Below are 112,657 nucleotides of genomic sequence, written 5' to 3'. Positions count from 1 at the left end.
ATTCTTATGTTAACTCGGGTCAACTCAGATTGACTCTCTTGATACATGACTCAGGTCTTAATTTAAAACTATGATACTAACCACTTTTGTTTTTGTGTTGACTCAGGTCAACGGTCAACCCCAGCCGTGGCCCGAAACTTACCCTGAGTTGACCCCTAAATCGAGTTTTAAAACTATGATAATAATCATTTTTATTTTTACGCTGACTCGGGTCAACTAACTCGTGACCTGAGCCTTGACTAGTGATTCAGTCCTCGACCAGTGACCCGAGTTTCACCCCTACTAAGTTGAGTATTAAAACTATGATAATAATTATTTTTATCCTTAAATGTCTTAGATTTATAATTTTGAAATTAAGAATTTTTTACAAGTATATTTTAGAATAAAAAATAATAAATATTATCTCTAGAGAGATATCATTTTTGTACTTGTTGTTTTGAAAGATATTAAATTCACTCTAAAATTATTTTAAAAATATATTTATTTTTATATATTTATCTTTTTCTCTTTAAGAAAACACATTTTTATTTTCATTGTTTTTATTCTTTCTATTTTAAGACAGTAACTAAACGATAACTAAGTGCAGCATAAGTGCACTCAAGGATATGCTTCTGTCTTTTCTTGTTAAACAAATCTCTAGCAAAAGTATAATAATCTGGAGTATAAACTTCAATTTTTCTATCTAAACAATCTATAATTAAAGGCTACGATCAATCTCCTAAAAAGTTTGGTCAAAATAAAACACAATTAGTGTTTGAACAAAAAAATTAAAAAATGCCATCCCTGGCATTTTCTTTCTAAATTGAGTTTATTTGTTGGTTTTCGTAGGATTCCTTCCATGATTTAGTACGTGAAAATGAAGATTTTATTATTTGGATAAATTAGTTTTATTTTAAATATGTCACAAGTTTAAGAAATTAAGTAGCCAGTGGCAAGATCACTCCATTCCAATTTCTCAGGCTGAATGAATCTTTAATTTACTATTCCAACCTACCTTTTATGTACCTCAACGATACATGGTTTCAACATGTTTTTATATCTTAGTATCGATTAATGCGAACATTTTATATAACATATACTTTGGGACATTGAAAACTTATTAATTAATCAAAATATTATTTAATGACAAATTTTTTATATTAATTAATGTATAAATTATTAATTTATTGATTTATCAAAGTATTTTTTTTCTTTCAGAACATTAAAGTTAATGCATGTATCATCATATACTGTGATTATATGGATACTATCTACTTATTGAATTATAAATTATTATTATTATTATTATCTATTTATTTAAATAAAACAAGTTCATGAATACAATTAGTTTTATTAAATAAAAATTATGAATTTATCTATTTTTTGCAACAAACTAGAATTATATTCACTGTATACTCAATTAATATAACATTAAATAAAACATAAATATAAATAATAAAATAAATACTTAATCATATTGCATAATTTACTCGAACACTATAGCCACACACATACAATATATACTTTAATTGAGATTATTAATTTATAATTGAGTATTAATTTATCAAGGTTATATTTTTTTAATATATATATATAGACAAACACATACACACACGTACATCATTTTAATCCTAATAAATTAAATTATAAGATATTTATACTTCTTTTATATCATTTGTGTTATTCTTTTGTTTTCAAGTTTAATTTAAAAACATTTAAAAAACACATTTGTTTGCACTTTTTTTTTAAAAAAAATACAACTAATTAACAATCACCTTCACAATTTTAAAAACCATTTTGTTTATATTTAAACAATTATGACTAGTTATCGGATTTTTAGAATAAAAAATATTGAACAATCAGAAAATTGAAATGACAGAACCTCAAGTATAATTTTTGGATCAAACTTTACAATTCATGTTTGCCCAATGAGGTTAAAAAAAAGAAAAAGAAAAAACCCGACCTCCTCACAAGTCGCGCTGGAGGAACAAAGCAAATGTAATGTCTACAAAAAAGAGAAATATCTGTCAAAACCACGTAAAGGACACCCACAAAGCCGCTTGGTATATGAATAGAAGTGGGGTTTCTGCATCTATTTACATCGCAAATGGTGGCACTCGTGTATCTTACGGGCGGCTCCGTACAGTAGGTGTACATGACCTCCAGTCTAATCAGCATGTTAAATGGTTTGCAAGGAGACATGGCATGCATGTCTTGTAAACTTCTGTTTATCTTCTTCGTCTGCTACTCTCTTCATTTGGTTTTTGACTTTTTTATTTAAGCCTATGGAGCTTGTCTTGATGTGGGACTAAAGGTGAATAGGATGGCGACTTGAAGAAAAGTGTGGATCCATAGGAGGATCCTTGGAAAAGGATTTGACACAATCTTGCAAAAACCCATTTTACAAATTTTCAAAAGCGACAAATCTGTTCAACCATCCTTTTCATGAGAAGGGAGGATTCAATTGAAGAAAGTGATGGAGGGTTAGGCATTTGGGATCGGACGTCGATAGAGGTGCCAAAAGAAATATAACAAAAACCAAAAGGATATGTTTTATTCATGGTTTAAAAATCCATGAAAGAATTGCAATCCCTCTTCTTGAAAAGATGGGTTCTGCTTTCCATCTCTATGCGAGGGTAAGTTAACAAAAAGATGCATCCACTTTGCAAAACCAAAATAGATTTAGTTGATTCTCAAGATGATTGAATAGATTAGCGAATATCTTTTAAAGTGTTTTTTTATTTAAAAATATATAAAAATAATATATTTTTTATTTTTTAAAATTTATTTTTGATATCAGCATATTAAAACGATCTAAAAAAAAATATAATCTAAAGTAAAAAATTTTAATTTTTTTTAAAAACATTTTTAAAATATAAAAACAAACATTTCCCAACATCCGTGCACAAGGTTTCAATCCGTGATTTCTTATCTTATATTTTGCTGAACAGTAAAACCGACCATCCTCGAATAAATGAAGAAAAAAAAAAGTAAAAATCTTTATTCTGGAAGAATGTTGTTTGATGCATCAAAAGGTCGAATTATTCATGGTACATGGGAATTATACCCCACATATATGGTAGAAATTATAGCATACATGGGCACCATAAAATAATGACAAATGGCATGATAAACACCTTTGAATGCCAATAATTTGTTGCCAATAAAACCATTAATAATGGAGAGAATTATCAATCCCATCAATGGAGAGATATTGCCGACATATAGGAGGGCATTGATGATAACAAAATGTTGTCTACTCTCAGAAAATAAAATGAATTATGTAGAGAGAACACAAGGAAGATTGGAATGGAGCAAGAAGCTAAGAACAACTAGCATTTTGGCAGGATAACACCAAAAAGCGGGTGCAATCTGCACGGATGCTCGCTGTCATCAAGCAGAAATCTTCAACAATAATGAACATCTAACTAAGTAGGAGGGGGCAATGCCCCCTCTCCTTCACGTAGGCCTGTGTTCTTGAGAGAAAAAAGAAGAGGAAGAAGATTCAAATCTAAAACTTGAACAGGATGCATCTTGTTCTTGCTGTCTGTCAACGTTTAGAAAGAGTGAAAGGGAGGGATGAGGTGAGGTCATCGATCCATTCTACAGCATGGGGACATACAAGGGAGGGGAATGTCACAATCTAACCACATCCCAAACTATATGATTGATTTATAATTAACAAAAATGATGTGCATTAAATTAAAAAAGCTCTAATAGCACAGCACGATGGTCTTTTCTTTTTTGGTCTGCCACCATTAATTTTGGTACCCTCTCTTCTTCTCCAACCTCTTAACATTATTCTCCCTCTCCATGTGTGTATTATTTGTGTTCATTCACACGTGCATGCATCTTGCACGTGAGTTTTTATCTCTTGAATGTACCAAGATCTTATTGTTGTTTATCCCACTTTTTAAAATGCTTTTTATTTGAAAAATCATATATACCAAAAACATAATAATACAACTAAGATACACATAAAAAATAAAATCAAATTGAGCAATTAAATATATACATTTTGGGGTTGAAATAATTAATTAATTAATTAATTACAAGTACTTACATTAATGTATGGCAAAGTACAAGAAAGTTGGTCATTCATGTTGGTCAACTAGTAATCATGGCTTGATCAACATGTTCAAATTAATTTGAATACTCGTACGGTATAACAATTAGCAAACACCATGAAAAATAGTATATTACTTGCACAAAAAATAATAATTTCTAATTAAAGTACTTATCAAAACCAACTAAAAAATATAATTGCATTTTATTTGCATAAGAAATAACAATTTATTTTTTCATCTTAAATAAAGAGAAAAAAAATTAATTAATTTCAAAGTTTGTTTTGCTTATCTCAATAATGATACTTAATAAAATTAAAGATGCTTCTCAGACTCATATGGATAATTTATGTATCCGTCTATTTTTATATATTTGAAATATTTTTTCAATTTAAAGAAATTTTCAATCCCATGCATTCAATATATCCATATTTGCTATATACACAAGATTTCCCCTATACTATTCAAAGAAAAATTAATTTCATACCATAACAAATGAAAGATTAATTTCAAAATCTTAAGAAAACTTGAAAAACCTTGAAAATTGAAAATTTGAAAAAAAATATGAAAAACTTGGAAAGATAGAACATTGGAAACGTTCCAAAAGATAGTATTTGAAAACTATATAATGAGATTTTTAAAAATCCACGTCTTGCAGAAATAATTTTGTTGCACATATAAAAATATTTCTATTCATATGGCTTTATGGATATTGTTTTTTAATCAGATGTTTCGGAGTTAGTTTATTTTTTCAATATTTTTCATTTTTTATTATTTTTGAGGGTTTTTTTCGGTTAATGTTTATATAATCTTGGGTTTCTTGATCACTTTCTGATTTTTTTTTTAAATTCGATTTATTAGGTTTTGAAAAACTAATTTCTTTTGATGGCTGTAGAGGTATTTTTGTCGGAGTGATTTTGTTTTTTGTTTTTTTTAATGTATATATATATAAGAAGATACGCTCATTATTATATACAGGTAAATGGATAATTAGCAAAATAGTAATGTGATTTGTTATGAAAACAAGTTGAAAGCATAAATAATATGTTGACAATAATCTAGGGATTGAATTGAAAACTTACATAAAAAAGTCAGCAAGTTTACTCATTAAAATTAAAATTAAATCAAATTAAAGTTTTTTTTAAATCTTGATTCCTATAAAAGAAACATTGTGGCTTCTCTCACATACTACCTGGATCATAATAATAGTTTTTTATTTTTATTTTTTGACATGCAAGAAAATTAATGAGAAGAGAAAAATGGAAAGAAAAAGAAAAAGAAAAAGGCAATCGAAGCCAAGTTGTGGCTACGCTGCCGACACATGCCGTCATGGGAGAGAGCAATTGCAGAGTGAATTCCAGCAACACCAAGAAAAACCATCATCAGAGCTTGTAAGAGGTCGTATACGCCGCCCAAACATGATTATTTTCCTCACATACTAGCACGTGAGTTGCATATACTAATTATTTTTTAATATTAATTTGATCCCTCATTAGATTTTTTTTATTTGATTCCTGGTTCTTTTATAACTCAATTTTTTTATTTGGAACCTCATTCTTTTATAGCTCTTTAGTTTGGTCCGAAATTTCATCTAACTCGAGTTCAATGAAGACCCAACCTGGTAGAAAAGAAGGGAAGAGAAATGAAAGAGACAAATAGTCAAATCAAGATTAAACACTCTATCAAACTTTCGATATGTATTCCTGATTTTTCATCAACTCAAAATTTAACATCACCAATATGATTTTTTTTTCTTACACTTGAAGTGACTTTTTTACTTTAAACATTTCTTTTTTCACTTTTCTCCCACCCCATGTGTTAACTCTAAAATTTTAATAAGAAATATCAAGTTTTTTTTTTTTTTTTAAATGAAGATAGTAATTTGATTGTTATTTACAAGTGTTGTTGCGGATTGGAAGGAGCGAAGGGATCAGACCAAACCCTTTTCGGAACTAACAAACAAAAACTAAACTATTATTAATTTGTGCTCTTCCATCTATACAATAGACATTAATGTTATAGTATATTAAATGACTTTCCCTGTCTTTGTCCACTCGCACGCTCACTTGTCTTCTTCCTCCAACAAGTTCTTATCATGTTGAATTATGACATTCATAAATACTGTATTAATGATAAGCCATGCCGATCCATCTTCCATGGCTGATATTGGGTGCCCAACGTATAGTGAAAGAGGGTGAGAAAGATTACTTGCAGAAAGACTGCATCGCGAGTGGTATTTTTTTTTATAATATTTTATTTTCAGATTCGGTTGACTGATCTTCTTTCTTTTTGGCTAGGTTTTTCCTACAGGGAGATTTCCCTCTCATCACTTATTATTTGGTTCCGTGCATTCTCATCTGTCTTCTTTCTTTGGAAAATATTTCTTCGAAATTATGGGACTTAATTTCCTGGTGCGGATATTGTTGGTTCATGAACCATCACAATCGATGATTCTTAGCCAGCAATTTCTTGGTGCCTTTCAATCATTAAGATAATGGTTCATATTTTTGAAAATTCGCGAAAGATATTGAATTGAAACGTGGATAACAGGAGGAAAACTTTTTAACATAGAAAATGATCTACATTTTGAAGAGTTGAAAAAACAGGGGGAAAAATAGTTAGGCAGAAGACTTCGTAGGCAAAGGAAGTGATTTTTTTATTCCTCTTGTTTAATGTCATTTTTTTTAATTTTATTCTTAATATTTGTTTTATTTTGAATTTTTCTTTATAAATTATATCGGTTTATTTTCTATGACGTTAATATAGTCTCAAACAAATATCCTAACATTTGGTTTATTTTTGGTTTCTGCTTGATATTACAAATATCTATTTTTTTATCATATAATTAAATAAAAAATAGTTTTAAGAAAATATATTTCTTAAACACATTGGAGTCCATAACCTGGATCGTGGATTTGACGGGTTAAGTTTGGATTGATCCAATATGTCATCGTCTTAATACTAAAAAAAAATCTCATCTTGATTTTTTTTAAAGCTCAAAACCACATTTTTTATTGGTCATCCGGGTTATCTTGGACCAACCAAATCGACGGGGTGATCATGTTAGAGCAATTTGTACACTATTTAATTTTAAGTCCGGGTTTGATAAGGAGTAGGGTAAATTTCAAGATTGATCTGCTAGATCGAGTTTAATAACAACATCAAATATATTTTATGATCTAAATATTACTTTTTTATGTTTAATTTTTTTAATTCGAGCTACAATGTAATGCAGTCCTCTAAACTAATTTATTTTCTATAAAATTTGCTTTTTTAGGATTTTGAGTGTCATATAGTAATATTTTGGTTTTTTTTATTTATAATTTAAAATATTGATGTATTTTGAATTGTGAAATGTGATAAGCTTTTCAGCATGTCCTTGAAAGATCTTTTATTTGACAAAATAAAAGGCAAGCATATATGCCCTTTTATATCTAATTTTTACCTCTGCTCTTTAAGCTTTTCTTTTCCAGCAGGGAACTCAGATGAAAATAGAGAGATTTTGAAAATAAAAATAAAAATTGAAATAACTTTGTCTTGATGAAAACTATACTGCACGTAGAATTATAGAAACCTTAGGAACTAAGAGATATCTTGTTGTATTTTAGAAATTTTACGAAATTAAGAGGTGAATATATTCAATCATTAATTTGAACTAGTAAATACGATCAATTTTATTAGTAGAGGAACAACTTTTAGCAGCCTGCCGACAAAAGACAAAAAAAATAAAAATAAATAAATAAAATATCCTTTCCTTCTGGTCGTTAAAGTCTTTAATTAAATCAGAAAACTTAATTAGCAGTTGATGCCAAGATTCCACATCTTTTAATTAAATCTTCTATTCAACCTTTTATTAAAATATTTAGTGAAACAGGGAAAAAGAAATCAAAAGTACATCAATATAATTGATTCATGTCTTACTTAGAGTACTATAGATTGATGTTGCAATCTCACGAATTAGCAGCGAGAGCAATCTTAGCTTCTTACCTTGCAAAGGCCTAAAATGTAACAATCGCATGAATTATTGGTCAATGCTAAAACAGTCCCAAAATAATCAATTATTTGCCACTTTAAACGTCTATTTTCAAATGCCAGAAATCACCATTTTCATCAATCAAAACAGATATTTATTGAGACTGTGATAATTCTATAGAAATTAAATAAAAAATAAATTATATAGTTTATTTTTCTTAATCCAATAATGGAGGATGATATTGAAAAAAAAATCAATTAAAAAAAATTAAAAAAAAAAGCATATCCGATCAGTTGGTAAACTCGTCAAACCTATGAATTAGATGGCTAGCATGCCAAACCTATGAATCAGGTGGCTAGCATGCCAAACCTATAAATCAGGTTATGGACTTCACTAGGATTATAATTTATTTTTTCAAACTATTTCTTATTTAACTATATGAAACAAAAATAAACGGTTGCAAAAACAAATACTAACCCAATATCGAGATTTTTTTTGAAGCCGCGATAACCTCATAGAAAACGAAATGAAACCAAATTCTTAATTAACTCAATATCTAAGGATGAAATTGAAAAAACAAATAATTAAAAAAAAATTAAACTCGTCAAATTCATAAACCAAGTCAACCAACAAGACTCGCGAACCAGGTTCATGGACTTTATAAAGTTTAATAACAATTTTTTTTTCTAAAACTGATTTTTTTAACTATATGAGAAAAAAACAGACGATAACAAAATCAAGTTCAATTAAAAAAAATACCCCACCAAATCAGTAAACCGGGGAAATTTAGGTTATTTTGGCAAATCTGCAAACTACATCAACTCTATAAAAAATAAAATGAAAAGAAAAAAAATTATGAAGTCTAATTATCAACTACCACCAATATTGAAAGATGAAACAAACAAATAAAAAATGAAAAAAAAATCATAACAAAAGTTCAATAACAAAAAAAAAAAAACAAAAGGATATATAAACATAAACTAGGGCAACCTGTGTTATTTTAGAAAACCTATAAACCATGTTAACCTTATAGAAAGAAAAATAAAAAGAAATAAATTATGAAATTTAATCCTCAACTACTCTAATATTGAAAGATAAAATAGACAAAAACAAGTTTTTTGAAAAAAATCATAACAAAAATTCAATAAAGAAAGTCAAAAGGCAAATAAAAAAAAATCTTTGTGGATTACTAATAATTCATGGTGCAATAGATGTGGATGAACATTGATTTTTCCATACCATCTAGTTTTTGTTAATAAATAAAAGTAATAGTAGTTTATAAGCACTTATGTTTTGTTTGACTATGCGAGTAAGATGTTTTTTAAAATACGAAAAAAAAAAGATTTTTTAGATGATTTTTAATGATTTTAAGATAAGAATATCAGAATTATTTAATATTTTTTTAAATAAAAAATATTTTAATGATATCATGGAATATACAATTAAGTCGTTATGTTCTTATTAGAAAATTTATATTTAAGTGTTTTAAGATTACAAACAGAACGTCCCACAATGTTAGCATATAATTGTTCTTGCAAGTCCAAGCTCAGTTTTTTGCAAGCATATATCTAGTTTGATTATAAATAAAATATTAGTTTACTAGTTAAACCCATGAACTTGAAATCCTTTATGTTATAAAACTTGATCTGAAAATAAACCCAAGTTATAGGTTAAGAGGATTGATCAAATAATGTTTTTTTTATAAAAAAAATAATTTTTTTATAAAAAAATTCAAAATAAAATAAAGTAAACAAATTAATAGCTAGATTTTAACCGAGTCGGGAGTGTTTTTAACCAAATCAACAAAGTATTTTTTATAATTATTTTCTTTTCAATATGAACGAGTCTAAGTTTCGGACCGGTTAGATCTTGATGGACCCACTAGACCATCAACCTTTTATAACAATGATGAAAATTACCACTGGTATGAATGGTTTTGAGTAGTTTGAATTGAGGTTGATTTTTTTTGTTAAAAATTAAAAAAAATAACTTCATATTAATATATTTTTTTTGTATTTTTGAATCGTTTTGATATATTAATATAAAAAATAAATTAAAAAGATAAAAAATTATTTTAATATATATTTTTAAAAAAAACACACTTTAGAAAAAACAAGTTATATCACACTATCAAACACCGCATTTAATTAAAGAATTAAAACAAAAACATCATAAATAAAAGATATGCACTAGTTGGAAGTCCCTTGAGACTCAAAATCCCAAATGCCAAGAACAAAAGGTAGAACAAACTGAGCAGTGGTAACACAAAGCCCATCAATCAATAAATTCATCTCTGCAAAAATTGCACTAAGAATCTGCAGGAAAGATTAAAGAATGTCAGTTCATTTGTTTTCTAGTTCTTAACGTCTTCTTATCCCCGATTACTTTAAAGAGGGAAAGAGAAAAGAAACTGAGAGGTGGGGTTACCGCACATGATGATTGAGTGCACGTGTGGCTAGTTATGTCCACGTGCACCTGTTTTATTCAATGAATTGATTGGTTTTTGTCTCCTTGCCCTCTATCTTTCTGATATTTCTTACCCTTTTATCTTGTCTCCTTGCTAACTGTCATCTCCATGCAGGGTCCCTCCCTCCCTCCCTCCCTCCCTGTTTTCTGCAATTTTACTTCCCAGAAATTAACCCCCGGTAATTCCCTTTTGGAAAACCCAACAGAAACCTCCACCCTCCCCCCACCTATATATATATATATATATATATATATATATATATATATATACACACACTGTTAACTGAAAAAATTAGTAAAATATCATAGTTTCAAAAAAATTCAGTAAAGTAACACAGTTTATATTTTTCATGATTTCAAATAGTTTATTCATTAAAATGTTATCATTTTGAAACATGCTAACTTAAAAAATTGTAATTCAGAATCGTGATATTTTATAAAATAAAATCTAGTCTCTTTTTATTTTCTCAATATAAACAACCCACCTCTCTTTCAGAAGTGGATTGCAAGTGTAATTGACGACTGATTTGCTGCAAATGAATGATCAAAGTATGATAGAGAATTCATTCGTCGATCAATGTAGGTAAGACTCTTTCGAGTCTAGTGATAATAAAGATGAAGATATGTTGGGTTTGAATGAGACATAAAATAATGGTGAAGATATCAATGGTATAATAAGACCTTCTATTCCCGGTGATAATAATGGATTTGAATTTTTTGTTTTCAAAGATTGGGTACTTTGTTTTAGACATTTGACCGATGACACTGATTTGGTGGCTGAACAAACTTTTAGCACTAAAAATAATTTAATTAATGTAGTTAATCTTCAACTCTATGCTCTCTCTCTCTCTTTTTTTTCCAATTTTTTTCTTTTTTTTAAACCTTATCCCTTAATCATTTTGGGTTAGATTGGTCCCCTACGCTCCCTTCAATTATCACAATGCTCACCAATTTTTTTTAGATTTTCTTCTTTGATTGTTTTTTTCATTTTTTTTGGTTTGGAAAAATCATTATGCAAACGATAAGTAAAAAGTAAAAAATTATGAAATAGCCAAAATTGACCAAATTCTGTCGAAACTGCACTTTTGAGAAAGTTTCTATATTTATTAAAATATGTTTAAAAAACTTATCAAAACAGCAGGTCAAAATCGAGATATGACAGTTTTACATAAATGAGTGATTTTTTAATAAGCCTAGGCTCCACGTCTGGCGCTCCTTGTTCGATGTTCGTCTCTTCGCATTGTACATTGCACTTGTCTCTCCAAACTATTTTAGCTTGGATCTTACTCCACCTACACTATTAGGTGCATAAAAGTCTCTTATAGCCCACCATGTCTCCATCTCTTAATTGAATAAGTTTAGTGAAAGACAAGTATATGGTTGTAATGTTTTGGGTAGGCTGAGTGGAATGCAACTCACGATTCAAGATTAATTTATTAGGGCGAAATGACTCTCTAGCCCCTCCACTCCAACAAAAAGACAAGTTTAAGAGTTATAAATACTCCTTAAATCACCTATGTAAAGGGTTTACAATCTTTATTCTTTATTGCTTATATATTTTCAGAGTATCTCACTCTAAAATATCATTGCATTCTCTCTCTCACTATAAATATACTTACTTAAGTATCTAAGAGTTCCTTAACCTACCACAGGGGACCTTTTGCAAGTACTTGGCTTTTCACATTAAACTACACCCATTTTGGCCATCCTAGCCACAAAGAATGCTTTCCAATGAAATCTAAGACTGATATGCCTCTTCAATAGGGCTCTCGAGCCTTACCTTATATACATGGATGGCCACATGCCTCCCTCCTCTCCAATATAGTCTAAGACTGGCACGACTATCTAATAGGGCTCTTGGGTCTTATGCTATCTATAAGGACGGTCGCGGCCTCCCGCTTTCCAGTGCAGTTTTGGACTAACACAACTATCTAGTGGGGTTACTAGGTCTCACAAATCTCTATGGATTGATCTTGATTCTCCCGCCTTTTCAGTGGAATCTTGGACTGACATGACTCTTTATTGGGGCTCCTAGGCCTCACAAATTCTCAAGGCACGACTCTCTAATAGGGCTCCTGGGTCTTATGCTATCTACAAGGACGGTCGCGGCCTCCTGCTTTCCAGTGTAGTTTTGGACTAACACAACTCTTTAGTGGGGTTACTAGGCCTCACAAATCTTCATGGATTGATCTTGAATCTCCTGCCTTTTCAGTGGAATCTTGGACTGACATGACTCTCTATTGGGGCTCCTAGGCCTCACAAATTCTCAAGGGATTAGTCTCAGACTAACACGACTCTTAAGTAAGACTTTAGGGCTTCACACAATCTCCAAGGATAATCTTAGATCTCCCACTCTCAAGTACAATCACTCTTCGGGGTAGCTCTTATGCCCCATGACATCATGAGTGAGGCAATTCTCTAAAAACAATAACTCTCAAGTGAGGGTCTCTCACGGCTCCATGACAATGCTAGGGATGCTATTAACCACTTTTAGTGGGGAGCTCTCACACCTCATTCCATCAATATAAAGAATACACATCTCCCACACTTAATTGACCACTCTTCAGTGGTAGGCTTCCAAGCCCCAAGTTATTATCATGGAGGCCACAAGCCTCCTATTCATTAGTAGTGAGCTCTTAAGCCATATATTTGCCAAAGAGGCCACTGGCCTTCCACTATAGTGTGATGTCTTATTGGTATGGGATTTTCAAACCTCACACTACCACAAGGAATGATCCTCTAGGGGTTACCCTCAGCCTCTTCAAAATTTTCTAAGTATAAGCTCACCCTTTATGGGTTTCCCTCAGTCTCTTATAAGAATTATCTAAATATAGGTTCCCTCTTCATGCGTTTGCTTCCCTCATCCTTTTAGAATTATTTTCTAAGTATGACTTATCCTTCATGATTTTCCCTTAGCCTCTTAGAATTTTTTCTAAGCATGATTTCTCCTCCACGGGTTCCCCCAGCCCTTTAGATTTTTTTAAAGTATTAGTATGGAACCCTTAACCTTTTAGAGTTTTTTTTCCTAAGCAAGGCTTTTTCTCTAAAGGTTCTCCTCAACCTTTTAGAAATATTTGTATGTATAGGGGTGGAACCCTCGATCTTCTAGAATTTTTTCTAAGTATGACTTCTCCTCCACGAGATCCCCCTTTGCTTTTTAGAATTTTTCTAAGTATAAGTTTCTCCTCCATGAGTTCATCCTCTCCGCCTTTTAGAAAAAAGTTTCTAAGTATAAGCTCTTTCTTCGTGGCTTCGTTAAATGAGTTACGCTCACCTTCCTAGAAAGTTTTCTAAGTATGAGTCCATGGTTCCCCTCTACATATTTAGAAAATATTTCAAATATAGTGTGCACCCCTACATATATGTTCTTCGATAAATTACCTTGGGGTTTCCACGTCTCTTCTCATACAAGAAAAAGAATCAACATCTTATCCAATATGTTAGGCAATTAAGTCTTTTTGTATTTTTTATCGCAATGATTTAGGGGGTTATTAATGGACCTATTTTTATTAAAAATTATCATATTAGAGAGCTCTTTGGCTCTTTAGCTTTATGGATCCTTGGCTCTGTGGTTTTTTGGCTATGGCTTGTTAGGTGTGGCTTTGTGGCCAGGGCCAACCCACGTAGGGCTAGCACTTTACCGAGCCCAAACATCATGGAACCAACACCTTATAAGGCCTAACTCTAATAGGCCTGTCACCTTACCAACCTAACCCTCTGTGGGCCCCGCTCCCCGTTGAGCTAGACCTTTCGCAGGCTCGATGCCCTGCCTAGCCCGTTCCTTTGAGAGCCCTACCAGATCCAGTTTAGGAAATTGTCTGGGATTGGACTTATGGTCTAAGCCTAATACCTAACCCTTGTGATTTTTTACTAAGCTCATATGTATGGTTGTGATGTCTTAGGTAGGTTAAGTGAAATAAAACTCACAATTTAAGATTAATTTATAAAGGCGAAATGATTCTTCATCCTGTCCACTTCAGCAAAAGAACAAGTCCGAAAACTATAAATACTTCTTAAACCGTCCAGGTAAGGGGTTCACAATATTTATTCTCCATTGTATATATATTTTTAGAGAATCTCTCTCTAAAATATTAATGCGCTCTTTCTCACTATAAAAAAATACTTACTTAAACATACAAGAATTTCCTAACCTACCACATGAGACTTTTTGCAAGTGTCTAGCTTTTCACATCAAGCTACACCTATTTTAGCCATACTAGCCACAAGGAATGGAGTAGATTCCATGACCAAGTGATTAATTAACTATCTAAATCTTATACCTTAACTTAATCATCCATATTTTTTTTAATTATTATTTGTATATTTTTCATAGTTTTAAATCCATATCATTTAAGATTTTGTGTTTGGTAATGCAGTATAAGGAGTTTTTAATTAAAAATATACTAAAATAATATTTTTTTATATCAATATTTTTTTAAAAAAAAAATTTAAGTTGAACTGAATTATCAAAGACAGAAAGTCTAGAATGAAGGTTTGCTTCTCTGGTGTATGTGCAGAGTGGTGAAGAGTCACGTACAGCAAATCCAAGGAGTCTGGTTCCTCACGTCTTAAAAAATAATAAAAAATCATTCATTGACCATCTTGCCAAGTGCTTTCGAATAAATTAATCATAGTTGCTAGTTTTTGAAAATGATCTGATTAAGGGGGGGAAAAGAAGAAGTCTAATCACCCCATCTTAATCAACAGTGGTGGGTAAGAGTTACTGCTTCTGCTTGATGAAGGCAGTATCAGTACTGGGGGCAGAGTCGAGTTCACGTGGTGCTTGACTGATTGCTGGCCCATCTTCATATATGTTCCCTGTGCAGCTTAGACTTCAGAGCTCTATATATATATAGATATACCTTGCTCGTTTGTATAAAGGGCATCAGCATCGGCATCAGCTAATTTATTGGAAGCTGTTTGCAGATTTTCTAGCAATATTTAACTCTTTGTCGAACTTGGATCCCTGTATCCAGTCAATGACAAGTTGGGCAATGGTTCTTTTCTTGTTGAAATTATGTATGTGTATGTCTTGATCAAACAAGAAGTTAAAGCTGCTTGTCCCTCAGCTTGTACTTTCAGTCTTAGATTGTTTGAAATGATTTTTGTTCATGCGTTCACGCATGTTTTGTTTTTTGTTTTAATCTACACACGATAAAAGAAAATATCTAGAGCCATAGGCAATTGTATATAGTTACGATGGAAATTTTAAGAATCCGAGATGAAGTGCTTCCAAATTACTGGGTTTCATGTTCAAATTCTTATTTCATTCGGTTCAAGCATAGATAGGTCAGCTTGAGTTGCAACCAACATAAAAACACTCATATTCTGCATGCAGCTTTTACCATTTCTAAATTTGATTATCAATCTCATCCCTATCCAATCAAAAAATCACCAGAGATACTACAACTAGGGACGAATTTTAGGGATGGTTTGGCCCTCCAAATCTTGAAAATCTTATAAAACCCTCCAAATTTTTGTCATGTAATTGACAATTGAGTCCCAGAACAAAATTATTTTCCAATCAGGTCCCCCACTTGCAAGCACCCCTTCACATTAAGAACTTATGACATAAAAAGACCTAATCTCATGACATAACCAACCAAGAGTTCAAGATGGAGTTGAATGGGCGAGGTCAAATAGATGTATGACAATGGGTGTTGCCTTTGCTTGGAGACCCAATTGGGAATTTGATTCTACTTTGAGGGCATATCTATCATTTGCCCAAAAGATTCTGTTCAACATTTATTCTTCTTAGTGTATCATCCTATTGTTCATGTGTACTTGAATGGACAAGACTTTACATACATGTTCTGTGGTCTTTGGGCTATTTCAATTATTTGTGTAGTAGATATTGTTGAGATTGTTTACTTTATTTTCCAAATTGATTGTGATACTCTCTAGCCATATAATAACAAATTTGACAAAAAGGAACAAGAAAAACCAGAAAAGAACTAAACCATTGCTCATGCTTGAATTTGTCCAAGTTAGGGAGAAATAGCTAGCAAAGGAGCCTGTCAATATTGACGAAAGGTGCCACTGTTAGATCCTTTGGAAAATTGACCTTTCCTTTCCTGTAATTATCACCCACACGCGGAGTCATACATTTAGGCAAGTCTTGAACACATCAAGTTTAGCTGGTACTGCATAAAACATGTAGTATCGTCAATTAACCTGACGTATAGGAAAAGTAAACATTGCAATCAAATCCAACATGACGATCTCTTCCAATATGAGGTTACCATCGTGCAAATTTATGGAATCTTGTCTAATTGATTGAGCCCACAACTGTTAATGATTAGGTGTAAATAATTAATCCAACGATCCCATTTCTGAAAGAAATGAACTTCAGTAATCTACACGAACTTTAGCTCATGTCTTCAACACTGTGCATTAGACAATTGCAACGCGGTGAGCCTCTCATGCACCGGCTATCTTGGCAGCTTATGCTGGCAATTGCACACCTTGCTGTCAATGATCAGATTACATCCGCCATGAATATCCAGCTAGCGTTGTGTCTAGCATTAGTTTATCTGCATATTTATATGATGATTATGCCATCTTTTGGGAGCTTCAGTGTCCCAGGAAGTGCATTAACCAAGATAGACATTATCTAATGAGAAATAGAAAGGAGAAGATTGACATAATTTTCTCTCAAGTTAAGAGATTATGATCAACTTGAACACAAGACTTTGGCCCAAATGTGTGCTTCCAACCAACATTTTGCAGAAGATTCTCGCCTTTTAGTTGGTTCCACTTTCACAACCTCAAAGCCACCCCCCATGTGTTAAGGTCCCCATTACATTTTGTTTTGATGCTTAAGTGCTTGTCTTTGCTGTTGTTTCTTTCATTCTTGTTTGCAAAATTTAATAAAAAACATTTATCCCCTCACTCTTCTCCCACTTAGCCCACATTAGGTGACCTAATGTCATGGAAAGGGGTGTACCAAAGCCCATGTGATCTGGTGCCATATTGGCCACCTTGAAGATCAAATTCTAGCTCCTGTGGGGCATCGATGGGGATGCCCTACAACAAGAAACAACAATGGAAATTTTGGGAATGATGCCCCTATTGCACGTTACCCCCTCGTGGGCATATCGTAATCGTCCTTGGTACGATTTGGGCATCAATTGACAAGTACCAGACAGTTAGTGAGCCCCAAACTCCATGAATTCTTTTGGTTACAGAAGAGAAAAAAGAAATTATACCCTTTGTTCACTTTGAGTTTCTTATGGATGCTTTCTCGAGTCCAAAAATTGGCTCACACGAATATGGATGCAATTTCCTACACCATTGTTACATTTGGTTCTGCTTTTGCCATTTTGGGGGTGAAGTAGGAAGGAGAGGCGATCCAATTTGTTGGTTCCATATACCTTTCAACAATAGCCCTGCCTGCACATCTCTGTCCAATTCTGAAACTAGAGAGCTGCGATGATTTACAAAATCAAGAAAAGTAAACTGCATGACCATTTTTTGCATGCTGCGCCTTTTTACCCTCTAGTAGCTTAGATACTCCCTCGTTGGCCTGGAATTCAAAAATAAAAAAGAGTTATCCGGCCTACATTGTCAGCTTTGTCATTGTCTTGTGGCTAAAACCTTGGATACTCTCCATAGGCTTTTCTCTTGTTAACATGGTTACTTTGGAGTCTTGGACGAAACATCAGAGAACTTTGCTGTATTTTCTTGTCTTAAGAACTTGAAAAGCACCCTAGTTCGAGTAAAACAACCTTATTTGTTGGCGACAAGTTAGAATACAAGCTAGCTATCAATTTACCCATCTAGTCTGTAGTTTACCCATGGTTTCAATCAAATGCTAGTAATTTAAGACATCCAGTTGCCTACAGACATTCTTAATATGGTCATTGTTGGACTATATAGGGCATGCTGGTCAACCTGGACGAAAAAAAATACGTCTGTAAATACGTCTGTGAAAAGAAGATAATTATAATTAAACTAGGCCAATAACATGAATCCCATTATTCGATCCTTCACACCAATCAAGCAACATCGAAGCATGTTCCTAGTAATGTAGTCCTATTATTGAGTTTTCATGCAGATCTGATAAGATAGAATATTATGCTTAATAACAGTAGTAATTAAATATTAATATCATCATGTCTTAAGATTACTACTAGCATGTGTTGGATACGTCCTAGCCTACCTACTCAAATGCTTCAGAACAACATAATTAGGGCTAATAAGCTACAAAAAAAATGATTATTAGTTCCTGAATTTGATTAATTAATCAAGCCTTGGATTCTATGTTTGACTGATTGCAGATTAATTTCCCTGAAATCCGTGAAGACGGTGATATAATTAACTAGTAGATTTGTCATAATTTTTGGGGGATTGTGTTGCTAATTGAGTTTATTGTAGTCAAATTGGCATGATCAAGGCATCACTTGAATTTCTTTACTTTTTAGACTATGATCCTAAGAATGCCAAATCATTTTGAGTCCTTGAAGCCCTCACAGTCAAATTTAGATCAATCAAACAAATCTCTCTCTTAGCATCCTAGCTAGTGTAGACCATTCTTTAGTAGCAAAATTGTGGAAAATCTGTCCCAGTGACAATGATATCCACTTGCATTAATTACTCGATCATATTCAGCTTAATTAAACTACTTGGAAAAATATGTTGATGAAAAAGGCACAGAGAAATTTTTAAAAATATACACTTATATTTGGATAGTACTATATAACTAGATCATAACAACTCAATTATTGAAATTATGGACAAATCCACTCTGTAGCCCTACTAGTTTGGCCCAATGTGTTGGATATATAACCAGGCAGTTGGTTGCCCTTTGCTAGCGTCTACTGGCTGCTAGGATAGTCCATGCATTGTTGAGGGATTTCTTTCCATTTTCTTGCTGACCCACTTTCATAATTCAAGCACTCTTCTTTTGTAGCCCATTAATATGCTTCAAGAGAAACTTGAACATTTTTCAATGATATCAGTTAGTAGTTGACAATGGTTGCTATTGTTTTCTTGCTAGTAATTTTATGTCTTGTTGCTGGCATTATGCATCCCACATGCTCATTCCTCTATTAAAATCGTGCTCAAATTAAATTAAAATAAAATATCAAAGATAATTTTAACAGCATGAAGCCTAGATATTTTACTTTTTGATTGATTTCCATCGGGCAGCAGAGATTTAAATTATGTTTTTCTTGCTCACCCAACAATATGAGAATCCTTGCTGGGTCTGTGAATTGAGACCCATATGCTATGAAGCATATTAGAATGGATTCTGTGCGAGTCTGGCTCAGATTACTTGAGTTTGAGGCCGTAAATTTCTTGGAGTAAGTTTCTTTGATCACCGCTGCAGCTACAGAATGTTTACCGTTTTCTCAAGTACAATTGGATTAATTTTATTACAAAATAAAAATCTCCCAAATCCCTAATCTATTGTATTGTGGATGACTGTCGATGCTACTAGGGAGTGCAGGCTCCTGAAGTCGATCCAGGCTGCAAGTAGAAGAAAATGCATGATATGGTTAGAGAATTTTCTGAGTTGGGATCACATTATTATGGAAAACTTGATATGAGTATGATTTTGATGAACTAATTTGACCATTCTCTATTGTCCACACGAGTCAAAACAACAAGAATGAGTTCGTGCAATCACAAGACTATAAAATTAACATAAGAATATGGTCTTGAATAGTAATGGCAAGCATTAAAATAATTTGATATGGCAATTAATATACTTAATCCCCATTATAACTTACCACACATGCATGGATATCATCACACCCACACAATAGCTTCCCATTTAGCAGGTCCACGGCTTGAAATGATCCTCCTCCTTCACTCCTCTGCAGCCCCCCACGCATAAAAAGAAACAAATTATTATATATGACCTCTTCTGTTCTATTATCAATGTCAACTGAACTTGAAAATATTAGATATATAATTTGCGAGTGATAAGCATACCTTGTAATAATCCACAGCAACAAAATTTGCCCATCTGCTGGCAGCAGCCCCATCACAAGTATGAAGGATGTTTATGAGATTCCCCGAGTTATCTTCACAAGAAAGTTCCTTCATGGGGATAGATCTAAAGTAATTTACCAACACTAAAGATCTACTCTTGTCATCAAGAGGAGGTGACTCTCCTCTGTTAGCACAGCTTCCTGCTTTCATGCCATCATCCCCATCTGCCACCAAAAAAAAAAAAAAGGTTTAAACCAAGATTACATGCATATGGTATAACGAATTCTACTGATGTATGAAAGTTAAAAAAAAAAAATGAAAGAATTTTTAACGTTATTTCTTACATTGATTTTCAACCATGTAATTCCATTGGTAAGCAATGCCTTCACTTGCTTCCTTGGATTGAATTGAAGTGAAAACAAGTAGCCTTTGGTTGTTCTGGACCATGTCACTAACTAATGGCCAATCTTGACCATTTTGAGGCATTTTTGCCACAGGAAACCAATATTTCATTAACCCAGCATCAGTGAAGACCTTGGTCAGTCCATTTGGGGCTTGAACATAATCTTCTAAGATTAATGTAACAATTTCTGTTGGATTTGCTGATAAGAAAGCTTCAATTTCCTTTAGGGTGTCAATTGCTGGACCCTATTGGGGCAAACATTTACATTTTCACACATTAGAGAAAATAAATGAAACAAAAAAAAATCATATTATGCAGTAGGGAATCAATGTACATACAAATGCGGTATAATCATAACATTGTCCTTTAAATGAATGACATAACCATACATCTCCTTGAAAATCGTAGGTATCAAGCATCAAGGCTCGAGCTCCATTCTGTGGTCAAATAATTAATGGCACTTGTTAACTTGCAGAAGAAAAGAAAAGAAAAGAAAAGAAAAGAAAAGGGGGTTCTAACATGGTAAATAGGAAAAACCACTTACATTTAACTGCTCTGTGATGTTGTCTTCTTGGTTGGTAAATGTGATTCGAGGGACTCCGGTGTGAGAAGGGTATCCATCAATAGCATATGCATTGTGGGTCGTCAAAAATGCATATTTGTTGAAAGGCAAAGAATTGTTCTAATAATAAGAGAAAAAAATGAAAACTAGTTAATTTGTGTGTTAATTTGAAACTGCGTTCCAAACAATATTTTACTAAATTTTAATTTTTTGTTTTAAAACTAATTTTTTTATATTTTTAAATTGTTTTGATATGCTAATGTTAAAAATAATTTTTTTAAAATAAAAAAATATTATTTTAATATATTTCCAAATAAAAAAACACTTCGCCAAAACAATCATTATCATACTTTTAAAAACTACTAGTTTTTAGTTATAGTTAGGAAACCAAATTATAGCTTTATCATATATATAATCCTCCTTCAGTCTCAATTCATAATCCAGCAGGACCGGTGTTTAAAGATATTGAATTTTTGTTTAAACTAATTTAGTAACAATGATTCAAGTTCGGAATGTTACAAACATTCGATTCAATTTTTGTTGCAATATCCATCTCCAATTCCGAAGCTTTCCACTAAGAATTCTCAGCTTCTTTAAAATCCTGAATCTTCCAAGTTCCCAAGTCACAACAAGAGTTCCACATACCCTGCAACTCGGTATCAACAGTCAGTGAAATTCAGTCGGCACTCCTCCATCTTAAGGAGGGCCCTTTTTTTATTTTGGGAAATCTCAATCTATTATTAAATGGACCATGGCCATGGCAGGCCCTCCATTTCAATATCAAACGTACTCTAACCACCCTAATTCGTCCAATTTGCGTTGTGTGAATCCCTGTTTGCTGTGACTGATAACCTTCCTGGAAACTGCCCTAAAGCAAATCCTTCATTGATAGACAATATATATCAACATTAATATTCATTCCAATTTTCACTTGAGGAAGAAAATGTATGGCCTCTATCTTCTACTTTTTTCTTTTCTTTTGATTTGTAACCCTTACGCTCCACATCTTCATGATATCATCGTGTAGGTTATAACATACCTCAACCAAAAGTCTTCTTATGCACATCATGGAAAGACAAAAAGTAAAACAAACCACTCAGATGAGCCAATCAAGGCGTCTGTGAACTAAACGTTGCCTAACAAGCTCATAAACATGGTGCGTCCTTACAAAAGAGAGAGAAGAAAATAACCCGCATAATTATTATGCAAAAAAGATAATTAGGGAAGTACCAGAAGCTTGAATTGGTTTGTGATGGTTGATCTTACACATCTAGAACCTGAAAATCCTACCAGGCAAGAGGAACAATAGAGCCCAGCTTGACAATCTTGGTTCGATGAGCATTCATCAAGTATCTAAATATTGATATTTACAAAGATGAATTAGGAAAAAAAAAACAAATTAGAGTTTCATGATCACTTGCATGTAAAAGGGAACACACAAACCCTGCATTGTCCATTGGAGCAGGCTGTAGCAACATCGGCAAGGACCACTAAAGCTGTGATGATCAAAAACAAGTTCTGAGAAAAACCCATGTTGCCAGGGAAACGAAAGGATGTACAACTATTATAGGAGAATAAAGGAATGTAAAGAGGCAGGACATATATCCGTGCAAGTAATACTTAGTACTCTATGTATTTCAAGTGTCATTGAAACCATGGATTTTTTGTGTTCGATTTTTCCATGGATGACAGATTAACGTGAACTTTTCCTGTTTGTTGGCTGAGAAAACAAAGGAAACTTCACAAAACTCTGCTGGGAACAAGACAGATGAGGAGTTGGTCTCTTCAAGGAGAATGATGTTGAAATATGGGAACAAGGTGCCTTCTACGGTAAATTGAAAGTCACCTTATTTGCCTCTAAATAAAATCTGTACCTATCTAATTAATTAACCACACATTTGACCAAGATATTGATTATAATTGTGATAGCAAACACACAAAATCAAAGACAGATCAATAGTGCAGTTAATGGCCAATTTTGATGTTTTCCAAATGTAAGGTCTAGGTTAGCAGATACTGTACAAAAGTTGCGAAAGAAATCCTCGAAGCATTATCCTACTAGGCTAAGGGATTGATTAAATTCATTCTTAGAATTTTTTTCCCTCAAATTCATTCTTAGAATTGTTTTTACCATTTAACTGGGTTGCTTTTGGATTGATTAAATTATCAAAGTCACATCGAGATAACATTCATGTAATTTAATTTTAAATTTGGATCAAACAAGAAATTGTGTCTAAAATTGTTTTATGTAAGTTTCTTCTTTAGTTTTTTCAATTTAATCATGTCAGTCAATCAAGTTATTTTTAAACTCATCAAATCAATTTAATCATATTGAGCCAAATTTTATTTTAATTTTAAACTCGGGTTAGATACAAAGTCAGATTAAAAGGTTTCAAGTTGTTAAAAAAACTTTAATAGCAATATCAAATAATTTTTTATATTCTAAATTTTTTTTATTATATATTTTTTTACCTAACCTGTCACAAAACATATGCTTGTAAACTAATTTAATCTAAATCAGGGTGAGGCTGTTTGGTGGTGCACGCAACATTACATGAGCAATCAACAATTTACAAAGCACGTTCCAATTTCATACCTGCTTTTGATCTCATTTCCATTTTCAGAGGCTTAACTAGATTTAATTTGTCCTCGTGTTTGTTTCAATGAGTTAACTTTGTCCTTATACTTTTAATTTAGTTAATTGAACTTTGTGTTTTTTTGGGGCTAAAGGCTAAAAAAAAGTAACAGTTGGGTCTTCCTTTATTGGATCCTACTTCGAGCACACCAAGCCAATCTCAAACATAAGGCATTGGGCCTAACTTTGTCCATTCCTTCACGGTCCAGAACTTGTACTAGGAAAAGCCCATTATTAATCCATTTAGAGTGTAGTTTGGACTGATGTAAAATGAATAAAAATAACATGGGATTACTGCATAGAAATTTAATTACATTAAATAATTAATTTTAAGGATAAATCAAGCATATATATTTAGCCCTTTGCAAGGATAGCCTTACTGGTAAGAATGTCTGTAAAATCATGTATAACGAGGTGAAGAAAATAAAGATAGAAAATTAACTCATGTTTTTACCTTGCATGCTACTGCTGGAGTAAAATCGCCATATACACAAAAATTACCGCATTAGACTTTTCATGAATCTCTCATCGTGAACAAACAGACCCACAAGTTTGTACTTTCCATGAATCTCTCATCGTTAATATGAATACATCATTTAAGCCATTATGTCAATTTTCCCACATAGATTTTCTTCTTTTTATAGAAGAAAAAGAGAATGAACAGTTGATTGAATGACTTCGTTTTAGGCCAAGATGATCATTCTTTAATTTGCCTCTTTAAGTTCTGACATCTTACAATTGAGTTATTATTTTTTAAATTTATTTTTTAAATTTCACCCTTGGATCAATACAACTAGGCCCCTGGATTTTTGTATCATTTACAAAATAGTTCTTGATTTCAAATTTAATCAATTCAGTCTTTAATTGACTTCTCAAACTTTTAATTCTTTCAAAATTACCCCTGATAAAATCACTTAATCCCTATAGTGTTAGCGCCTATTCATTTCGGTCCCTGTAATTTTATTTCTTGGAATTTTGACCTAAATTGACCTTGAACTTTGATATATTTTCAATTTAGAATTGCATTAATTAAACTAATTCAAAGTTTAATTAAGTACCTAAACTTATCAATTCTTCTATTTTTTTTTTGCCCAAATTGACTTCCAACTTTATAATTTCATCCTATTAGTCCCCTAAATTTTTGATTTGTGTTGTCTTATCAAATTCTTAAATTATTTTTATATTATTTTTATAAATTTAAGTTATAACAAATATGAATAAGTATATGTGCATTCGTAAATATTGTAATTTACAGTTGACTTAGGATATATTACGTTGACTAGAAGAAGAAAATTTTGATTACGATGCAAGCAATCTAGAAAAATCCAATAATAGTCTTTGAGCGTGCGGTCTACACACGCTCAATCCTTCTTCTTCTTCTTTTTTCTTTTCCCTCTCTCAGAAACTTTGGATTTCAAACCGTTCCATGATTGTATAGAAACTTTGGAAATTAAAGTTTGCTGGTAGTAATTTTATGTTTTATCTTTGTTAAAAATGGAAACAATATTGTCCAATCTCCTTAGCTTGAGGTTAAGAATCCTGGTATTAATCATTGGCCTCGTTAACGGAGAGAAGAATTCCTGAATAAAATTGGAAAACTCTAGCAAATGAAGCAAGTTCCAGTCTCGCTATGTATTATAACATTTAAAACGACCACAGACTCATTTCACACACTTTATAAATCATTAAAAACAAAACAAGTTGCTCGCTAGCTTTAATTATATATCAGATAAAGCTTCAGGGGGGTTATACATAATTATCAGTATATTTATTTATTTATCTTCAGAGAAGAAGTGGTTGACGGTTGGCATGATCTCAGGTGGGCGAGTTCTCAGGAATTTGCGCAGGCCATGTTCTGCATACCTCTCCCCTTCCTCTTTGTTTTCTAGCACTCCCATGCCACGGTTTGCTTTGTTGACCCTGTTAATCAATCCCAGGCAAGGAAAACGCATCAGCAAAATGAAAACATAGAATATTCTTAGGAGTTTAAGAATTTGTTCTACGTACCTGACATCAGGGTTCATGAAAACGTTCCTTGTAAGCTGAAAGATGCACAAACTTGTTACACAGGTCATCGCAGCTAGTAGCGGGTAGACCTAGCGAGCACAAATAAGCTAATGAGATACAAGAATATCAAAGGCAAGAGAACCCTAGAAGAATCAAGCCCAGATGGTAATGCTCTAGCCCATTCAAGCCCATAAGCTTTGTAAAATTTGTATATATACATAAACGTGGTGGCCATGGTTGCTTACCTCTGGTTTCATCCAACGCCCCATAGGAAGGTATTTGCTTTTGCTACTATGTGCAAAATTGATGGTTTAATTTCCTCCTCGAACTTCAAGAAATAAGCTAAATATCGTTATACACACACATAGAGGTATTATTTTGCATATATATAGTGTCATGTCATAAGAGCAGCCAACTCACGAGAATGACTCGGCCAGCCATGCAATCTGTATATTATGGACTGTAGATTTCAGTGGGCTGAGAATTAACTATGACTTTTACAAGAAACCAGGGGCACTAGCCTCTTGTTTTGCTAGTTTGGAACTTTCCATGGCTTGGTAGATTTGTTGACAAGTTTGAGTTTTTTAAAACTATTCAGTATATTTGGATTAGCATTGACATGCCTTACCGCTGTCATGAAAACGCTTGAGAACGACTCGATCGTATAAAATTTTATGGATTGGGATTCTAGCCCTAAATTGACATTTCGTATTTTATTCTTCTAAATCTAAACATGATTGCTTGTGTTCATGGATGCCTTCTTTTCTCCGTAGAAGTCTAGGCACAAGACATGCTATTTTCTATGTGAATATGTCATTCTTATATAGATCGTTGGATTTTTTTTTTCTCCTTGAACAAAGAGGAATTTGAGTTCATGCTATTTGGGTTTTGGATTGGATAAAATTCGAATTGATTTGTACCCAGCTTACTCTAATTGATAGTTAAAATAAAGAAAATAAAAGAGGATTTCTTTGTATAAAAGGAAAGTATTTGAATCCCAGTGTGGCCTATCATTAGATTTTAGAGTTTTTTTCTACATTAATATGGATTTATTTATTAAAAAAAAGATGACGTTTTTGAACTAAAATTCTTAATAATCATCTTGGTGATGTAATTACTTTTGTCTTACATGTAATTGTTAGATTAGTTGTAAAATCAAGACCATTATAAAGAATTTGTGAACGATATTATCAGCAAGGTGACTTGTAGGATTTCAATTTTAATACAAGTTGGTATAAATCAATTTTGACGTTTTCTAGTCTAAGCACATGGATTGAAGTTTGACCAACCTCAACACAGTATATTAGCTGAGGAGACATGGGCTGAATGTGGAGAACACCTTGGACATTTTACTCAGCAAGGCCCATGTAATAGCACTAACAGCAAAAAAAAAAAAAAAAAAAAGCTTTTTTTTTTTTATATAGAAAACGGATGTCCTTAGAGGATGATGATGGGTAACTACTACGTTGGCCTTTCAATTGAATGTAGAAATTAATTGCGTGTAAACATCGGTCAATAAACATGGAAACCCTCGAAAAAATAACAATGTGTGGAAGTTTTTTTTTTAAATAAAATAAAAGACAATCAGTGCTTTGATATGAATGGAAGGAGGAACTGAATTGGATATCAATGGAAGGAGAAATTGCCAAATAGAGCATGATTTGATTTGAATTTCATTGAATTCTTTGGAAGGCCGGCCATAATAGTTCAAGTAAATGCTGGAGTTTTGTAAATTACATGTTTTGATGATGAAATAAATGAGAGTAATCATGGTTAGAGTTGTTGTAAATTGAGTTATGAAATATAAAATTAATAAAATGCTATTAAGCTGCTTAACTTTTCTTCTTGGAAAAATCCTTATAAAGTTCGATAATATTTTTTAATTAAATTGTGTAAAAGTGTAATAAAATGTTATCTTCCTTCATTTTCCACGCACATGATTACTGAAAAAGTGTAATAAAAAGGTTTAGGTGTTACATTACATGTGTGCATTTAATTAATATCTTAATCAAATTAACAAATCAAGTTAGAATCCTTAAAAAATATGGTTAAAAATAAAATCCACATTTACAAAAATTAATCCATCTTAAATTTTATGCTCTATTAAATAACTAAAGGTAGATCCACTCCAAAAATAAATAAATTAGAAAGCCTAAATCTAAATTATGTTAAGAGGAAACACCTTTAACATTAAAATCCATGTTTTTTTTTTAATTTAATTCATGTCTAAATAGGATTTTATCCAAGTCATTTTTTTAGATTATAATTAGAAATCACACAAGTTTGAAACTAATATGAATTGAAATGAAACTTGCAATTTAGTATTAATTGCGTTTAGATTAAATTACTAGAAGGATATAATTGCAACAATTAAAAGTTTTGGGGTGAATTTTTAATTACAATATAAATTACAATTAGAAAGAGTACAAAATGCTAACATGAGAGAACGCTGAACAGTTAAAAATTTACTCGCACACATGAAAGCTCATCACTGATCGGAATTGAGCGACTTGAGTGATGAAGGACGCCAGGACGGAGGAGGAGGAGATGATGTTGGTGGTCGGGTGCGTCTCTTGGTGGAAGAGATGGAGAGAGAGGGGTTGGTCGTGGAATATTCGGGTGTGTGTAGAAAATTTTTGGTGGGTTTGTGTGTTAGAGCTTCCATGTTTTTCTCACTTCGTTTGTGTGTGTCCCCCTTTTTGTCCGACAGACCAACCTGTTTACATTGCGAGGGTATTGATTTTTAGGGTTGCTCCTAAAGACAAGGAGATCTTCCTCTTTAAACTTTTTTTTTTCATTTTCAAATCTTTTCCTTCTATTTTTTTCCTCTTTAAATTTTTCTTTTCTTTCCTCTCATTCCAAATATATTTTTTTTTTTATTGTAAGGAGAAAACAAATTGATGAGCCTTATCTTGTACTGTTTAAAATTAGACTTGAGTAGTCCTAATGGGTGTAACTTAATTGGTCAAATCTTAAATTTGTTTTCTAAAAATCACCAGTTTGAGTCTCACAGGTTTCAGGATCACTAGAGATTTACATGGTTATTAACTTCAGGACTTGTGAGATTAGTCGAGATATACGCAAACTAATCCAGACATCCAAATTAATAAAAAAAAAATAGACTTGAGCTACTAAACCAATCTTATAATTTTTTGGGTCCTTATTAATTGTATTTTCAAGCCTTATTTTTCAATGAGGGTAAAAATTGGGTGAGAATAATAAGTTGTGAAGTGAGAATAACATCATAAAAAAAGGTTTATGGTAAAATTGGCGAAAATGGAAAATGGAAATTGAATCACAAAGTAAGAAAGAGATTATTTTATTACACTCAAATGGATTTTATTCATTGAATAATTTCGCTGGAAGATCAATCAAATCTCAAGATTAATTATTCTGAGTAATTCAGCGACGAAGACATTTAGCAATGATATCGACATAAACAAGTGTCATTCGGCTTCTGGAAGAAGAAACAAAGCCCCATGGCTGCTGCTCCATACATGGCTTGACAACCCTTGCTACATTCGTCTGGTTTACAACCACCTCCATGCAGTACTTTCTCGCACTGGGCAGTCACCAACATTTGCTCATTCCCTACATATTCAAAATAAAATAAAAAAAATTAGGAACTTAATTCTTAAAATGCATAGATCTTACGTTAAGTTTGAGTGGAGAAAAATAAAAAATATATATATAGTTGCAGCAAGAAGAAGATTTACCACAGTTGATAAGCAGAACCACAAGAAGGATGAGAGTGATCGAAAGGCTTTTCATATTCAAATATTCTACACGTAAAAAAAAGTATATTAATTTGAAGAGGAGAGAAAAATAGGATCGAGGCCTTGGTGCAGGAGAGGATTAATTGGATGGGTGGTATTTATAGCTAAATTTGTATCTGATTTCAAAAGTTTGAGGTTCGATTGCTTACCAAATCCTCTTAAATATTTGCATTAACGATAATATTTTCTTATTTGGCCGTAATCCATACAAATTCTCTTTTAATGACAAGAATATAATTCTTATCTCTACAATTTTGCGTTGCTTTTCCTTGTTTAGCCCTCACTTGTTCATGCATGCTACACTTTTTGTAGCTTCTCCTTGTTCATATTTTTCCCCTTCAATATCAATTTATTTAAAGCAATTCCTCTCTTAAGGAGAAGAACATAACTCTCATGGAATGAAATTGATATTGAAGGAAGAAAATCTCATGCATGTTCATGAACGTATCAATTTATTTCTTTCAGCACGAGTCTCACTTACTAAAATTGAATATTATTCCTACATGAAACAAATAACAAAATAAATAAATTCATATCTCTACAAATTGGAGTAAAGTGCAAACAATGGAAATCGTACCTAATAAACTCGAATTCACCTGGCCTAATTAAAGTAGGAGTATGAGTATTTTTTTATAAAATATTTTTTTATTTTAAAAAAAAACAAAAACATACCCATATTCGATTCATTATTTCTTTCAAAAAAAAAAACTTAAAAATTAACCTGATCGGATTTGGCTAGGTCAATCAAATTAATTTTACTTTGTCAATATTTTTTTAATTCAACTGAAAATATTATTGTTTATGCAAATATTTAAGAGAATTTGGTAAGCAATCAATCTCAAATTATATATATAATTCTTCTACTTTAATGTTAACTGTTTCGGAATTATTTTTATTTTTATTTTTGTTAACACTTCACAACTTGTCATTATTCATTATGAGTCATAATTACTTGTTAATTTTAATTTTATGTAAATTCCTTTTTATATCCCTTTTAAAGTAATAGTAAGAAAGAAGAAAAAATAAAAGAAAACTTATATTTTAAAGACTTTATTTTATTTTCAATTGGTTCAAATTTGATCATTTACAATATATATTTTTAAATAATATATTTTGGAGGATCTAACTTACCAAATAAGAATCACACTTCAATATATTTTGTTCAATTGATTTTATTCTGCCTTGATACCATATCAAAAAATCATCTCCTGAAAAATATAAGTTATTAGATAAGGTTTTAAAATTTTATTTTTTTTATTTTCTAACACACAACTCTTAAATGAAAACTCTTTATACTTAAAATTTACGCAGACTCACAGCACATTGTGCTATTAATTAATTTTAATTAGAAAAAAAAAAAGATTAATAAAATTCAAACTTAATTGGAAGTTCTTGGTATTTGATACAAATAAAAGATTTCTTAAAGTAACGTGTTATTGATTAATTTTAAAGATCATTACAGAGAGTCCTGTATGTGATAATAAATGCTGAAAATACAAAGAAGGAAGGAACTGCATATATAACGGGAGGATCAAATGCCTGCTGATTGTGCATAACTACGTACTGTTTTACATGTTGATTTATTGCTATGTTAACCGTGTCTATAATTACCATATATTTTAGGAATAAAAGAAGGAAATATTAATGAAAATAAAACCTGTATATTGTGAAATTTATTTTATTTTAATTTGGTTCAGAATTTGTACTTTAAAATATTTTTTGCTTAAATAATATATAATTTTATTACTATATATTTTAATTCTTAATAAAGACATTTTATTTTATTACTATACATTTTAATTTCATCATGAAACAAATATTATAATATTAGTAATAATATTTGGCCCCATAAAAATTTAAGATCATTATTCATTAAGTAACTTATTCATAAAATTGTAATATTTACCTCTTCAATGTTAAGTTTGTAAAAAAAAAATTATGTGACTTGTATTTTAAAAAACTAAAGTCATAAATATTTAGTCTCAAATTTATTTTTGTATATTATTTTTTTACTTTCAAGATTTTAATAAAATAAAGAAACACAATAATGTTATTTTATTATCCGCACTAAATTGGAGTAAAAATAATAAAACTTAAAGCAGGAATCCACTCTTATTTCAAGGCCTCATTTAGGGGCCCACATACAAAAGACATTTGATATTGTATTCCCAATCAAATCAGATGGGTATTTTGCATTTCTTTATCCTTCTGATACGATACTGACAAAAACTCTAAAAGCAGCGGAACAAATCTCGTAGAAAACACTATAGTCACACACTGATTTTACTATTTATTATTACAGAGTAATAATTAGGGTGTTTTTCGAAGAAAAAACAAGAAGGCTATGGTAGAGGTATTTTGATCCTTTTTTTTGGTAACTCATTAATCATTAATGATTTGTTAGGGGATTTATGTAGTTTTTTCATTTTCTGGAATAAAAAAATGACTTTAGTACCCTTTAGATCAAATATTTTTAATCTTTTAGGTGAGGGTATTTAGGTCTTTTTAGTTTTTAAAATACAATGAAAAAGACAAATTTGGCATTTAAACAAAAAAAAACATTGATCCAGGGGCTTTTTAGTCTTTTCAATATAGTTTTTTCGTTAATTTCATAGGCATCTAGGGTTGTTCATTTTTTTAAAATTAATTAATTAATTTTAAAATTAAAAAAATTATTGGTGGGTGCTATACATGCATGGGAGGTGCCCACACTATTTGGATGATTAGTGTGGTGTTCTCAATGGCCAAACCTGTTTTTGATGTGTTATTGGATGCGTCATTGCATCCTCTTGCTCTTGGTGCGATGCATGTCGGTAGAGGTGCAGTGGTTTATTATTAGCAAGCCTTTTGTTTCTTCTTCTTGTCTCTTCTCCTCTAAAATATACAGCTTAGTTCTCTTTATTTTTTGGTATTTTAATTTTTATATTTTATTATCATTATTTTCGATCCTTATTCCAATTTCAATTTTATTTTTTGACCTTTTATATAATCATTTTTCAATTTAGTCCTTCAATTCTATTTTGTCATGTTTTATTTTTTTTCAATTCAACCCTTAATCTTTTTATTTTTATTTATTTTCTTGACCGTTATGTAAAAGTTTTAATATTGGTTTTCAATTTCATCATTTAATCCAAGTTTATAGTGTATTGTTTTTTTCAATTTAATTCTCATTCTTTTGATTTTTTTCTCCTTTTGTTAAACTTATTTTTTTTACATTTAATCCTATAATCAATAATTTCGGGTTGCCCTCTAATTTATTTTTTTTATTTTTATTTTAACCCTCATTCTTTCAATTGTGATTTTTTTTATCACAAATCCTTTTGTTAATTGATTTTTGTTTTTTAATTTTATCCTTCAATATTTGATTTGCTGGGGATTGAGCCTCATATTTTCTTCATATATGGTGCTTCTAGTCTAATTACCCGAGTCATAAATTTAAAAAATTAATGCAGGTCAACATCCCTTTTTTGTGCTTATTTTCTCTTTTTTTTTTTATTGTTCGACAATGTTTTTTTTTAAAAGAAAAATTAGCTTTATGATTTTCTTCAATTTCTTTTCTATTTATTTGTTTGGATCTCATGATATAGGCAACATGTTTTGTGAGTTAACTCGAGTTAACTCGTCCCTTATTACTCAAATTACATGTCTATCAAGCTACCCATGTTGACTAGAGCTGATTGTTTTTATCCAATATCGTGCTCTCAAAGGTTTTTTTTCTCGAGTTATCGTGGTGATTTTTTTCCATTTATTTAAACAAATAATTCACAATCTATCTAATTAAATACTTGCATAAATTTTTTTATTTACATTTAGAATTTTTATGTTAAAAATATATTGAAAAAATTTGCATGTCCAATTTATTTTGTTGAAAAATAAAAATATAAACGTGATAAAAACAGAGTCAAATAACTAATTATTTTCTAATTCAAGGATTTAACGTTTCACTTAAATAATCCAATTAATAATTTTATCCCTATGAGACACGAAAGAGAAAGGTTGTTGAAGTGCATTAATTTCATCTACATCTATGTAAGAACAGAATTGGAAGTACTAATCAAATCAGTCACTGTCTTAAAACAGAGAATGTGTAGGAAATTTGATGTTTGCATGTTGTTAAAAACTATACATGTCACATCCGCATGGAACCAGAAATGTTGAGAGGTTATGATCAAGTAAAAAATATTCAAGTATTTAATCGTCGCTGGCTTAGCCACCTCTCAACATTTGGCAATTTCTTTGCAGCAATTCTTGTTGCCTCTATATATTTCCAGCACATATATAGCATACTATTCTTTCCCTATAGCCACCAAAACTTGTTGCTTAAAACAATTCTAGGAGTGATTTAAAAAAGATTAGTGTAGGAAATTCACTAGAATTGCATTTAATCTATGGATATAACAGCTACATTCTCTGCTGTCTTGTTTCTGATGCTATTTTCCTGTGCAGGTAAAGCTCAAGTTACTTCATCTGTACTCGGTGCTTCTGCTTATTGATATTCTTGCTTTTTTTTTTATGTTGCGACTGCAGGTGCATATGATCCTCTCGATCCAACTGGAAATGTAACGATGAAATGGGATATTATGTTTTGGACAACTGATGGCTATATTGTAAGTGCTAGATCAATAGCACAAATTATGACTAAATTTATCATACCATACGCGTATTCTATTAAAGCAAATGATTCAAATATGACATGCTGAAATTGAGCTGTGATGATGGTTCTGCTGCAAAAAACTTCCCAGGCAATTGTAATATTGAACAATTTCCAAACATTTCGGCACTTCATGAAACCAGGATGGACCATTGGCCCTACAAAGCTGGTGCCTTCCAACAGGTTTCTTACTCCTGATGGTCCGCGAAGAACAAAGGCCCTGAGTAATTAAGTCCTTTTTTCCTTCCTGAATCCACCTATACTCTTATTCACTGTACAATTTAAGTCTCTTAAAATGCAAGCAGCCGGCTCCTCACCACTATCCTTGTTTTTATACAGTGACTTGGAATGTGACCTGCACTTACTCACAGTTCATGGCAAGAAGAAACCTAAATTGTTGGGTCTCTCTCAACTTTCTACAATCAGATACTCACTCCCTGCCCAACTTGTGCTTGCGGTTGCCAAAACAGTGACACTTGTGGCAAGTAATGCAGCATTTCCATTACCTCCGATCGACTTCAATGAATCCCAGATCAGTGGTTTTTACTAGAGAAACCAAGTCATGTAATGAATTACGATGACGCAGTAGCGATTCCAGAATTCTTCAATTGCAGGTAGCAAACACAACTCGGAAAGATAATAGCTCTTTGCCACAATGCACACACCATATGTGCCAGGTTCGAGTGCACTGGCATGTGAAGGTGAATTAGAAGGAGTACTGGAGTGTGAAGATCGCAATAAGAAGTTTCAACTACAGGAAGAACTACTCGACTTGGACCCTCGCTGTGCAGCATCCGAATCTCAGCAATGTAACACAAGTTTTTAGCTTTGAGTACAAACCTCTCATTGCCTATGACTCAATAAGTGAGTATCAAGAAATCTTGCATTTCTAAAAGGATGAGATTGCATCAGAAACAGAACTTGATATAAAATTCCTTTTATGTCATGTGCAGATGACACATGGATGTTCTATGGCTTGAAGTACTACAATGATGTATTAATGTAATACAGCCATTGTCTTTGCCATTATTGGCTTCCAATACACCCTCAGATTAGGCAGATTGCCACGTCTTGTAGTGAACCTTGAGAGTCTATGTAAGTAAACCAGTGCAAAAAAGGAAATTTAAGAAAGCCATTATTAGAGTAAACGAGGAGCGAGGAATTAAGGTGGTCGAACTAGCACTAGGCAACCAGGGGATAGGCATCCGGAGGAGGCAAGACACAACTATCGCCATTGAAATAGATTCTCTGAGGGAAGGCCCAGCCCTTCTTGGAAGTAAAAGTTGCCTTGTCTTTTCGGAAAAGCAACTCTAAATGAACTTTACCATAACGACCAGCTTGCATCAGCACGTCGTTGTAGTGCTTGATTCCCCACAGCATGGCAGTATCATCTGTGGTGTCCGAAAGTTTCAATATGATGAGAATCAACCCCTTTTCTTTCATTCCAGTGATAAAAAAGATGCAATAATAAATAAATGAAGCGTGTAAGATTAACCACAGGGAGATAGGCGACTTACTAGTAGTTGAAAGAGAAGTTAATGCTTTGTATTTAGAGCCGACAACCTGCGTCAAATTGTCGAAATTGGGGTGCTGAACAACTAAGTTCCAATGTGTATAGTTCATATGATAATTCAAATTTGTAATTGTGATCGTAACTCTCCAGTAATGCTTGTAGTTGAGCTTAAGATGCCATTGAATTTTGATTGGGCACATATGGCTCGTGCATTGGACAAGAGGCGTGATGATGTTCTTTTGGCCTGGACCTGGAACATGAGGTGATTTTGGACTGCAAACAAGATATTGTAAAGTGATAGTAAATTTAATATATCTCGAAGAAACTAGAACTAGCATATTCCTGGAAGGGAACTTACTCTACACAACCCCTTGAAACTGGATTGTTTTTTCGGCAGCCACAAGAACACGTCGGGCAGGGTGCTATTGTCTTGTTGTGGAAAGATGAGAGGGAGACACAGCAAGTAGGGGCCTTGTGAGCCAGGAATTGTGAGTATGTGCATGTAATATTCCAGGTCACTGCAATACAAAATTTTCAGAAGTTATTCCAACATTACCTCGGACGCAGTTTTAAAATCAGTTAAGCAGGCAGGCATTGGTTCTCGTGAATTTTCCAATTTACTCTTTAAACTAAAATTCATTGAATCGCATAAATTTTAGAGATCCAACATCTCTTCAGTACTATTGTACTTCTTACTCAAAGCTTGTGTGACTCTCCTTTTATCTGCAGATAAAAATCTAGTAGGTCTAACAATTTTTGCAGGGCCACATGTATAACCAGGTCCTGGTGTATTCAGAGTGATGTTCTTAGGTATCCTGACTGTTTTGTTGGTAGTTCCAGCTGCACCCACAGCAAGCTGGAATGAGCTTGCTGCATTAGAAGGATCTTGCACCCGTGAACTGATTACTCCCCCTTTGCAGCAATTTGCAATCTGTTGGTTGTAAGGAGTTCCTGGCAATAAATCTACAACAGTTGGACTCTTCTGACAGGAATATGGAATTTCCCCTTGGAATCTTGAACAATCTCCTTGCTCTGTTGTTAAACCTCCAACCATGTTCCATATTACCTCGTGCTCTGCCCATGTCCATCCTAATGACCAACCTGGTGCTTCGATGTGGCGATACTGCTGGTAGTTGTAGATTGTGACGACAGCCTTTCCATTCATGAAGATGTTAGAAAAATAAAGATATAGGATGCTCAAGAGAAACTACGAGTTCAATGGAGGCTAGCAAATGAACTACTACCTTTATAGTTCAGTAGTTAATGGTGGTGCGCTAGTGCACCCTTCTTTAAATAGATAAAATCCAGCAATGAAAAAAACAAAAAGATATAAGAACCATTCTAATTGGGCTTGTCACAGAAGAAAGGGGAGGATTGTGAAAGATTGATGGCCATAAAATGTCTATTCTAAATGGGCTTGATTGAATGTACAAGAACAGTGATCGATACTTACTACATAGCCATCAGGAGTCCAGGCCATGACGTCCCATTTGATTGTGATATTCCCATTTGGATCAAGAGCATCATAAGCTTCTACAAATTTTGATAAACAGCAACTTGTGTTAGAAGACGATGGCATCAAAAGTAGTGGTATGAAGGAATTAGGCATCATAAACTGATAAAGGAGAACGGCTAAGAGATAAAAAATCAAGCACAATTACTGACAATTGAAATGGCAAAGGAATTATATCTTATCTGATAGCTAACAGAAACTTTAAATCATCAGGAAAAGAAAATCATATGTTGCACCGGTTATGGGAATACTAAAGATCAGTCCTATATTCTTTTTCTAGTAGTAGTTTCCTCCTAAAATGATATAAGATGAAAAAACCAAAAACAGAACTCGAATCCCAGTACGAATTGAGCATTTTAGACTAAATTTGAAAAAAGCTAGATCGTAAAAAAGAAATAATTTTATGGGCAACAAAACTTTGGATGGACTGAAACCCCCATTAACATAAGAAGAATATAAAGAATAAAGAATCCAACATTAGAAAGGCTAAAGCCTGAACAAAAGGAAAGGAGAAAACTTTGCAAACCTGTTGAAGTGAAGCTAGTGCAACAAAGCACAATCAGAAGCAGAAGAGTTGATTTCGAGAGGAAACTCATTATGAGAGATACAAGTTCTTAGCTTAGTTCAGGAAAAATAGGGAGTTAACGTGACCATCAGAAAAAAGAGCAAAGACTAACTATTGTGTGGATGTAAAGAATTCAATTCCTAACATTTACTCCTGCAGTAATCTCTTGATATCTACCAACAAGCCACAACCACCAAAGAGGCGAAAGCTCGTCAGTGATTACTGTACTGGGTCGTTTATAATTCTAATCCAACTTGTTACATTAAAGAAATGATATTACAGTTGTTTATTACTAGGATGTTAGAAACTTTGCATAGGATTGTCTCGAATGTTGTGGGGTACTTTATCTCGTAGTCAACTAGCTACCCATTGGTAGCCTCACCTGCCACTGCCAGGCATGCGACCCGGGGCGACCACCAGATTAGTCGGGGCAACCCGTATACTGGGGCTGGCGACCAAAAAAAAAAAAAAAAAAAGCTAGCACAACTTGTTCGCTTAGATGGCTTTTTGTAGAAATTTTGTAACCAAACAGGGACATATATGTTGTTCTCTTTCTCCACGTGAACAGCCACAGCCATTATAGTTTACGACGATTGCAGGGGTGGTCAGGACTTCTTTAATGGTTGCTTTTGCAATGTTTATATATATATAATTTTTTAAAAAGATATTTTTTATATAAATATATTTAAAAAAATTAAAAAATTAATTTTTATGAAATATTATTTGGACCGAGTTTTCCAATAGCGCTTTCATCACTAAATTTATCTGATTTAATTGTATTAAGACAAACCTAGTAAAAATTTAATCCAGTTTTTCTTGGGACAGATAAAGGTATAGGTGAAGGATTCACCCGATCTACAACTGACCAAGGTTTTTTTAATTATTATATGCCTCTTAAAATAAGTTAATTAACTAAATTTTACTTACTAAATAATTTAAATTAATCTCTTTGATTTTTTTATTATATATAATAAGTATTTTATTATTATTATGTTCCAATCTTTGTACAAATCAATCTCAGTTGTTAACTTTACTCTATAATTAAAGTTTAATCTATAATAATGTATATTTTAAAGAATCAATTCAGCTCAAAAATTTAAGTTATTAGATGAAATTTTGAGATATAATTTATATTATTCTCTAATACTCCATCAAGTAAAAGTTTTTTGGGCTTAAAACTTGCACAGACTCATATTACCTTGTACTTGATTTTTATCAAATAAATAGAGGTAGCGAGATTCAAATTCATGACCACTTGATTATTAAGGTTTTGATATCATGTCAAATAACTAATTCAATCCAAAAGCTTTATATTTATCAAACTTTATTCAATTACCACAATATTCCTTATTTATTTATATATACTTTTAAGCCTCCAAGATATTCTTACCTTTTCCTATTTATTTTTCAAAACATCACACTCGTCTAGCTTGTTGCTTTGCCACAGGTTAAAAATCAATTTGTCCTTGCCATGGATAATTTATATTTATCAAACTAGACAATTCTAGGTGAATGGTGTGGGTTGTATGGTCTCAACAATTTCTAAACATAAAAAGTTATTTTTCATATTTTATGTATACAATTGTACTGATTTCCTATTTAGTATATATAAACCATAATATATTTTTATATTTTTAAATAACATATAGTATTAATCTTTAAATATAATTTAGAAAAATAAATTTATCGGCGGGATAAGTGAGATTTTAACACATATTTATTAGAATATTGTGAATCTTGTGAGATTATATAAATAATCTAAAAAGATATTTTATCAAAAATATTTAAAAATAGGTCCGTTAGAGTATCTAATGGATATCCAACAAGTGAAAATGATCATTTACCTACTCAACTTAACCATACACAAGTGATGATTATGGTTGACTAGAAAGAATGCAAGTGTGTTCAAAACCCGATATAACCTGACCGACTCCTTCTCTTCTCTACATGCTTTTTTTTAAGTCACTGTAAAAAAAAAAAAAAATATCACCTTCAATTATTATTCTTAGTAAACAAATCTTCACCTCAAAAAGTAAGTTATGTAAAATATTTATATTTATATTTTAATGCCATAATACTACAAAATTTCCAATTACTGAAAAATTTAAAATATGGTTTTTTTTTAAAAAAAAAACATTGAAAATCAGAAAACTCAAGACATAGTAACCTCAAGGATGAAATTAAAAAAAAACATTGAAAAATACTAAAACAATTCGGGTTAATTTAACAAACTTGCGATCTAGGATAACCTCACAAAATAAAAAAGGGATAAAAAAAGCAATTAAAAGAATGAGGATCAAAATTGAATAAAAAATAAATAAAATAAATAAATAAATGTTGAGGGATAAAATTGAAAAAAAAAACTCACAAAATAAAAAAGAGATAAAAAAATCAATTAAAAGAATGAGGATCAAAATTGAATAAAAAATAAATAAATAAATGTTGAGGGATAAAATTGAAAAAAAAACTCACAAAATAAAAAAGGGATAAAAAAGCAATTAAAAGAATGAGGATCAAAATTGAATAAAAAATAAATAAAATAAATAAATAAATATTGAGGGATAAAATTAAAAAAAAATCAAAAAAATGATAAAAAAAAAAGTAATAAAAAGAACGAGTACCATATTTGATCTAAAAATTAAATAAAACCAAGTGAAAATAGATAAAATTAAAGAAAAAATCTAAAAAAAATTCAAAATAAATAAAGACCAATTAAAACAAGAAGGATCATAATTAATAAAAATAAATAAATGAAAGGAAAACACTAAATTTTGTTAACTCAACTCAGATTTTAAGAAGATAAAAAAAAAGGAGAAAAAAACAACATCATCATAGAATCGCTACGAATTTCACTACATGTCACCCCATCAGTTACGTTATCATTGGAAGCTTCAGGCGACACGTCGGTTGGACTCTTTGACCACCAAAAAATAGCGCGCACACTGCCCAAAGAAAGTGGGCGACATCCACTCACTTACGTGCATATCACATGACAACCATAAAATACCCCTTGAAAGTTGAAACCTTTTTTATTTTATTGTTTGTACTTAAAAGGTAATAAAGTAATTTCATTACTTTTTAAAAAGTAAATGATGCAAAATCCCTCTTAACCTTTTATTCTTCGTTTATTTTTTAAGGGCATTTTTTTAAGGAACTCTCCGACAGCATAATTAATGTCAATTAATTTTATAATAACAAATAATTCTTCAAGCATTTTACCACCATAAAATTGCCATTTGATAATATCATTGTAATGTAGTGATCTACTCTACAGGACAATGAGTCTAGCCCTACAATAATAAACTAATGAAGTTTATTTTATTTTATTTTTAATTTTTAATTTAATATAATTCATTAAGAAATTATAGAATACACAACTGTTAATCTATATCTTCCTTCTTTTTTATTCCATTTTTTAGTGTTTTCCTTTTACCTCGTAATTGATTGTTTACACATACTTGTACAGTTTGAAGATTCATCTTACTTCGTGAACTGAAACCTTTTCAAATCCATTAACGAAGATTGCAACAAGACTTATTGTTAGTTGAACATGTTCGTTTGATGATAAAAGGCAAATATTTTCGCAGTTCCGGCTAAAAAACCTCTTCATAGGGCTGAAGACTAGCCCGAAAAGCCTGCAGTTCAGGCTCAGAATTCGACTTCAATGATCGATGCTGGCTAGGTCCTGCATAAGTAAAAATAGACTGAAGTCTAACTCAGGCTAGTTTAGGTTCGTATAGCCTGTCACAGACGAAAGGGGAGGATTGTGAAAGATTGATGGCCATAAAATGTCTTCTCTACAGAACGGATGCTTTTGATATAATTTCCATGTTCATGATTGAATTCTCATTTAAATTTAGACTCCTTTTTATGGTTTAAAGTTTCATAGCATATAGTCAAAATGCCAGTGAATTCGTCCACCAAATACCAACAATACATAGGCACAAGCCATTCTGCATTGAAATAATTAATGACAAAACATCTTGAACTGATTGAAATGCTGAATGTCATCCGTATAGCCATTGTCTTCGCCATTATTGGCTTCCAATACACCCTCAGATTAGGCAGATTGCCACGTCTTGTAGTGAACCTTGAGAGTCTATGTAAGCAAACCAGTGCAAAAAATGGAAATTTAAGAAAGCCATTATTAGAATAAACGAGGAGCGGGGAATTAAGGTGGTCGCGCGAACTAGCACTAGGCAACCAGGGGATAGGCATCCGGAGGAGGCAAGACACAACTATCGCCATTGAAATAGATTCTCTGAGGGAAGGCCCAGCCCTTCTTGGAAGTAAAAGTTGCCTTGTCTTTTCGGAAAAGCAACTCTAAGTGAACTTTACCAGAACGACCAGCTTGCATCAGCACGTCGTTGTAGTGCTTGATTCCCCACAGCATGGCAGTATCATCTGTGGTGTCCGAAAAGTTTCAATATGATGAGAATCAACCCCTTTTCTTTCATTCCAGTGATAAAAAAGATGCAATAATAAATAATGAAGCGTGTAAGATTAACCACAGGGAGATAGGCGACGTACTAGTAGTTGAAAAAGAAGTTAATGCTTTGTATTTAGAGCCGAAAACCTGTGTCAAATTGTCGAAATTGGGGTGCTGAACAATTAAGTTCCATTGTGTATAGTTCATATGATAATTCAAATTTGTAATTATGATCGTAACTCTCCAGTAATCCTTGTAGTTGAGCTTAAGATGCCATTGAATTTTGATTGGGCACATATGGCTCGTGCATTGGACAAGAGGCGTGATGATGTTCTTGTGGCCTGGAACATGAGGTGATTTTGGACTGCAAACAGGATATTGTAAAGTGATAGTAAATTTAATATATCTCGAAGAAACTAGAACTAGCATATTCCAGGGAGGGAACTTACTCCACACAACCCCTTGAAACTGTATTGTTTTTTCTGCGGCCACAAGAAGATGCCGGGCAGGGCGCTATTGCCTTGTTGTTGAAAGATGAGAGAGAGACACAGCAAGTAGGAGCCTTGTGAGTCAGGAAATGTGAGTATGTGCATGTAATATTCCAGGTCACTGCAATACAAAATTTTCAGAAGTTATTCCAACATTACCACGGAAGCAGTTTTAAAATCAGTTAGGGAGGCAGGCAGGCAGGCATTGGTTTTGTGATTTTTTCCAATTTGGTCTTCAAACTAAAATTCATTGAATCGCATATATTTTAGAGATCAAACATATTTTTTGAAGAAAATTGTGGGTTCAAGGAATATTTTGTATATAAGAAAAAAAAATGCATGTAGGCAATTCTACTCTCTTCAGTACTATTGTTCTTACTCAAAGCTTGTGTGATTCTCCTTTTATCTGCAGATAAAAATTTAGAAGGTCTAACAATTTTTGCAGGACCACATGTATAACCAGGTCCTGGTGTATTCATAGTGAAGTTCTTAGGTATCCTGACTGTTTTGTTGGTATTTCCAGCTGAACCCACACTGAGCTGGAATGAGCTTGCTGCATTAGCTGGATCTTGCGCCATCGAGCTGATTAATCCCCCTTTGCAGCAATTTGCAATCTTTTGGTTGTGAGGAGTTCTCGGCGATAAATCTACAACTGTTGGACTCTTCTTACAGCAACGCGGAATGTTGCCTTTGAATCTTGAACAATTTCCTTGCTCTGTTGTTTGGCCTCCAGACATGCTCCATATTACCTCATTATTTGCCCATGTCCATCCTAATAACCAACCCGGTGCTTCGATGTGGCGATACTGCTGGTAGTTGTAGATTGTGACGACGGCCTATCCATTCATGAAGATGTTGGCAAACCAAAGATATAAGATGCTCAAGAGAAATTACGAGTTCAATGGATGCTAGCAAATGAAACTACTGCAATGAAAAGATAACCAAAATTATTATTGATTCGTGGCTTTGGAAAACTTGAACTGCCTTAAAACTTGTAAACAACCATTGAAGCTACCAGGCTCAAGAAACTCTCAAGACCTCAAGTAAAATGGTCATTAAAAATACACATGGTGGAGGACTGACTATATTAATCAATAGCATCATAACCTCCCAAAAAACACCTTGTCCAAGACAGAGTTGAAAGACCCTTCTGCAGCTGGATATTTTACATAATCTAGCAAAAATACAAAATTTAGAGTGCATCCATTGCCTGCTATACTAATTGGGCTTCGATTGAATATATATGTACAGTGATCGATACTTACTACATAGCCAACAGGAGTCCAGTTCACAACGTCCCATTTGATTGTAATATTCCCATTTGGATCAAGAGGATCATAGGCTTCTGAAAATTTGATAAACAGCTTCTTGTGTTACGGGACAGTGGCAGCAAAAGTAGTTATATGAAGGAATTAGGCACGTCATAAACTGATAAGGAGAACGGCTGAGAGCTTAAAACATGCAGTAGCCAACAATTAAAATGACATTGTGATCATACCTTATCTTTAATCTATCAGAAACTTTAAACCATCAGAAAAGAAGAAAATAAAAGGTGGAAGGAAAATAATATCATATGTTGCGCCACCTAAGGGAATACAAAAGAATCGGATATTGCCCTTTTAGTTGTATTTCCATAATGAATAATCATACTGAAATGAAGAAACCAAAAACAGAATTCGAATCCATGGTAGAAATTAAGATTTCAGATCGTAAAACTGGAAAAGCTCAGTGGTGCAGTGAAAGCCAATTAGCTGTATGTTCATAGTTAATAATCATGCTAGGACGAAGTCCCAAATAGAATGTTCGAATTCATGGTAAAAGCTTTGTAGAGTAGGCTGAGGACTACAATGAAAACCCATTAGCATCAACATAATCATACTTTCAAGGCAACAAAATCTGTGAATAGTCTGAAGTCTAAAACCCCATTGGCATAAAAACAACAAATGTAATAACTAAAGACTCCATCATTGGAAAGACTAAAGCCTTGACATAAGAAAAGGAGAAGATCTTGCACACCAGTTGAAGTGAAGCTGGTGCAGCAAAGCACAAACAGAAGCAGAACAGTTGATTTTGAGAGGAAACTCATTATGGGAGAAACAAGTACTTTGTTTTGTTCAAGACACAATAAAGAGAGTGGTCTTTAAGCCCCTTATTAACAGTTCAGCAACACGTTTTAGTGAAGTAAACGCAATTAATGGCCATTGATTTCGGTGATTAAAAAACATAATTTTGATACTTGACTGATTCAGATTGATTTACTTAGTTTAAGCCTTTACAATTCTACTTGACTGATTATAAAAATGGGATGCATGACAATTGTTTATTACTATGATGTTAGAAAATTACTAGAGTACTTCAGTTTTGGGTACGTTGACTTCAATTTGCGGGGTGCAGAGTCATGCTATTGGTTTCAGTCTGTTGTTTAGGCGTGCTTCTGCAGAAATTTTTAGTAGCTGACAGGTAACTGTTGTTCACCCACACTAGTTTCATTCTATTTCATTATCTTTCAGTGGTGTTTGTATCGTTGAACATTGAATAAAATATATGGTGCCCGCATAAAATTTTATACTTGCAAAAAATTTGTCATAAAATATATGGCGCGATACCATATTCTTACAGCTCGAAACTCGAAAAAATACATCAGAACATGCAGAAGAAAGAAGAAAAAAAAGTGTGAGATGTAGTTTATTTAGACCGGGATTAAATAACATGGGGGCCATTGTTTGGGCCTCGACCAAAACAGCATTAAGGGAACAAAGGTTGCCGTTTAGGCTTTACAAGCCCAAGCAGCAACAAATTACTTTTTAAAAAAACTTTGTGTACCATCAAAAGGTATGATTGGCTTTGAATATTTGTCTAAGTTCAGGATTCCCTCTGTTAGTTTAAGTTATTAGAGGTGACATGTGCCACAGCATAGAACCATCACAAAAAATTATGGTATATGTTGTAATCCATTTTTGAATTCCCACAAATAAAAAATATATATATATATATATATATAATAATAATAAAAAAAGAATTTGAACAGTGTCGTTTTGACACTGTTCCTCTACCCGCCGCGCGCCCTACCGAAATCAAGGGAGCTGAACCTCGACAGTCACGTCCAATGGCCGACCAGCCGCAACATGATTTGCTCCCAAGGCGCACTATCAAAATGGACCAGCTGCTTTCCCCCCTATAAAAAGGAGAGGCCCCGAAAGAAAAAAGAAAGGAGGGGGAGTTTTTTTTGAGGGAACGAGAGAGAGGGCTGGAAAACTAAAGGAGGGGGAAAGTTTTTTGAACAAAAGAGAGGGGAACGGGAAAGAAGCAAAGGAAGAAAGGGGCCAAGCAACGCTGAAACAACAGGGGGGGTTTTTTGGAGAGGAAGGAGGAGAAGTTCAGTTGTGAACGGGAGAAGAGAAAACAAAGGAGAACAGCTACAACAACACCACCAGGAGTCGCACCAACGCTGCCAACGCCATCATCATCTCCTCCATCCCAGCAGCAACAACAATACCAGGAGGAGGAGCAGATGCAGTAACACGCCAACTGCACCAGCATTGCCAAACGCCACCACCATCCTGCCTCAGTTCATCAACATCCTCCCACCCGGCGCTGCTGCTTGAAGAAAAAGGGAGCGCCTGCCTCGCGAGCAGCAAGAGAAGAAGAAGAAAACATCTGCTGTCATTGGACTTCCCAGCCACTGCCACCTTCATAACCACCGGGAGGCATCATCGGTTTCCTCTCCACCACCACCAGCACTTACGCGCAGCCGCTGCAGAGAAGGAAGAACATGGTTGACAGAAGAAGCAAAGGAAACAGGGGAGAACAGAGCTGAAGAAGAAAACAGCAGAGAAGAAAGGAAGAAAGGCCGACCACCCTCCCGGTCATCCTCTGGTCAGCAACCGCCAGCAGCACCGCCTTCAGAGCCACCACAGGTCAGTCCTCTGACCCTTATCTCTGTTTACTGTTCATCGTCTTGCATGCAGAACGTGCACTGTGCACGTTCTGCAAGCAAGGAAATAATTACCCGGTTACTGTGTGCACAGTAACCGGCTAATTAATTAACGGGGGTACTGTTCACCTGCACTGTGTGTGCAGTGAACAGTACCAGCCATGTTGGTTTTGGGCTGGCTGAGTCCAGCCCTGTAGAAAGTAGGCCCAATTTATTTTGGGCTGATTTCGGCCCAGTTTCCTTTTGGGCCGGGTCTGGCCCGTTCGAACAAAAATTCTTCAAAAATTATTCCAAAAAATATATGATTTTCTGTAATTTTATTACTGTATTCTGATCAATATCGGTTTGTATTTTTATACTGTAAAGATACAAATCCGGTATTAAAATACCTGGTTTTTATCAAGTTTTCAGAAAAATGTTTTGTTTTCATGCATACGGCCTAGTCTCTCCAATATATATATATAAATATTATAACATCATATTTTCACACAACAAAGGAAATTTCAAAAACAATATATGTATTAACATGCATTTCGGCTTTAATAACCAGTTTATTAAAGCCATGAGAACTAGGCCAATATTTCAAAAATTCTAAAAAAATCTTTTTGTCTTCTTTTAGTATCTGGGATTATGAATTTATACATAAAACATATTCCTGATATTAAAAATATAGTTTTTATATAGATGTTAGAACGGTTAGGTTTTACCCGATAAGATAAGGACCTCCTTATTGAGGAGGACTTTTCTTGAACCATAGATGGACCAACAACTAGGAAACACAACCAGACCTTGAATTTTATCAGACAAATGAACAATGCAGCTTACCTTAGGTAGGACGTATTTGGGGTGCTAATACCTTCCCTTTACGCAACCAGTCCCCGTACCCAATCTCTGAGACCAGTTAGGGTTCCTAGTGACCAAAATACTAGGTGGCGACTCCCATTCCATTTTTCACCAATAAAAGACTAGATTTTCTTATCCCTCATATTGGCCAAATAAATAAAGATAGATACCATACACACTTTCTAGATTTAAAAGTGGAATACTCGTCGCGACGTCGCGCACCCGCGACAGTATAATGTCACAAGTTTCTTTTAAAGAATAAAAAAAAATTATAACTCGGGTTATAAAACTAGTTATATTAAATAAGTCAGTTTTACTTTAATTAAATGAAAAAAAAAAATAATGATAATAAATATATCAAATAAAGAAAATTTGGAGACAATAACCTAGGAAAAAACATTTTTCAAAAAAAAGAAAAAAGATGCAACTCAATTCTTAGCTGAACAAATACAAAATGATGAAATGAGATAAAAAAAAAAAGCGTAAAAAATCTGGCATGAGTCAACTCAAGCTAGCACAACAAACCTGTAATCCAATTAATTAAGGTTGAGCTAACATGGGTGAATCCGCCAAACCGTCGACCTAGATCATGAGACACCATGCCTAATTTGTTTTTTTTTAAAAAAACAATATCGAATAGTGAAATTAAAAAATAAAATAAAGAACAAAAATATTTCAACTGGTGCTAGCTTCTTAAACCTGTGACCCAGGTCAGTAGATTAGAAGCGCCCCATATGGATAAACAACAAAACCCAATTCCGAACCAATTAAATATTAAATGATGAAATTAGAAGAACAAAAAATTCAATCACACAAAAGGACTAGAAGGAAAAAAAAAAGCTATTAAAGGAATGATGATTAAAACTAAACACAAATAGATCAAAGGACACCTATACGTTTTTTATATTGAGTGTTGCACATGTGCGACGTCACAATGATCATCTTCGTAGATCGAGATTGTCAGAATGATGTGGGTGGAAAGGACAAGAAGTTCTTGTCTTTTATCAGTAGAAAAAAGAGAATTAGAGTCATCATCTAATATTTTAGTCACTAAAATTCCTAATTGGTCTAAGAATATGGGTAAGGGGACTGATTGCGTAAATAGAAGGTATTAACACCCCAAATACGCCTTACCTAAGATAAGCTATATTGTTTATTTGTCTGATGTAAACTAATGTAATGTTGTGTTTTCTAACCATTTGTTTATCTAGGGTTATGTCAAATAAGTCGGTTTTATTTTTCAAACTTGTTGTAAATTCATGTAATATATATTTTTAAACATGCCAAAGTATTCTAGATTTTTTAAAAGAAATGTGCTTAAATAACTTTAGGATTTTTAGTCATATGCAATAATTTTTTTTATTTTTTAGGTAAAAACCTATTTTTCTTTGTAATAAAATTATTAAAATAGATCTAAATGATGTTTGCTAAACACACCTTTAAACAAAAAAAAACCTTTAACAAAAACATGGCAAACCAAACAGGGTCTTAACTCTTTTGCCCAATTTTGACCCAATCAGGTTGACCCTAAAATTTTAGTTTGACCATAAACCAAACATAAAATTATGGTTTGACCCAAAACAAACAAAAAACAAAGTCAAATACAAAAAATAAATTAAACATAAAAAACACACAAAAAAACTCAAAAATTCTTGAACAAAATGGATAAAAAAAAACACACGAAGAACATTGAAATCCAACCCAGCAATGTGGGTTCCAAATTAGACCAAATATAATCAAAACAAAGGCACATACATGTTAAAAATCATATAAGGATTAATAATCTAGCATCCATTCACTTCGATTATCACTTAAATGTCATGATTTTATCAAAATAAGTTTCGGTTTGAAACTAAAATTCTAAGATTAAATTCCATAAAAAACTTGTTATTAATATAAATGAACCCTATATTATTTACCGATTAAGCTACATTTTAGTTTAGTTTATTTTTTTATTGTTATTGCTATGTCATGTTATCATAGTTTTAAAACTTGGCGCTACCCCGGTTTAAGAAAAAAACTAGCCAGGAATTGGACCCAACAAAACTCGTTCGACCCGGTCAACCTGAGTAAATCCAGATGAGACCCGAGTGTTTATATATAAGTAAAACGTCACTGTTTTAGCCTTTTACTGTCAAACCATTTGCAACATGGAGATAGAAAACCTACACTCTTCAATTTGCAAAGCCATATCAATGACTAAAAAGAGCAGAGAAATTTAAGCCACACATAAAAGACTTAAAGGTAAGTCATACCAAGTTTTGTAAATAAAGTAAGTAAAAAGATCAATCAATCATTGCCTATTTGCCTTTGCTTCCTCCTTAAATCTTAAAATATTATCGGCATGCAATGGGGTGAGAGATGCATGCCGGGTGGTAGTGGCAGACGTCGTGGGTTAGTGGATGGATGCATTGGCGGTGCATGGAGAGTTTGTTAAGCAGTTGTTTGGAGGGTGGTCAGATCTTGTGGTGATGATGGCGATTCGATTTTTATTGGTGTGGACATGGGTGCAAGTGTGGATTAAGGGCTTTCATGGTGAAAATCGACGCACGTTAGCAAAGGAAGGATCAAAGAGTGGGGAAGATTAGAGAGAAAATAGAATAGTGGGTTTGTTGTGTTTATTGTGAAGGTGGCAAATTAGAGAGATTAAGGAAGTGGTACACGTTAGCCAAGTATGGATCTTGGGGATGAAGGATAAGAGAGAAAGAAAATTTGTGTTTTTTTTGGTGGTGTGGTTTTGTGGATTGTGGTCTTTGGTTTGACTGAGGAGGTAGGTGCGAGGGATAAGAGGTGGTGTTTACCAATAGTGGGCAGCTTTTGGAGTTTTATCGGAGAGATAATAACAACTTTTCTTTTGAAAAGAATCCGATTCCTAGATTTTAAACACTAAGCCACACGCAAAAAACTTAAAGCCAATGGAATTCTTTTTTTTTTTGGGTTGACTCAGGCCAACCCATTTGACTCGTGACTCGATCATTATACCGGGTCAAGTTTTAAAACTATGTATGTTATAAAATAACCATATCAATCTTGAACCAAATGTCTTTTTCCATTTCCATAGAGTTATTTGAAAATGTGGTTGTGATTGCTTTTCAAAGTGCTTTTTACTCGGAAAATCATAAAAAATATATTTTTTATTTTTTAAAAATTAGTTTTGATATCAATACATCAAAATGATCAAAAAATACTAAAAAAAATATTAATTTGAAGTAAAGAAAAAAAATAAATTTAAATTTTTTCAAAAACACTTTTAAAATACAAAAATAAATAAAATCATAATGAAATACACGGCCTTGCTTTTTGTACAAGCTAATAAATTTTTGTTCGAGCCCATGAGATTTCGAGTTCTTAACTTTTTGGCATTATTTGGATGAGAAACTCTATATTTCCCATAGATATTATTAAAACTTATTAATTCAATGTAATTTTCATTTTTTATAGTTAATACTTTGTGAATGATCTTTAAACGAAAAAAAATAAAAAATAAAAGAAATATCACTTCATTTTCAAAGTAAATAATACATATAAAGCCGATTTTAGAGATTCTATAATAAAAGGCTACTTGTGGAAAGTAAAAATCACTTTAGGACAAATTTTTTTAATTTAAAAAACTCGGTACATTAAAAAATAAAAAATAAAAGCTTTCATTATACCTTTGTTTATACATAAAAATGTTTTCAATATATTAAATGATAAAAGAGGTAAATCCATATGCTAAATGCTGGGCCAGCATAGGTCCGCCCCAGGATTAAACCTTTAACCACATGATTTGACCGTCTTCCAATCAGCTCACCGTCCAAACCAAACCTAATTTCCATGTCAACCGTAAAGCCGCGTCGGTTTAATTGAAAATAAAAAAATAAAAATAAAACAAGACCATTCTTTGTTTGCGCTCCAAGTGTTTTTTTTTTTTTTTTAAATAAGAAAATAAGCGCAATATAATAAAATAAAAAAGAGTATAAATAAATAAAAGAAAAGTCCACTATTCTTTCTTTATTTTCTTTTTCTTTCAATTTTTTTTTATGTAGCAGCAGTTCTTTAGCTTTTACCAATTCAATTCAAGAATTGAATTATCTTTTGCTATAACTTTGAAAAATAAACACATTAATGCGTTCTTGATTTCCTTTCCCTTCCCATTTTTTTGTATTTAATTTTGTAGAGTTGTATTCTGAAAGCTCCTCAGATTCAACCAAATCAAATCAAATGGCAGCATCATCGCTTGGACAGACCACCGAGATCAACTGGGACAAGTAATTCCCTTCTCTTTTCTTCTTCACTCATTTATATTATCATGGATTTATCATATTGTCTTTTTATCTTGTTTTTTGAACCGGAAAATGAAGATCCTTGTACGCTTGGTTTTTATGATTATTTCTTGGAAAAGCAGAAATTTTGACTCGGGTAACAGTAATTACATGAAAATGGCTTGACGGGTTTCTTAATTTATTTGTTTTTTGTTGTTGTTGTTTTATATATATTGTAAATGGATACTTTGGAATAGACAGACCCACATGAGGTTTTTGCTTCATTCGCTTATGGCTCCAATATATATTCATGTTTTTGCATCAGTACTGTATTTATTATGGATGGTTTAAGGAATCCAAGAAACCAGCTTGATGAGCGTGGTTTCTGTTTTTATTTTTGAAACGAATTGTAAGGTCACTTGAATGTCTTTCCTTTCCTTTTTCATTAATTGGGTTTAGGAGCGTTTGTGATTATAATGAATATTTTCATGATGCGAAATACAAGACTTGAGAAGGTTGTTGTTTTTTTTTTTACATTATATCTCATTTGAATCCTAAATTTGCATCGTCATTGGCTTATTTTCGCTACCTGTTATCTTGCAGGCTCGATAAGACTAAGTTTTATGTTGTAGGAGCCGGTATATTTACTGGAGTGACAGTGGCACTGTATCCCATGTCTGTTATAAAAACTAGACTTCAGGTTGCTACGAAGGATACTGTTGAGAAAAGTGCATCTTCTGTTATTAGAGGGATACTGAAAACAGATGGGATTCCTGGTCTCTATAGAGGATTTGGTACTGTCGTCACTGCTGCAATTCCTACCAGAATTATCTTTCTTACTGCATTGGAGACCACGAAAGCAGCTGCTTTTAAGATGGTTGAGCCATTTAAATTCTCTGAACCTTCACAAGCAGCCTTAGCAAATGGCATTGCTGGCATGTCAGCATCGCTTTGTTCTCAAGCTGTCTTTGTTCCCATTGATGTGGTATGTGATTCTTGTTCTTTTTAGTATTTATCCCATTGTAAGGACGAAAAAAAAAGAAGCATCCAAGTGACTTTTATTTATCTAGTCATTGAGGTTTGAATTTTATGTAGTCGCCGAGGTTTGAATTTTATGTTATGTAGGAGACAACTTAAAATTTTAAACTAGGATGCAATTCAAATGTGTTGTGTGTCTGATTAAAACCCATTAAGTGAAGTGTTTGTCATATTATCAGATGAACTATGGTGCACAAAATTTATGAGTACTTCATAATAGGTTTTGCATTTAACATCTGCAACATGCTTAACCCATCCTCTACTTTCTTTTCTTTTTTCCCAGAGAAAAAAAAGGTAACAAAAATGCTGAATTTCTTTGTAGTGGTTCTGTTCAGATTAGCCAAAAGTTGATGGTGCAAGGATATTCTGGCCATGAGAAGTATAATGGGGGTCTGGATGTTGCACGCAAGATTATAAGGACTGATGGCATCAGAGGATTTTACAGGGGGTTTGGTCTATCAGTCATGACTTATTCACCATCTAGTGCTGTATGGTGGGCGAGTTATGGTTCAAGCCAACGTGTCATCTGGAGGTGAGACATGTGATGACATTGCTTATTTTTCCATTTATTTCAACATTTATAAAGAGCTCAATCAATTTAATCTCCTGGGTGAAATAGTTATTGAACATTTTTCTGTCCTTTATTCGAGAGATAATGATGTGCCTTTAGATTTTTTGTTTGGGGAATTAGGATATGGATTGAACTGAAGTCATTATTCCTTATAACATATTTGAGTTGTCACAATCATCAATGGCCTCCAACTACCCTGAGGAGGGTTTCTCAGCTGCAGTGAAAAGTCTCAAATAGTTATGATTAGCTGACTTTAAATGAGACATAGGCATACTGATAATGGTTATAGATAGACAGGAAGCATTGTAAGGTTAGGAATGGAGTTGATTGTATAATGGTTGCTCAGTATTGGGTTTGGAGCACACCAAGTGGCTATGCTGCATGCATGCAAGTATGAAAGTAAGAACAGACTGTTTCAGGGTTCTAAAGGTTGAATGGCTGTAATCAAATCATGTTTATGAACTTGTGCATTGTCAACTTTTTCCAATGAAATTGCATGATCTAATTTCCCAGTGATATATTATCTGATTCTTTTGGGCAGGCTTTTAGGCCAGGGTACTGATCGCGAGGGAGCTGCTCCTAGTGAGTCAACTATAATGCTAGTTCAGGCAACTGGAGGAATTATCGCGGGAGCTACAGCTTCCTGCATCACAACCCCTTTGGATACAATTAAGACTCGCTTACAGGTATTCTACCTACTCGAAGCTGAACCTGTCTTGTTTTAAGGGTACACACAACCTGTAAACCAGTGCCTATTTAACCTTCCTAGAAGAATAATCAAAGCATAACAGTGAGTTTTAGCTTCAAATACTCGACCAAACATAAAGACATGGAGCTTTAGTTTCCAGCTGGATGGTTTGGCAGTTGGCTATGCAATTTCATGTTTAATATTTTCTCCATGGCTTGCTGAATTGAATATTTATCTGCAGTCTTTCTCATCTCCATGGCCCTCATTTTTTTCATATTTCCTTGTACTTTTAGTGCATCCACTTGCAAATATATATATATGTATTTTGCAATAGATGATAATTTTTATTTGTTACCAGTTCCACTTGTGCTATGTGATCCATTTTTCTTTATAACCCTTTTCTTCTTTTGGGAAGTTTACATCCTTGCTTTAATTTTAACTTGGTAGAAAATATCATCGAGAAAAAAAATATTGCTCATATAATTGCTCCTCAAATAAATGCTAAAGTCTTTTTTCTGAACATGGATTGTGGAAAAAAGAAAATTTGGAGGCCATTCCTTTGTGCAATGATAAAGTTTTGAGCTTGGGCTTATAACCACAAGGTTGCCTCTGAATTCTCCATCCTCTGAACTAAATGAGGATTTCTTCTTCTTCTTCTTCTTCTTCTTTCTAAATATATTTAAATTCAGCTCACTTAGTTGGTTTTAATTTTAACTTTTTTTCCAGTTCTGCTTTCTGTATTGGGTTTATGTTTCTTCCGAATCCTTGCCTATTTTTGGGAACTTACTCCCTTGTTTTTACTTTAACTTGATGGAAAAACATCATTAAAAAAAGCAATATTGCTCATATAAATGCTCCTGAAATAAATGCTGAATTATTTTTTGAAAAAGTCAAGTGAAAAAAGTAAATTTGGAGGCCATTGCTTGGTGCAATGATAAAGTTTTGGGCTTAGGCTTACAACTACAAGGTTTTTTTTTTCTTCTGAATTTTCCATCCTGCAATCTGAATTTAATGGGGATTTTCCTGCAATCCAACCTTAAAAGAAGCTTGTATCTTGTATGTTTGTAGTTCATTTTTTTTAATATGGTTTCTCCTAACTTTGTGGTTTTTATTCTTTAGGTGACGAGTCTTGAAAGAAGAAGCTCTGCAAGACAAGTTGTTAAAAGCTTGATTAAGGATGATGGTTGGACAGGCTTCTACAGAGGGTTGGGTCCTAGATTTTTCAGCATGTCAGCGTGGGGAACCACAATGATATTAGCTTATGAATATTTGAGTATGGGTTCCTTCTCTTTTACCAATATTTTTTTTTTAGAAAATGAGATTACTAATTTGAGAATCTTAACATTGCTACTTTCTGATTTTGGGGCTTCAAAGAACAATGTGGTTTGCAAGTCCCTGACTGCATTTCATAATCTACCTCTTATTTTCCTCCTTGTCCGATTAGCGCCTTTTGGAACCCCCTAAACCTTGTATCTGCACTCTTTCCACCCCCCCCCCCCCCCCTGTTAATTGCATTTTGGAATCCATTTGATTGACATAATTTGAACTGGAAGAATGAATTGGGTTTACCTTCATTTGTTCTGTTTTAATGTGACTGAGAGCCTTGTTTTTTTAAATGTATTGTCACTCATTTAGATACTGACTAAGTAGAGTTTGCAGTCAGATTAACATACAGTATTCATTCATTCCATTAATCCTTAATGGACTGAATGAATAAAATGATTTTTATTGTATGTTCTTTGCCTGTGGTCCTCGACTACTTGGATGCTGAACTGGAGCATTGGAGGTTCCCACATTGCTCCATTGTTGGTATATTTGAGCAACTCTGAAACATGAAGCTGGTCAATAGGTGTCTATAAGTTGTACAGAGATTTTACAATCGAAACTATTCAAGTAAAATTTTGGTGCAATCAGTGGTTCTATATACATGTACCAATTTGGGGCTTCACTGTACTACCTCAGATACTGTCAAAATATGCTTCTTGCAATTTGGAAGCTTAGATCAGCGGTTAACATGTCTGGTGTTGGTGCTTCATGAAATGGTGTTACCTTTTCTCTTTCTGAACATTATTTCCAGGTTGGAAATTCATGTAATTAGTTCAAATCCTAGAAGATGAATGGTGGCTTAGAATGCTGTGAAAAAATCATTCCATTGTTCATTTTTCAAATTAGAAAAGACATAACTTTTTGCTTGAACTTTGTGAATATAAAAAATCATACTCTTATATCTAGACACTTTCCATCTATGATCTTTAAATCTGAAGACATATCATCTGGTTTAATGAAAGTGCTATTAACATACCAAACTTTATTAGATTGTTGTTGTGCACTTGGGAAGAAATAAAGTACTTGTCCTCCTTTGTTGTTTTCAATAGCATAATCAGCTTCATAGTTTTCTACGTTGTCTTTTTACTAGCAGTACCTTTGTGAATGTTTGGGATTTCTGTCTTTTGCATCTATACCAGCACTCTTTTACTTAGTGTCCACCTCTTTTTCAAATTCATAAGTTGGAGGAAAGAATGTAAAAATATAACCTTTTGTTTTCTGGTTTTTTGCTGGGACTTTTATTTAAAATTTGACACAACTGTTTTATATATAAACATATCGATTTTTTTGTTTCCTAATCGACGAGGAATTCCACTCACAAGTAATATCTGTACATTTTTTCTCATGTTTGCTTAAGGCTAGGAAAATGAAACAAAAATCATGTTATGCTGTATAAAAAGGTAATGTAAGTGACTGGTTTCACCATCACCGGTAAAATGTCTGTAATGACTGGCATGGCCTTTGGGCTACATAATGCTTAGATCAGTTAAAATCATGTATGTAATGACTGGCTATGAATTAAGTTTTTGTAATTGTTTTTTTTTAAATAAATTCTTTGATGTCCAAAGTACACTTATTATGGGCTTGAGGAAGTATTAATTTATATAGTTAACATCTGGCCTTCCTCATGTATTTGCTTATTTATTGAAGTCACAAAGTTCTATGTTCATCTATGGTGACACCTGTGTAGTTTAAAGTAAGGGAATATCAGAGTACACAGTTATTATAGCATAATTTTGAGATACTTTTTTAGGGATTGAGATTTTTATTGGCTGAGAGCTATAAGGTACTTGGATGGTCAGCCAACAATTTAGTGATATTTGACCGGGGCCTCTCCTGTTTTTGAAACTTCAATGGTAATGACCATAGTTCATTTTTCAAGGCTTTGATTATATAAATTTTTCCAGTTAGTCTTATATAGGACCTACTATCTACTATCAGACCACATGTCAGCTTGACTATGTTTGTTCTTGCTGGTATTATTATTTTGCTTGTTGATTGCATTTGTTTTTCTATGCAAGATGTTTTTCAAGCAATTGCTATCTATTTGTATGTCTGCAATATGCTAAGTTTGAGAATTCCTTTCTTTTCTCCATTCAGAGCGGTTGTGTGCAAAGGATGAATAGATGTGAACCTGCTATTGATCAATGGTAGAGATTTGGTTCTGAAGGTGGCTTGATCAAGTTATCTTTGGAGTTGGCATTTTTACACATGCAGAAGAAACTTTTCTTGTATTCCCAACCCTGATACAATATTGTTGGTCTAGTCTTTGGCATGACTGCCACTGAGGAGCGAACCTCCTATTGAATCTGGATTAGTTACAGAATTTTAAAGACTTTTTAATCCGCCTGAGATTCTAAGCACCATCCTTTTACTCTCTCTAGGAACACAAGGTTAGGATAAATGAGTCAGTTAGATGCTCCACTGGTATATCCATTTTTCATCTTGCATAGCTAGTGTATTCTTGTAGCAAAATATTTTATCCGTTGCAATTATATTGTGATTTTTCCATTTTGAACTCGAGAAATTTTAGTGTAGTATCTGGAAGACCACAGAGTTACGTGCTTTGGCAGAAACATTTGTATACCTGAATGAAATCTCTTCTCAATAATAAGGTTTGATTACTCTTTGGAACTCATTTCCAATACATGGTTCTCTAGTTACATGCAAAAGTTGCAGGTTGTTCAAAATGGTGGTTATTTTGGTTTTGGTGATTTAAGCACTCATTACCGCAATATCAGCAATGAGAAAAAGCAACTACTGAAAATTGCTCTTAATGGTGAAGGCATTATACATCAGGCTTCCTCGGAGTGAAAGCTAGCCAAAGATGCTTTTGTTTACTGAAGGTGTTATTTGCAGCAGTTCGCATGCCGTGCATCTGCTTGCATAATTGTTACAGTGCTTCCAGCTTGGATATTTAGATGGTGATGTTGGATTCTGTTGCAGCAAAACAGTTCTTGTGCTAGGATTTTGTTGCTGAAGAACAGTTCTTGTGCTAGGATTCTGATGAATCGCGGTGTGATTTTTGTATTTAATGTCAGAAGGTAATGCATATCATCCATATTGATATATTCGTCTTATTTCAGGGAGCAATGAACATAAGTGGATAATGAGATTTGGGATTCATGCTTGGAAATGTTCTCACGTTTTGGGTTCGACAGATTGAAACAATCTGCACATTTCTTCTTTCTCTTGTTTCATTGAAGTGAAACAAACTACACCATTAAGGTGTGTTTGAAAATGTGGTAGTGATTGTGGTTTAAAGTGCTTTTTGTTTAGAAATGTATGAAAATAATATATAAATTTTTATTTTTTAAAAATTATTTTTGATATTAGTATATCAAAACGATTTTAAAATATAAAATAATAATAATTTTAAGCATGTTTTTTTTTTTAAAATTTGGTGGAACACGATTTGAACCGCGTTTCCAACAAGGCCTAAGTATAAAACTAAAAAGTATGAGTTTTTCATACTATTTATTTTCTCATACATTATTGTGGATGGATTGCAAAATTTTTTGTTTTTTAATTTGGTTCTTAAATTTTTTTTTTGGCAATTTAGTCCTAATTAAAAAATAATTGATTTTGATTTTTTATGAAAGAGTGATTGAAAGAAGAGGGATCTAAATGAAAAAGATACCAAATATGGTAGCGTGCTTTAAGTTTTGAAAATGATGCATTTTGGTCCTTGAATTTAAAAAAAAATAAAGATTATACAATTTTGATACCTCAATATTTTGCAATTTAATTTTGGTATGAAAGTTTATTCTTGTTATTTTTTAGTCCCTGGTTGAGAGAGGTCGCTGGATTTTAGTAGTTGAGAGAGAATCATGTCGTTAACATTGATTTAGACCATTAAAACGGATGATATTTGTATTAAATAATTCTTTTTAACTAGGAGAGTTCATATTATGTGTTTTTTTTACTTTTAAAGTTTGTGAAAAAGCAAATATGATCTCAGGTTGATTTTTTGTTTTAGGTTTATTTATGTTTTTTGGAGGGTGTTTTGGTTTTTTTTTGAGGTTATGAATAGGTTTATCATGGTTTTTAAGTTTTTTTTTTTATAGGTGTTTTAGGTCAAAATGAGTTTTTGGGTAAAAAAACTTGGGTTCTGATTTTCCGACCACTACAATAGTTGGAATCTAGGCAAGATCAGACGACGCGTTGTCTATCTAAACAGGCGATGTGTTGTCTGAATTAAAAAAAAAATAGAGGTGGACGACATGTCATCCGCTCCAAGTGCAACAAAAAAAGGAGCTTAGTCAGGCGAGCTCTAATGAATTGGGTCAGGCCAACAACATTTGATCTTTTTTCCCCTATTTTTTCAATTAATGCTTCTTTTTATATGTTTTTTTATAAAATAAAAAATCATTTATATTTAGATTAATATCTCTTTTTTTTTGTTTAGAATCTCTTTTAAATGATGATTATCTTTTGGTTATGTTTTTAATTTTTAAAAAGGTTTTTCTAATTTATTTATATATATTTTTTTATCTTTTGTATATATGAACTAGATTTTTGAAAACAAAAAATATTTATTTTCAAATAATATTTCTAATATGTGTAGCGTTGCATAATATTTTTTTATTTTATTCAATTAATTTAATGTGTTTTTCTATTTTTATTATCGTTTGATTGAATAAAAAAACATTGTAATAAACAAAATTTAGCAAATATAATTGTTAAATGCTCCGTCTTGCGAGATTAAATATCTTGATTTGTATCTATCTTTTAATTTTTCAAATTTTATTTTTAGGTATTGTTAATGACTTTTTATTAGTATACATAGTTCTTGGTTTACTTGATTACATGTATGCAAAAACGTTTTTATCTACACTTTAATTTTTTAAATTATAGAAATGCATTAAAAAAATCTACATATACAATACTTTTATATATAAAAAAATATCAGACTCGCGGTGAATCGTGGATTATATAACTAGTAAATACTTAAATATTGAAGTGATAAAAAATAACATAAAGCACTTGATTGGGATGAATATGACATTAAAACTAAAATTTTTGATAATTTTAGTTTTTTTGTGGACTAAAATCAGAATCATATATTAAAATTTGACGAGGATGATGAAAATGACGGCAAAGGAAAAGATTTAAATGCAAATTTTTTAATTAGTGATGTCCATGAGAAGATATCAAAATTAGATGTGGTTATGAAGCATGCCGTGAAGGATGTGTGTTTAAGAAAAAATTTAGAATTAATGAGGTGAAAGCTGATGCTCTTGCAATTCAGCTCATGCATGACTTTCAAGTCGTTGGCAGTATCCAATTCGAATATTATAGACTTCGTCAAAGGTAGCTTACAAAGAAAGTACCCATAAGACATGATTATAATAAAGAGTCGTTGGCAGTATCCAATCGAATATTATAGACTTCGTCTAAGGTAGTTTACAAAGAAAGTATCCTTGAGACATGATTATCATAAAAAGTCTATATTTCCTGAAAAAAAAGAAAAGAAAAACACTACAAAGCTGAGAAAGGCAGACAATATCAATTGTCAAAATCTGAAGGATACTCAAATGAGTTTCGGAAATATTGAGGAGGGTGTAGGAAAACCTGAAAATGTACGAGAGAACACAACCCCATCATGGGTTTCTGTAATATGATAGAATGGAATCAAAAACATATTGGAATGAGCAACAACTATTACTTGATTTTTCTATTTTCTGTTTGTGTAATTATCAATCTGTAAGTGTTTGTTTGGAATACTAGGAATAGTAATCTAATGCATGAGAATAGCGTAGAGCAGCTCAAAATCTAATTAGAATACATCGCGTTAAATTTGTGTTTAGTGCAGACTATGAATGATAAGTTGATAAATCCAATTTGGGTAATGCTAATAGGAGCTGGCAGGCATTGTATCTAAAGGTTTATCTGGGGGCGCACTGTATGTGTTTGGAACACTGATTTTTCACAGCAAATTCATTGAGGAAGATGAAGAAAGAATCAATAACCATGCCTCTGTTCTAGGAAGCTGGGGATTAGTTTTGCTCGGTGTCTATGTATGAACTATGAAGGGCTAAAATCGAGTGATAGACTAGAGGATGGTGCTTAGGATAGCCTCGTTTCTGTCTCCGTCTCTGTAGTCCCGACTCTCTTTTTGGCTGTTGTTTTAGCTGTCTTGATTTGTGGCAATTTGCCTTCTATACTATGAAGGGCTAAAGATCAAGCAAGATTTGGTTCATTTTTTTTTGTGTCTGTTTTTTTGTTCTCCCTTTCCATGATAGCTTTTGTTTTCCCGTGTTCTACAAAGATTGGCTTGTGAAGGAAAAAGAAGACATTGTCACACGATTAATTCAATCGAAAATGAAAAAAAAAAAAAACCCTTAATAGTTCAGAATCATGGAAACGAGTTTGGAATATCAATATTTATGAGCAATGCAAATTAGGACCATCTACACTGTTGGCATTTTTCTCAGCAGTTTGTTGAAGCTGCAATGCAAATTCAAGGCCCCATACGACATCACCCATTTTAGGGCGTTCAATTCCTTGACCATGTAAGCAACTGTTAGCAATCTCTGCAAACTTATTTAAAGAGACAGGGGCAACCTCGCCCTTTAAATGTGGATCCACGATCTGATCAAGGGTTCCTCTTTGGTAACATTTTCGTGCCCAGTCAGCTAAGCTTGCTTGATCTTTCGGTAAACTTGGAATCACTGGTGGCCTTGCACATAGCACCTCAAACAAAACCACACCGAATGAATAAACATCAGATTTCTCTGTTAGGTGTTGCCTACGGTAGTACTCTGGATCCACATATCCAATGCTACCTCTAACTACAGTGCTAACATGGGTTTGGGATGTACTAGTGGGACCCAATTTGGACAGCCCAAAATCTGAAACCCTAGCCACCCAATTCTCATCTAACAATATGTTTGTTGACTTCACATCACGGTGAATGATTGTGTGCTTTGCTCCTGAATGAAGATAACGCAACCCTTTTGCAGCACCAATGCATATTTCTAGCCTTTGCTTCCATGGAAGAGGAGAGCTCTTTGTTTTGTATAGATGTTCTCTAAGGGTGCCTCTTGATATGTAATCGTATACAAGGATCATCTCGCCATGATCATCACAGTATCCAATCAGTGACACTAGATGGAGGTGGCGCAGATTGGATAACATCTGAATCTCTGTCCGGAACTCACGTGTCCCTTGCTTTGATGATGAATCTAGTCGTTTGATGGCTACTGTACCGTATTCAATGTATCCTTTATACACAGTACCAAATCCCCCTGAACCAATAATATTTTGATCATCAAAGTTTCTTGTTGCGTCTTTGATTTCGACAAATGTAAACCGTCGGCAAAGATTAGTAGGTAGTGATGAAGAGATTGTAGTCGTGGACTTTGATGTTTGTGATATTATAGTCCAGGAGGATTTTTCCTCACTCTTGCTAGGGTCCTTGACTCGCTTCTGCTTGAAAGCAAAGAAATAAAGAATAAGAGAGCAAGCAAATACTGTACCTATGGAACCTCCAACGATGCCTATAACCATAATTATTGATGATCTTTTGCCCGTTCTTCTCTCTGGATGTTGTTCTGCTGGTGGAGGAGCCACTGTTGGATCAGGGTTGAATCCTGCAAGATTTCCGTCTGTTGTATTCAGCTTGAATATTTCCAAGCCATTCAAGATTGCATCAGCATAAGTAGGTTTCAGTTCCATGTTAGGGTGTAGTTCGAGCCACAACTCCTGCTTGCTCTGGCTCCCTGGAGGGACCAGCACGATGTAGTCTTTGTAAACTGGAATGCCGTTGCCACCGCTCATATGGATCACATCTGCATCATGCTCTGCTGTTTGATTGTTGATGAATATTAAAAATACCTGTTGATTTTCATTTTTGAACTCCATTCGAGTCTCACAAAAATGGAGCCTAAGGAGATAAAGGAAACCAGCATCAACTGGGAAGATCCATGTGAGATTGTAATTCATGTTAAGACGTGGTTCACGACCCATTGAGCGCATAGTACTATATACCATAACAGGTGCGGAGTAAGCTGGCGTTTTGGTTGTGTACTTTATCTTAACGCCTGGGAGATATGGAGTGTTTCCAGCTTGTCCAAAGAGATACTCTGAATCTTGATGCCATGTCCTGTACATGCCAGTATCTCCTGTGCTGCCGATATCTTGCCCCCCAACATTCAGTCGATAAACTGTCTCAAGCGCAGTTGTGTTATCCAGAAAGGTGTGGACATCGGGGCCCACATAGGTCAGTGGATTATCATGGCCACGAGCATAGAAGCTGTCTGGCATGGAAACAATTTCGATACCATTAATGAAGGAAAAAGATGCTGGAGACGGAATGAAGGTTAATTCAAGCTTCTGGTTGTCCCTCACGGTGATGATGAACTCTTTGGTGAAGTAGTCAACTGGAGGTATTATAGCAGAAACTGTAAGAGAGGCACTAAAGTTGTTTAGTAGCTGGTAGTTATTGGCACTAATAGAAAAATAGGATGTAGATATATCAAGATTTGAGTAAGAAGCTGGATAAAAGTAGAGACGCACAAATTTTGGGCCAGGCAAGACTGGAAATGTGTAAGTGAATTTAGAGTGAAAAATACGGGCTGTCATGTATGGGACTTGGTTGACAGAGGGGTCGTGATTGGAGGCTTCAAACACAGATGAGGCTTCTGGGGGCTTAGAGGCAGCAAACTTAGACCGGGAATCACCATCCCAACTGCGACCATCTGGAGATGACAAATTAGAGGATGCACCACAGTTAAGGAGTATTAGATCAGTGGGGCTGTATGGCAGCGAGTAATCTTTAGTAGCAGTAACATAGAGGAAGAGATGGAGGGGAGGGAGAAGGTAGAGAGCGATGAAGATGGACATTAATATGCTATTTCTTTTGTGGAATAAATTGGAGTAAGAAAACATATCTATTAAATGCAAAGATTTTGATTTAAGGGAAGATGATCAATGGTGTTGCTGTCTCATACAGTAACATTTTTGCTCAGGTTGAGAATAATCCAATAATATATTTGAAGCCCTTCGGAGAAGAAAATTCGACGATATGGCTAATGGGACATATTGGTCGCTGTACTTGGTCAGCTTTGGATGGCTACTTCCCGTTGTGTGGTTCTGAGTTCCGCAATAAAGCTGCCATGAACAATCTAATTTCAACAAAGGATCGACCTATTCCTTTTTGGTTCATGAGTGTGCCTTTTTGGGCTGAGTTTATAACCAAAAATCTTCTCATCTGGTATAGTACAAAACTTGGTGGTAATGAGAAATCTTTCTTCCCATTAATCGAAGAATAATGGATTTACCTCTCGACATACTTGGTGCCGAATAAAATCAATAGCACCAGTGAAGAAGAGGCAAGCTGTCCTCTCTTCCCTGGAGATGGCAATTTGTTCTCTCTCATCCTGTTAAGCTTGATTTCCATACATGAGGGGAAACTGAATGGAGTTCTCGGTGGATGAAAAATAATTGGAATAATAAATGAAATGAAATTGAGTTTCATTGTTGAAAAAATCATGCTGAAATCACTTCAATCCTAAGGAAAATCCAAGTCTTCTACATTGAACAGGTCTAGCAAATGTTCTTATCTTGTACAAACAGGACACCTTATGCAAACCTGTGAACATTCCAAGATCTTTTTTTCAACTTCATAGCTTGCAATAGATTAAGGAAGCTTCGCCATTAATTAGTGCGCGAGAAAGACAATCACTAGATATCGTATCAACATAGCAATTGCTTGCTATTTTCTTCAATTATAAATCATCATAAAGTATATACAAATTTTATTGTTATACTCATCGGAAGCATGAGTAGAAAAAAAGAAGAAATATTCAGACAGTCACCCTAAACGTAGAGCAAACTGATCCCACCCATCTTGGTGGAGCTCACATAGACGGACTGGTTCACCTTGCGCTTTATGGGTGGCTATTCAAATCGAAACCCACACAGACAGATAAAGAACTGACCCCTTTGTCCCCTCTTCCTCGATCAACTACCACGTTTGCACCGATTGTAGTAAGTGCAAGGCCGAGTGTTACCATTGATCGGTTTTGCACAGTTGCCATATATTTGTGCATTGCAAATTGGTTGTCGTTCTAAACTCCTATAGTTAATAAAGTTACCCTGAGAGGCCAGTAGTCTCTGATGCACTTCAGATTCCATAGAGAACTCCCCTTCATTACCTTCACCGATTGTGGCATTGAAAATTGGACTCGAGTTTGCTTTCAGGAAAGGCAGCTGCAGAAGCAGATGTGATCACCGAAACCAGCAGGATAGTTAAAGAGAGCCACCAGAGGAATTCAATACTTACGTTAGGCCTCATCTCTTTCTGTCTGTACCCTTCTGTTACAGAGTTTGAAGAGCACTAAATAAACGTCACTGCTAAGAAGGCTTCAAACTCTGGATATGGAGTGAAAGGCTGGCTCTTTTCCGTTGACTTGCTTTTTACTGTGATTTTGATGTTGTACACTGCTAAATAACTATTTCAGTTAGATGAAATTTTAAAATATAATTTATATTATTCAAGAATATTTGGCAAAACATCCAGCCACTTATTTTAATTTATATATATATATATATATATATATATATATATATATATATATATAATCTGGATTTTCGTTAGTGAATTCATCCCAATCGGAACTTGATATTTCATATAAGGCTTCTTGGAGTTTTTTCTTGTATTCTGACTTTGAGCTTGATGATGCAAGGTTTTCTTGAATTCAACTTTTAGTGGTGAGAAACGTAAATTGCCTTCTTGAGATAGAGTTGATGGGGATGCTTGCAGCTATGGAATTTGATGAGATTATAGCCAAGCATGCACAACTTTAGAACAAGCTTGAGTTTCTCTAAATTCGGGTCCATCATTTGACTTTGATTTTTCTGATGAGATCTAAAGAGCAACCAATATCTTCATCTACATCATTCATTATAATGGAGTCCCAAGATCGCATGAGACACCAAAGGTATAGATGAAATAAAAAGAGGCAGGAATTGAATTCAAAGGTATTTTTGCTGTAAACAATTCCAATCCTTTGTATTATTTTTTAGGGAGAATCTTACTTATTGAAGAAAAATATTACCATCAATTGTTTGGGACTAAGTTGGAAAATTCTTTGGACAATGTTTGATCAAAATAGATGAACGATGACGAATGGTCATAGGTTTTTAGAAAAAATAAAATAAACCAAGCTTGTTGATAATCAAAACAACTAGATTTGGTTGGTAGTTTTGAGAAAATCTTTCAAAAGGTGTAGGGGTTTTGATTCATGTTTTGAAAGGTTAAAACCTTTTGAATTTTTATTTTTTTAAAAACAAGATTGTTTACATCTTGATTATGAGTTATTTCAACAAATTCAATATCAATCAGAATAAACTCATAGAATTGACTTGTTTTCAACATATTTTCTAAAATAACTTGACAAGCAATAGGATAATAGCAAGAAAACAAAAATTAATAGTTGAAATAGAGTAGAGCACAAGAACTCTAATTTATAGTTTTATTGATGAAGAGAAAAATTCTTTTTTTTTTTTTGCCTCTTTAAGATGTTTTCAATTCTTTAAATAAACTCAAAAATCAAACTAAACAAATTAAAAAACCCTAAAATAAAGAAAAAAAGTATTAAAATTCCTAAACAAACTTAGAGAATTAAAATTACCATTCTTAATATTTGATTTCCTAAACTAAATAGAAAAAATAAAATCATCATAAAAAAATATTTTCCTAAACTAAATAGAAAATAATAACAACTAAGAAATCTTAATTTCATAAAAACCATTGGCATCAACAATAATGTTGTTTAAGGTGTATTTTGGGATTGAACAAACAAGGGTGTTTGGAGAGATTAAGAATAATTTATAGGTGAGATGTTTAGACTAGGTCATGCTGATGAAAGGATTCAAAAATTGATTATTTAAGACACTAGCCTCGGAGTAGGAGGTCAAACCCGCCTTGAAATAAATATCTTGAATGCTTGATGTTGTGGCTTGAATTGGTCTTAATGGTGTAAGAGCATATGATTCTTTTGACTTCTTGACCAGGATGTTCATTGTGAGCCTAGTAAAGACTCTTTGGATAAAAGACTCTTTTACTTCTTTTATGAATTCAATCTCGAAATCAGATTTTGATAAATTATCTTTTTACCTGGTAAAAATTTAATTATTTTGACACAATATTTTAATTTTTTTTCCAACAACATATTTTATATATTGAAAATTTATTCATAAAAGAAATTTCTGGAAAATTAATCATCTTGAAAATATTAGATGTACAAAATAATTAATATTTTTTTTGATAATTAAATTATTTTCTTGTGGATCTAGAGGGTGCTTGGCAGTATGGTAGCAGTTGCTTTTCAAATAACTTTTTGTGCCGAAATGCATGCCAATGATGTTTTTTTATTTTTAAAAAATTATTTTTGACATCAGCAAATCAAAACGATCCAAAACGTACAAACCATCAACAAAAAAAAATTAAAATTTTTTGAGAACGCGGAAAACGCGTTCCTAAACATATTCCCAATCAAATACCTAAATGATATTCCACTACATGTTCTTCACTTTGAAAATTTTGTTTGAGAATACCACTGTAACTAATATCAAAGGCATCAGTTTCAACTATAAAAAAAGGCTTTTAGATCAGGAAGTCTTAAACATGAAAACTCTTGACTTGACTTTTAAGAGTATTCACAATTTTGATCATTTGATGATTCCAGGCATCCCATAAACAATAACAGTCTAAACAATTTTGTTTGATGACTTTTAAGGGTTTTTCTCAAGTCTTTTGTACAAAGGTTGACATATAGTTCTAAGATTTGAAAAAATATCTAAAACATAATTGAGGCATCCCATAAACTCTTAAAGCTGGGTTTTACCCTTGATTTTATTTATAAATTTATTGGTAAATTTTATTGATCTAATGATAAGGGTTATTGATCCTTCATATATATTGTACCTGAAAAAATTATTTTTAATTGACATCATCTTTAAAGTTGAGATAACTAATCCATTTTGTGTGATAATATCAAGAAATTTTTGTAAGTTGTTGAAATATTTGGTTATTGATTTTAAAATTAAAAGGACATTATCTATGTATATAATCATAAATTTTAAATATAGATTAAAGATGTTATTCAAGATGTTATGAAGTTTTGAAGGAGTATATTTTAGTTCGAAAGACATTACATCTCATTTGTAATGACCGAATGAAATAATGATTGTTGTTTTGTAATGATATATTTTTTTTTTATCAATTTAGACTTGCTAGAATATTGATTTCATATCAAAATTTGAATATATTGAAGCATTTTAAAGTCTTCTGATAAGAGAGAGTGTATTGGATATCTAATATATTGAAGCACTTTGTTGAGAGGCTTGAGATTTATGACATGTCTTAGTACACTTCTTTCTATTTCAGCTTGATTTCAGACATAAAAAGGTACGTGGCACACAACCATGATGATTTACTAGGGCTTATAAGACACTTTTTGAGAAGTTCATTAATTTAATTTTTTTAATAATATTTTAGTATATTTTTTATTCATTTGAATTGGTCTTTCCTATGTAGGGATTTTCTTTTCATTAAAACCTTTTTCATAAGGTAACTGCACTTATTACATTTTTTTTAATTCTAAAAGGCACTAGGCAAGTTGGAACATAATCATTTTCTAGATGGTAATGACATTGGAATACTGACGTGAGGTAATTTCCAATTATCATTGTACGTGACTTGATCTCATTATCAAAGTTTAGGAAGTTGAATGTTTGAATTTTGAGAGTTAGCTTCAATAAGAAGAGTTTAATTCATAGATGATTTTTTGAGAGCTTTTGGAGCTATGTTTGTATCCATGATTTTGTAATATATTCTATAGATGATGACTATATTTTTGGAATCTCGAAGCATATCAGTTGGAGTCTTAATAAGTCTTAATATTTAGAGTTAAAGTTTTCACTATAATATCTAGGCTGAATAATGAGATAGTGATATTTGGATAACAATTCAAGTATGTAGAACCATTAGCAAGATTTGATTGAAAGATTGTAAGTAGTGAGTTTGAAAAGGTCATAAATTTGTGGTCTCTTGAACGCATGAGAATGGGAGAGTCTAATCCGAGATGATGAAATGGTTTGACTATAATAATCTGTACTAAACCTATATATGTGAAAAAAAATTTATCTTTCGTTAGTTTTTGGAACAAAAAATTAAGGAAAGATATAATTGTTTCAAATTGTTTGATGAAGGCTGGTCTAGATCATATGTAATTGTCATTACACAGTGCCGGTCTAACTTGAAAGATGTTAATGCCCCTTTAATTGCGACGCCTAAGCTCATAACCATATCCATGAATTATGATCACCATTAAGGAAGCTCATAGGAACTCCTTAATTTCTAGTTGCTTCTTAATTTGTCTTCCTGGACATGCATGTGATCTAAAGGAACAAAGGGAAATTAAATGCTTAAGCATGAATGTGATCGTTCTATATATGTTCTTCTTCAAGCTTTGAAATTTTTATAGCCCAATTATTATTATTTTTTAAATTTTTTTATGTGGGAAAAGAGTATCAAAATTGTGGGAAATATATATTAGAATATTTCATGGACTGTATGATTGTGCATTTATAGGGAAATTAAATGCTTAAGCATGAATGTGATCGTTCTATATATGTTCGCTCTATGATTGTGCATTTATAGCCCAATTATTATTATTTTTTCTTTTTCCTGTTAATTGCATTTTGGAATCCATTTGATTTGATATAATTTGAACTGGAAGAATGAATTGGGTTCGCCTTCATTTGTTCTGTTTTAATGTGACTGAGAGCCTTATTTTTTAAATGTGTTGTCACTCATTTAGATACTGACTTAGTAGAGTTTGAAGTCAGATTAACATACAGTATTCATTCATTCCATTAAGCCTTAATGGAATAGTGAATGAATAAAATGACTTTTATTATATGTTCTTTGCCTGTGGTCCTCTACTACTTGGATGCTGAACTGGAGCATTGGAGGTTCCCACATTTCTCCATTGTTGGTATATTTGAGCAACTCTGAAACATGAAGTTGGCCAATAGGTGTCTATAAGTAGTACAGAGATTTTACAATAGAAACTGTTCAAGTAAAATTTTGGTGCAATCAGTGTTCTATATGCATGAAACCAACTTGGGGCTTCACTGGACTACCTCAGATACGCTCAAAAAATGCTTCTTGGAATTCGGAAGCTTAGATCATCGGTTAACATGTCAGGTGTTGGTGCTTCAAGAAATGATGTTACCTTTTCTCTTTCTGAACGTTATTTCCAGGTTGGAAACTCAAGTAATTAGTTCAAATCCTAGAAGATGATTGGTGGCTTAGAATACTGTGAAAAAATCATTCCCTTGTTCATTTTCCAAATTAGAAAAGACAAAACTTTTTGCTTGAACTTTTAGAATATAAAAAATCATACTTTTATATGTAGACACTTTACATCTATGATCTTTAAATCTGAAGACATATCATCTGGTTTAATGAAAGTTCTATTAACATACCAAACTTTATTAGATTGTTGTTGTGCACTTAGGAAGGAATAAAATACTTGTCCTCCTTTATTGTTTTCAATAGCATAATCAGCTTCATAGTTTTCTACGTTGTCTTTTTACCAGAAGTACCTTTGTGAATGTTTGGGATTTCTGTCTTTTGCATCTATACGAGCACTCTTTTACTTAGTGTCCACCTCATTTTCAAGTTCTTTGTTCATCTATGGTGACACCTGTGTAGTTTAAAGTAAGGGAATATCAGAGTACACAGTTATTCTAGCACAATTTTGAGATACTTTTTAAGGGATTGAGATTTTTATTGGCTGAGAGCTCCCTATAAGGTACTTGGATGGTCAGCCAACAATTTAGTGATATTTGACCGAGGCATCTCCTGTTTTTGAAACTTCAACGGTAATGACCGTACATTTTTCAAGACTTTGATTATATAAATTTTTCCAGTTAGTCTTATACAGGACCTACTATCTACTATCAGACCACATGTCAGCTTGACTATGTTTGTTCTTGCTGGTATTATTATTTTGCTTGTTGATTGCATTTGTTTTTCTATGCAAGATGTTTTTCAAGCAATTGCTATCTATTTGTATGTCTGCAATATGCTAAGTTTGAGAATTCCTTTCTTTTCTCCATTCAGAGCGGTTGTGTGCAAAGGATGAATAGATGTGAACCTGCTATTGATCAATGGTAGAGATTCGGTTCTGAAGGTGGCTTGATCAAGTTATCTTTGGAGTTGGCATTTTTACACATGCAGAAGAAACTTTTCTTGTATTCCCAACCCTGATACAATATTGTTGGTCTAGTCTTTGGCATTACCGCCACTGAGGAGCGAACCTCCTATTGAATCTGGATTAGTTACAGAATTTTAAAGACTTTTTAATCCGCCTGAGATTCTAAGCACCGATTCTTTTACTCTCCCTAGGAACGCAAGGTTAGGATAAATGAGTCAGTTAGATGCTCCACTGGTATATCCATTTTTCATCTTGCATAGCTAGTGTATTCTTGTAGCAAAACATTTTATCCGTTGCAATTATATTGTGATTTTTCCATTTTGAACACGAGAAATTTTAGTGTAGTATCTGGAACACCACAGAGTTATGTGCTTCGGCAGAAACAGTTGTATACCTGAATGAAATCTCTTTTCAATAATAAGGTTTGATTACTCTTTGGAACTCATTTCCAATACATGGTTCTCTAGTTACATGCAAAAGCTGCAGGTTGTTCAAAATGGTGGTTATTTTGGTTTTGGTGATTTAAGCACTCATTACTGCAATATCAGCAATGAGAAAAAGCAACTACTGAAAATTGCTCTTAATGGTGAAAGCATTATACGTCAGGCTTCCTCGTAGTGAAAGCTAGCCAAAGCGATGCTTTTGTTTACTGAAGGTGTTATTTGCAGCAGTTCGCATGCCGTGCATCTGCTTGCATAATTGTTACTGGTTTCCAGCTTGGATAATTAATTGGTGATGTTGGATTGTGTTGCGGCAAACAATTCTTGCGCTGGGATTCTGATGAATCGCGGTGTGATTTTTGTACTCAATGTCAGAAGGTAACGCATACCATTCATATTGATTTATTCATCTTATTTCCGGGAGCAATGAACATAAGTGGATAATGAGATTTGGGATGCATGCTTGGAAATGTTCTCACGTTTTTGGTTCGACAGATTGAAACAATCTGCACATTTCTTCTTTCTCTTGTTTCATTGAAGTGAAACTAACTAAAACATTAAGGAGTGTTTGAGAATGTAGTAGTGATTGCGGTTTAAAGTGCTTTTCGTTTATAAATAAATCAAAATAATATATATTTTTTATTTTTTAAAAATTATTTTTAAATTCAGTACATCAAAACGATTTAAAAAAAAAAAACAATACTTTTAAGAATTTGTTTTTCAAAATTTGGTGGAACGCGGTTCGAACTGCGTTTCCAAACAAAGTCTAAGTCTAAGTATAAAATTAAAAGTATGAGTTTTTCACCGTGCATGATCTTACTATTCATTCTCTCACACATTATTGTTGATGGACTGTGCAAATTTTTTTGTTTTTCAATTTGGTTCTTAACCTTCTTTTTCGGCAATTTAATCATAATTAAAGATCAATAAATTTTTATTTCTTATGAAAGAATGATTGAAAGAAGAGGGATCTAAATGAAAAAGGCGTCAAATATGGTGGTGTGCCTTAAGTTTTGAAAATGATGCACTTTGGTCCTTGAATTTTAAAAAATAAAGATTATACAATTTCGATACCTATTTTTCAATTTAATTTTGGTATGAAAGTTTATTCTTGTTATTTTTTAGTTCCTGGTTGAGAGAGAAGAGAGGGGTCGCTGGATTTCAGCAGTAGAGAGAGAATCATGTCGTTGACAATGATTTAGACCACTAAAACGGATGCTATTTGTGTCAAATAGTTCTTTTTAACTAGGAGAGTTTATATTAGGTGTTTTTCTTACCTTTAAAGTTCGTGAAAAAACAAATATGATCTCAGGTTGATTTTTGGTTTCAGGTTCATTTATTTTTTTTGGAGGGTTTTTGGTTTTTTTGAGGTCATGAATAGGTTTATCATGATTTTTAAGGTTTTTTATACGTGTTTTGGGTCAAAATGAGTTGTTGGATAAAAAAACTTAGGTCCTGATTTTCCGACCACCACAGTGGTCAGAATCTGGGCAAGATCAGATGACGTGTTGTCTATCTAAATAGGCGACGTGTCGTTTGATTTTTTTTTTTAAAAAATAGAGGTGGATAACATGTCATTCGCTCCAAGTGCAATAAAAAAAAGGGCTCAGTCAGGCGAGCCCTGATGAAATGGGCCAGATCTAACAACACTTGACCTTTTTTACCCTATTTTTTCAATTAATGCTTCTTTTTATATGGTTTTTTTTTGTAAAAGAAAAAATCATTTATATTTAGATTAATACCTTTTTTTTTATTTTGTTTAGAGTCTCTTTTAAATTATGATTATTTTTTTGTTATGTTTTTAATTTTTGAAGAGGTTTTTCTAATTCATTTCTAATTCTTTTTTTTTTTTATCTTTTGTATAGATGAACTATATTTTTGAAAATAAAAAATATTTATTTTCAAATAATATTTCTAATATGTGTAGTCTTTCATAATATTTTTTTTATTTTATTCAATCAATTTAATGTGTTTGTCTATTTCTATTATCGTTTGATTGAATAAAAAAACATTTTAATAATCAAAATTTAGCAAACAAAATTGTGTAAATATTCCATCTTGCGAGATTAAATATCTTGATTTGCACTTGTCTCTTGATTTTTCAAGTTTTATTTTTAGGTATTGTTAATGACTTTTTATTTATTTATTAGCACACATAGTTCTCGGTTTACTTGATTACATGTATGTACAAATCTTTTGATCTACACTTTAATTTTTTAAATTACAGAAATGCATTGAAAAAACCTGCACATACAATGTTTTTATAGAAAATAAAAATATCTAACTCGCGGTGAAGTGCATATCATATAACTAGTAGGTACTAAATTGAAGTGATAAAAAAATAACATAAAGCACAAGTAAATTGCATAGAAAAGTCATCAATGATAGAGGCCCCTCCATTTATAGATAATGGAGCATCGATTCTTAAGTTTTGGGAGACACATAGTGGCCGAGTAAGTCTATATTGGATCCATGTGCTTGCAAGTAATAATGGATTCTCATGAGTCCTAAAATCCAACATGCTTAAAAATAAGGTTGATGTGTTGGATAATTGGTTAATCTTTTAGTTCAAGCAATCTGATCCATTTTTTATAGTTAATGCATCTAGTGGCTTGATATGAAAAGCCTAGAGGGTTGGTAACTGGTAGCAGGTGATGTCTAGTAAGCCAGGTGACTGGTAGTTGGTACCTGCAAAAAGTCCCCTTTGATGGACGTGGGATTCTTCGAAGGTAAAGTCAATAGCTTTATAAAGAGAGAAAGTGCAATAATATTTTAGAGAGAGAATTAACTCTGAAAATATATATGCAGGAGAGAATGAAGAGATTATGAACATTTGACTTGAAGGATTCATGGTGTATTTATAGCTCATGAATCTTATCCTTTTATGGAGAGGAGGGGCTGAAGTGTAATTTCAACTTTGTGATATTTTAAGTTGTATTCTACTTAAAATAATATGTATTTGATCAATATAAAATCGAAAGACCAAAGTGGGGTCCGAAAATTTTTTTTGGCAAGTGTTGGGCTCAAATAAGGTGCCCGAGCCCATTAGAGGTGAAAGTGGGTTTGAGAGCGCAACCTGGACCAAAACACACTAAGCTCGGTGTGACAACCCGTGCCCACGAGGGCTATAGGGTGCATGCCTAACACCATTTGGGTGTACGCCCTGCATGGGTGTACACATATTGGGGTGCACTAAGCGTACATGCACTGGGCGCCCATACGCCCATGTAGGGAGCATGGGTTTGGGCTATTTGCTCGAGCCCATGTTCTTAGTGCGTGGGCTCGAGCTATCATGCCTAAGCTCATGTTCCTTGGGTGTTTTTTTTGAGTTTTTATCTCTTTTAGAGGATTTCTTTGGGTCTATTTTAGGGGATTTTTTTTAGTCAATTTTATTTGTACCCATCAAATTCTGTTATCAATTTAAAAAGTTTGAAGAATATATTTTGTATATAAGTTTCTCATTTTCCATTCCTAACCAAACAACACATCTTGAAACACTAAACTATTTAAACCTTCAAATAAGGATCTAACTTTTAATGAAATTTAACGCCTTTCCCAATATCTGACTAAGCAATGAATAGCTTCTACAATGAGGATTTTTTAGGAATTTTTTATAATTTGTTTTCTATTTTGTGTAAAAAGTTAAATTTTATGTTTAATATTTTTATTTTTCCTAATTTATTTAGAATTTTTATAACTTTTTATTTTTATTTTTAGGTTTCTAGTTTGTTTAGGTTAGTTTTTAAGTTTATTTAAAGAGTTGTAAACCTCTTAGTGAGGAAGACTACATGAACATAAACTATTTAGTAGTAAAATTATAAATTAAGGTTCTCTGTGACAATTTTATTTAGCTTCAACGGAACCAGTGGTTATGTCTTTATAGCTTATTGTTTTTTTTGTTTGTGTTTCCGTTTATTAATTGATATTAGAGTCCAATGATACTAGTTGTTATTTGCTTGCTATGTGCTAGAATAATCATGACTAGAAAAGGTAGTAGAATAAGACATGCTTGTGTAGGAGGTGATGAAAAGGTTCCTCCTGAGAAAGGGATGTTCAAAAGATGGTGATAAAAGACATATAAAGACAAATTGCAAAATTGAAAAGAAATGTTCAGATGATGCAAGACATGCAAAAACAAATTGCAATATTAACTTATTAGTTGGCGGAGGTAAGGAGCCTAGGATATCTTGAGAAGAGTGATCATGAATCTATGGTTAATTTTGAGAACCTGTTTCAAATACGTAAGCACAAAGAAAATAACTTTTTGATCGGGATGAATATGACATTGAAACAATATTTTTGAAAATTCTAGTTTTTTTATGGATTAGAATCAAACATCAAAATTTGACAAGGATGATGAAAATGACGGCAAAGGAGAAGATTTAAATGCAAAATTTTTAATTAGTGATCTCCATGAGAAGAGAACAAAATTAGATGTGGTTATGAAACATGCCGTGAAGGATGTGTGTTTAAGAAAAAATTTAGAATTAATGAGGTGAAAGCTGATGCTATTGCAATTCAGCTCATGAAAGACTTTGAAGTCGTTGGCAGTATCCAATCGAATATTATAGACTTCGTCTAAGGTAGTTTACAAAGAAAGTACCCATAATAAAAAGTCGTTGGCAGTATCCAATTGAATATTATAGACTTCGTCTAAGGTAGTTTACAAAGAAAGTATCCTTAAGCCATGATTATAATAAAAAGTCTATATTTCATGAAAAAAAGAAAAGAAAAACACTACAAAGCTGAGAAAGGCAGACAATATCAATAGTCAAAATCTGAAGGATACTCAAATGAGTTTCGGAAATATTGAGGAGGGTGTAGGAAAACCTGAAATTGTACGAGAGAACACAACCCCATCATGGGTTGCTGTAATATGATAGAATGGAATGAAAAACATATTGGAATGATCAACAACTATCCCTTGATTTTTCTATTTTCTATTTGTGTAATTATCAATCTGTAAGTGTTTGTTTGGAATGCTAGGAATAGTAATCTAATGCATGAGAAGAGCGTAGAGCAGCTCAAAATCTAATTAGAATACAACATGTTAAATTTGTGTTCAGTGGAGACTATGAATGATAAGTTGATAAATCCAATTTGGGTAATGCTAATAGGAGCTGGCAGGCATTGTATTCTGAAGGTTTATCTGGAGGCACTGTATGTGTTTGGAACACTGATTTTTCACGGCAAATTCGATTGAAGAAGATGAAGAAAGAATCAATAACCATGCCTTTGTTCTAGGAAGCTGGGGATTAGTTTTGCTCGGTGTCTATGTATGAACTATGAAGGGCTAAAATCGAGTGATAGAATAGAGGATGGTGCAAAGGATAGCCTCGTTCCTGTCTCCTCTGAAGTCTCGAATCTCTTTTTGGCTGTTGTTTTAGCTGTCTTGATTTGTGTCAATTTGCCTTCTATACCTGAAGATTTGGTTCATGTTTTTTTGTCTGTTTTTTTGTTCTCTCTTTCCACGATAGCTTTTGCTGTCTTGTGTTCTACAAAGATTGGCTTATGAAGGAAAAAGAAGACATTGTCACACAATTAATTCTATCGAAAATGAAAAAAAAAAACCCTTAATTAATACTTCAGAATCATGGAAACGAGTTTGGAATATCAATATTTATGAGCAATGCAAATTAGGACCATCTACACCATCAGTTGCTTGGCACTGACCGCATGCTAACCATAACATCAAGCTACAACAATATCATGGATATATGCAAAACACAAGCTCAGGATTCTACAGTGGCACCAGGTCCACTTATAACAAATTGAAGCTACTATTTATATATATAGACATGATCTAATGCTAGCAAGCTGCGAATCATATATTTTAAGCAGCCCACATTGAGAAATGATTTCAATCTCATCTTGCCTTTGGGTCCATTATTTCAGAAAACACACCCCTTGCTCTTTGATCTGGATCACTTTGGGTGACACTTTCATGAGTGCTAACTGTGCTCCTTGAATGTGACTCTGCTCCACTAAACATGTCATCGTCATCAGTGGTCATGACATCTCGATGTGGTGATAATGAGCTTTTATTTTCCATATTGATCCCATCTACACTGTTGCCATTTTTCTCAGCAGTTTGTTGAAGCTGCAATGCAAATTCAAGGCCCCAAACGACATCACCCATTTTTGGGCGTTCAATTCCTTGAACATGTAAGCAACTGTTAGCAATCTCTGCAAACTTATTTAAAGAGACAGAGGCAACCTCGCCCTTTAAATGTGGATCCACGATCTGATCAAGGGTTCCTCTTTGGTAACATCTTCGTGCCCACTCAGCTAAGCTTGCTTGGTCTTTCGGTGAACTTGGAATCACTGGTGGCCTTGCACATAGCACCTCAAACAAAACCACACCGAATGAATAAACATCAGATTTCTCTGTTACGTGTTGCCTACGGTAGTACTCTGGATCCACATATCCAATGCTACCTCTAACTACAGTGCTAACATGGGTTTGGGATGTACTAGTGGGACCCAATCTGGACAGCCCAAAATCTGAAACCTTAGCCACCCAATTCTCATCTAACAATATGTTTGTTGACTTCACATCACGATGAATGATTGTGTGCTTTGCTCCTGAATGAAGATAATGCAACCCTTTTGCAGCACCAATGCATATTTCTAGCCTTTGCTTCCATGGAAGAGGAGAGCTCTTTGTTTTGTATAGATGTTCTCTTAGGGTGCCTCTTGACATGTAATCGTATACAAGGATCATCTCGCCATGATCATCACAGTATCCAATCAGTGACACTAGATGGAGGTGGCGAAGATTGGATAACATCTCAATCTCTGTCTGGAACTCACGTGTCCCTTGCTTTGATGATGAATCTAGTCGTTTGATGGCTACTGCGATGAAACCGTATTCAATGTATGCTTTATACACAGTACCAAATCCCCCTGAACCAATAATATTTTGATCATCAAAGTTTCCTGTTGCTTCGTTGATTTCGAAAAATGTAAACCGTCGGCAAAGATCAGTAGGTAGTGATGGAGAGATTGTAGTCGTGGACCTAGATGTTTGTGATATTATAGTCCAGGAGGATTTTTCCTCACTCTTGCTAGGGTCCTTGACTCGCTTCTGCTTGAAAGCAAAGAAATAAAGAATAAGAGAGCAAGCAAATACTGCACCTATGGAACCTCCAACGATGCCTATAACCGTAAGTATTGATGATCTTTTGCCCGTTCTTCTCTCTGGATGTTGTTCTGCTGGTGGAGGAGCCACTGTTGGCTCAGGGTTGAATCCTGCAAGATTTCCATCTGTTGTATTCAGCTTGAATATTTCCAAGCCATTCAAGATTGCATCAGCATAAGTAGGTTTCAGTTCCATGTTAGGGTGTAGTTCGAGCCACAAATCCTGCTTGCTCTGGCTCCCTGGAGGGACCAGCACGATGTAGTCTTTGTAAACTGGAATGCCGTTGCCACCGCTCATATGGATCACATCTGCATCATGCTCTGCTGTTTGATTGTTGATGAATATTAAAAATACCTGTTGATTTTCATTTTTGAACTCCATTCGAGTCTCACAAAAGTGGAGTCTAAGGAGATAAAGGAAACCAGCATCAACTGGGAAGATCCATGTGAGATTGTAATTCATGTTAAGACGTGGTTCAGGACCCATTGAACGCATAGTACTATATACCATAACAGGTGCAGAGTAAGCTGGCGTTTTGGTTGTGTACTTTATCTTAACGCCTGGGAGATATGGAGTGTTTCCAGCTTGTCCAAAGAGATACTCTGAATCTTGATGCCATGTCCTGTACATGCCCGTATCTCCTGTGCTGCCGATATCTTGCCCCCCAACATTCAGTCGATAAACTGTCTCAAGCGCAGTTGTGTTATACAGAGAGCAGGGGTTATCGGTGCCCACATAGGTCGGTGGATTATCATCGCCACGAGCATAGAAGCTGTCTGGCATGGAAACGATTTCGATACCATTAATGAAGGAAAAAGATGCTGGAGACGGAATGAAGGTTAATTCAAGCTTCTGGTTGTCCCTCACGGTGATGATGAACTCTTTGGTGAAGTAGTCAACTGGAGGTATTATAGCAGAAACTGTAAGAGAGGCACTAAAGTTGTTTAGTAGCTGGTAGTTATTGGCCCTAATAGAAAAATAGGATGTGGATATATCAAGATTTGAGTAAGAAGCTGGATAAAAGTAGAGACGCACAAATTTTGGGCCAGGCAAGACTGGAAATGTGTAAGTGAATTTAGAGTGAAAAATACGGGCTGTCATGTATGGGACTTGGTTGACAGAGGGGTCTTGATTGGAGGCTGCAAACACAGATGAGGCTTCTGGGGGGTTAGAGGCAGCAAACTTAGACTGGGAATCACCATCCCAACCACGACCATCTGGAGATGACAAATTAGAGGATGCACCACAGTTAAGGAGTATTAGATCAGTACTGGGGCTGTATCGCTGCAAGTAATCTGTAGTAGCAGTAACGTAGAGGAAGAGATGGAGGGGAGGGAGAAGGTAGAGAGCGATGAAGATGGACATTGTGCTATTTCTTTTGTGGAATAAATTGGAGTAAGAAAACCTATGCATTAAATGCAAAGATTTTGATTTAAGGGAAGATGATCGATGGTGTTTTTGTCTCCATACAGTAGCATTTTTTGCTCAAGTTGAGAATAATCCAATGATATATTTGAAGCCCAGCGGAGAAGAAAATTCGACGATATGGCTACTGGGACATATTGGTCGCTGTACTCGGTCAGCTTTGGATGGCTGCTTTCCATTGAGTGGTTCTTAAAGACGCCATGAATAGTCTAATTTCAACACGCTAGTTGCCATTTTTTTTTTATTTTAGTATTGACTTGAAAGTACTCGGTTTCTGTGCAACTTATTTTGCTTTTTCTTTTTTCCTTAACTTTTTAATTGTTGGATTAAGATCACATACACCACTTAATTTCTTATTTGATTAATATTCTTAACGAGTTTGAATGTATTTCAGGTTGGTGTTCACCATAACAAATGCAGTAATCAATGCTCCAAGATTAGGCTTCAAAAGGTGCAAAGCTTCTTTTTCCTTATGGTCACCGCCTTGTTACAATGATTGTCGCAAGTGCATGGTCTAGATAATCCTCTCCGATGCCTTCTTTCCAATACACACACATCTTCATTATAGGCTGGCCTTGCTTCAGTCTTCAATAAGAAACATCATTCTTGTTCCTCATGAGTAGCCCTTTGACTCGCCTCAGATCCATGAAGTCTCATTTACTCCTTTCTATTATTCTTCTTCAATGATGTCTTACTGATAAAATACTCTTGTTTTTTGTTTTTTTTTATATATATAATTTTACACAGGAACTAATAGGAGGCTCAAAGGATCGACCTATTCCTTTTTGGTTCATGAGTGTGCCTTTTTGGGCTGAGCTTATAACCAAAAATCTTCTCATCTGGTATAGTAATCGCTTACTACAAAACTTGGTTAATGAGAAATCTTTCTTCCCATTAATCTAAGACTAATGGATTTACCTCTCGACATACTTGGTGCCGAATGAAATCAATAGCACTAGTAAAGAAGAGGCAAGCTGTCCTCTCTTCCCTGGAGATGGCAATTTGTTCTCTCTCATCCTTTTAAGCTTGATTTCCATACATGAGGGGAAACTGAATGGAGTTCTCGGTGGATGAAAAATAATTGGAATAATAAATGAAACGAGATTGAGTTTCATTGTTGAAAACATCATGCTGAAATCACTTCAATCCTAAGGAAAATCCAAGTCCTCTACAATGAACAGGTCTAGCAGATGTTCTTATCTTGTACAAACAGGACACCTTAAGCAAACCTGTGAACATTCCAAGATCTTTTTTTCAACTTCATAGCTTGCAATAGATTAATGAGGAAGCTTCGCCATTAATTAGTGCACGAGAAAGACAATCACTAGATATCGTATCAACATAGCAATTGCTTGCTATTTTCTTCAATTATAAATCATCATAAAGTACATACAAATTTTATTGTTATACTCATCGGAATCATGTGTAAAAAGAAAGAAGAAGGGTTCAGACAGTCACCCTACACGGAGAGCAAACTGATCCACCCATCTTGGTGGAGCTCACATAGACGGACTGGTTCACCTTGCGCTTTATGGGTGGCTATTCAAATCGAAATCCACACAGACAGATAAAGAACTGACCCCTTTGTCCCCTCTTCCCCGATCAACTACTATGTTTGCACCGATTGTAGTAAGTGCAAGGCCTAGAGTTACCATTGGCCGGTTTTGCACAGTTGCCATATATTTGTGCATTGCAAACTGGTTGTCGTTCTAGACTCCTATATTTAATATAGTTACCCTGAGAGGCCAGTAGTCTCTGATGCACTTCAGATTCCATAGAGAACTCCTCTTCATTACCTTCACCGATTGTGGCATTGAAAATGGGACTCAAGTTGCTTTCAAGAAAGGCAGCTGTAGAAGTAGATGTGATCACAGAAACCAACAGGATAGTTAAAGAGAGCCACCAGAGGAATTCAATACTTACGTTAGGCCTCATCTCTTTCTGTCTGTACCCTTCTGTTACAGAGTTTGAAGAGCACTAAATAAACGTCACTGCTAAGAAGGCTTCAAACTCTGGATATGGAGTGAAAGGCTAGCTTTTTTCCATTGACTGGCTTTTTTGTGAAGACTTAGGTCTTCACATGACTCTGATTTTGATGTTGTCCACTAATTGCTTACAGGTGGCAAACTGGTTGGACAATAATCATTGTCAATTCAATTGTTTCCTCATTGTTTGCAGCCTAGGAGCATTTTATTGATATTTGATAAATTATTTTTTATTTAAAAATATATTAAAATAATATTTTTTTATTTAATTTTAAAATTAATATATCAATTCAATCCAATTCTTTAAAAAAAATAAATTCAGAAATTTTTAAAAATATTTTTTAATAGCAAAAACAAATACACTCATCATGGAACGTTTTCCATGAACCATCTAACAAACACATGCATTTCTTTTACTTTTATGTAATTAAATGTCGGTTTTTTTCTTCTTCTTTATATAACATGAAAGCTTTTTTTTTATTTTTCATTTATTAATATTCATAAATCGAGAGAGAATGTGATTTTTCAATTGAATATATATAAGGTATGAATTTCCTATGCCTTTAGAATACACTAGATTGGTGGTTTGCGCGACACCACGAGCCTTACCAAACCTATTTTTCAACTTGAAAAAAAAGAGTTAAGGAGGCAGTTGTGTTTTTAAAAAAGTAAGAAAAAAAAGATAATAAGGTTAAACCATAATTAATTTTATAATATGATAAAAAATCAGGTAACAACAACAAATAAATTAAAAATAATTGCCCCGTATAAAGTTGAGCTAACATGCGAAACCCGTGACCTCCTACATGAGACAGGAATACCCCTATAGAAAGACGGTACCGGTAAAAATCCATTGTAAAAAAGGACATGGAAAAAAAATTCAAGGCAACCTGGTTAAATCTCTTTAACTCATAAAACGAGAGGTTAATAAAGTCCCGATCAATAAAATGATGAGGTATGAAGTCAAAAGAAAGTTCAAATAAAAATTTTTTTTAAAAAATAGCAATAAAAAGAATAAGAATCAAATCTAATATAAAACAAAATGAACTAAAATATTGAGAGATACAACTGGAAAAACAATTCAATTAAGAGAATGAATTAAAATATTTAGGGAAGCAATTAAAAAAAAATATCAAATTAAGAGAATGATATAAAATATTGAGGGATACAATTGAAAAGATAATTTAGTTAAGAGAATAATTAAAAATTAAAAAATCAAAATAATAGGGACCAAATTTAAATGGTGAAAAAACCAAAGGAGAATTAAATTGAAAGAAAATTCTAATTCCATGGATAATCTAAAATAAAAGAATAATAACAATAAAAAGAAGATTGACCAAATGTAAAATAAAAATAAATTGAAGGGTTGTTTTGAAGATGTGCAGGGGAAGTCTTTGAAACTGAGGAGGAGAGGGAAAAGAAGGAAGAAAAAAAAGAAATGGCCATCTATGCAAGATTTGATATTTTTTTACCACACGTACCGTCTAGGAATGGAGGCAACGTGGCTAGGATTAAAACACAATCATGGAAGCTAGAATTTGGCTGCTGAATGACGCCTCATATGTCGTCCAAGTAGAGCAGAAACACTAACATGTGACCGTATGAATTGTATTTACAACCGTCTTTTTTAAATAAATTAATATGATATATGCCTAAATATTAAAGTGCCTTTGATCAGACTTGGTAATTATAAAGAAACCAAGAAGAAAAGACAAAATAAGCCCCTTACCAAGGGCAATGACAATTTCAATGCAAGGACACTTCAGTCTTTTCACTGTCCACGTGAAAAGAAATACTTGGAAGTGCCCCTCTCCACTAGTCCATTATTATTTTTATTCAAAAGGGCATATTGGTCATTTTACTATGAAAATAAAAATAAAAAGACTACTATATCCTTCTTCCAAGGCAATTTGTGCTTTATCAATAAAGGTAATATCAACATTTCACTGTTCCAATCCACAATGACAATGAGTTTGGCTATACAATTATCATAACCCAATTCTAGGTTATTCCCTAAAATTCATTTTTTTTAAATAAATAAATAAATAAAGACTATCAATGTGGAGAAAGCAGGTCAGGGAATACAACTGCAATTTTAGAGGAAATTTAAAGCCTAATTGTACCCTATTATGCCCAAAAATGGAGAAACAATGCAAATTCAAGGTCAAATTAAATGATTATTGGATGAATTTGCATAAAAATTAAGTCCAATGACATAATTAAATTTTTAATAGGCCAATTTGATTTAATCATGGACCAAATTGAATTTTAATTATGTTTAAGAATTAATTTGGGTCCAATTGAAAGATTTAATTAAGTGCAAGGACTTAATTATACTTTAAATGGGTAAAATTAATTTTATTTGGGGTTTAATTGGTGAAAAATTAAGTTTGGGAGCCCAATTTGGGCTTAATTGAGAAGATTGAAATTTTAAGAGACCAAATTTAATTTTTACCAAGTTAATTGATTCAAATCAGGGGCAAAATCGGAAGAAAATCAAAGTTTTGGGGTCAATTAGGGGTCAAATTGAAGAATTTCATAGCCAATGACCAATCCGAAAAGACGTCGAACTATAGGGGCTTAATTGACAAAACCTTGGGGTGAAATTGAAGAAATTTAAAGTTTGATGGTCAATTAGGGGCCAAATCGCATAAATCCGAGATCAAGGATCACATTAAAAAAAAGCGTGCAAATACGGGGCTTCTGTTGAAGTTTGTCCGGGGGCAAAATTGCACAAAATTTAAAGTTTGAAGCCAATCAGGGGTGTAGATGAGATATGTAAACTCCCGCATAAACATAGGATCGTAGAAAAAAAAGGAGAATATTATTATTTCGAGAACGTTGCCTACGAGCAGGAAAAATATTATCGTGAAAATATTGCCTATGGGCAGGGAAAAAAATAAAAATAAAAATAAAAACAAAAACTATTTCCATAGGAATGATTAATAATATTAGCTTCGGCTAATGACATTCGAGTTGGGATGACCGAGAATGATTGATAAGATTAGCTTCGACTAATGGTGACCGGGAATGATTGATAAGATTAGCTTTGGCTAATGACATTCAAATTAGGATGACCGGGAATGATTGATAAGATTAGCCTCAACTAATTATATTTGTGTTAGGATGATCGATAATGATTGATAAAATTAGTTTCGGCTAATGGTATCTAAATTCGGATGACTGGGAATGATTGATAAGATTAACCTCGGCTAATTATATTCGTGTTAGGATGACCAGGAATGATTCATAAGAGTAGCTTTACATTTGTGAAGAGTAGCTTTACATTCGTGTTGGGATGACAGGGAATAATTGATGAGATTAGTTTGACTAATAATAATACCCATGTTGAAATGACCGGGTCTAAATTAAGTAGTCAACTCCAGGCAAAGAGTTTAACTGATATAAATGAGTATCCAATTACAAAAAATTAAGAATGTCTAAAATGATTTACGATGATCACTAGAAATTTGTTTTGGAAAATTAATGATTTCCTATAGAATATGAGGATTTGGATATATGTTAATTATATGCATGGCTTTAAAAATTTAGATCTTATTTCTTGTGTTTTGTATGCTCATATAAATTAATGTTGTAACAGGACCTTCTCGCACCTAAGATGCCTAATAATCTTCCAGGACATTACTTTTACTAAAATTATGTAATATAAGATAATTGATAGTAGTAATAGCAATAATTCGTTACATGTAGAAACTTGTAAAAATAAATGGAATTTACAATGCATGTCATGTATATTATACCTGTTTTATAAAGACAATGTACTTAATTTAATTTGTGTATGTATTCATCAAGAAAGACCTTTCCGTAGTTAATCTTTACTGTACTTCTTATCCATAAATATTAATCATGCAAATGTGACTAATTAATTATGTGTGATGATTGATGAGATACAATAGAAAGAATAATTAGTGCGATGAAATTACGATCTAGGATAATTGGATCGGGAATTGCTACGACGGGTGTTGTATGAAAAGATGATTATGAAGGGTTAATGTGTATTCGATGATTAATGTCAACACTTGAGACGTCAAAATAAGAAAAGGAACTCTGCCAAAACTTTGGTAAAACAGTGATAATTTGACAGTTTCTGGGATGGATCCGTTGACCGTTAAACCAACACACACACAAAAAAAATTGCCCAAATTTTTAAGCACCAAATCATAGGAATTAATTATAAATGCTTACAAAATCGTCAGGCATTACAAGATAAAACAGAAATCAAAGGACCAAATTGAAAAAAGTCAAAACGACGCCGTTTTAATGTTACTGTTTATCTTTTTGAAGTTTTTCCATCGAAAATCTGCTTTGGTTACCTACTTTACAGGAGTATTTAATGCATCCAACCTTCATCAAATTTGACAAAATGTGCACAAAACTAATCACTTGACATCCCTCCACGCCTCGGTATGGTCCTCACCGGCTCACTGGCAACATAGAGGACGTGTCAGCAGCCTAAAGAGGCTAACTCAGACAGCCATGAACTGTCAGATTTGGTGTCTACTTTGAACCAACAGTTGAGATTTTTCCCACCAGGATCAAGGCTGAAATTTTTCCCCAGTGAAGACAAGATTACCCTTTTCCAACCCCTATAAATATGGGTGGATTTTAGGGTCTGAGCATGAAGAAAATCGGGTCCAAAAATTAAAAAAAAAACCTAGCCATCCCCCTATTTCCATTATTCTTCTCTCCCCGTCAGCCTTCTACGACTCTATCCACCTCTTCCACAACTGCCTTCTCAGACTAGAATACCAACAACCCCGGCCTATACACCCCTACGAACACCAGCTCCTCCCTCAGAGATCGTTATCTCCCTTGAAAGTGAACAGTGACACCGTTGCAAACTTCTTCCTGCACCACAGCAACCCAACCACCAACACCTTCGGCCACCACTACTGTCATCGCCGGCTTGATCACCATCCTCTCCACCACACTTTTTCCTCTCCACCGATTGCTTCTCCCTTGTTGTAACCTAATTTTGGCCCATTGGTTTTTAATTTAATTTTACAAGGTTTAAAATGTAAGATTAAAAGATCAGAGATTTGTTTGGATGAAAAGTATGATTTGCCAGCTTGCGCGAAAACTAGGGATTATAATGTACTTTTTTCATTTTATCCTTATCTTCAAGATAATGATAGCTATCCGCTTTCGAATTTGGTTTTTAATCAAATTCAAAATTCAAAGAAGAGAATGAGTTTGATTGAAACTTTATTTTCCACACGCGATGAGACTCTCGCACTATAAATATAGATCTCAATGCATGCAAAAACGGGGGGGTTTTTAGAAAAAAACACAGAAAACCCTAGAGGGGACAAACAAAAAAAAAACCCCAGGAGGAGGCCATTACAAAAAACCCTGAAGAAGAGAAACAAAAGAAAAGAGGAGGGGGCGGCGAACCCGATACTAGCTGCCCCCCCCCTTCCTTTCTTTCTTCTCCTTTTCTTCCCCGGCCTTGAAGAACAGACATAGAGCAAGCCCGCTATTTTTCTCCCTAGTCTTTAGGTACAACTATGTTTGATCTATAAATGTGTATTTGGAGAAGTAAAGTTTCACCTTTTTTGAATTGGAATTTATGTTTACTAGCAGGGCAGAAAACGTGGCTTTATAATGGATCTTAAAGATCAATGCTACATGGATTAAGCCTTAAAGCATGTTGTAATTATGAGTTTTTATTTGTAAGATGATGATTTGTAGGATGTTTTTGTCTCCATCGGCTTCACGCCTTCATCCCCATCAACCTCCAGAAGCCACCACACAAGCTTTCCTCCGGTTGTAGGAGACGCCTTCATCTCCTCTTTCTACCCACAGTCCGGCAATGACAGCAGACTGTCAACCGGTATCACCCACACAAGCTGGATTGTCTTCCTCTCAGCCGCTACCTGCATAGGAGAAGAACAATAGCCTCTGTCAACCCAACCATAGGTTTCAAACCAGCCAAGCAAGAGACTTGTTTCAGCAGCTTCCATCAGCAACATCCGGTTGGCAGAGAACTTGAGTCCCTTTTCTTTAGAGAACTCCAGTCTTTCTTTTTCATTGAAGCAGCGACGGAGGGTGCTCCTCAGCCACACCTTTCCCTAGCTGCAGTGGCAGATCCAGCAGCAACCTTCTCCTTCCAGAGCGTTAAGATTAGCAGCAGCTCAACCATCTACATGCACCGTGACCAACATCCAGCAAACATCACAGCACCATCAACAGCTCCAGCAACCGGGAGCAAACACAAGCCAGCAGCAGCAGCAGCAACAGCAGAGGGAACCCTTCTGCCCTCTCCTCTTCTCCTAAAGCAGCAGCCACCAGCATCCGCTGCGGCGCCCCGCATGTCCAGCAACAGCCTTCCTTTCGGCCCAGCACTTGAGCAACACCAGCATCGCAGTGCAACAACAACAAATAGCACAGACCGGGTCTTCAACCGTGAGCAGTGTCTGACCGTCTCCCTCAGCTTCGCCTCCGGTCACAGCAACACCAGGTGAGTCCTCCTTCTTTCCCTGTTTTTCTAAAATTAATTAGCATGTTACTGTTGCTTACATGCGTGAATTGTTCATGCATGCATGCAACACTGGCCAGCCGGGTCACTAGTTTAGACTAGTGACCCAACCCCTTTTGTTTTGTTTTATAAGTTTTGAGACCGGGCTATATAAGTAAAAAAAATGATAAAAAAAGGAAAACAAAAAAAATAGTTTCCATTTCTTTTAATACAGAATTTTGCGGATTTATTCACCGGTACCAGAGTCAGGAATATTGTACTTTGTGGATTGCGCAATATTCACTGATGTCAGAGTCAGGAATATTATAGGATGACCTTAAAAATGGAACGAAGACAAACTTTTAGCAATTTAAGACAACCATCAATGCAGCTTGCCTCAGGTAGGACGCTTAAGGGATGATAGTATCTTCCCTTTCACGTAACCAATCTTGTACCATAGAATCTCTGTTGATTAGTTAGGGTTCCTAGTAACCATAATACTAGGTGGCGACTCCTTGAACAAGACCGTTTTCCTCAAAGAACAAGATGCCAAATATCTGTTCCTTTTCCAATCGAGAGAGAATTTTTAATTAGTCGTCGCGATGTCCGTGTGTGACAGAATGACGACTCCACTGGAGACTTATTAGGACTAAGCTTTGCTCCTTTTTTTTTATTGCTAAAAATATATGTCGTACCGTGTTTTTGTTGTTGTGTTGTTTGTGTTTATCGAGTTTTATTTTTTGCTCTTTTTACTGTTTTAGCATGCATAGTTATTCATGTTTATCATGCATGTATATTGGACATGGATCTAAGGCCTTCATACATCACTCATCTCATTTTCAAAATACGTGTGGTATCAACTTTATGATAAATGGAGGAGTAATGACACCCCAATGGCTTTAGCCTGGGTAAGGCTCGCGAAACTATCCAACTCTCGCATGATTATTTGCTCGACAATGGTCGATATGCCGAATTAATATTACTCAGGGTCTCTATCTTCACGCTGCTTGTAAACCTCATATCAACCTTTCGAGGATGATCATTGAGCATGGAAAAGACCTTTGAGACTAGATAGCAAAATTACCCTGATGCATTTAATGACTAGAACCTATCATTTAGGTTGATCCCTGTGTAATTTTACTAAGATAAGCTTAAACGTGTAAGCATCCTTATTACAGGGCTTTCAGGTGACATAATGGCCGCTATTCCTAAGATAACAACTGTTGAATATGGACTCGAGTCTAAATCTTTGCCAATGACCGAGGGAGACTACCATAGACTGGATGTCGATGAGATACCGCTACTCAAAGATATTAGATGCATAATGAAAGACACCAAGAATGTGGCTGAAAGCTCAGATGACAAAAGGCTAAACAGATCTCCTCTCGGCATTGCAATGAATATCAGATTCGAATCTGACCACACATCTAAAGAATAACGATCGTTATGTCACCCCCAAAAGACGAATCCATACCCAATATGTTGCATTCATCTTTGTCGCACCCGACATCGCGGCGGCTGTAAAACATTTACAAGGAAAGAACAGATTTCTGACATCTTGTTCTTTTAGGGGAAAATGTCTTGTTTAAGGAGTCGCCACCTAGTATTATGGTCACTAGGAACCCTAACCGATCAACAGAGATTCTATGGTACGAGACTGGTTACGTAAAAGGGAAGATATTATCACCCCTTAAACGTTCTGCCTGAGTCAGACTGCATTGCTGGTTTTGTCTGATCGCAATGGATGTACTTATTTCAGAATGTGAAAGGAATAACAAAGATGGCCTTTCCTCATTTCAAGCGCAAACAGTTAAGATCAATAAACTTTGACCTCATCCAGTGTGATGGTTTGGTCTTTGCAAAGATGCATTTCATGGGTCATAAGCAACAAGTTCACTACTTACCATTATTCATACATTTAAAAAACACATGATTCAAGAGTCATGGGGGTAAGGGTGTTTATTCATTTCTTTTTTCTCTTTTTTTTCTCTTTTTTTTTGTTTATAATTTAGTCACCTGAATGATGGAGTTGTTTGATTCAGTTTTCTTGTTTAAGTAGTCACCACCTAGTATTATGGTCACTAGGAACCCTAACCGGTCAACAGAGATTCTATGGTACGAGACTGGTTACGTAAAATGGAAGATATCATCACCCCTTAAACGTTCTGCCTGAGGCAGACTACATTGCTGATTTTGTCTTAAATTGCTAAACGTTTATTAGTTTATGCTATGATGATTTGCTTATAATATTCCTGACTCTGGCGTCAGTGAATATTCGACTACGGATACTTCCAACTATGGCGTTGATAAGTATTACGTAACCCAAAACAAAAATGAATGGTGTTGCTGACTCTAGCTCTTTAAATAAACCAAATAAATTTAAATTTAAATATATGCATGCATATTTTTTTTTTATATATATTTTTATATTTTTTATTTCCTATTTTTTTTATTTTTTTGGGCTGGGCTAGACCCAGCCAGCCCGGCCCGGTCACTGGCCCAAGCCAGTGACCCGGCTGGGCAAAGGCACGCACCACGCGTGCGTGCAAGAGTTAATTAAATCCAAGCTACAGTGACTTTACAATGAAAAATGGAAAAGAAGGGAACGAAGACAAACTTCCCTGATCTGCAGACGTTGCTGGAGGCGATGAAGACGATGGGGATGTTAGTGTTGGTCTCCGTGTCTCCTGCTTGCGTTTTCCTTTTGCTTCCCCTGTCTTTCTGTTTTGAACTTCTTCCTTTGCTTTAAACTTTGCTCGTCGCCCCGGTTATTGAGACGGAAGGGACGAAGACGATGATAAAATGCTGTCTCCTGGGTTTGTTTTTCGTCTTTTAGCCCCTCGGTTATGTGATTCCTCTGTCTCCCCCTTTTCTCCCCAGTTTCTCTTCCTCTTTTTCCCCCTGCTTGTTTTCTGGGTTTTTCGTTGTCTACAGGGACGAAAGCAATGGTAAAAGCAATACTCCTCTCTGTGTAGTCTTTGTTTGGTTCGTGCTCTCTCTTGGGTTTTTTCTCTGTGTGCTGTCTTTTTTCTGTTTTTCTGGGTTTCCCTTTTTTTTCTACTCACTTGGTTTTTTTTCCGTTCTCCCCCCTCGTTTTTTTTTCCCCAGTTTTTCCCCAGTTTTTCTTCTTTTCTCTCCTCTCAGCCCCTCGGTTCTGCCCTCCTTTTCTTTTCGCGTGCATGGCCTTTCTCTAGCTTTTATAGAGCCAGAGAATGCCATGCGATCACCTCTAAATAATGAGGTGACCGACCGTTTGCAGGAGTAATGAGGGAATGAGGATCGTGCAGTGTCCGTTTCTTGTTTGAAGAAGATGAACAGTGTCCCTTGAAACGGCGCCGTTTTGAGATGTGAAATGGCTATTTGCATTTTGGCCCTTGAATTTTTGAAAGTTTTGCAACTAAGCCCCTAGTTCAATTGTAATTGAACCCCTGCATTTTGGAGCCTTTTACAAAACAGTCCTTGGACTCTAATCTGTTGCAATTTTGCCCCCAATTAACCCCAAACTTTGGTATTTCTTCAATTAAGTCCCTGATTTCATTAATTCAATTAATTCCAAGCCCAATTAACTCTCAATTCTCCAATTAAGCCCTTGATTTGATTAATTAAATTAATTACAAGCTCAATTAACTCTCAAAACTTATCAATTCTTCAATTAAGCCCTTGATTTGATTAATTAAATTAATTCCAAGCTCAATTAAGTCTCAAAACTTACAATCATGTTGTCCTTAACCCAAATTTTAATTTATTCTTCATTTTTTATTTGTTTTTCATCATCATTTTTTTATTTTTTTATTATCATTTTTCAGTAAATAAAATAATAGTAATAATAATAATAATAAAATAAAATGGTCAAAAATTGGGTTATGACAATCTTCATGCATATATGAACTATTATAATACCGCACTCCAGGTGAAATGTAGGTCCCCCATTAAAACGCACTCATAACACGCAGTTGCGGAAAAAAAAAGGGAAACGAAGAAAGAGATCGATTGGACGCCCAACATAAAAAAGAGTTGGACAATTTGATGTCGCTAGACTTACTAGCCTACTCGAGCAAGCTCTGAGATCCAAGTTGGGAGAAGGGACATCCTCCCAACCAGCATTTACAGCCCATATTCCGTCGATGCTGGCAGCTTTCTCCAATCCACCAAACTTGGGGGCAAGTAGAACCTCGCCGGAGCCCCAATACGCTGCGCATTTCCCAGCTCAGCCTGCATACCCAATGAGGATCCCTCATGATGTTGAGTCGACCTTGGAGGAGTCTCACAAGAACAAAATGGTAAGAGATGAGGGTCTAGAAAAATAGACTGCCCTAGAAGATAGGGTGAGGGCAGCTGAGGGAAACCATTTGTATGACCTGGTGAAAGCCGCCGAGATATGTTTGGTACCTAACGTAGTCATTCCTAAGAAGTTTAGGGTGCCAGAATTTGTCAAATATACAGGAACTCAATGCCCTGTAACTCATCTCAAGACATACTACAACAAAATGGCTGAGGTAGTTTATGATGATAAATTATTGATTCACTTCTTTCAAGATAGTTTGAGTGACGTTGCCCTTATTTGGTATATGCGGTTAGATAATACCAAGGTAAAAAAGTGGAAGGACTTAGTTGATGTCTTTCGCGTAACCAGTTCCGTATCATAGAATCTCTGTTGACCAATTAGGGTTCCTAGTGACCATAATACTAGGTGGCGACTCCTTGAACAAGACCGTTTTCCTTAAAGAACAAGATGCCAGATATCTGTTCTTTTTCCAATCGAGAGAGAATTTTTAATCGATCGCCGCGATGTCTGGGTGTGACATATCTCTTCCTCCACAGCAGCAGTAGCTTCAACAGCCCATCAGCGCCACCATTTTCATATTCTTCCTTCTCCAGCACCGGCAAAAACAACATCAACACGGAATCCTCCACAGACACCGCCACCAGCTTCAGGTTGACCACCAAGACCAGCAGGTCCTCTCTAGCTTGGGTAGCCTCTTGCTCCCCTTCCCCTTCTTCTTCTTCTTTTTCTTCTTCTTCTTCTTCTTCTCCTTCTCCTTCTCCTTGTAGAGTTCCACTATTTTGAACAGTAGAACGTGAATTATAATTCACGTCCATTGTTCTAGTGGATTTTGGGCTGGGTCAATTCTGGCCCAGCCAATTGGCTGGGCTGGTCCCGTCCTAGACAAAAAAAAAACAGAGATGTTGGGCCAAGATTGGCCCAACCTCTTATTGGGCTGAGCCGGGCCCAGCCCACACATTTAATGTTATATTATATTATTTTTTTGCATTAAAAAAACAAAAAATTCCAAAAAAATTTCAAAAATCCTAAAAACAATTTGTGATTTTTCTGCATGTTTTTCTATCAATTTTGCTTAATATTGGGTTGTATTTTTACACTGTAAGATACAAACCCGGTATTAAAATACCCGATTTTCTTCGAAATATATTCCATTAAATTAATTTTTCTTTTTAAAAAAACAAAAAAAATATTTTGTTTCCATGCATATGGCCAAATCCTAAAACTTTTCCAAGCATATTTTCATTAAAAAAATTGTATCTTTCTCATGTTTTGAAAATCCAAAAAAAAAAATGGATATCATAACCAATTTATGATCATCCATTAGGGTTTGGCCAAAATATCAAAAACCTTTTTCCAATTGTTTTTAGGGTCCAGATGTAGAGTTTAATATCCGTGGAGTGTAAAATTACATGATAAAGTACACCCTCATGTACTAAAGATACAAGGTGTAAATAAATGCGATGCTAAAATTCAGATTTTAGAATGGTTAGGATTTAATCCGATAATGTAGAGACTCTCTTATGAAGAGAGATCTGTCTTGAACCTTAGAAAAGATGAACGAATAGAAACCCGACCTAGAAAAATAATAAAAAAACAATGCAGCTTACCTTAGGTAGGGTGCACTGAGGGTGATGCGTCTTTCCCTTGCACAACCAATCCCCTACGCAGACTCGCAGACCATAGGTTTCTAGTGACCATAATACTAGGTAGCGACTCTTGAACATTAATCATAATTTTATGATTAAATCCAAAAACCTTTCCAACACAACACCTCATGAGGGAGGCATGACATAAAGCCTCGTCGTCGCTGACGACATCGCGGCGCACCCCGCGACAACAATAATAAATCTATAGTAAAAATGGGAGCTCCTTTAGTCTCTTTTAATGAAAGACTTATTTATAGTAGGCTTTTTAACTTTAAATCTAATGAAATTCTGCTTGAAGTTGAGAATATGTCTTGGATGACGTGATATACACTTTTTGAATAATTGAAGTGGCTGGATGTTTTGTCAAATATTCTTGAATAATTAAAATAGGAGGATGTTTTATGAAGGATGGCGTCCATATATATATATATATATATATATATATATATATATATATATGTAACTCATAATTAAGACCATGGCCATAATCTGGATTTTCATTAGCGAATTCATCCTCATCGGAACTTGATATTTCATATAAGGCTTCTTGAAGTTTTTTCTTGTATTTTGACTTTGAGCTTGATGATGCAAGGTTTTCTTGAATTCGAATTTTAGAGGTGAGAAACGTAAATTGTGCTTCTTGAGATAGAGTTGATGGGGATGCTTGCAGCTATGGAGTTTGATGAGATTCTAGCCAAGCATGCATAACTTGAGAACAAGCTTGAGTTTCTCTGAATTTGGGTCCACCATTTGACTTTGATTTTCCTCCTGAGATCTAAAAAGTAACCAATATCTTCATCTACATCATTCATTATAATGGAGTCCCAAGATAGCATGAGACACTAAAGGTTGAGATGAAATAAAAAGAGGCAGGAATTGAATTCAAAGGTATTTTTGCTGTAAGCAATTCCAATCCTTGTATGATTTTTTAGGGAGAATCTTACTTATTGAAGAAAAATATTGCCACCAATTGTTTGAGAACTAAGTTGGAAAATTCTTTGGACAATGTTTTATCAAAATGGATGAACGATGAATGGTCATAGTTTTTTTAGAAAAAATAAATTAAACCAAGTTTGTTGAAAATCAAAATAATTGGATCTTTGAGGGTGGTAGTTTTGAGAAAATCTTTCAAGGTGTAGGGGTTTTGATTCATGTCTTGAAAGGTTAAAACCTTTTGAATTTTTATTTTTGAAAAAACAAGATTGTTTACATCTTGATTATCAGTTATTTCAACAAAGTCAATATCAACCAAAATAAACTCATAAAATTATCTTGTTTTCAACATACTTTCTAAAATAACTTGAAGATAATAGCTTCTTGACTTGAAAGGGTAAATGCTTTTTTTAAGGAAAATTTGGAGGGTAATTAACACAAGTGAAATTACAAGCAATAGTACTGTAATAACTCATTTTTGGGTCACTCCCAAATTCTTTTTTTCCTTTTCTTCAAAAAAAAAAACTGCACGGTGCCGTTGTGCAGCTTCTTCTCCCCTGCAAATGCAGAGGCAGGGGAGAAGAAGATTTTTGAAATCTTTTTCCCGCTCACCCTCTCCTTCTCTACCTCCCCCACTTGCCTAACTACTTACACAACCCATACCCTCATTAATGGAGAAACAGGAGACCCATGCCCCCCACCATAACGAAAAGGAGAAGACCCATGCCCCGGCCACCATGCCCTGTGCTTGTACAGGGTATGGTGAACCTCTCCTCGACTACCTATAAATTGAGGGCAGGAGAACAGAAAATGGAGGGGGGAGGAGGAAAAGAAAAAAGGAAACCAGGGGGGGCAAAATTTTGGAGAAGAAGAGAAGGGTAGTGACAGAGAGGGAAGCAAGACCGAGCAGAGTGAAGGAACAGAAAAACTGAAGCCAAAAGAAAAAAACAGAGGAGGAAAACTTTCGAAAAAAAGAGAAGAACAGAGACTAGGGGGGTCACTGCACAGAGGAGAAGAAGGACCGTTCCTCACCACCTGGGCACCACCGCTGTGCTTCCTCTCCTCCGCCACAACATCACCGTCCTCCCCGTCATTGAAGCAGCCCTGCACCGTGAGAAACAGAAGAAGAAACACTGAAAAAAATAGAAACAGAGGAAGAAGAAGCAGCGACAACAGGACAGCCATCCCACCACCATCCATCACCGCCGTTCCAGCCACCACCGGCCTCTCCTCCATCAGCTCCACAGCAGTAAACCGTTCGGCCACCAGGAGCTGCCGCTGCCCCCTCTCTTTCTCACCTGCAGATTTTCTTCTCCGTCTTTCTTCCTGCCTCAGCCACCGTCTACCACCACCGCTTGCTCCACACTGCCCTTCACGTCGGCCAGACCACCGCCATCGCAGGTCAGCCTTCCGCCCCTCTTCCTTCTTCTTCTTCTTCTTCTTCTTCTTCTTCGTCGCTGCACCATCTCCACTGTTCTGCGTGAACAGTGGAGAGTGAATTAATTCACTCTCCACTGTTCAGCGTAGCATGCGAAGTTGTGAACAGTGGAGAGTGCTCCACTGTTCACTGGGCCGGACAGCCCAAAATGAGTGGGCTGTGTCCAGCCCGGTCCATAAAAATTCAAAAAAAAATATTTTCAAAAATTTATAACTCTTCCGCGTATTTCTCTACTAAATTTTGTTTAATATTGATTTGTATTTTTACATCGTAAAAATACAAATTCGATATTAAAATACTCAGTTTTCGTCAAAACTTTCAAAATACAAAAAAAAAAAAAATTGAAAAAAAGAGAAAAATATTTTTGTGCATACGACCAAGTGTCTCAAAGCTAAAAAATCATATTGTGTTTTTCATACACCAAAAAAACAATGTTTTAGCATGCATTTTGGCTTTAATAACCAGTTTATTAAAGTGAAGAGAACATTGGCTAAAATTTAAAAAACAACAAAAATTTTATTTTGTTTTGTCTTTTAGTATCCGGGGTATGATATTACACGTAATACGTATTCTAGATATTAAAAATTTTTCCAACGTTAGAACGGTTAGGTTCTACCCCATTAAGATAAGAACCTACTTATTGAGGAGGGCTTTTCTTAAATCTTAGACAGACAGGACCAATAATTAGAAAACACGACCAAACCTTAGATTTTGATCAGACAAATAAAACAATGCAGCTTACCTTAGTTAGAGCGTATTTGGGGTGCTAATACCTTCCCTTTACGCAACTAGTCTCCGTACCCGATCTCTAAGACCAGTTACGGTTCCTAGTAACCAGAATACTAGGTGGCGACTCCAATTCTATTTTTTCACCGCTAAGAGACAAAGAATTCCTTGTCTCCCAATATTTTCCAGATACACAATTGAGTGTGGAGGACGATCGCCGCGACGCCGCACACGTGCGACAAGGACAATAGCAAGAGAAAAAAAATTAATAGTTGAAATAGGGTAGAGCACAAGAACCTTAATTTATAGTTTTATTGATGAATAGAAAAATCCACTATTTCTTTTGCCTCTTTAAGATGTTTTCAACTCTTTAAATAAGCTTAAACATCAAATGAAACAAACTAGAAAATCCTAAAATAAAGAAAAAGTAACAAAAATTCCTAAACAAACTTAGAGAAATAAAATTACTATTCTCAATATTTGATTTCCTAAACTAAAAAGAAAAATAAAATCACCATAAAAAAATATTTTCCTAAACTAAATAGAAAATAATAATAACTAAGAAATCTTAATTTCATAAAAACCCTTGGCATCAACAATAATGTTGTTAAAGGTGCATTTTGGGATTGAACAAACAAGGGTGTTTGGAGAGATTAAGAATAATTTATATGTGAGATGTTTGGACTCATGCTGATGAAAGGATTCAAAATTGATTATTTGAGGCAAGTTGGAACATAATCATTTTCTAGATGGTAATGACTTTGGAATACGGACGTGAGGTAATTTCCAATTATCATTGTACGTGACTTGATCTCATTATCAAAGTTTAGGAACTTGAATGTTTGAATTTTGAGAGTTAGCTTCAATTCGAAGAGTTTAATTCATAGATGATTTTTTGAGAGCTTTTGGAGCTATGTTTGTATCCATGATTTTGTAATATATTCTATAGATGATGACTATATTTTTGGAATCTCGAAGCATATCAGTTGGAGTCTTAATAAGTCTTAATATTTAGAGTTAAAGTTTTCACTATAATATCTAGGATGAATAATGAGATAGTGATATTTGGATAACAATTCAAGTATGTAGAACCATTAGCAAGATTTGATTGAAAGATTGTAAGTAGTGAGTTTGAAAAGGTCATAAATTTGTGGTCTCTTGAACGCATGAGAATGGGAGAGTCTAATCCGAGATGATGAAATGATTTGACTATAATAATCTGTACTAAACCTATATATGTGAAAAAAAATTTATCTTTCGTTAGTTTTTGGAACAAAAAATTAAGGAAAGATATAATTGTTTCAAATTGTTTGATGAAGGCTGGTCTAGATCATATGTAATTGTCATTACACAGTGCCGGTCTAACTTGAAAGATGTTAATGCCCCTTTAATTGCGACGCCTAAGCTCATAACCATATCCATGAATTATGATCACCATTAAGGAAGCTCATAGGAACTCCTTAATTTCTAGTTGCTTCTTAATATTGATAAAATAAGTTTCACTCTACGAATTTTATTCATAATATTTGTATACATATTTCAAGTTATCTTAATTCATCAATACATCTGCCTTTATATAGCAGTAGGCAGTAGAAACTATTCCTTGACTTCTACGGAAAGACCCCTACAATTGCGATTTGTCACAAACGAATTCCTAACTGATATAACCATATTCTGCATGAGTAACAACAAGGTGAAACTAACATAATGTTAACATCCCCTCTCAAATTGGTGCATAGATATCATTCATGCCCAATTTGTCAAGACTGATATGAAAAACTTGGCTGGATACTACCTTCGTCAGCACATCTGCAAGCTGATCTTGAGATTGAATATGAGGAACTTCGATAATTTTTGCTTCCAATTTTTCCTTGATAAAATGTCTATCAACTTCAACATGCTTAGTTCTATCATGTTGGACAGGGTTATGAGCAATGTCGCATGCCGCCTTGCTATCACAATACAATCTCATAGGACTTGTCTACTCAACCTGTAATTCCTGCAACAAATTTTTTATCCATAATAATTCACATATCGCTTTGGCCATTTCCCTGTATTTAGCTTCAGCTGAGGATCTAGCCACTACTTCTTGTTTCTTACTTTACCAAGTGACCAAGTTTCCACCCACAAATGTGAAATATCCCGATGTAGATCTTCAATCTTGTATTGACCCTACCCAATCAGCATCGGTATATCCATCAATCTTCAAGTTGTCCCCCTTTTTAAATATAATTCCTTTACCTGGAGATGATTTCAAATAGCGCAAGATACGAGTGACAACTTTCATATGTTGTTCACTAGGGGAGTGCATAAACTAACTGATTACACTTAAAGTATAAGCTAAATCAGGTCTGGTATGTGCAAGATACATTAATCTTCCCACTAGTCTTTGATAACGTTCTTTATTAGTGTGGATTTGTTGTGGATGTATACTCAGTTTCAGGTTTTCTTCTATAGGAGTGCTGACGGGACTACAAGCTGTCATACCTGTTTCTTTTAACAAATCTAGGGCATACTTTCGTTGAGACAAAAAAATTCCTTCTTTCAATCGTGATACTTCAATACCAAGAAAGTATTTTAAGTGACCCTAGAGATTTCATTTCAAATTCCTGGGCAAGACGATTCTGCAATGCTTTCTGCTCTTCAGGATTATTTTCGGTTACTATCATATTATCCACATACACGATCAGAGCTGTGACTTCCCTTTTTTTTGTTTTCAGGAATAACGTATGGTCTGAGTTGCTTTGCTTGTATCCAATGGATTTCATGAAATTAGTGAACCTCCCAAACCATGCTCTCGGAGATTGCGTTAACCTGTATAGGGATTTCTTTAACCTGCATACCTTTGTGCTTCCTTTGATTTGCATAATACATCTAGGAGGTAATTCCATATATACTTGTTCTTGGAGATCCCCATGCAAAAATGCATTTTTTACGTCAAGTTGATATAGGGGCCAGTCAAGGTTCACGGCCAGAGATAGTAGGATACGAACAATATTTATCTTGGCTACCGGTGCAAATGTTTCCATATAATCAATCCCACAAGTTTGAGTGTACCCTTTGGCGACAAGCCTTGCTTTAAACCTTTCAATGGTGCCATTCGCTTTATGTTTAATGGTAAACACCCACCGGCATCCAACCGGTACCTTTCCTGCAGGAAGTTCAACCACTTCCCATGTGGAATTTTTTTGAAGGGATCTCATTTCTTCATTCATGGCCTCTTTCCATATTGAATCTGTTATGGCTTCCTACACACTGTTAGGAATAGATATAGCAGATATTTGATTCATAAAAGTTTCATTATCCTTTGATAATCTATGGTAGGACACAAAATTACTCATAAGATAATGAGGTTTAGAGGTGAGAAGTGGTTCATATGCAGTTTTGGGTTTTCCTCTCGTGGTTCTGTGGGGTAGAACCTTGAGTTGAGTTTCAGAACTTACTTGAGGTTCAGTTACGGATTCAAACTCAGGACACAATTGAAGTGGGGAAGCTGGCAACTAAGGTACCTGAGTTTCTTGTTGCAGTACCTCTATTCGGTTTTCTTCACTGCCAGTGGTTTGTTGTGGTTCTGCTTCTATATATTCTTCACTATTTCCATCTTGCATGGAATGTGAAGATGTATTACTAGAATGCTTATCTCTTGTAACATATAGGTCATCATAACATGTCTGCCAGTTATCCTTGTTATGCTCCTGGCTTGAGGATTCAGGGGCAGAGTAATACATTCTATTTTCATGGAATACAACATCAAGCGTGACATAGAGTTTCTGAGTTGGTGGATGATAGCAGCGATAACCTTTCTGATGCTGGGCATAACCAACAAATATGCACTTGAGTGCTCGCGGATCCAGCTTATTCCTTAATGGTTTGTGAAGATGAACAAAAGCTGTACATCCAAAAACTCTTAGTTGCAAATGTGACACAGTAGGAGAACATATTGCTTTATGAAGAACACTCAATGGGGTCTGAAATCCTAATGTGCTTGAGGGTATTCGGTTGATAAGATATGTTGCTGCGGTGATAGCTTCACCCCAATATTTAGTTGACATATGAGCTTCAAATAAAGAGGCTCGAACAACTTCAAGAAGCTGGCGGTTCTTACGTTCTGCAACCCCATTTTGTTGAGGGGTGTAAGGGCAAGTGGTTTGGTGAACAATTCCATGATTAATCAGATATTGTTTCAACTCCTGTTTAACGAATTCTCCACCGTTGTCACTACGGAGAACCTGTATTGCAGAACTATATTGTGTGGCTACCATGTTATGAAATTGTTTGAATAATGAACTTACTTCACTTTTGCATTTCATTAGGCAAATCCATGTCATACGTGTGTGATTATCAATAAAGGAAATAAACCATCGTTTACCATTAAGAGAGCAGGTATTTGTTGGACCCCATACATCTGAATGTACAATCGTAAACGGTGCTGGGCTTTTATTCATGTTGTTTTGAAATGGAACCCGATGGCTTTTAGCCAATTCACACACATCACATTTAAACTCTGTGTCAAGTAGCTGAACAAAGAGTTTCGGCATTAATTTCTTCAAATATCCAAAGGATGAGTGACCTAAGCATTTATGCCATAACCAAATTTCAGAGTTTGCAGCAGATTTATTCATGGAGAATGCTTGAGCTAACTGGTGACAACTTGCTGGTGTTAAATCCAGATAATAGAGCTTTCCCCTTCCAGTACCATAACCAATTGTCTTCCGAGTTCGAATATCCTTGAAAACACAAAGGTTAGGCCAAAAAATAACAATGCATTGCAGAGCAAGAGTTATTTAAGCAACTAAAAGTAAATTATAATTAAGAGTTGGAACAACTAATACGGATTCAAGACTTATATTTTCAGTAAGGATGACAGAACCTTCCCCATTAACAGACGATGAGGTACCATTTGCTGAGGATATAATATATTGGTCTGATGGTTTAAAAAATTGAAGCCACAACTTGTCAAAGGTCATATGGTCAATAGCTCCGGAATCAATTATCCATTCATTTCTACTGCTAAGAGTGGAGGTATGAAAGACTTTACCAGATTCTTCCCCTGTGAGTGTTGAAGGATGTTGATGTTCTGCCACAGATTCTTCCTTAGTCGTGAGACTGGTCATTGTTTTGATTGAAAGATGTTCTGCCACTGCAACTAAAGCATGGGTATTTGGTTTTGAGTTTTGTTTACCAGGTGTTTTAGCAGGATCCCACCATTCTGGATACCCAATTAGTTCATAGCATTTCAGTTTTGTATGTCCAGTCTCACCACAGTGTGTGCAGACATATTCTGATTTTGCCTTTTCAATTTCATAGCTGCTGTTCTGAATTTCTGATGTCCGAATTTTTTCAATTGTAGGACCATTTGATCGGTATATTCTAGGCTTACCTCGTCATGCCATCATTGCAGATGATTCAGCATGACCAGCTCCAGCTTCATTGTTTAAAGTAGCTATGCGAACAGCATCACGACGTACAGAAGCATGAGCTTCTTCAAGATCCAATATCAGATCTTTTCTAAGAATTTCCCCTTGGATTTGTTCAAATTCTGCATCCAATCCATTCAAGAAAATATGTACCCGTAATCTTTCAACAAATCTTCTGTAAGTAATAACATCATCCGGGTCTTTCATTTCAGTTCTGTCGCGATGATCAAGTTCTTGGAAGATTTCCATAAGATCACCATAATATGTTGATAGTGGTCAACCTATCTGTTTTGTGGAGAAGGCTTTCTAGTTAAGTGAAAAGAGTTGTGATTCGTCTGATCCATCGTAGAAGGCTTTAGACAAGGCATTCCAAATTTCTCGTGCAGTGCGTAGTCGGATGTATTTTTTCATGATGTTTGGTGACATAGACGTCAGCAGCCATCCTTTAACCTTTTGATTTTCTGCATACCATCTTGAATAAGAAGCATCAGTATCTTGTGGTGGTTGTGTTTTGCCCATAATATATTCAAGCTTTTCTCTTCCTACAATCTGCATTTCCATGATCTGAGACCATACATCGTAATTAGTTTCAGTGAGAATAACACTGGTTGTGAATCCAGAGTTTTCAGTTTGTACATGGATAATGGGTGTCGATTCTGTTGTTTTATCATTCATCATGGAAAAATCAAGAATGATAGAAAAGAAAGTGATCTCAGGATGCAAAGAAAGTGATCTCAGGATGCAAAGAAAGTGATCGGAATGCAAGAAAAGGAAGAATACATTTCAAGATCATAATGCAGAAAATATTCAAGAACAGATTGCAAGATTTAGAGTGCAGAAGAACAGGTGAATGATCATATAGGCAGACGTTTATTTTGTTTTCCCCTTCCTTTTTTTTTTCTTTAAAAGAGAGAAAGGTGATAAGGATGCAAGATTGACAGAGAAAATGCAGGATTTTCAAGAATGCAGGATTGGATGGTGAAAAGGATGGTGAAGGAAACTGAGAAAGATACACAAACAGAGAAAGAGACGATACAGGTACAGGAAAGCTTTATCAAGAAGGAGATTTCAGGGGAAAGATATATCAGTAGTGCATTTCCATGCTCTGATACCATGATAAAATGAGTTTCACTCTACGAATTTTATTCATAATATTTGTATACAGATTTCAAGTTATCTTAATTCATCAATACATCTGCCTTTATATAGCAGTAGGTAGTAGAAACTATTCCTTGACTTCTACGGAAAGACCCCTACAATTGCGGTTTGTTACAAACGAATTCCTAACTGATATAACCATATTCTGCATGAGTAACAGCAAGGTGAAACTAACATAATGTTAACAAATATGTCTTCCTGGACATGCATGTGATCTAAAGGAACAAAGGGAAATTAAATGCTTAAGCATGAATGTGATCGTTCTATATATGTTCGTCTTCGAGCTTTGAAATTTTTATAGCCCAATTATTATTATTTTTTCTTTTTCCTGTTAATTGCATTTTGGAATCCATTTGATTTGACATAATTTGAACTGGAAGAATGAATTGGGTTCACCTTCATTTGTTCTGTTTTAATGTGACTGAGAGCCTTATTTTTTAAAATGTATTGTCACTCAAAATATGCTTCTTGGAATTCGGAAGCTTAGATCATCGGTTAACATGTCTGGTGTTGGTGCTTCATGAAATGATGTTACCTTTTCTCTTTCTGAACGTTATTTCCAGGTTGGAAATTCATGTAATTAGTTCAAATCCTATAAGATGAATGGTGGCTTAGAATGCTGTGAAAAAATCATTCACCTTATTCATTTTTCAAAATAGAAAAGACATAACTTTTTGCTTGAACTTTTAGAATATAAAAAATCATACTTTTATATCTAGACACTTTCCATCTATGATCTTTAAATGTGAAGACATATCATCTGGTTTAATGAAAGTGCTATTAACATACCAAACTTTATTAGATTGTTGTTGTGCACTTAGGAAGAAATAAAGTACTTGTCCTCCTTTATTGTTTTCAATAGCATAATCAGCTTCATAGTTTTCTACGTTGTCTTTTTACTAGCAGTACCTTTGTGAATGTTTGGGATTTCTGTCTTTTGCATCTATACCAGCACTCTTTTACTTAGTGTCCACCTCTTTTTCAAATTCCTAAATTGGAGGAAAGAATGTAAAAATATAACCTTTTGTTTTCTGGTTTTTTGCTGGGACTTTTATTTAAAATTTGACACTTAACTGTTTTATATATAAGCATATCGATTTTTTTGTTTCCTAATCGACGAGGAATTCCACTCACAAGTAATATCTGTACATTTTTTATCATGTTTGGTTAAGGCTAGGAAAGTGAAACAAAAATCATGTTCTGCTGTATAAAAAGGTAATGTAAGTGACTGCTTTCACCATCACCGGTAAAGTGCTGTAATGACTGGCATGTGTTGGAAATTATATTAATAGTGTTTTGATGTAAATAGGAAAGTTATATCTTGAGATAAGTAGGAAAGATACGTAAGAATATTTTATATCAATCTGCATTCAATTAGTTGTCATTCCTTATCAGTCTCTGATGTATAAGGGAACCCTAATGTATCTTGTATATATATTGAACTTAATCAATACAGAAAAGCATTCCGCTTGAATAGTTTTTTACTTATATGGTATCAGAGCAGGCTACGACCTAACCCTATTTTTTCTTCTTCTTCAACGCATCTGTTTGTTCCGTCTCTGCCTTGCCTCCTTTTTATTCTCTTTTAAATCATGGCTGCTAATGATATTGATTTTTTGAGTTCTGGCGATTCATCCTCTGCTCCCAGCACCCTTGGTTCTCCATTATTCCTCAACCACTCAGATCACCCTGGTTTGCTTCTTGTTTCAAAACGATTGAATGGTGACAACTATAATTCTTGGCACCGTGCTATGAAAATTTCTCTAAGTGCCAAGAATAAGACAGGTTTTATTACTGGCAAAATCAAAGAACCCCATGAGGCTTCAAATCCTGAAGAACATGCCCTTTGGCAGCGCTGCAATGACATGGTGCTTTCGTGGATCCTAAATTCTCTTGAGCCAGAGTTAGCCGATTCTGTTCTTTCATGCAACACTCCTTATGCCATCTGGGAAGATCTTCGTGAAAGATTTTCTTTAGGGAATGCTCCCCGTATTTTTCAGGTTCAGCGAGACATCTACAGGATTGAGCAAGGTCAGATGTCAGTTGCAGCATATTACACAAAATTGAAGGGTTTATGGGACGAGCTTGTATCCTTTAATTCAGAAACATGTACCTGTGGTGCGCAAAATGATCGAACCAAACTTATACAGTTTCTTATAGGACTCAACGAGTCATATTCAAGTGCAAGAGGTCATATTTTACTGATGAACCCTTTACCATCGGTTCGTCAAGCTTATGCCTTTGTTGTGCAGGAAGAAAAACAACGAGAGTTGGGGGCCGCTGTCACCATACCATCAAATACAGCAGCCATGGCTGTGCGTGGCAATTACAACATGTCCAAGGGTCGGCAAAATAATCAAGTTCATGGGAATCAATCAAATAATTCACGTAATAAAGAGCCTTTTCAGTGCACTTACTGTGGTGATATGTATCACAGGAAAGCAACCTGTTACAAATTAATTGGCTACCCTCCTGGTCATCCAAAAAGTAAAGAAAAGGCACCACACCAGCGCCAAGGCTATGACAGGCATAACTCACACTCTGCATCTGGTAACCCCTCTGCAAATCAAGTGGATTTTAATCCCACTTTTCAGGAACTCCAGGTCTCTCTGCCCAACTTAACTGAGGATCAATATGTTCAGATACTCAGTGTCTTGACCACCAAGCCTGTCACTCCACAGGCTAATGTTGTTGCTGACTCAACCTTCAAACATACATCAGGTTTATTACCGGTTGCTCACAATCGCTGGATACTTGATAGTGGGGCAACCCATCATATTACTTCTTCTCCTACATTATTAAAGCATGCCAACAAGAATCAATCTTTGGCACCTGTTTCCTTACCTAGTGGAGACGTGGCTAAAATTACTGTGACTGGCTCAATTCAACTTAACAATTCTCTTCAATTGAATAATGTCCTCTGTGTGCCAAGCTTTAAAGTTGATCTTATGTCTATTGGCAAGACAACCGATGATTTACATTGCTCAGTGACTTTTTTCCATCTTGGTGTATTTTGCAGGACTTGGCTACGAGGACAATGATTGGTGTGGGTAAGCGACGTGATGACCTGTATTACCTTGTGGCGTTGGCTTCAACACCTCCTTCTACCCATTTTGCTTGCAATTTGATTATCTCATCCAATCTCTGGCATCGCCGATTGGGACACCTTTCTTCTAATCGTTTACAATTTTTAGCTGATAATTCGCTTAAATTTAATTTTGATTCCAGTCATAAATGTGACGTTTGTCCATTGGCAAAACAAACTAGTCAACCTTTTCCTTCTAGTTCAATTTCAACTTCGAAGTGTTTTTCTCTTATTCATTGTGATATTTGGGGTCATTATAAAACCCCTTCTATTTCTGGTGCTTTTTATTTCTTGACCATTGTGGATGATTTTTCTCGTTTTACATGGGTTTTTTTAATGCGTAACAAGAGTGAGACACAAACTCTACTTCGTCAGTTTTTTCATTATGTTCACACTCAATTCAATACAAAGGTTCAAAAACTCTATTCTGATAATGGGGCTGAATTTCTTTCATTAAAAAATTTCTTTCTTGAGGAAGGCGTCCTTTTTCAACACTCTTGTGTATATACACCTCAGCAAAATGGTGTCGTTGAGCGCAAACATAGACACATCCTTGAAACTGCTCGCGCTCTACGTTTTCAATCTCATTTACCCATTACTTTCTGGGGAGAATGGATTCTTACTGCCGTCCATATTATTAATCGCCTTCCTACTCTGTTGCTTCACAAAAAAACACCATTTGAGATTCTTTACAACAAACTTCCTGATTATTCTCGCATGCGAGTTTTTGGATGTGTTGCTTTTGCAACTATAGTCAATCCATCCTCAAAATTTTCTCCCCGTGCCACAAAATGCATTTTTCTTGGTTACCCTATGGGACAAAAAGCTTACAAACTTTACGATATTGCAACTCAGAAAATTTTCACCAATCGGGATGTGGTATTTCTTGAGGACACCTTTTATCATCCACCACAAGTCTATCCTCCAGCACACAATCCACCAGGCTTGCCTATTCCTCTTCCTATTGTGTCTGATTCTTATTCCCATCTTCCTCCCTCATCAGTCATCATCGACCCCTTTGATCCCCCCATATCCTCTTCACCTGCACCAACCAACCTAGTACCTTCTCTTCCTGAGCCACCTTCCTCTACTCCATTAACTCCACCAGCTGCACAACAAACCCCTGTTCAGCCAGATGACCCTGTCCTTCCTGAACCTACTCTGGTTATTCCTGATCAGCCACTTCGCCGTTCTCAACGCCCTAGAGAAGCCAACGTCCGCCTCAAGGATTATGTTTGCTGGCAGGTGATTCTGCCTCCACACCAATTGTTCTCAGCCTCGTCTGCACCTACACTAGGTACGAAGTATCCTCTCTGTCATTTTATTTCTTATAATCGGTATTCTCCATCACATCTCTGTTATATTGCCAATGTTAGTCGTGATGAGGAACCTCCTTCATATGAACTTGCTATGACTGATCCTAAGTGGCAGGAAGCTATGAATTCTGAGCTTCAAGCTCTCATTGACAATCAGACATGGAGCCTTGTTCCTTTGCCCCCTGGCAAACGCCCGATCAGTTGTAAATGGGTGTATCGCATCAACCGCAAGGCTGACGGGTCTGTTGAGCGCTATAAAGCTCGCCTGGTCGCTCGGGGTTTCACACAAACTGCTGGAATTGATTTTCATGATACTTTTTCCCCCACTGCAAAAATGGTCACTGTCCGCTGCCTCCTTGCTATTGCTACCAGTCTAAACTGGCCTTTACATCAGCTAGACGTTAACAATGCTTTCTTAAATGGTGATTTATTGGAAGAAATATATATGTCCCCTCCTCCTGGTCTTCGGTGACAAGGGGAGAACATTGTGTGTCGCCTCCACAAGTCACTATACGGCCTTAAGCAAGCGTCTCGACAGTGGTTCTCTAAGTTCACAGAAGCTGTTCTTGTTGCTGGTTTTTTTCAGTCAAAAGCCGACTATTCCTTGTTCATCAAAAGAGACAGCACATCTCTTACTATCCTATTGATCTATGTGGATGACATTTTGATAACCGGGAACAACATTGAATCCATCAAAGGTTTAAAGCAGTTCCTTCATACTCGTTTCCGCATCAAAGACCTTGGTGATCTGAAATTCTTCTTAGGCATTGAAATAGCCCGTTCCAAGAAAGGCATTTACATTTCCCAGCGCAAATATGCTTTGGAAATTATCAAAGACAGTGGATACTTGGGTGCCAAACTAGTTGAGTTTCCTATGGAAGAATGCAGACTTTCAAATACAAGAGAATTGCTCAAAGATCCTTGTATATACCAGCGTCTAGTTGGTCGATTAATTTACTTAACCATCACTAGACCTGATATCACATATTCAGTTCACATTCTCAGCCGATTCATGCATGAACCACGACAACCTCACATGGCTGCTGCTCTTCGAGTTGTTCGTTATTTAAAATCAGCTCCTGGTCAAGGTTTGCTTCTTCATTCAAATAACTCATTACACTTAACGGCATTTTGTGACTCTGATTGGGCGGGTTGTCCTGTCACTCGCCGCTCCACCACTGGGTATTGTGTATTCCTTGGAAAATCTTTAATTTCATGGAGAACAAAAAGGCAAAGGACAGTTTCCTTATCAAGTGCGGAAGCTGAATATAGAGCAATGGCAGGTACATGTTGGGAGCTTACTTGGTTAAGACATTTATTAACATATTTACATATGCCAGTTTCAGATCTTGTTACTCTTCATTGTGATAATCAAGCTGCCTTACACATTGCAAAAAATCTTGTGTTTCATGAGAGAACTCGGCATATTGAAATGGATTGCCACTTCATTCGGGACAAAATTTTATGAGGTGAAATTGCTACTCGATACGTGATTTCTTCACAATAATTAGCAGATGTGTTTACAAAAGCTTTGGGAAAAGAGAAGTTCAAATAGCTCATGTGCAAGTTGGGAGTTATTGATATTCACTCTCCAACTTGAGGGGGAGTGTTGGAAATTATATTAATAGTGTTTTGATGTAAATAGGAAAGTTATATCTTGAGATAAGTAGGAAAGATACGTAAGAATATTTTATATCAATCTGCATTCAATTAGCTGTCATTCCTTATTAGTCTCTGATGTATAAGGGAACCCTAATGTATCTTGTATATATATTGAACTTAATCAATACAGAAAAGCATTCCGCTTGAATAGTTTTTTACTTGTAGCATGGCCTGTGGGCTACATAATGCTTAGATCAGTTAAAATCATGTATGTAATGACTGGCTATGAATGAATTTTTTGTAATTTTAAAAAATAAAATAAAATTCTGTGATGTCCAAAGTACACTTATTATGGGCTTGAGGAAGTATTAATTTATATAGTTAACATCCGGCCTTCCTCATGTTTTTCCTTATTTATTGAAGTCACAAAGTTCTTTGTTCATCTATGGTGACACCTGTGTCGTTTAAAGTAAGGGAATATCAGAGTACACAGTTATTATAGCATAATTTTGAGATACTTTTTTAGGGATTGAGGTTTTTATTGGCTGAGAGCTCCCTATAAGGTACTTGGATGGTCAGCCAACAATTTAGTGATATTTGACCGAGGCCTCTCCTGTTTTTGAAACTTCAATGGTAATGACCATAGTTCATTTTTCAAGGCTTTGATTATATAAATTTTTTCAGTTAGTCTTATATAGGACCTACTATCAGACCACATGTCTGCTGGACTCTGTTTGTTCTTGCTGGTATTATTATTTTGCTTGTTGATTGCATTTGTTTTTCTGTGCAAGATGTTTTTCAAGCAATTGCTATCTATTTGTATGTCTGCAATATGCTAAGTTTGAGAATTCCTTTCTTTTCTCCATTCAGAGCGGTTGTGTGCAAAGGATGAATAGATGTGAACCTGCTATTGATCAGTGGTAGAGATTTGGTTCTGAAGGTGGCTTGATCAAGTTATCTTTGGAGTTGGCATTTTTACACATGCAGAAGAAACTTTTCTTGTATTCCCAACCCTGATACAATATTGTTGGTCTAGTCTTTGGCATTACCGCCACTGAGGAGCGAACCTCCTATTGAATCTGGATTGGTTACAGAATTTTAAAGACTTTTTAGTCCGCCTGAGATTCTAAGCACCGATTCTTTTACTCTCCCTAGGAACTCAAGGTTAGGTAAATGAGTCAGTTAGATGCTCCACTGGTATATCCATTTTTCATCTTGCATAGCTAGTGTATTCTTGTAGCAAAATATTTTATCCGTTGCAATTATATTGTGATTTTTCCATTTTGAACTCGAGAAATTTTAGTGTAGTATCTGGAAGACCACAGAGTTACGTGCTTTGGCAGAAACAGTTGTATACCTGAATGAAATCTCTTTTCAATAATAAGGTTTGATTACTCTTTGGAACTCATTTCCAATACATGGTTCTCTAGTTACATGCAAAAGTTGCAGGTTGTTCAAAATGGTGGTTATTTTGGTTTTGGTGATTTAAGCACTCATTACTGCAATATCAGCAATGAGAAAAAGCAACTACTGAAAATTGCTCTTAATGGTGAAGGCATTATACATCAGGCTTCCTCGGAGTGAAAGCTAGCCAAAGATGCTTTTGTTTACTGAAGGTGTTTTTTGCAGCAGTTCGCATGCCGTGCATCTGCTTGCATAATTGTTACAGTGCTTCCAGCTTGGATAATTAGATGGTGATGTTGGACTCTGTTGCAGCAAAACAGTTCTTGTGCTAGGATT

The 112,657-nt window shown here is 34.4% G+C and overlaps 6 protein-coding genes across 12 annotated transcripts; 1 reads left to right on the top strand and 5 right to left on the bottom strand.

Annotated features, from left to right (window-relative positions):
• Window positions 1–19,778: 19,778 nt before the first annotated feature.
• LOC18107338 (PI-PLC X domain-containing protein At5g67130-like) lies at window positions 19,779–23,253 on the bottom strand. Its single transcript, XM_052448719.1, has 8 exons — window positions 22,830–23,253; window positions 22,617–22,739; window positions 21,369–21,506; window positions 21,163–21,261; window positions 20,766–21,069; window positions 20,422–20,645; window positions 20,217–20,303; window positions 19,779–19,953 (listed from the first exon to the last, which is right to left on the bottom strand). The coding sequence occupies exons 1-8, from the start codon at window positions 22,917–22,919 to the stop codon at window positions 19,921–19,923; spliced, it is 1,098 nt and encodes a 365-aa protein (XP_052304679.1). The 5' UTR covers window positions 22,920–23,253; the 3' UTR covers window positions 19,779–19,920.
• Window positions 23,254–25,629: 2,376 nt separating this feature from the next.
• On the bottom strand, window positions 25,630–26,445 carry LOC18107337 (uncharacterized). 2 transcript variants are annotated; one of them, XM_006373326.3, is made up of 3 exons: window positions 26,274–26,444; window positions 26,029–26,117; window positions 25,630–25,941 (listed from the first exon to the last, which is right to left on the bottom strand). In XM_006373326.3, exons 1-3 carry the CDS (start codon window positions 26,295–26,297, stop codon window positions 25,794–25,796), a joined length of 261 nt encoding a protein of 86 aa, XP_006373388.1. In that variant the 5' UTR covers window positions 26,298–26,444; the 3' UTR covers window positions 25,630–25,793. The 2 variants fall into 2 exon arrangements, with proteins under 2 accessions (XP_006373388.1, XP_024444010.1); XM_024588242.2 differs by having other exon boundaries at window positions 25,630–26,117; window positions 26,274–26,445.
• Window positions 26,446–35,358: 8,913 nt separating this feature from the next.
• Window positions 35,359–38,307, bottom strand: LOC18107336 (protein COBRA). Its single transcript, XM_006373325.3, has 6 exons — window positions 38,008–38,307; window positions 37,422–37,501; window positions 36,665–37,121; window positions 36,327–36,486; window positions 35,973–36,241; window positions 35,359–35,846 (listed from the first exon to the last, which is right to left on the bottom strand). Exons 1-6 carry the CDS (start codon window positions 38,075–38,077, stop codon window positions 35,638–35,640), a joined length of 1,245 nt encoding a protein of 414 aa, XP_006373387.3. The 5' UTR covers window positions 38,078–38,307; the 3' UTR covers window positions 35,359–35,637.
• Window positions 38,308–42,138: 3,831 nt separating this feature from the next.
• Window positions 42,139–45,102, bottom strand: LOC18107335 (protein COBRA). The gene is made up of 6 exons (XM_006373324.3): window positions 44,980–45,102; window positions 44,229–44,308; window positions 43,343–43,799; window positions 42,925–43,084; window positions 42,577–42,839; window positions 42,139–42,450 (listed from the first exon to the last, which is right to left on the bottom strand). Exons 1-6 carry the CDS (start codon window positions 45,047–45,049, stop codon window positions 42,242–42,244), a joined length of 1,239 nt encoding a protein of 412 aa, XP_006373386.2. The 5' UTR covers window positions 45,050–45,102; the 3' UTR covers window positions 42,139–42,241.
• Window positions 45,103–51,717: 6,615 nt separating this feature from the next.
• On the top strand, window positions 51,718–112,332 carry LOC18107334 (uncharacterized). Of its 6 annotated transcripts, none has more exons than XM_052448361.1 (7): window positions 51,719–51,990; window positions 52,588–52,969; window positions 53,358–53,554; window positions 54,135–54,279; window positions 55,401–55,554; window positions 57,708–57,777; window positions 111,858–112,332. In XM_052448361.1, the coding sequence occupies exons 1-6, from the start codon at window positions 51,944–51,946 to the stop codon at window positions 57,731–57,733; spliced, it is 951 nt and encodes a 316-aa protein (XP_052304321.1). In that variant the 5' UTR covers window positions 51,719–51,943; the 3' UTR covers window positions 57,734–57,777; window positions 111,858–112,332. The 6 variants fall into 6 exon arrangements, with proteins under 6 accessions (XP_052304320.1, XP_024444063.2, XP_052304321.1 ...); XM_052448359.1 differs by lacking the exon at window positions 111,858–112,332 and adding an exon at window positions 71,819–72,294; XM_052448360.1 differs by lacking the exon at window positions 57,708–57,777 and having other exon boundaries at window positions 51,718–51,990; window positions 111,788–112,332.
• Window positions 61,935–80,907, bottom strand: LOC18107329 (receptor-like protein kinase FERONIA). Its single transcript, XM_052448357.1, has 2 exons — window positions 80,765–80,907; window positions 61,935–64,430 (listed from the first exon to the last, which is right to left on the bottom strand). Exons 1-2 carry the CDS (start codon window positions 80,834–80,836, stop codon window positions 61,995–61,997), a joined length of 2,508 nt encoding a protein of 835 aa, XP_052304317.1. The 5' UTR covers window positions 80,837–80,907; the 3' UTR covers window positions 61,935–61,994.
• Window positions 112,333–112,657: the final 325 nt, after the last annotated feature.

The sequence above is a fragment of the Populus trichocarpa genome, chromosome 17 (genome assembly GCF_000002775.5).
Source record: "Populus trichocarpa isolate Nisqually-1 chromosome 17, P.trichocarpa_v4.1, whole genome shotgun sequence".
Classification (NCBI taxonomy): Eukaryota; Viridiplantae; Streptophyta; class Magnoliopsida; order Malpighiales; family Salicaceae; genus Populus; species Populus trichocarpa.
The sequence above is the reverse complement of the archived record's forward strand: the minus strand, read 5'-3'. Positions and strand labels throughout refer to the sequence as shown.

What these genes read in the sequence shown, in the direction of transcription:
- LOC18107338 (XM_052448719.1), bottom strand. Translation starts at nt 22,919, where the DNA reads ATGGGTTTTTCTCAGAACTTGTTTTTGATCATCACAGCTTTAGTGGTC. An exon ending in GTTATGATTATACCGCATTT is followed by an intron (nt 21,070 to 21,162) that starts GTATGTACATTG and finishes TTGCCCCAATAG; the next exon opens with GGTCCAGCAATTGACACCCT. An exon ending in TTACATGGTTGAAAATCAAT is followed by an intron (nt 20,646 to 20,765) that starts GTAAGAAATAAC and finishes TTTTGGTGGCAG; the next exon opens with ATGGGGATGATGGCATGAAA.
- LOC18107337 (XM_024588242.2), bottom strand. Translation starts at nt 26,297, where the DNA reads ATGGGGCGTTGGATGAAACCAGAG. An exon ending in GGCGTTGGATGAAACCAGAG is followed by an intron (nt 26,118 to 26,273) that starts GTAAGCAACCAT and finishes TGTGCTCGCTAG; the next exon opens with GTCTACCCGCTACTAGCTGC.
- LOC18107336 (XM_006373325.3), bottom strand. Translation starts at nt 38,077, where the DNA reads ATGAGTTTCCTCTCGAAATCAACTCTTCTGCTTCTGATTGTGCTTTGT. An exon ending in CACTAGCTTCACTTCAACAG is followed by an intron (nt 37,502 to 38,007) that starts GTTTGCAAAGTT and finishes CAAAATTTGTAG; the next exon opens with AAGCTTATGATGCTCTTGAT. An exon ending in GTTTCAAGGGGTTGTGTAGA is followed by an intron (nt 36,242 to 36,326) that starts GTAAGTTCCCTT and finishes TCTTGTTTGCAG; the next exon opens with TCCAAAATCACCTCATGTTC.
- LOC18107335 (XM_006373324.3), bottom strand. Translation starts at nt 45,049, where the DNA reads ATGAGTTTCCTCTCAAAATCAACTGTTCTGCTTCTGTTTGTGCTTTGC. An exon ending in GGACTCCTGTTGGCTATGTA is followed by an intron (nt 43,800 to 44,228) that starts GTAAGTATCGAT and finishes ATGAATGGATAG; the next exon opens with GCCGTCGTCACAATCTACAA. An exon ending in GTTTCAAGGGGTTGTGTGGA is followed by an intron (nt 42,840 to 42,924) that starts GTAAGTTCCCTC and finishes TCCTGTTTGCAG; the next exon opens with TCCAAAATCACCTCATGTTC.
- LOC18107334 (XM_052448360.1), top strand. Translation starts at nt 51,944, where the DNA reads ATGGCAGCATCATCGCTTGGACAGACCACCGAGATCAACTGGGACAA. An exon ending in CAATTAAGACTCGCTTACAG is followed by an intron (nt 54,280 to 55,400) that starts GTATTCTACCTA and finishes TTTATTCTTTAG; the next exon opens with GTGACGAGTCTTGAAAGAAG. An exon ending in ATTAGCTTATGAATATTTGA is followed by an intron (nt 55,555 to 111,787) that starts GTATGGGTTCCT and finishes TTCTCCATTCAG; the next exon opens with AGCGGTTGTGTGCAAAGGAT.
- LOC18107329 (XM_052448357.1), bottom strand. Translation starts at nt 80,836, where the DNA reads ATGCATAGGTTTTCTTACTCCAATTTATTCCACAAAAGAAATAGCACA. An exon ending in CCATCTTCATCGCTCTCTAC is followed by an intron (nt 64,431 to 80,764) that starts CTTCTCCCTCCC and finishes ATCGCTCTCTAC; the next exon opens with CTTCTCCCTCCCCTCCATCT.